Source organism: Rana temporaria, chromosome 3 (genome assembly GCF_905171775.1).
Source record: "Rana temporaria chromosome 3, aRanTem1.1, whole genome shotgun sequence".
NCBI lineage: Eukaryota > Metazoa > Chordata > Amphibia > Anura > Ranidae > Rana > Rana temporaria.
In genome coordinates, this window is record NC_053491.1 from 446,062,429 (window position 1) to 446,188,102 (window position 125,674).

The following is a 125,674-nucleotide window of genomic DNA, read 5'->3' on the forward strand; positions in this document are numbered from 1 at the left end:
AAACACACTGGAATTGACTGAAACGCATCAAAATTGCTTTAAAAACGCAACAGACCCCAGCAGGCCCGGACTGGGACAAAAAATAGGCCCGGGCATTTTAGACTGAGCAGCCCAGGGGAGGGGGGGCCTTTACATTACACAGCAGCCTGGACCCCTTTACATTACACAGCACCCTGCACCTCTGGACCCCTTTACATTACACAGCACCCTGCACCTCTGGACCCCTTTACATTACACAGCACCCTGCACCTCTGGACCCCTTTACATTACACAGCACCCTGCACCTCTGGACCCCTTTACATTACACAGCACCGCACCTCTGGACCCCTTTTACATTACACAGCACCCTGCACCACTGGACCCCTTTACATTACACAGCACCCTGCCCCCCACAGTTTGTTACACAGACACCCCCCTAACAGTTCTGGACCCTCTGCATGTTACACAGACCTCCCTACAGTGCAGACCCCCTCCCCACAGTACAGACCCCCCTACATTACAGACCCCCTCTACAATACAGACCCCCCTACATTACAGACCCCCCTACATTACAGAGACGTGACCTGCGGCCCACCGGGCATATGCCCGGTATGCCCTATGGCCAGTCCGGGCCTGGACCCCAGTACAGTGAAGAACAAATCAGAAAAAAAAGAAGCAAAAAGCATTTCGAAACGCATCAAAAACGCACTGGAACGTGTCAAAAACGCATCTGGAACGATCTGGGGTGCATTTTTGTGGTGTGAACTGACCTTCAAGGAAGAATGGATTGGGGAGGGCAAGCAATTAAAGCCCAATTAAAATAACAGAATTAAGTATGCCGTCAGACAGAAACTGCCTTCATTCTCATAACCTGCCCCACGCGTTTATGTTTCACCAGTTGTACAGGAAGTCTGAGTCTGACAGCGCAGTCCAAGAGGCGAGGTAGACCCAGTGATCTCAGTAAGGCTGCATTCACACCTGAGCGTAGCGTCTTTGAGCGCTTTTCCAGCATTTTTTCGTGCGACTTGCGCATTTTTTAATGCAGTGTTTTTGGGCTTTGGCGCTTTTTTAATTAGCCAATAGAGAAAACTATAATCTGTTGCATCATTTGTTGCTAGGTATTTCAGCTTTTTTAGCTATTCTATTAGCTTTTATTTATTATTTTATAATTATTATTTATTTATTATAATGTTTTTTTGTTAGGGTAAGGGGTTCGAGTTCAGTTTAGGTTAGGGTTAGGATTAGATGTTGGGGTTAGGGTTATTTAATATTATTTTATTTATTTTTATTTTATTTATTTATATATGAATAATAATAATAATAATAATAATAATAAGCAAATAAATAAATACACAAAAAAATAAAAATCATAAATAAAAAAGAAAGAAATTCAATAAATTAAGACCCCTTTCACACCGAGGCGCTATAGCGCTAAAACAAGCGCCTGTAAAGTGCCTCTCCTGTCCCTGCTTTTAGGCTAGGTTCACACTGCTGCGTCTTCAAATTCGCACGATTTTACCGTGATTTTGCTGGCGCGAATTTGCTGCGATTTCAGGGAATGCCGGTCTATAGAGCTGAATTTGCATCGCGCACGGATCAAACTCGCACAGGACCCTTTTTTTTCCCGCAGCTTAGATTCGCACCCCACTGATGTGAACGGCACTAATGGAAAACAATGTTATTTTAATGACTTGCGAATTTGAGTGATCGCAATGGCTCAAATTCGCAGCAGTATGAACCCAGCCCGAGGCTAGGTTCACACTGCTGCAAATTCTTCAAAATCGCGCCATTTTACCGCAAATTCACGGCCACAATTTTGCCGCGATTTCAGGGAATGTCAGGCTGTAGAGCTGAATTTGCATCGCACAGGACCCTTTTTTCCCACAGCTTAGATTCGCACCGCATTGATGTGAACGGCACTAATGGAAAAAAATGTTATTTTAATGACGGCAACGGCTCAAATTCGCAAAAGAATTCGCAGCAGTGTGAACCTAGCCTTAAACGATAGTAAAGCGGCTCTTTACCGCCAACGCCCGGGCTCTGTAAGTGTGAAAGGGCTCTAAGTAACAATAAATAAATAATTAACACTTATCTTTAACCCTTCCCCCTTAAAAAATAAAATAACTAAACACCATAACAGAAAATAAATTATTATTATTATTATTATTATTATTATTATTATGTTTATTAGTATTATTATTATTAATATTATTAATAATGCATTTTTTTGTTTGAGTTTGGATGTTTATTGTTATATTATTATTGTTAATTATTATCATTATTATTATTATTAATAATAATGATAATAATAATAATAATGTATTTAATATTTTTTAAGGTTAATTACTATTAATTAATGTATTATTACATATTATTTATTTATTTTACTTATTTATGATGATTTTTAGTTATTTGTGTATTTATTTTACATTTATTTATTCATATATTATTACTATTTTACTTAAAATATATATATATATATATTTGTGCAGAAAATCGTGACAAAATGCGTGAATACACACAAAAACGCGAGAAAGGCGCGTTTCCATTCATTTTTATGAGAATAGAAACTTGCCAAAAACGCCCAAATCTGCCCAATTTGAGCGACAAAAAACTTTTGGCTTCAGGTGACTTTTAGCTGGATTCAGGTATCTGTGCCTAACGTTAGGCAGGCGTACTGTATCTCATATACGCTATGCCGCCATAAGTTAGAGAGGCAAGTGCTGTATTCACAAAGCACATGCGTCCTAAGTTACGGCGGCGTAGCGTAAATGTGCCGACCTAAGCGCGCCTAATTCAAATTGTGAAGAGGTGGGTGTGTTTTATGCTAATGAATCATGACGCGACGTGATTGACGTTTTTAACGAACGGCGCATGCGGCATCCGTGGACATATCCCAGTGCGCATGCTCCAAATTACGCAGCAAAGACTTATTGGTTTCGACGTGAACGTAAATTACACCCAGCCCCATTCACGGACGACTTACGCAAACAACGTAAAAAAAATTATATTCGACGCGGTTCCGACGTCCATACTTAACATTGGCTGCGCCATCTTTTTGGTGGAATATCTTTAGGCCTGAAAACGCCTTACGTAAACGGCGTATCTTTACTGCGACAGGCAAGCGTACTTTCGTGAATAGGCGTATGTCGCTGATTTACGCGTTCTAGGCGTAAATCAGCGTACACGCCCCTAGCGGCCGGCCTAAATAAACAGCTAAGATACGACGGCGCCCGCGGTCGTATCTTAGCTAGATTTAAGTGTATCTCAATTTGAGATGGGGGGGTGTGGCTGTTACTAAGCTCTGCCAGCAGAGACCACTGTAGGGGGAGAGCAGGATACAGGTAACGCGCTTCCTATCCTAGGGTGACAACACTTACCCAATGTACGGTATCTATGGAAGGGACAAGAAGTATCTTAGCACTACAGAATTCCTCCCCTTCTCCTCATCTCATAACACAGGTGGAGGTGTTTTGTAGTCCATGGTCATGGATGGAGAAATCTCCCCATCTGGCACCCTTGGCAGTCAGAATACCCAGACAGCGACTGCATTTGATTGGATGCAGCCTCTGTTTGCTGACAATTTTTTGCCCAGTTGGTTCAATTTTCAGAATGAAGGATGTCTTAGGGAGGATGCTGACTGGCCAATCAGAAGCTGGATGAAATGTGCTCTGTGTATGGCCAGCTTTAGTGTTGGATCAGATAGGAAAGGGTTAAAACTCCTATCAGGTTTGTTATTTTTCTGTCTGGTCCCATATGAAGGGAATTTCCCTTTACTTCCTGCCATAGTAACAAAACAGGAAATGAAAGAAAGTCTCTCCACAATCAAGGGAAATCCCCTCTGAAGACGGCCATGGACTGTGGAAAAAAGAAAAGAAAAAAAAAAAACAGTTTCCTCCACCCACACAAATGAAGTGGAGTACTATCCGCCTGTCCTGTTTTGGCAGTGGGACCCGTCATTGTTAGATACACTCATCAGCGCCTGCAGCCCATTGGCTGCCAAAGACACGTCCCCTCGAAATCGTCTCCTGAACGCCCGGTAGCTTCTGCTCTACCGTTCTGTGAAAAGTGATCCACTGCAGATTGCTTTGCAACAGCGATCGGCATTCAGAGAGCACTTGGCAAGCGGTAAGGAGGTGATGTGCTTTAACCCCTTGAAGCCCGCATTGCATTGCAGAGCACCACCATTTACTGGAATTTGTTGCATTTTGGTGGGCACTATACCCGCCAAAAGTGACAAGGGGTATCATTCCTGCTGTGGCTAATGTACACCCCCCAGGTGCCAGTGTGAATGAACAGTAAGGGCTTTACCACACCCCAGGTGCCAGTGTGAATAAACAGTAAGGGCTTTACCACCCCCCAGGTGCCAGTGTGAATAAACAGTAAGGGCTTTACCACCCCCCAGGTGCCAGTGTGAATAAACAGTAAGGGCTTTACCACCCCCAACTGCCAGTGTGAATGAACTGTAAAGGCTTTACCACCCCCCCCCCAACTGCCAGTGTGAATGAACAGTAAGGGCTTTAGCACCCCCCAACTGCCTGTGTGAATGAATAGTAAGGGCTTTAGCACCCCCCAACTGCCAGTGTGAATGAACTGTAAGGGCTTTACCACCCCCCCCAACTGCCAGTGTGAATGAACAGTAAGGGCTTTAGCACCCCCCAACTGCCTGTGTGAATGAATAGTAAGGGCTTTAGCACCCCCCAACTACCAGTGTGAATGAATAGTAAGGGCTTTACCACCCCCTTCAACTGCCATTGTGAATGATCAGTATGGGCTTTACCACCCCCCCAACTGCCAGTTTGAATGAACAGTAAGGGCTTTGCCACCCTCCAACTGCCAGTGTGAATGAACAGTAAAGGCTTTACCACCCCCCCCCAACTGCCAGTTTGAATGAACAGTAAGGTCTTTACCACCAACCCCCCCCCCCCAACTGCCAGTGTGAATGAACAGTAAGGTCTTTACCACTCCCTACCCCCCCAACTGCCAGTGTGAATGAATCCTCAAAAAGGCGTTCCTGCCCATCCAAGCCTATGTGGCAACGCAGCCCTGCAGCACTTACAAGGTTAAATCAGGTGGTGCCTCGTTGTAACGTCATAAAGCGCCTATGAAAAGCAATCCACTGAACATTGTTTTTCAGAGGAGCGGCGAGGGCTACCGCACATGTCCACTCTCTTTCCAGAAATGAAAATAAGGGGAAAAGGTTTTAGCTTTGATTGTAAGTTAGTAAATATTGCAGTGAGTCGCCCTCCCCATACAGCCCATCCACCCCCCTCTATCCTGTGTGATCAGCATTAAACAGGCCGGTCTTCCTGGTATGTGTGGCCCGTCAGCCAACATGTATGGGGTGAGTCACCCACCTTGGGGGGTGACCTGTGTGTGTCTGGGGGTCAGTCCCTATGAGGTGAGTCACATGTCCCAGACAGGGCAGGGTGTGTGTCTGTCTGTCTTTCTGTGTGCTGAGTCGGGGAGTCTGTCTCCTTCTCCCATTCAGACACAAACATGTTTTTCTCTGCGGGGAAAAAGGAAAATTCTTTGTCTGGGAAATACAGCTGGGACGAATACACACAAACAGCGCGCCGCGTCCATAGATACCCGGGAGAGACAGTGTACAGTCACATTACCACACACACACACAGGTATGAACAGAGGCTGGCCACCCATATGCCCAGGCCTGCCTTTCCAATGCGCCACGTCCATAGATACCCGGGAGAGACTGTGTACAGTCACATCACCACACACACACACAGGTATGAACAGAGGCTGGCCACCCATATGCCCAGGCCTGCCTTTCCAATGCGCCACGTCCATAGATACCCGGGAGAGACTGTGTACAGTCACATCACCACACACACACACACACAGGTATGAACAGACTGAGGCTGGCCACCCGTAGGCCCAGGCCTGCCTTTCCAATGCGCCACGTCCATAGATACCCGGGAGAGACTGTGTACAGTCACATCACCACACACACAGGTATGAACAGACTGAGGCTGGCCACCCGTAGGCCCAGGCCTGCCTTTCCAATGCGCCGCGTCCATAGATACCCGGGAGAGACTGTGTACAGTCACATCACCACACACACACACAGGTATGAACAGACTGAGGCTGGCCACCCGTATGCCCAGGCCTGCCTTTCCAATGCGCCGCGTCCATAAATACCCGGGAGAGACTGTGTACAGTGACAGTCACATCACCACACACACACACACAGGTATGAACAGACTGAGGCTGGCCACCCGTAGGCCCAAGCCTGCCTTTCCAATGCGCCGCGTCCATAGATACCCGGGAGAGACTGTGTACAGTAGGGTAAACAGACATCCCTGATTTCAGGGGACAGTCCCTGGATTGAGGATATTGTCCCCGGACCAAGTCTGTCCCCAGTTTTGTCCCCGGATTGGATTTGAACAGGGGCTGGGGCAATTTCCTACTAAATTAGGGGGTGTATTTTTTTCCATTATTTGTGCCCCTTTCTGATGATCAATGTGCTGGTCGGAGCGGACGTGCACCCGCCGGCCCGGCTGTGTTGTGATTCATTACAGCACATGCTGATTTTTGGGAAGGAGGGGGGTGTCCCTGAATGGCAGTTTGGAAATGTGGTCACCCTAACACACACACGCAGGTATGAACAGATTACGGCTGGCCACCTGTAGGCCCAGGGCCCGCCTTTCCAGTGCGCGGCGTCCATAGATACCCGGGAGAGACTGTGTACAGTCACATCACCACACACACACACACACACAGTTATGAACAGACTAAGGCTGGCCAACCTGTAGGCCCAGGCCCGCCTCTTCAGTGCAGTGCATCACGTTGTGCGTGTTAGCGCGTTACACCCCACGACGACACCAAGGCATTCTGCTACTTCATTTCAATAGGCTGACTTAAAGCAAAGCTAAACCAATCGATTTAACTGTTTCCTAAAACTGTTACCTTGAGGCTGGGTTCACATATATGCCTGGTGGATGCGTTTTTAACCGCATCCAATTCGCATAACATGTGAATGTGACCTACTCTCAATAATGGAGGCGGTTCACCCATGTCCGGTGGCCGCGGTGCGGTTTTGAAAAGGGTCCTGTGCGTTTTCGGGTCCGGTTCAGGTGCAAATTCAGGCATGCAGTGAATGATTACTGTCACAGAACTGTTGAGCCATTAAACAGCTGGCATCATAACCGATCCCATCTGCAGCACCATAGAAACAGCTGGCATCATAACTGATCGCATGTGCAGCACCATGGCAACAGCTGGCATCATAACTGATCGCATGTGCAGCACCATGGCAACAGCTGGCATCATAACTGATCCCATGTGCAGCACCATGGCAACAGCTGGCATCGTAACTGATCCCATGTGCAGCACCATGGCAACAGCTGGGGTCATAACCGATCCCATGTGCAGCATCATGGCAACAGCTGACATCGTAACTGATCCAATGTGCAGCACCATGACAACAGCTGGCATCATAACTGATCCAATGTGCAGCACCATGACAACAGCTGGCATCATAATTGATCAAGTACAGCACCATGGCAACAGCTGGCATCATAACTGATCATGTACAGCACCATGACAACAGCTGGCGTCAAAAATTATCCCATGTGCAGCACCATGGCAACAGCTGACATTGTAACTGATCCCATGTGCAGTACCATGGCAACAGCTGACATCATAACTGATCGCTTGTGCAGCACCATGGCAACAGCTGGCATCATATAACTGTTCATGTACAGCACCATTTCAACAGCTGGCATCATAACTGATCCCATACGGCACCATGGCAACAGTTGGCGTCATAACTGATCCCATGTGCAGCACCATGGCAACAGCTGCCATTGTAACTGATCCCATGTGCAGTACCATGGCAACAGCTGACATCGTAACTGATCCCATGTGCAGCACCATGGCAACAGCTGACACCGTAACTGATCAAGTACAGCACCATGGCAACAGCTGGCATCATAACTGATCACGTACAGCACCATGACAACAGCTGGCGTCAAAAATGATCCCATGTGCAGCACCATGGCAACAGCTGACATTGTAACTGATCCCATGTGCAGTACCATGGCAACAGCTGACATCGTAACTGATCGGTTGTGCAGCACCATGGCAACAGCTGGCATCATAACTGATCACATACGGCACCATGGCAACAGTTGGCGTCATAACTGATCGCATGTGCAGCACCATGGCAACAGCTGACACCGTAACTGATCCCATGTACAGCACCATGACAACAGCTGGCATCATAGCTGATCAAGTACAGCACCATGGCAACAGCTGGCATCATAACTGATCACGTACAGCACCATGACAACAGCTGGCGTCAAAAATGATCCCATGTGCAGCACCATGGCAACAGCTGACATTGTAACTGATCCCATGTGCAGTACCATGGCAACAGCTGACATCGTAACTGATCGCTTGTGCAGCACCATGGCAACAGTTGGCATCATATAACTGTTCATGTACAGCACCATGGCAACAGCTGGCATCATAACTGATCACATACGGCACCATGACAACAGTTGGCGTCATAACTGATCCCATGTGCAGCACCATGGCAACAGCTGACACCGTAACTGATCCCATGTACAGCACTATGGAACCAACTTGTGTCATAATTGATCCCATGTACCATGGTGGGGCTTCGATTAATCTTTGGTCGGGCTTTGGTGGAGCTTCGATGAGCCTTTGGTGGAGCTTCGATGGGGCTTCGATGAGCCTTTGATGGGGCTTTGGTGAGGCTTCGATGGAGCTTCAATGAGCCTTTGGTGGGGGTTTGGTGAGGCTTCGTGGGGCTTCAATGAGGCTTTGGTGGGGCTTCGATATGGCTTTGATGAGCCTTTGGTGGGGCTTTGGTGAGGCTTTGTGGGACTTCGATGAGGCTTTGGTTGGGCTTTGGTGGAGCTTCGATGAGCCTTTGGTGAGGCTTCGTGGGGCTTCGATGTGGCTTTTTTTTTTCAACCAAAAAAAAAATCAGTTGCGATCAAAGGATTAACTGTGTGCCTAGCCAGTGTTTTCCAAACTGTAGGAAGTGCTTTTACTAAGAGAAGGCATGGATCCTAGTTCTTGCTTTGCAGGAACACAGGATCCATGCCCTCCCTCCTGTCAGAATGGCGATCTGCCTTGTTTACATAGGCAGATCGCCATACTGCCTCTCTGCTCGATCATCGGCAAGTCTGTGGTACCTGTCGCTGGGCTCCTGCTGTGTGTGATAACAGCAGGGGCGAGCCGCCGGCGGCACACATGTGTGTCCCCTATCCAGAAGAGCCCTATAACGTGTATATATATATATATATGTGATCCGGTGCACGGGTGCCACCCTGCAGCAATAAAACTGCTGTAGTGCGGACAGGAAGTGGTTAAATCTCAATAAAGACCGGTCACTGCTGCTTTCTCTCTCCTAGTGCAGGGTGACTGGTCTTGTCTCCGCCCCCTCCTGTTGTTTTCTGCAGGCAGCCTGTAGTTTGTGGTGCCAATTAGGCCCCTCCCACATCTCTATTCTCTGCACAGAGATGTGGGAGATGTGATGTCACTGGGGTAGATTCAGGTAGCAATTACGCCTGCGTATCCATAGATACGCAGCGTAATTGCTAAGTAGCGCCGGCGTATCGACTTTCTGTATTCAGAAAGCTCGATACGCCGACTGTAGCCTAAGATATGACTGGCATAAGGCTCTTATGCCGTCGTATCTTAGGCTGCATTCTTACGCTGGCCGCTAGGTGGCAAAGGTATGCAAATTGCATACTCACGCCGATTCACAAATGTACGCGCGCCCGGCGTTCGAGTTTTACGTCGTTTGCGTTTGTCGCTTTCTGCGTAAGGCTGCTTCTGCTATTAGGAGGCGCAGTCAATGGTAAGTATACACGTCGTTCCCGCGTCGCGATTTTTTAAATTTACGTTGTTTGCGTAAGTGAATTGTGAATGGCGCTGGACGCCATTTACCTTCACGTCGAAGCAAATTACGTCCTTGCGACGTCATTTACCGCAATGCACGTCGGGAAATTTTCCCGACGGAGCATGCGCAGTACGTTCGGCGCGGGAACGCGCCTAATTTAAATGATCCACGCCCCCTACGGGATCATTTAAATTACGCACGCTTACGCCGGCCACTTTTACGAAACGCTCCCGCAAATTACGGAGCAAATGCTTCGTGAATGAAGCGTAGCTCAAGTAATTTACGGAGGCGTAGCGTAAAAACGGTACGCTGCGCCTCCGCAGTAGTGCGCTCCCCTACTTGAATCTACCCCACTGTTACTTTTACGAGGTTATATCTGGGTTTGCAAAGGCATTTGAATCGCACAGAGTGGATTTATATCCTTTGTGGCTATTGGGGAATCTATTTATATACATGTTTTTTTTGTGCCCAAGGTTCAGCTTTAAAGCAGAAGTAAACGTTACAGCCTCTGTGTTTCTCTCCATACAGATTCCTTAAAAAAATAAAAAAATGATGACCTCAGAGGCCATGAACTGCAGGAGAGAGGGAAGCGTTAAATGAGCAATGCAGCTCCGGAGGAGGGGTCACTGGGAAAAGTTGACGTCTCTATCTCTGGGGGGGTAGCTACATGCCAGGTGTCTGTATTTCCCAGAATCCAGACTGAGAGCTGGAGCTGACCCAACACCCAGAGTGCAGCCGGGGAGGAGAAGAGCCGAGGAAGTAACACACACATCAGACGCTGTACCGCGCTACAGTACAGAGCCCTGACATAGGGCTCCCCTCCCCCCACCCTCGCTGCTCCTAATTACTCTATCCTCAAACGGATTAACAAGAGGGTGAGCTCGCACGTCACAATAATTATAGGCGCGTCTAAATGTATAATTACCTGTCATTAAGTGTCCTCGGGAGGTGACAGTTTAATTATATGTCCTGTTTGACAAGTACCAAGCAAATCAGGTGACGTGTGCCAGAAATGCTGTCCGAAACTATGATACTTCAAGAAAATACTATATACAGAGAGAACTCTGAGCTGGAATCTAATTCGATGCTGTAGCGGTAGAAATGGTCGGGAGCTGGGTTACTGTAATAAGATATTAAAGGGGTAATAAGACACTCAGGAGCTGGGTTACTGTAATAAGATATTACAGGGGTAATAAGACACTCAGTAGCTGGGTTACTGTAATAAGATATTACAGGGGTAATAAGACACTCAGGAGCTGGGTTACTGTAATAAGATATTACAGGGGTAACAAGACACTCAGGAGCTGGGTTACTGTAATAAGATATTACTGGGGTAATAAGACACTCAGGAGCTGGGTTACTGTAATAAGATATTACAGGGGTAATAAGACACTCAGGGGCTGGGTTACTGTAATAAGATATTACAGGGGTAATAACACTCAGGAGCCGGGTTACTGTAATAAGATATTACAGGGGGAATAAGACACTCAGGAGCTGGGTTACTGTAATAAGATATTACAGGGGTAATAAGACACTCAGGAGCTGGGTTACTGTAATAAGATATTAAAGGGGTAATAAGACACTCAAGAGCTGGGTTACTGTAATAAGATATTACAGGGGTAATAAGACACTCAAGAGCTGGGTTACTGTAATAAGATATTACAGGGGTAATAAGACTCTCAGGAGCCGGGTTACTGTAATAAGATATTACAGGGAGAATAAGACACTCAGTAGCCGAGTTACTGTAATAAGATATTACAGGGGTGATAAGACACTCAAGAGCTGGGTTACTGTAATAAGATATTACAGGGGTGATAAGACAATCAGGAGCCTGGTTACTGTAATAAGATATTACTGGAGTAATAAGACACTCAGGAGCTGGGTTACTGTAATAAGATATTACAGGGAGAATAAGACACTCAGTAGCCGAGTTACTGTAATAAGATATTACAGGGGTGATAAGACACTCAAGAGCTGGGTTACTGTAATAAGATATTACAGGGGTGATAAGACACTCAGGAGCTGGGTTACTGTAATAACATATTACAGGGGTAATAAGACACTCAGGAGCCGGGTTACTGTAATAAGATATTACAGGGGTAATAAGACACTTAGGAGCCAGGTTACTGTAATAAGACATTACAGGGGTAATAAGACACTCAGGAGCTGGGTTACTGTAATAAGATATTACAGGGGTAATAAGACACTCAGGAGCTGGGTTACTGTAATAAGATATTACAGGGGTAATAAGACACTCAGGAGCCGGGTTACTGTAATAAGATATTACAGGGGTAATAAGACACTCAGGAGCTGGGTTACTGTAATAAGATAGTACAGGGGTAATAAGACACTTGCAAAGTGCAGGCATGCTGCCTAGCTGGACTGCAGTGCAATAAGAACTCAAGCAATCTATATATTTCATGTGTATTGTAAGTACTTCCGCTAATATGGTTTCGTTTTTCATAAAAAAAGCCCTCTGATGGTTATCTGCCTGCTGCCAGGTCCCCAGGAGGAATAGAACAGGAAGCTGAGGGTGATAACCGCAATGAGTTTGTAAAAAGACTATGCAGTATCAGCCAACCACAGTTCTTACCCTTAAATAAAACTTGTATTCTACAATAAAATAAGTGTCTGTCCATAACATGCCAATCAGGTGTCACCCATTGTGTAGGGTGCCATTTTGTCACGTCTGGCCTACTAAGATAGGTGGTCATTCTACATTATGGCTAAACCATCGGGGACAGTGACGCCATTGTTAGGTGTTGCAATGGCATTAGCAATTGGGTGAAAGTATGAGCATTGTCTCAGCACTTGGAGTCCACAAGGGATGTAAGATGTCAGCATGATTCAGCTCACCATCAACCACAGAAATCTGGAATATCCGTTCTTGGTGGAAATGGCCTTCAGTAGTTTCTTATTTTGCTGGGCCTGTTGTACAATACCGGCTCTGCTATTCCCAAGTAATAGGAGACATGTTTGTTGCACACGGTATGTTCAACCTGACTCAAACCACGTGGTGTAGTGTACCGTGATTGTGATTGTGAATTTTTCTTTGACCAATCAAAACAATTCCAATGCTTCTCGTATTGAGGAAACCTCATGCCAGATTTATAAAAAAAAAAAAAAGGCATGGGGTCCCCCCCCTCGATACATACCAGGCCCTTTGAGCCTGGAATGGATCTCGAAGGGGAAGACCAAAATAAAAAACGGCATTGGGTCCCCCCCAAAAATCCATACTAGACCCTTATCTGAGCATGCAGCCGAGCAGGTCAGGAAAGGGGGGGACAAGCGAGCGCCACCCCCTTCCCCCTCCTGGACCATACCAGGCCACATGTCCTCAAAGCACCTTGTCCCTTGTCACCTTGGGGACAAGGGCCTCTTCCCAACAACACTGGGCGGTGGTTGTGGTGGTCTATGGGCAGGGGGCTTATCGGAATCCGGAAGCCCCCTTTAACAAGATCCTGCCCCCTTTTTCTATGTTAATGAGTATTGGGTACTGTAAGGGGTTTGCTCGGTAGCGAGGTGTGTGACCCCCTGGATGGGTTCACTACACACTGAATTTATACAGAAAGGCAGTTGAAGACGGTTGAAAACAAAGATTTTGGTTTATTCTTCCATCTTGCTGGAAACAAGTGCAAGCATCCAAACAGCATAAACAAAATCAAACATAAAATAAACCCTGGCCACTTGGGGCGTCTATCTTCACCACAGAGGAACCTATCTATGGAGTCTGGCACAGCCTAGTGCTGGGCAGACACTGCTGGTAATACCGCAGAAAAACAATAGTCTTTTGATTTTTATCACACAGAAAAATCAATCACCTTCTCACCTCCTCAGGAGACTTTCAGTACACTGCTCTCCTTACTCACAAAGCCTCAGGATGCAGCAATTCAGTGGTAATCCTCTGGATTACTTATAGAGGCCTTAATTGCCTCTTTCTGAATAGCTGAAGTTTTCCAACGCCCTTAGACCTTTTCTGGCTGCTTTTGCAGCCGACGCCTAATAACAATTGGTGTATTGTTTAAACAAGGCAAAAATGTCCCGTCTGTGACAACACCCACAGATTTACCTGACTTCCTGTCACAGTACATTGTACCCCTAACCCATTCACCAAAAAAAAATGCAGTGTAGTGTTACAAAAAAGTCCTTTATTAAAAATTAAGAATGTCGTAGCTCCAACATGTCTTCTTTCTCCGGTTTGTAAAACCAAAGTTCCTCAAAAATGGGACTTTAGTGGACCATGAATATAGATTTTGTATAAAATGATGCCACAAGGGGGCGGGGTCTCTGAGTGATGTCACCGAATGTCTGCTCGCTCGTCCACCTCCATTTCCTGACCTGCCGGGCTAGATGCTCAGATAAGGGTCTGATATGGATTTTGGAGGGGACGCCTTTTTTTTTTGTTCCCCCTTTTGGTGAAGCTCCACTTTAAGTATATATTTTTAAGTCAGAAAAAGTCCCTTCAATTGCTCTCAGCCTTCTCCAGATCTCCAAATTCCTTTTTTTTTTTTTTTGCTGCTGTGATCTGACCTTCTGTTCGTTCATTCTCCGTGGGCCCACTGTATGTAGGAGTGTAGCCACCCTCTCTTGCTCATTCCATAGATGGATTATGGACTATGGGATGTGTAGTGTGTATAGAGTAGTGTTCATTACATTTACCACACTGTGCAGTGCTCATTCTAAACAACCAGAAGTGAGAGGGAAAAGGAGAGGTTAAGGATCTGATAGAAGAGGTTACAAGGAAGCAGAGAAACACAGTACGAAACATTTGCATGAAAAATAGATTACAGGGCCATTAAGTAGTGAATGTGTATGGTAAGAATGAGGATATCATTTAGTGTCACTATAACTGCAGCAGGTAGAAAAAAAACAACAGCTTGTAGGTAGGTGCTGTCTGCTGTCTCCACTTACATACCTTCCAACTTTTGAACTTAAGAATGAGAGATTTCAGGGAGATTGTGACCTGCGGTGCGCTTTCCTTAGGGAGAGAGATTGGAGAGAGGGAAGGATCACTGTTATATGGAAGGAAGCATCACTATGGTATATGGAAGAAAGGAAAGAGGGATCACTATGGTACATGGAAGGCAGGAGGGAAGGATCATTATGCCATATGAAAGGCAGGAAGGTTAACTAGGGCACATGGAAAGCAGGAAAGACCACTATGACACATAGAAGGCAGGAAGGATCACTATGGGACATGGAAGGCAGAAAGGATCACTATGGTACATGGAAGGCAGGAAGGATCACTATGACACATAGAAGACAGGAAGGATCGCTATGGTACATGGAAATCAAGAAGGATCACTATGGCAAATGGAAGGCAGAAAGAATCGCTATGGTACATGGAAGGCAGGAAGGATCACTATGGCACATGGAAGGCAGAAAGGATCGCTATGGTACATGGAAGGCAGGAAGGATCACTATGACACATAGAAGACAGGAAGGATCGCTATGGTACATGGAAATCAAGAAGGATCACTATGGCAAATGGAAGGCAGAAAGAATCGCTATGATACATGGAAGGCAGGAAGGATCACTATGGCACATATAAGGCAGAAAGGATTGCTATGGTACATGGAAAGCAGGAAGGATCACTATGACACATGGAAGGCAGGAAGGGTCGCTATGGTACGTGGAAAGCAGGAAGGATCGCTATGACACATGGAAGGCGGGAAGGATTGCTATGGATGGTACGTGGAAAGCAGGAAGGATCACTATGACACATGGAAGGCAGGAAGGGTCGCTATGGTACATGGAAGGCAGGAATTATAACTATGGCACATGGCAGGCAGGGAGGATCACTATGGGACATGGAAGGCAGGAAGGATCACTATGGGACATGGAAGGCAGGAAGGATCACTATGGGACATGGAAGGCAGGAAGGATCACTATGGGACATGGAAGGCAGGAAGGATCACTATGGTACATGGAAGGCATGAAGGATCTGACGAGGAGGGAAAGCGTGGGGTGGGAAGCGTCCTGATTGGGTACGACACGGCCAGGCCGCATTCCACTGTGAGTCCAGCTGGTATCCGCTCCTTCTATGTTGTTGGAAACTGGGAGTGCACCCGATTGGGCAGCCTGTTCCCCAGGTTTGTGAACCGTTGCTGCAATACAGGCCCTTTGTCTGGTGTTGAGCTTTACTGAGGGACCTTAGAAGAACAGATTTCTGGTACACGTCATAGAAATACATTTTTATTCTGTGACTCAAACCTCCAGGGACAACCACCGCCGCTCATAGAATGATGCAGTTGACCCAGTTAAAAAAAGATACAAAAGAGAATAAGCTTTATTGGGTTAACGGCACAGCGGTAAGGAACATCGGACAGCTCTCAATATCACCTACGTCATCAATTTTTGATTCTCGTACCGCTGTTAGCGCTGCATCTGCCCTGACTCCTAATGGTAACAATGTCTCCAAGTGACAGATCTGGCTTGTGATTGGACAATGAAGATGCAGTCATTGGCGTCTATGGGTTAACGTGTATATATAGCCAAAATTTTTTTTGTTTTGTTGGAGTATGAAGAGATTACAACCTCTGCCAGTTCTTTGTATTGCTCTCTCTGTCTTGGTGATCATTGTCACAGAAAGTGGAAAGAAATCCAACATTTTACAGGTGTCATGGGAACAGGAATAGAGGGAAATCTTCCAATGGGGACAACGAATGCCAGGACAAGGACTTTTAGCACCCAAGGTGAAAAGGCCAAAATGAGTTACCCCCCTCCCCATTAATGAGCTGTGAATTCTAGGTTCTATAGGTTGCAGGTTCTGCCCTGTATGCGCCTATAGGCTGGAGGTTCTCCCTTTTTGTGCCTATTGACGTGGAAATATGGCTGTACTTTGTTCTTTTGCAAAGCAGAACCTCCCTAACGCATTGGACTGACAAAACATGGATCCGATGCTAAAGAGGCCCTGTTCACTCCTACCTGGCTCGCCATCTGATGTGAAAATATGGCTGTACGCTGTGCATAAACCATATCTCCTGTGCTAATAAGCACCCATTTCATCTAATGCAGGGGTCTCCAAACTTTCTAAAGAAAGCACCAATTTACTGTCCTTCAGACTTCAGGGGGGCCGAACTGTGCCCAGTGGGAGTAAACAATGTCCAAACTGGTGTGGTTGGGAGGAATAGTGCCCCTTTTTTTTATTTCAGTGGAAGGAATTATGCCATATCACTGGTGTCAGTGGGAGGAATAGTGCCTAATCATTGGTGTCAGTGGGAGGAATAGCGCCCTGTCATTGGTGTCAGTGGGAGGAATAGTGCCCTGTCATTGGTGTCAGTAGGAGGTATAGTGCCCCATCATTGGTGTCAGTGGGAGGAATAGTACTCCGTTGTTGGTGTCATTGGCAGGAAAATTGCCTCAAGGGCCGGATAAAGGCAAGCAAAGGGCCACATCCGCCCCCGCCGAAGTTTGGAGACCACTGATCTAATGATATAATGCACCTTGCCTATCACTCTATTTCCCGCATTTCCCCAAGTAACCAGACAATACCACCATGCTTTTCTGCCCTCTACCCAGCACAGCACTTGGTTTTTATTCATACACAACAAAAGCAATGACAAACAGGAAGTGATGGCTCCAACAGCCAATCGCTCCCTCCATGGTAAATGGCATCACAGGAAATTACCTCGCAGGATATGAATGTCAACACAGTAAATCCAATAGGATGAGTTTATACAAACAACCAATGAATAATGGCTAGGGGAGTGTTATGGGCGTGTCTGGGCAGGGACAGTGTGTATGTTTTTCTGTCCCCTGTACCTGGAAGCCATGCTCTTCAACTAGACAAAGGAAGCCACATGGCTTGCAAACATGGACGCTATCCATGAGCATAACAATTCAAAAGCTCCTGTTTTACCGTTGGTATAAATTCTTATTCTGCATTGTTAAGAGAACAACGCATACCCAGATTATACTACAGTTCCTGTGGATGGGAGATTATCTGCAGGGGCACGCCATGGCAGCCCCAAAATGTGTTGATCCGGCACACAGGGGTGACATGAGTGTACATCCACCTATAACCGATAATGTCTTTGCAGAGTGAACACATCCCTCTCAGACGAACGTCTGTGCATTGCATAGGTGCCTGTTCACTGACGGACATATCCCCACTCTGCAAACACCTCTCTCCATCCCCAAGAAGCTTTTCACTATCAGACGGATCTCAGCCAGTGTCAGTCTACCCCAGTCAGCTCTTGAGAGCGGGCTGCGGGAGTACCAACACTAGGATTAGTCTATAGGTTGCGGGTTCTGCCCTGTATGCACTTATTCGTTGCAGGTTCTGCCCCCTATGCGTTTATAGGTTGCAGGTTCTGCCCTTTATGTGCCTATAGGTTGCAGGTTATGCCCTTTATGTGCCTGTAGTTTTGCAGGTTCTCCCTTTCCGTGCCTATAGGTTGCAGGTTCTTCCCTGTATGCACTTATACGTTGCAGGTTCTGCCCTTTATGCGCTTATAGGTTGCAAGTTCTGCCCTTTATGCGCCTATAGGCTGCAGGTTATGCCCTTCATGTGCCTATAGGCTGCAGGTTATGCCCTTTATGTGCCTATCGTTTGCAGGTTCTTCCATTTCTGTGCCGATAGGTTGCAGGATCTGCCCTTTATGCACCTTCCTCCTGCTGAAATGCCTAAGTTGTCCAAATAAGGATGATGCTGTGATCCCAGGACATGGCCCGGGACACACCATCTGTAGGGCAGAGGGCTAAAAGGTAGGACGGTCCCAGATCTTGACAGCTACGCAAAAAAATTTTTTAATCTTTTAAATTCTGCAACTTTAATTCAATTAATACATTGTGATTGCTAAAAAAAGGTCTATGTTCAGGCCCTTCTTGTGCCCCAGCATTTTCACCCTGTTGCATATTGCCCAGATGGAGACCAGAAGTGGCCACAGCATCAGGCTTGGACCACCATTGTCATTTTCATGAAATTGGCCCTTAGCAATGATGTGCGGCTAACGCTGGAGCGAGTGCATGTAGAAAGGATGTGGCTGAAAGAGACCGGAGGAGATCATTAACCCTTGTGGGGAGATGAAGTGTGGTACGGTGGCAGTAAATTCTTCAGTTGCAGAGAACACAACTTGTATTAAAGTATAACTAAAGGCAAAACTTTTTTCAGAGGGTAGAAGGATTAGAACATCTGTCAATTTTTATTGCTGTCTCTGCCCCCCCCCCCCCCTTAGGGAGTTTCTTACTTTCTATTTGTCCTGTTTACTTTTATTTTTGAAAATGAAAGTATAGGAAAATCCCATGTTTTGGTTATCCCCAGAAAAGTAATAGAAAGGAAATATTCCAATGGAGACACTAGTTCTGGTGACCTGGGGGTCCCCAAGGAATTCCCTTAATTTGGAGGGATTTCCTCTCACTTCCTGTTTCCGGGGGTTTAACCCTCCCTTACTCTATCCAAAAAAAAAAAAGTTTTGCCTATAGTTCTACTTTAACGTTAAAGTTCTGCAATTCACAACAAGGAAGGTACCCGACCAGGAACACTCAAAGAATGCAACAGCGATGTGTAGCAGAGCAGGTCTCGGATATGCCCACAGCATCTGTCTTGAGGGGCGGAATGCAGCCTGGCCAGTTCATACCCAAATGGGGAGATCCCCAGGAAGGATGGCATGTCCCTATCTTTTCTCTACTCGTCTGGAACCTGTCCCTACCACTAATCACTGTCCCTGTCAGACGAGTGACTACACTATCCACATGCAAAATGCGGGCCAAGTCTGGGAGCCAGGATCTGAAATAGGCTCTGCCTGACCCAAAATGGCTGCCAGAGTTACGTGTGGCGGCAGCATCCAACCGGATAGCTTCTCCAGTGACCCAGGAACCCATAGAGGAGCCATGTTCTTCTTGACTTCCCCTCCAACTGCAATGCCCCTGCGGTTGAGTGCCACCTACAGTGGAGAAAATAGGCTGCACCTGCCTACACCCATGTAAAAAAAGGATGACAAATAGGCACAACCAGTATTTTAGGGAAAAGGAATAGCAGTTGTTCATGATACACAATGCTTTAGTATTAACGATCTAATTTAAACAACGACTACGTTTCTTGTGTGTTTTGGGGTGGGGCAGGGTTGGATCCTGCGTTGGGTTTTCCCTGGACTCCGGACATAACAAGCTTAGAGCTCAGTTGAACAAATGATCAATGTGTGTCATCATCCTGCGTGTTCTATATATATATTCCAATAGAAGATGCATCATACAATATTTCTGTGCCCTGCAGCCTCTAGTGGATTTGTTTAAAGAAGGCCGGTGACAACAGTAGCTTGGCTTTTAAGTGTAGATGTCATGGTGGCTGTTACTTCCAGCCGTTGGAGGCGGCAGATACCTGACTCAAAAGGGGTGCTACTTACATGACGGGTACATCACTGTCATACTTACCAACATTTCAGGACTTGGTTAACCCCCACCGATAGTCTGCCCAGATCCCACCGACTTATCAAAGTGGCCAGTCTAAACCCTGCCTTTAACCACCATTCACTCATGGCCCCCAACCAATTGCCGACCGCCTAACTGGCAATGTACTTTATTACTTTGTATCTTTTTTTCCTTAGGCGGCTGGCTTTCACACACACACACTCCCCCCACTTCCCGGCTGTTTTCGAGCTTACCGGAGCTGTCGGTAAGCCCGGAACTGACTTGATGCGGCCGATGGCAAGGCAAGAAGCAGAGTGAGGGCAAGATGGCTCCCACTCGGCTCTATGCCCTTGGATGACCAGAGCAACCTCCAACGTCACTTCCAGTTCTCGGGCTTAAAGACTTGGGGCCAGATCCACGAAGCAGTTACGCTGGCGTATCTATTGATTACGCCGCGTAACTTCTAGGTTGCTCCGGCGTATCTTTGTTTTGTATCCACAAAACAAGATACGCCTGAAGCTGGGCTAGATCCGACTGGCGTACTTCTTAGTACGCCGTCGGATCTAAGGTGCATATTTACGCTGGCCGCGTAGAGTATGCAAATTAGCTAGATACGCCAATCCACAAACGTACGTCTGGCCGGCGCATTTTTTTACGTTGTTTCCGTAAGGCTTTTCCCGGCGTAAAGTTACCCCTGCTATATGAGGAGTAGCCAATGTTAAGTATGGACGTCGGGCCAGCGTCAAATTTTCCGTTGTTTACGTAGTTTGCGTAAAACGTTCGCGAATAGGGCTTTGCGTAGAATTACGTTCACACCGAAAGCATTGGCTTGTTGCGGGTTAATTTGGAGCATGCGCACTGGGATACCCCCACGGACGGCGCATGCGCCGTTAAAAAAAAACGTAATTTACGTGGGGTCAAGACGTATTAGCATAAAACACGCCCACAACTTAGTGATTTGAATTGCGCGCCCTTACATTTACACTACGCCGCCGTAACTTACGGCGCAAATTCTTTGTGGATACGGGAAATACGCTGTAAGTTACGGCGGCGTAGTGTATCTGAGATACACTACGCCGGACTTACAAATGCGCCGCGCTACATGGATCTGAGCCATGATTTTTTTTTTATATATATATATATTTTGCTTTTAAGGGTAAATTAAAGATCTGGGGTCTTTTTGACCCCAGATTTCTTAATAAAGAGGACCTGTCATGCCTATTTTAATTACAAAGGATGTTTACATTCGTTGTAATAGGAATAAAAGTGATAAAATAAAAAATAAATAAAGAGACAGTGTAAAAATAAAAAGTAAAATAAGATTTTTTTTAACCCCTTCCCGACCAGCCGCTGCATTTATATTGCAGCAGGTTGGCTCCCCTGCACGAGCTATCGTAGCGTTACGTCGTTTCTTTAAGACGCTGTGGCCCGCAGCGTGTCCCTGTAGCCGATGCACGTGACCGGCGGGCGCAATGACCGCCGGGCACCAGCGATCGCTCGCGACAGAGCGAGAACCAGGATCTGTGTGTGTAAACACACCAATCCTGGTTCTATCAGGGGAGAGGAGACAGATCCTGTGTTCCTAATAAGTAGGAACAACGATCTGTCTCCTCCTCTAGTCAGCCACATTCCCCCCACAGTTAGAACACATCTAGGGAACACAGTTAACCCCTTGCTCACCCCCTAGTGTTAACTCCTTCCCTGCCAGTGACATTTATACAGCAGTCAGTGGCTATTTTTAGCTCTGATTGCTGTATAAAAGTCACTGGTCCCAAAAAAGTGTCCGATCTGTCCGTCGCAATGTTGCAGTCCCGATAAAAATCGCAGATCACCGCCATTACTTGTAAAAAAAGAATTAATAATAAAAATGCCATTAAAGGAGTTGTAAAGGAAAAAGTTGTTTTGCCTAAAATGAATGTCTGCAAGGTAGACAGACAGAATAGTGTAATGATTCTGTTAAAAAACAAGTAAATACCTATTAAATTTCTTCCTCTATATCACCTCCGGCATTCTAGTTTCTGTTCTCTCATTCACTTCCTGGTTTGCTTCGTTTGTTCATGTAAGAACTACATTTCCCATTATGAATTGCGGCACGCCCAGTAATTCACACCTCCTTGAAGTCTCTAACACGTAGAGAGCGTCCTGCCACACAGATGTAGTTCCCAGGAGGGGGTGAGCACGTCACTGACCACCGCAGTAAACCCTCCCGTCACAGTGGTCAGTAAAATCAGACAAGCAGGAAGTGAACAGAACAGAGAAGAAATAGAGCAACTTCTGAGCAAAAACGAACAATGAGGAAGTGAAAAGAGGAATGTCTGCAGGTAAAGGATGCTTATTATGAAAAAAAAAGTTTCCTTTACAACCCCTTCCCCTATTTTGTAGACGCTATAATTTTTTTGCGCAAACCAATCAATATAAGCTTATTGCGATTTTTTTTTTACCAAAAATATGTAGAAGAATACGTATCGGCCTAAACTGAGGAAGAAATTCGTTTTTTTTATTTTTATTTGGGGGATATTTATTATGGCAAAAAGTTAAAAATATCGTTTTTTTTTTTCAAAATTAATGCTCTATTTTTGTTTATAGCGCAAAAAATAAAAATCGCAGAGGTGATCAAATACCACAAAAAAACTCTATTTGTGGAAAAAAAAGGACATCAATTTTGTTTTTGTACAATGTCGCACGACCGCGCAATTGTCAGGTAAATCTACACGGTGCCGTATCGCAAAAAATGGTCTGGTCATTGGCCTGGTCACCTGCAAGACAAAGGCATAATGAGCTAGTATGCAAAAGGAAAACATTCCATAAATCAAAGACTAGTTAACACAAAGGGCACAGGAGGGCACAATACTGGGCTCAGGAGGACACAATACTGGAATCAGGAGGACACAATACTGGGCTCAGGAGGGCATAATACTGGGCTCAGGAGGACACAATACTGGGCTCAGGAGGGCATAATACTGGGCTCAGGAGGGCACAATACTGGGCTCAGGAGGGCACAATACTGGGCTCAGGAGGACACAATACTGGAATCAGGAGGACACAATACTGGGCTCTGGAGGGCACAATACTGGGCTCAGGAGGGCACAATACTGGGCTCAGGAGGGCACAATACTGGGCTCAGGAGGACACAATACTGGAATCAGGAGGACACAATACTGGAATCAGGAGGACACAATACTGGAATCAGGAGGACACAATACTGGGCTCAGGAGGGCACAATACTGGGCTCAGGAGGGCATAATACTGGGCTCAGGAGGACACAATACTGGAATCAGGAGGACACAATACTGGGCTCAGGAGGGCACAATACTGGGCTCAGGAGGACACAATACTGGAATCAGGAGGACACAATACTGGGCTCAGGAGGGCATAATACTGGGCTCAGGAGGGCACAATACTGGGCTCAGGAGGGCATAATACTGGGCTCAGGAGGGCACAATACTGGGCTCAGGAGGGCATAATACTGGGCTCAGGAGGACACAATACTGGAATCAGGAGGACACAATACTGGAATCAGGAGGACACAATACTGGGCTCAGGAGGACACAATACTGGGCTCAGGAGGGCATAATACTGGGCTCAGGAGGGCACAATACTGGGCTCAGGAGGGCATAATACTGGGCTCAGGAGGACACAATACTGGAATCAGGAGGACACAATACTGGGCTCAGGAGGACACAATACTGGGCTCAGGAGGGCATAATACTGGGCTCAGGAGGGCACAATACTGGGCTCAGGAGGGCATAATACTGGGCTCAGGAGGGCATGACCATATCGGGACAATTTAGTAAAATACATGACTGTCCCAGCAAATCCAGGACACTTGGCAAGTTTGATGTAATGCAAGATTATTGTGGGCCCCCTGTACCTGGGGCCCCTGGGCAGTGCCCAGGAGTGCCCTTGCATTAACATGGCCCTGACTATGATCCCTGGACATGGCCCGGGACACAGTATCACCAGGACCTTAGCCATGAACACGCTCTGGACACAGAAACCTCAGCCATTCACAGACGCATATGTGCGGCGTGTTGGCTGATTGCTGACTTACTACACATCACTGGCTTTTGCACATTACCTTTTGCCTTATTGCACAGAAGCCACAAGGTTTGTGGGCTCTCCCAAAGAGCTTACAATTTCATATCCGGTCCTTACTTGGACACAAGCAGAGGACGGCACTGGGCTGATCCGACAACAACAAATAAATGGCATGAGGTCATTCCAGTTAGCCGGGAATAAACATTCCTGAACTTCCTCATACAAATTCATTTCCAGCCAATAACATTTTATAGATGTCACAACAACAACGCCGTACAGTAAACAGTCATTATGGGCTGGGCTGTGTTTGTGGATCCTGATCAGCTGTTAAAGGGATTTTCCACCTTTCAGGAGTGTGCTGGAATGACATTGCATTTCATAGGTAGAGGTTGTGCCGACTCCACCCCTCCGCTTGTTGGGTGCTTGCAGCTACCCCGGAAAAATAAATTGGGAACTGCTCCAGATCAATACAGCCCCCCATCACATAAACCCATTGCCCTTGCCGGGTTTCACCAGAATGCTGGGGGTTTTCCCACAAATCTCAAGAGGTGCTTTTTGTTATTTTAAGAACAGAGCTCTTCAATTTTCCATAGTAGCTTTCAGTACAAGAGGAAGTATATTGTTATAAATACAGTGCCTTGAAAAAGTATTCACACCCCTTGACATTTTCCACATTTTGTCATGATACAACCAAAAACGTAAATGTATTTTATTGGGATTTTATGTAAAAGACCAACACAAAGTGGCACATAACTGTGAAGTGGAAGGAAAATGATAAATGGTTTTCAATTTTTTTTACAAACAAATATGTGAAAAGTGTGGTGTGCATTTGTATTCAGCCCCCTTTACTCTGATACCCCCAACTAAAATCTAGAGGAACCAATTGCCTTCAGAAGTCACCTAATTACTAAATAGAGTCCACCTGTGTGTAATTTCATCTCGATATAAAAACAGCTGTTCTGTGAAGCCCTCAGAGATTTGTTAAAGAACCTTTGTGAACAAACAGCATCCTGAAGGCCAAGGAACACACCAGACAGGTCAGGGATAAAGTTGCAGAGAAGTTTAAAGCAGTGTTATAAACAAATAAGCATGTTATACAGCACAGTACTTGTTCTGTATAATTTGGACCTTTGTATCACCTGAAATACTTGGCTAATCCTACCTGTTTCTGCCCTCCCCTCTGTAAACTGACCACGGCTGCTGAGCCCTGAAACCGTGGTCAGTTTACGTGCATCTGTTATCCGCAACTCTATGTCCTCCTCTTCCCCCCCCCCCCCGCCTGTCTGCTCATGACAGTGCCCGCCCACTCCCCTTTTGCTGCTAATAAAACTACCCGTATTTGCCGGTGTATAAGGCGACCAGGGCGTATAAGACGACCCCCTAATTTTACAGTTTTTTAAGCTTTTTTGCCTGTACTCACCGTATAAGGCGACCCCCCTTCTGAGGCTTCCGACACTTCATATTTCTTCCTTCTGGAGCCATATTCTTCTTCCTTCTTGCTGGAGTTGGAGCCAATCACGGCGAGCGATGTATTCAATTAATGAATACAAAGCCTGCTTGGATTGGCAGAGGCTGTAACATCATCAGCCCACGCCTCTCTGACTCTCAAAGCCAATCCGAGCAGGCTACTGTATGTAGCCTGCTCGGATTGGCAGAGGTTGTTACTCCAATCCGAGCAGGCTCTGTATTCATTTGAATACATCGCTCACCGGGATTGGCTAAGCGGTATATGTAGCCGAAGATACATACAGTATTACTGCACATCCAGCAGGCATCCGAGCAGCTGACCCGGCGTATAAGACGACCCCCGCTTTTTGGCCATTTTTTTTAAGTGTAAAAGGTAGTCTTATACGCCAGCAAATACAGTATATTATGATGATACAATTCCCTGTGTTAAATAAGGAAATGTGCCCCACTGCATGTGTTTTATAAAAAATATGCAGATTTCTACCTGATTTCAGAGCGCCTCCCAGCTCATGTGACTGCTGGCCGCTCTCCCCCTCCCCTCCTCCAGGCTGACGTCAGCGGGAGTTCTTGGCCCTGCCTGCTGGAGCTGTCAGCCCAGGAGAGGAGAGTGGTGAGGGGGTCACATGAGCGCCAGGAGGCATTCTGAAATCAGGTAGAATTTGGCATATTTTAAATAAAACACATGCAATGGGGCACATGTCCTTATTTGACAGGGGGCATTGTAGAATCATAATATAGTGGCTTTACAACCACGTTAATCAGAGAAGCAGCCAAGAGGCCCATGGAAACTCTGGAGGAGCTGCAGAGATCCGCAGCTCAGGTGGGAGAATCTGTCCACAGGACAACTATTAGTCGTGCCCTCCACAAATCTGCCCTTTATGGAAGAGTGGCAAGAAGAAAGACATTGGTGAAAGAAAGCCATAAGAAGTCCCATTTGCAGTTTATGAGAAGCCATTGTGGGGGACACAGCAAACATGTGGAAGAAGTTGCTCTGACAAGCTGAGATCAAAAATTAACTATTTGGCCTAAAAGCAAAACCCTATGTGTAACACTGAACATCACCCTGAACTAGGGTTGCCACCTCATCCCTTTAAACCCGAACACATATTAATTACACAGGTTCTGTGGCTGATTAAGGTAGTAATTAAACTCACTTAGTGCCTTATCTGCATTAAATTAGCCTCAGAACCTGTGTAATTAATATGTGTTCAGGTTTAAAGGGATGAGGTGGCAACCCTACCCTGAACACACCATCCCCACTGTGAAACATGGTGGTGGCAGCATCATGTTGTGGGGATGATTTTCTTCAGCAGGGACAGGGAAGCTGGTCAGAGTTGATGGGAAGATGGATGGAGCCAAATACAGGGCAATCTTAGAAGAAAATCTTTTAGGGACAGATCCAAAAAGAACTTACGCCGGCGTATCTATTGATACGCCGCGTAAGTTCTACGATGCCCCGTCGTATCTTTGTTTTGTATCCACAAAACAAGATACGACTGAATGTGGGCTCGATCCGACTGACGTACGTCTTAGTACGCCGTCGGATCTTAAGTGCATATTTACGCTGGCCGCTAGGTGGCGCTTCCGTTGATTTCCACGTAGAGTATGCAAATTAGCTAGATACGCCGATCCTCAAATGTACGTCCGCCCGGTGCATTTTTTACGTTGTTTACGTAAGGCTTTTTTCGCCGTAACGTTACCCCTGGGTCTATGAGGCGTACGCAATGTTAAGTATGGACGTCGGGACAGCGTCAAATTTTCCGTAGTTTGCGTAAAACTTTCGCGAATAGGGCTTTGCGTAAATTCCGTTCACGTCGAAAGCATTGACTATTTGCGACGTGATTTCGAGCATGCGCACTGGGATACCCCCACGGACGGCGCATGCGCCGTTCAAAAAAAACGTCATTTACGTGGGGTCAAGATGAATTAACATAAAACACGCCCACATCTTAGTCATTTGAATTGCGCGCCCTTACATCGACACATTTACACTACGCCGCCGTAACTTACGGCACAAATTCTTTCTGGATACAGAAACTACGCTCTAATAAGTTACAGCGGCGTAGTGTATCTGAGATACGCTACGCCTGCCTAAAGATAGGCAGATCTTTGTGGATCTGGCCCTTAGATTCTACAAAAGACTTGAGACTGGGCAGAGGTTCACCTTCCAGCAGAACAACGACCCTAAACATACAGCCAGAGCTACAATGGAATGGTTTAGATCAAAGCATTTTCATGTGTTCGAATGGCCCAGTCAAAGTCCAGACCTAAATCCCATTGAAAATCTGTGGCAAGACTTGAAAATTGCTGTTCACAGAAGCTCTCCATCCAATCTGACAGAGCTTGAGATATTTTCCAAAGAAGAATGGGCAAAAATGTCCCTCTCTAGATGTGGAAAGCTGGTAGAGACATCCCCAAAAAGACTTGCAGCTGTAATTGCAGAGAAAGGAGGTTCTACAAAGTATTGACTCAGGGGGGCGCTATACAAATGTACCCCCCACACTTTTCACATATTTATTTGTAAAAAAAAATGAAAACCATTTATCATTTTCCTTCCACTTCACAATTATGTGCCACTTTGTGTTGGTCTTTTACATAAAATCCCAATAAAATACATTTACGTTTTTGGTTGTAACATGAGAAAATGTGGAAAATTACAAGAGGTATGAATACTATTTCAAGGCACTGTATTTATAACAATATACTTCCTCTTGTACTGAAAGCTACTATGGAAAATTGAAGAGCTCTGTTCTTAAAAATAACATGACAAAATGTGGAACATTTAAAGGGGTATGAATACTTTTTTTCATGGCACAGTACGTAGATCGAAACATTCATGACTATGAAGTACAGCCTGTTGAAGTTTTAAAAGGATTATTGTGTAACAGCCAACGTGTTTTGGGGGCTCAGCAATCCCCCTTCATCAGGGCTAAAAAAAAACGGAAACGCGTTGGAAAGCTGGTGTGGCGCCCCCATCCTTTCAGAACTTTAACAAACTTCTCTGGGGGTCCAGCAGGACCCCACAGTTGCTGGTGAGCTCTAGGAGCACAAACCACCCATCCCGTTAAAATGCATCCGCATAAGTTTCAGCGCTTCTACATCACACAGGGCCGGATTCAAGAAGCAATTGCGCCTGTGTAACCATAGGTTACACAGCGCAATTGCTTACTTGCCCCGGCGTAACGAATGCTCCTGATTCAGGAACCTCGTTACGCCGACTGCAGCCTAAGATCTGCGCGGCATAAGGCTCTTATGCCCGCATATCTTAGACTGCATTCTTGCGGTGGCCGCTAGGTGGCGTTCACGTTGTGCTCAGTGTATAGTATGCAAATTGCATACTAACACCGATTCACAACGTTGCGCAGGCCCTGCGTATGCAATTTACGTCGTTTACGTACGGCGGTTTTCGCGCAAGGCTGCCCTTGCTATTAGCAGGGGCAGCCCATGTTACGTATACCCGTCGTTCCCGCGTCGCGAAATTTGAATTTTACGTAGTTTGCGTAAGTGAATTGTGAATGGCGCTGGACGCCATTCACGTTCACTTTGAAGCAAATGACGTCCTTGCGACGTCATTTGCCGCAATGCACGTCGGGAAAGTTTCCTGACAGAGCATGCGCTCTATGATCGGCGCGGGAACACGCCTAATTTAAATGATTCCCGCCCCCCTACGGGATCATTTAAATTGCGTGCTATTGCGCCGGCGCCCGCTCAATTTACGGAGCTTCTGCTCCGTGAATCAAATTTGCGGGGGCGCAGGGAAAAAAAACGTTGCCCTGCGCCTCCATAAATTATGAACAATTCTACCTGAAAACAGTCCCCTATTTTGTAGAAGCTATAACTTTTGCGCAAACCAATCAATAAACGCTTATTGCGATTTTTTTACCAATAATATGTAGAAGAATACGTATCCGCCTAAACTGTGGGAAAAAATGTTTTTTTATATATTTTTGGGGGATATTTATTATAGCAAATAGTAAACAATATTGCATTTTTTTCAAAATTGTCGCTCTATTTTTGTTTATAGCGTAAAAAAAAAAATCGCAGAGGTGGTCAAATACCACCAAAAGAAAGCTCTATTTGTGGGGAAAAAGGGACGTCGATTTTGTTTGGGAGCCACGTCGCACGACCGCGCAATTGTCTGTTAAAGGGACACAGTAGCAAATCGCAAAAAGTGGCCCGGTCTTTAACCACCAAAATGGTCCGGGGCTTAAAGGGGTGTTCCAGTAATTTTTAATGTTTATTAAAAGTCAGCAGCTACAAAAAGTGTAGCTGCTGGCCTTTAATAAACATGCACTCACCTGCTCCACGTTCCAGCGACGCGCCGGCCGGGGCTCCGCTCCTCTCCCCCCCTCTCCGGCCGGCGTCTTCATTCTAAATGTGTGGGCACCCGGCCATGACAGCTTTCGGCTTCACGGCCGGGCACCCACTGCGCATGCGCGAGCGGCGCTACGCCAATCCGTTTGGACAGGCGATCGCCTGGGACCTGTCACGTGTCCCAGGCGATCACTTACAGGGAGGGGCTGCCAAAAGGCGATATGACGTAGCAGCCACTCGGTGGAAGGAGGAAGTGGGACAGGAAGTCCCACTCCTCCTGAATCCCCCACTCCCCCCCCCAAAAAATTACATGCCAAATGTGGCATGTAAGGGGACGAGGAGTGGATTAAGCGGAAGTTCCACTTTTGGGTGGAACTCCGCTTTAAGTGGTTCACTGGGGTGCCCCTGGGTTTGTCGGGGGAGGGGGATCAAGCACCCCTGTGCTGTTTCTCCCTTGTTTTAGTCACCTGCAAACACAGGATTTGCATCCTTGCATTGCAGTGCAGTGGTGCGGCATTTACAGGATTAATTCAGGCGGTGAAGAAGTGACAAATCATCTCCTCACCACCTGTCAGGGTAATGTATTGCTGCAAATCCCACACCATGTATGGCCACCTTTACAGCAAGTGTCACCGCCCTGGCTATGCTGTCTGGCAGTGGTGTATAGATCACGAAAAGGGGCTGGACAAAATAAAAAACATTTTTTTTTTGAAGCAGATCGGCCATATCCCATACGTTTATTATTTGTATAAAACTGTTTGATCAGAGTTTAGTAAATATGGAGGGCCAGATCCTCAGAGCGAGTACGCCGGCGTATCTACTGATACGCCGGCGTACTTTCAAATTACCCGCGTCGTATCTTTAGTTTGAATCCTCAAACCAAGATACGACGGCATCTGGGTTCGATCCGACAGGCGTACGGCTTCGTACGTCTTCGGATCTTAGATGCAATACTTCGGCGTCCGCTGGGTGGAGTTCTCGTCGTTTTCCGCGTCGGGTATGCAAATTAGCTATTTTCGTCGATCCACGAACGTACGCGCGGCCGTCGCATTCTCTTACGTCGTCTCTAGTCGGCTTTTTCCGGCGTATAGTTAAAGCTGGTATTTTGCGGCGTATAGTTAGATTTGCCATGTTAAGTATGGCCGTCGTTCCTGCGTCGAAATTTGATTTTTCTTTATTTTTTGCATAAGTCGTCCGTGAATCGGGATGGACGTAACTCACGTCTAAGTAAAAAAAATGACGTCCTAGCGACGTCATTTAGCGCAATGCACGGCGGGAAGTTTCGGGACGGCGCATGCGCAATTCATTCAGGCGCGGGGACGCGCTTCATTTAAATGAAACCCGTCCCCAACCCGCCCAATTTGAAATCCGTCGCCAGAAATACACTACGCCGCCGTAACTTACGGCGCAAAATCGTTGAGGATTCGAAATTCCGCCAGGTAAGGTACGGCGGCGTAGCGTATCTCTGATACGCTGCGCCGATCCATTTCTATGTGGATCTGGCCCGGAATCTTTAAACTGTGCCTGGTAAGCAAAAGTTAATACATAAAATATTAAACTGGGGATATGAAACTACCATCAGGAGTCAGTAGAGTTATTTTTCTCTCCAATCACATGTTTCAGAGGAGCTGTGTCATCTTCTTATTATTTCCCCAATCCTTCACAAGGACAAAGGTTTCCGTTTTCTCTTCCTTAATGGGCAACCAAATAAAATGTTAACAAGTTGGGTGCAGTAAACATTTATTTTTTCAAATACATAATTTTTTAAAAAAAAATTTTCATTCTTAAAAACTTTATTTTTCAAGTACAAAAAAATAAATGTATTATTGTAACTTTTATCTGACAGTCACTTTTGATGGGAATGTTTTATACAACCAATTGTAAAAGCTCCATCTAGTGGTCATCTGTATATCATGGAAAGTCAAGACTGGAGCAACTGGACACGGCAACCAATCAGCTTCTGTGGTTGCAAGAACAAAAGTACAAGCAGTTTCACAAGACGCATAGCTTTGTGGTTATTTTTATTTTAATATTTGTTTTTTTATAAATACACTCCTAATTTTTTCCTATAAGCCACCTGTATTTTTAGCCCTGCTTTAATACAGCATGGTATCGTTCTTTGAACTGGGTTAAATAAAGCCAATGATGGCTTCTGATGAAAGAATGAAATGTGTTTATCCCTGCCTCTCAACCACAATTATGGGATTTTCGTGATTGCGAGTATTTAGGGGAATCCGCCACCCTAAAGCAGACTTCAAGCAAGTCAAACAGATTAGAAGCTTCACAGGTCACAGTATTATTCCGCATCGGTAAGGAAAATGGAATAAAATGGGGACTGCCTTTGTAACGTGAAATCTTCCATAGCACATGACATAGATTGGCCTTACATACAGTCAGAGGCGTAGCTAGGGGGGTGCGGGGGGTGCGGTCCGCACCGTGTGACACCCGCTAGAGGGGTGACACCATCCTGTTTTTTTTTTTTTTAGCTGACATGCCCAGCCTGCCCTGTGCAATCCCAGCCTGCCCTGTACCACCCCAGCCTGCCCTGTACCACCCCAAACTTTCCCATGCCACCCCAACTTGCCCTGTGCCACCCTAACTTGCCCTGTACCACCCCAATCTGCCCTATGCCACCCTAACTTGCCCTGTACCACCCCAACCTTTCCCATGCCATCCCAACTTGTCCTATGCCACCCTAACTTGCACTATACCACTCCAACCTGCCCTGTACCCCACTAACTTGCCCTATACCACCCCAACCTGCCCTATGCAACCCTAACTTGCCCTATACCACCCCAAACTACCCTATATCACCCCAACATGCCCTATACCACCTTAACCTGTCCTATATCACCCCACTACACCAACCTGCCACTATACCAGTCTATACTACCCTAACCTGCCACTATACTGCCCTATACTATCATTTACAGGGGCTGGTTTGGGGTGCGCCCCGTGCCCGTGCGCTGCCTGCTTGGTGCTGGGCAGCCTAGACCGAGGGGGGGTGACACCATGTTTTACCGCACTAGGGGTGACACCAACCCTAGTGACGCCACTGCATACAGTATTCTCTGGCTGAAGGGGCGTCAGTTGATAGTGGATGCTACATCCAGACTTTTTAAGCAGGGGTCTGCAAACTTGTTGAGACCAGGGCCTGGTAAATTCTTCCAAAACCTTCCATCACCTTATGCCCAGTACACACGATCGAAAAATCCGACAAGAAAAGTCCGATGTGAGCTTTTGAACGGAAATTCCGACCGTGTGTAGGCTCCATCAGACTTTTGCTGTTGGAATTTTCGCCAACAAAAGATTGAGAGCTGGTTCTCAAATTTTCAGATGAAAAAAAACTCCTATCGGAAAATCCGATCGTCTGTAGCAATTGTTGCGCAAAATTCCAACGCATGCTTGGAAACAATTCGATGCATGCTCGGAAGCGTGGAACTTAATTTTCTCGAGTCGTCGTAGTGTTGTAAGTCACCGCGTTCTTGGTGGCCGAAAGTTCAGAGAACTTTTGTGTGACCCTGTGTATGAGTGGAATTCCGTCGGAAAAAACATCCAAGGTTTTTCCGACGGAAAATCTGATCGTCGAAACGGGGCATAACAGCAAAAAATAAAGTTTATACTCATACAATAAAAGTATGGGAATGCAAAACATGTATTGCACTCTGGATGGGACTAGATGTCACTGTGGGGAAGATGGGGTTTCCAGAGAGGGTTAGGGGGATTCTTAGAGAGGGCTTGGGGGGAAAAGCACTGTCAGAGGTTGGAGACACCGCAGATTTCCCAGCATCTTCTACGGACAGAAATGTGGTTGAAATGGCCGACTTTCTGTTGAGCCCCGAACAAGACCAACCTAACCCTCCACAGGTCCCATATGCGGGGGATGCAGTCCTCCTGGCCTGATTCTCCACCATGCTCCAGCAAGAGCTATCCAAAGCCTGCTCTATTATCACTACTGATCTCAAGCGAGATATCCAGAGTATAGGAGACAGATGCGGACACCAACGCTAAAATAGAAGATCTGGAGAACAGGGCATGCTGCTACAACGTGCGCATCAAGGGGCTCTCTGAAACCTGCATGGATCTAGAGGGGGCCATACATATTGTCATGAAGAACCTGATTCTGGATATTTCCCCCCATTAGATGGTAATTGATAGGATCCATCCTACCCTGACAGCCCCTAGGGCAGACGGCCTGCCGCGAGATGTGATTGTCAAACCACACTACTACAAAATAAAATAAAAAATTATGCTGGTAGCCAGAAATAAGTAGGGTTTGCTCCTCTATGATGCGCCCATACAATTATTCAATGATATTGCTCCATCGACCGTTCATAAACGGCAAAAAAAACTGAAGACACTGCTGCAGCAACAACTCAATCGATGAATCAAATACAGATGGTCATTCCCGTTTAGACGGTCTTTCACTTATAAGGGCAAATCCTACTCCTTCGCCACTTTCCAAGATGGAGAAGATCTGCTGCTGGAGTTGGGCATCATTTCCTAGGAACCCCGCAAACATCTTCCCCTCAGCGTCAGATGACCTGTCCCCGTTGTGGTCGGCACAGAGGTCACAGCCAGCTAGAAGAGTCCCCACCCAACACCTGAAGGAACTGCCACCTCCTTCCCCCCATCACCTTACTAGGGGATTACTCAAGTCTACACTGTGCAGGGGATTGCTCCCTCCTGTTGATCGTAGTGGTATGACTGCTACCATTCCGGACTTCGCCAAGTCCTTATTCAGTTAATTATTGACGAGTTTACTGTTCTGATAACTGATTATATAACTATAGCTTAACCTTGGTCACTCCTCTGCGGTTTTATTGGTTGATCTGGTGTCCACAGGGTGTGCTTTATTTGATTTGAACTTACCCTAGATGGACCTTGGATAACACCCAGACATTACCTAACCATTGGAGATGACCCTGTTCAGAGTTTATTGTTTTTTAGTTAATTCTCTCACCTATACCTGCATTACTTCTGATTTTTATTCTTGAGTTTTTGATATTGAGCCGGGGTGAATACGCATGCCCGTCCTGTGATCGTGCCTTCACCAGATGATGGAGGCAACTTCATGTTTTGAGCCCTGGGCTTTGACCCCAGGGAGGGCTCCGGCCCATTGCATAACTGTCAAATGGTCATATAACATGTTCTCATTTTAGCTTTCACCTTCTCAGGCCCCGTACACACGTCGGAGCTGGATTCTGCCGAGAAACTCGGTCGTGTGTACACTTTTCAGCGAGGAACCCGTCGAGGAACTCGTCGGGCCGAAAAGAGAACATGTTCTCTATTTCCTCGTTGTTCAATGAGGAAAGTCGGCCCGCCGAGCTCCTCGGCGGCTTCCACACTGAACTCGCCGAGGAACTCGATGTGTTTGGCACGTCGAGTTCCTCGGTCGTGTGTACGGGGCCTTATTTATTCTATGTTTCCCTACCTATCCTCACATTCGACTTCGACCCGGGCTTTGGTTCTGACAGCCCACCACAACAAGAGAAGATTGCTTCGATATCCGACGTTCGGTTCCTGACCACATACCACTAATATCGACGTGAGAGTGCTCTGCCCCACCACGATGGCTAAGACACAGAACTCCACCATATCATCCATAACAACGTATTCCATTTTCACCCATAACATACATGGATTTAACTCCCCAACTAAGAGAACTATGGCCTTCCAATATTATCATTTACAGAAAGCTGACATCCTGTTATTACAGGAGACACATTTTTCTAAAACTTCGGCCCCCAGGTATCTTAGCGGCAAATAACAACAATACTAGAGAGAAAAATATGTATTACTAGCTATGATTTTGCTTCTCTGCTCTTCAACTCAATGTACTGGTATAGCCTATAATGTTTCTATGTCATTGGCCGGTTTATTGTCCTTCAGACTCTTGGAGGGCCGGACTTTGGCAAGCAGGGGTGGAAATTTTCCCGGCATCAGTGGGACTTAACATATGGTATTAGGGGGAGAAATAGTGCCCCATTGTTTGTATCATAGGGAGGATTAGTGCCCCATTAGTGGTGTCAGTGTTAGAAATGTTGCTCCACTGTCGATGTCAGAATAGTGTCTCGTATCAGTGGGAGGGATACTTCCCCAAGGGCCGGATAAAGGCAAGCAAAGGGCCGCATCCGGCCCTCGGGCCGCAGTTTGTAGACCGCTGTCCTAGATGAACAGGAAATGGCTCCTTTAATTGATATCAGACACAAAATTGACTCTAGCTTGGCATTAAATTTGACTCTCACCACCCAAACAGAAAAATCCATTCGTTGGTCAAAACATGAATACTACACTATGGGTGATAAACGTACTACCCTGTTGCCAGGAAATTAGTACCTCGGAAATACTCTCCGGCATTACCCAAATTAAAATTGCCCAATGGCCAACCGACCCAGAACCTGCAATTGATAGTGCGAGAATTCCAAGGCCCAGATTCACAGAGAGCAAGGCGCACATTACGCCGATGTAGAGCAAACACCGTACGCCACGCCAACGCAGCGCGGAGAGGCAAGCATTGCATTTAGCAAGCCAGTGCTCCCAACGCTGCGCCAGTGCGGCGTGGGTTTCGAAGGCACACGCCGGCGTAGGTGGAAGTGGGCGTGAACCCATGCAAATGAGGCGTGACCCCATGCAAATGATGGACCAAGCGCTAGACAGGTACGCATCACGAACGGCGCATGCGCCGTGACGTGGACGCATGCACAGCACCCCCCTGCGCCTGCTCACAACCACGCCGGCACAACTGCCTTAGCTACGCAGGATCACCGCGTACGCCGTGAACATAACGTACGCCCAGCCAGACACACGTCCAACGCACAATACGCCGGCTTGTGTTCCCTGGTGCAGACCTGTGCATGTCTGTTGCCGGGTTACACCTCATTTATGGGGAATAACTTTACGCCGGACGTACAACTTACGCGCATCTCGCGTAGCATGCGCCGGGCACACGCACGTTCGTGAATCGGCGGATTTCCCTCATTTGCATGTTTGAATGGCTAATCAATGGGAGCAGCACCATGCGCCCAGCCCATATGTGCGCCCACCCTACGCCGGCGTGTGCAAGCTACTTCGGCGGGGTGTAGCCTGTTTTTAGGCGCATGTTGGTTTGTGGGTCTGCCGCACACATACGCCGGCGCACATTTGCACTTACGTCGGCGTAAAGTGTTACACGTCGGCGTAAGTGCTTTGTGAATCTGGGCCCAAGACTTTTTCTCAACATTATATCGCCAACAGGCCCAATTCTCGACAGAAAGGGCAGAATTTTTTTTTCAAAACGTCCCTCTAACGCATCTTCAACAAGCCCATACCGAGCTTATGGAAGGAGAATTTTCCGAGTCAGAAATTAAAATGGCCATTAAATCCCTACACCCATTTAAGGCCCATGGCCCAGATGGCTTTTCGGGTCAATACTATCAGAAATATCAAGAGATTCTCATCCCTCACTATTGTGCCTATTTTAATGACATCTGTAGGGGTATTTGCATCCCAGCTCATGAAAATACAGTGTCTATACACGTCATACCGACACCGGGTAAGGACCATGGAGATTGCTCCATTTACCGCCCAATATCCTTGATAAATGTGGATCTGAAAATAATGTCCAAAATATTGGCCTGTAGACTGAATTATTTTCTTGCAAGTTAAATACATCCCGATCAAGCAGGATTCATTCCTGGCCGCCAGGCGTCTGACCAGACCAGGAGAATAATAGACATTTTTTCAGCTGTCCGTTCAGATTGGGATGGGAAGGGGTCTAGACGAGGCATGCTGCTATACCTAGATATTTGAAAGGCCTTTGATTCCCCCATAATGGGACTACCTCTTCTATGTCTTGTCTAGATACAGATTTGGGGATACGATACGCCGCCGTAACTTACTTTTTTTGATTTGAATCCTGGAAGAATTTGCGCCGTAAGTTACGGCGGCGTAGTGTATCTCTCGCGGTGTAACAGCGCCTAATTCAAATCGGCGAGTAGGGGGGCGTGTTTCATTTAAATGAAGCGCGTCCCCGCATAGAACGAACGGTGCATGCGCCGTCCCTAAATTTCCTGCGGTGCATTGCGCTAAATGACGTCGCAAGGATGTCATTGTTTTGACGTGGACGTAAATTACGTCAAGCCCGATTCACGGACGACTTACGCGAAAAAAAATTTTTTTTAAATGATACGCGGGAATGACGGCCATACTTAACATTGAGTACGCTACCAAACAGCAGCTTTAACTATACGCCGAAAAAAGCCGACTAGAGACGACGTAAAAGAATGTGACGGCCGCTCGTACGTTCGTGGATCGTCGGAAATAGCTAATTTGCATACTCGTCGCGGAAAACGACGGGAACGCCACCCAGCGGACGCCGAAGAATTGCATCTTAGATCCGAAGACGTACGAAGACGTACGCCTGTCGGATCTAACCCAGATGCCGTCGTATCTTGTTTTGAGGATTCAAAACAAAGATACGACGCGGGAAATTTGAAAGTACGCCGGCGTATCAGTAGATACGCCGGTGTACTTTCTTTGTGGATCTGCCCCTTGCTATGCAGTTCTTGACAACTCTAAAAGCCCTGTACAGTTCCCCTACAGTGTCCAACTCCTTTACAATTCAAAGGGGGACTCGCCAGAGCTGCCCACTATCACCTTTATTGTTTGTACTGGCTATAGAACCATTAGCCACATAGGTGTGCGCAGGGGGTGTGCTGGGTGTGCCTGGGCACACCCTAATCTCCCCTGGGGCACAGATACCCCCTGCTGATATTTCACCAAAGCCCCCCAACAGGGCCCAAAAAAAATCATTTTTTTTTGGTAAAAAATAATACATAAAAAAACGAATAAAAAAAAAAAAAACTGCTGACACCGTCCACTGCCCTACTGTTTTTTACATGTATTTATAAGAGTGTGTGTGTATGTATGTATGTATATATATATGCCTGGGCACACCCTAATAACCCTTGGGGCACAGATCCCCCCTGCTGATATTTCACCAAAGCCCCCCAATGGGGCTCCTAAAAATAAAAAATTTAAAAAAAAAAAGTAAAATTGTAAAAAATAATATAAAAATAAAATTTTAAAAAATAAATAAAAAACTGCTGACACCATCCACTGCCCTACTGTTTTATACATGTATGTATAAGTGTGTGTATGTGTGTATATATATATATATATATATATATATATATATATATATATATTTATTTATTTATTACACACACACACACACACGTGTGTTTGAGCTTTGGGGTGCACACCCTAATGCAATAGGCTGCGCACACCTATGATTAGCCACCAAAATCAGTGCGTTCCCAGACATAAAAGGCATAGAATGTGGGGACAGGGAACATACACATGTGGGGACCGTATGTATGCGACACAGGTTTGAGCCAAGCTTCCGTCTGAAAAAAAATCCACGATTTTCATGTCCGATTTTCCGATCGTGTGTAAATGTTATTGTATTAAATTCATACTAATACTAGGATTAATAAAAAAAAAACTCTGCTTTAAAGTGGTTGTAAATCTAGTTACAACACTTTTACCTACAGATAAGCCTATAATAAAGCTTACCTGTAGGTACTGGAAATAGGAGATATTTACCATATACGCTTGCACCGACGCCATTGGCGCATGCGCAATGAAGAAAGGGCACAGTCGTTCCGTTTCTAAGGGGCTCCTGCGAGCACGTGCGGGAGTGACGTCACACGACTCCAGCCAGTTACCGAGTCGGAGTCTATGACCCCAGAAGGAAGAGGGATGCAGCCACCAGCGGGGACATCGCAAGCTTCCTTTGCAGGTAAGTGCAACATAATGGGCTAGCCGCTAGTATGTGTTGCAAACTAGCCCATTATGCTTTTATTTTGCAGGGGAAAGAAGAGGAAGTGAAACCCATCAGGGTTTACTTTCTTTTTTTATCAGCCACAGAAACTGGGTAATTAATATGTGTTTGGCTTTAAAGGGATGAGGTGGCAACCCTATATCTGAATGATGTCAAACATAATAGAAAGGCGAACTCCCCACTGCCCACCTAAACTAAAGGGTTTGTAAATCCTCCTGTTTTTTCACCTTAATGCATCCTATGCAAATCCAATAAAACGGGCGCCAGGGGAGGGGCCGAGTCATGCATCGGGCGGCTATAGCCGCCGAATGCTGGACTCAGGAGCGTGCCCGCAAGGTAACCACCTCGGGAGAGCGCTTCATAAAGAGGGTTATCTGACGCGGGCAGGAGCTGAGAGAGCCGCCAAGGCACCCTAGAAGTCGCTGCTCGGGGCCACTCTGTGCAAAACGAGCTGCACAGTGGAGGTAAGTATGACATGTTTTTTTTTTTTTTTAAATCCAACCTTTACAATTACTTTAATGGGTGAAAGACAAAACAGGAAGTAAAGAGAAATCTTCTCTTTGTGGACACAACATCCACTAATCCATATTATTCCCAGAATTCTTCTATGGACCTAAGGGATGTCTGCAACCTCTGGCAACTATTAAGTAATGTGTCAGGAATGCTCTGTGCTCTCTAGGCGTGTCTGACTGACACGTCACATACTTTTAAATAACCATAAACAAAATTTTTCCAATCAGGCATCGCCCTGGACAGCCTTTAATTCTCTACAGTGGGAGCGAAGGCCCCTTTTCAGGAAGTGTTGCCCGTGGCCACTGGTGAAAGCCCTACGCTGATTGGAGAATGAGCGGAAGTGGGCGGGTGTAGACAGGTGACGCGCGGTGGAAGTCAGCCGTGGCGGGTACGGTGGCCGGTGGAGGACAGAAGTGGTTTGAATTTGGCTTGGCGTGGCCTAGAGTGATTCCTCCCGGTGTACGTGAAGGGTGAAGAGACGGCCAGAGAGCGGAAATGAGCGTCAGGAGGAGAGAGGAGCAGAGTGACCCCCTGCTGACATGGGTACATGGTGGGAATGGGCACTGTTGGGTGGGGGGTGCAGGGTGATAACTTTCTCCTTACCTGACACCCCAAATAACTGCTTATTATCCCCCCAGGACTCTCTATTACCCTGAGGAGGGGCTACACCTGCAGTGCCCCATGCTGGCACTTCACCATATGTCACCATGCACACAAGTATATTCACTTAAAGGGCATATTTATAATGCAGGGGATCTGACATTCACTGCAATAAACCTTCAGGGTGTATGATATTAAATGACAGCCCATGTGCATCCAAACCTATTGTTATTGGCGCTCCTGAGAGCCAATCAGGGGCGTCCACCCAGAATGCAGTTATTCTGAATGCATCGGGTCCCCAATACAAGTACCACTCAGTGCAGCCTTCTGCCCCGTCCAGCTGCAGCATAATCCACTCCGCCATAGACTTTGACAGGTTGTGCCTAAGCCTCCTGGGCACACTGAAACACTGGGGCTGGGCGCACGCAGGCTGGACGCCTTAAAAGGAAACTTTTATTCACTTTGTAAAGATTTCCACTTATTTCCTGTTGCGTCTCCAGGACAGGAAGTGAAAGGGAAATCTCCTCAGTGATAAAGTGACAGTAAGAAAAAGCTTGATGGTGTTTCGTCAGATATGGCGACCCGAATTGGTAACGGAAGTGACGTTCCGTCGCCGCCATCTTGCTACACCCCGCACTCCTCCATAGTAAGGATGCTCTGAGTAGGGGAAAGCGGACATCTTGTTACACCCATTGGACTTTTGAATTTTACACTTATGTTTAACAGTAAAGTGAGTTTATGTACTGAAATCCAGGACTTGGAACTCCGACTGGCTGTTACGATGTTGAATTTTAAAAGCGGCGGCAAGCCTGCTCATCTCACAGGCAAGGCCAGGCCTCGGGGCGGCAGTGGGTGCAGGGGCGGCACTGTGGCTGAGAGGAGAGGACACTTTCACCACTTTTACTTTAATTTCGGGAGCTCCCCCCTGTCCTGTCACGGATGGTGAGAGGAGAGAAAACTAAGGCTGCATTCACACCTCCGTGACAAGATACGCCGCGTACGCCTGGGAAAAAAAGGGTCCGGGACTTTTTTTCAGGCGTACGGCGTCTATGAGATGTGAACCATCTCATAGACAGCAATGGGAATTCTCCCCTCCAGCGGCACGAGCGTCGGGCGTTTTGTCGCGGAGGTGTGAATGGGGCCTTAGGGAAGAGGAGGTGAGCACCTCGCTTCTCAATACAATTTTTAGCAGCAGCTCCGCCCCCGCCTCTCAATGTCAGCACCCCCCCGCGCTTCTCAGTGTCCTGCCAAAAGAGTTCCCACGGCGGATAATGTCCTCCCTGTACTGCGGGGGCGGCATTGAAGGACCCGGCCTTGGGGTGGCAAACTAGCCCATTATGTGGCACTTGCCTGCAAAGGAAGCATGTAATGTCCCCGCTGTGTGGAAGCGTCCATCTTCACCCCTCTTCCTTCCGGGGGCCGCGGACTCCATCTCTCTGAATAGTCGTGTGACGTCACTCCCGCCGCGCATGTGAACGGAAGCCACCGGTCACGGCACAAGCTCTTTAGAAACCGCGCGATCCTGCCCTTTCCATAGTGTGCATGCAAGCATAAATGGTAAATATCTCCCAAACCGTGCAGGTTTAGTAGATATTTTCCAGTACCTACAGGTAAGCCTTAAAGTGGTTGTAAACCCTTACACACCACTTACACTTACAGGTAAGCCTAGATTAAAGGGGTTGTAAAAATAGCTTCCTTTACCTTAGTGCAGTCCTCCTATACTTACCTCATCCTTCCATTTTGCTTTTAAATGTCCTTATTTCTTCTGAGAAATCCTCACTTCCTGTTCTTCTGTCTGTAACTCCACACAGTAATGCAAGGCTTTCTCCCTGGTGTGGAGACGGCCTCTTGAGGCGGGAGGGGGTGAGCAGGAGTGTCAGGACCCTCTCTCCTAGAGAAAAGAGCTGTGTGTTAGTGAGCGTCCTGACAGTGCTGCTCACCCCCTCAAGAGGCTTTCTCCACACCAGGGAGAAAGCCTCTCATTACTGTGTGTAGTTACAGACAGAAGAACAGGAAGTGAGGATTTCTCAGAAGAAATAAGGACATTTAAAAGCAAAATGGAAGGATGAGGTAAGTGGAGGGGGACTGCACTGAGGTAAAGGAAGCTGTTTTTGGGAAAAAATTACCTTTAGAACCCCTTTAAGGCTTACCTGTAGGTGCAAGAAATTTAGGAGATATTTCCAAAAGGCATGCGCCGTAGACATCGGCACGCAGGTGCACTGATCGCGCCGTTACCAACGGTGATCATGTCGTTAGTGGAGGCACCCGCGAGCATTCGCGGAGTGACGTCATCGCGGCACCAGCCAGTCACAGTGCCGGAGCCGCGATACGAGGGAGAAAAAAAAAAAAAGTGGTTGTACAGGGTTTACAACCACTGTAAAGCAGAGCGTCTCCTCAAAAGAGAGGTTGTGCTCATCCTCCTCCTTCTAACTAGCCCCCACCTCCCCGCCATTAATGTAAAAAAAAAATTATTTCTGGGAGTTGGTACTATTTCAGGAGCAGATGTTGCATCCTCCTGAGGCATGTCACGTGTCCTAGGGGACTGCGGGACCTTTCAGAAAGCTCCTGAGGCATGTCATGTGTCCTAGGGGACTGCGGGACCTTTCAGAAAGCTCCTGAGGCATGTCATGTGTCCTAGGGGACTGCGGGACTTTCAGAAAGCTCCTGAGGCATGTCACGTGTCCTAGGGGACTGCGGGACCTTTCGGAAAGCTCCTGAGGCATGTCACGTGTCCTAGGGGACTGCGGGACCTTTCAGAAAGCTCCTGAGGCATGTCACGTGTCCTAGGGGACTGCGGGACCTTTCAGAAAGCTCCTGAGGCCTGTCACGTGTCCTAGGGGACTGCGGGACCTTTCAGAAAGCTATTGAGGCATGTCACGTGTCCTAGGGGACTGCGGGACCTTTCAGAAAGCATAGTGTGTGTGCCACACGCATTCGCAGTAGGATGTCAACTGTGGCACACCAAGAAGTCCCACCCGACTTCCCACACGCAAGATGGCAGCACGGGGGACCTGAAGACCCATGGAGAACTGGCCTGGGTGATTACCGCGTTGGATCCCTAGGCTGGTAAATGTCTGTATAGTAAGTCAGCAGCTACAGTATTTGTAGCTGCTGACTTAAAAAAAACATATTTTTTATAACCTCAGAGCTCCTCTTTAAAGCGGAATGGTACCCATACCCACTTGATAAAAGCAAAAATGAAAAAAAAGTTTTTTTTTAGCAAGAAACTTATATTTCACATTAATAACTAAGTTACCAAAACTACTGTGTGCTGTAAATTGCCCCCAGTATGGCTTCTGTTTCTTCTTGCTGGAGGATGGTTATGTGACTATGCTTGCTGACCATGGAGCAATTGCCATTGTGAGCATTATGACGGATATTTCCCGGACTCTGCGTGGCCCTGCTCCTCCTGGGATATGTGATGGGGATATTCCAGGAGGCTGAGAGAGCAGGGCCACATTGTCCAGCTAGCATTTTCAGATAACCGGTAATGGTATCTGTAGTGACATCTCATTTATGCTGCTGGTAACAATGGAAATAATTGTACTGATCATGCATTATAACCATATTTACATGTGGATTCTCTTTTTTATAGATGCAAACTTTTCAAGTGTCAGGACCCTGCTCATCGTATGAGGACCTGACAGGCGGTGTAGCTATTGCTCAGGTCCTGCATGTCGTGTGAGTAGATTCTTGTGGTTTATATGTAACCATAATCAAAATGGAATATTTTTTTATTTCAGGTACTTGTTTAGCGCCATCAATTTACGTAGCACTTTACATATACATTGTACATTCACATCATGACCTATATCTGTGGCTATTGCTCTCACAGTCCCACCCTGCACAGATTATTTCCAGATCACAGGACATCAATGTAAGCATCAGCAGATTGATGGTGATCATCACTGGGGTAGGGTTATTGAGCAGTTTTTTTTTCTACCTTAATGCATTCTCTGCATTAAGGTAAAAAAACTTCTGTACTGGTCCCCCCCCCCCCCCCCCCCTAGTTACTGGAGCCTGATCTCAATCCAGTACTGTGCCCGAGAACAGAGTCTCTCTCCCTCCCTACTTAAAGTGGATGTAAACCCGATTCATGAAATTTGAGCTGGCCACATATATATCTGCAGTATTTTTTGTCCCATAGCTCTCCCCTGAACTGTTCCTCTGTTATCGGCCTGATAACTCCTGACAAAATTCTCAGACACTTTAGACAAAAGCAGCCTGAATCTTCAGTCCGGGGAGGTTTCTAAAATAGATTAGCAGGGAGCAGGTCCTATTTCAAAACGCCTCTAAGAGTCCCTGTCTATGATGAGAGGGGGTGTGTGCCTTTCCTCCAATTAGCAATTTTAGCTATCTTGGCTGTATACCTAGACTGATATCGCACTCTGTGTTAACCAGGAAGAGAAAATCTTCTAACACGATCTGAACTTTCTAAACCGTATATAAATGTGAAGACAGCAGATATACATGTAAAACCTATATAGGGAGATTTGGTTCACCCCTGTGTATCACCTGAAGCTGTTCACTTCACTGGGTGTATGGAGGGTTTACTTCCCCTTTAAGTTGGTGTTTTGCATTCATTTAAAGTTGATCTTTCAGTATGGTTACAAGTTTGCATAAAAAAAAAATCTGATTTCACAATATACAGTATAGTGACAGTATAATGAGAAAAGCTGCTCGTTTTATAATTTAAAAGCTTTCCTTGTGCTCTAATTATTTTTGTCTAGGTTTAGATGTTACCATCAGTCTGCAGGCATGAAGAAACCTTTCCTAAGGCTACTTTCACACTGAGGCGCTTTGCAGGCGATATAGTGATAAAAATAGCGCCTGCAATTCCGATGAGGGCCAGAGCCTCAGGGGAACGACCCTGGTGCTGTGAGGTCCTGCCCCTCCGCCCCGGGAGATTTGCCGTGGGTGCGAGGGTGTCCCTGTGCGTCCGTGTTCGGGTGTGCCTGCCTCTCCTGATCCCCCCCCACCCCCCTTCTGGGTGCCCTTTCTGATTGGGCACCATCTTGTTCTTCTTTCTACATCCTACTTTACCGTCCTTTCTCTCCATTTCTTCTCCCCTCCTCTCGATATACAGGAAAATGAGATGGGAGGCTGGGCCCGGGGCACCAAATTTCATGTCCTCTCGGACGCCCAGCACCGGGTGGGGCACAGGGTTGGGTTTTATTGCAGCTTTGACGGGGTAATATTTCCCCATAGACATGCCACCTGAAGACCCCTGTTTCCTGTCTGGGCTGTGCTTGCACTAGTGGAGTATCTGTTTTGTGATGTTATCAGTTGTACTGTTGTGATTGTAATGCTTTACTGTTTGTTATGGCCCCCCGGGGCCAGCCTCTCTGTTATAAATAAACAGAGAGGCTGGCCCCCCTTTCACACTGCAGCGGTGTGCTGGCAGGACAGTAAAAAAGTCCTGTATCTCCTGTTCCTCGTTGATCAGACTGCAACATTGCATCTTTTGTAGCGAGTCACAAGGTGACAGGATGCAGCAGGGGCTGATCTGTGCCAGACATTTGTGAAAACAGACAAAAACTGCACCAAGATTTACAGTTCATCTCCTGAGTGGGCATCTCAGACCAGGAAGTGGAAAAGACCCTGGATGATGCTTGAACAAAGATGGCTCCGTCTTTCGAGAAAGAAAAACCAATGAAGGCAATGTCAGGGGAAGTGTTGTGATCTTGAGTGCTACACTGGCACGTTATTGAGCAGGCAAAAAATATGTGCTGCTAGGACCACTTCAAGTTTGTTAAGCTGTGTGCAGATCTGTCGTGTGTCCACTGTCGTGTGTTTTTTTTTTTTTTACAGTTTACTAAACTTTTTTTTTTTTTTTTTTTTTTTATACAGAGATCCCACCTGGTTTAATGAGACCTGGGTGATGCGAATAAAGCCAGACACAGGAGATAATTGGAGGATGAAGGTGAATAATATCATAAATGGGTGATTTTAGTAAATGTATATGGAATAGATGGGCTTTTTATAACCTCTCTTCTCTGCTGTGCTTGTTACGGTGGGTTGATGAGTTCTATATTTTTAAAGAAAAGGCTGACCTAGACACACTGGGGAAAATTTACTAAAACTGGAGAGTGCAAAATCTGTTGCTGCTGTGCATGGTAGCCAATCCGCTTCTAACTTCAGCTTCATCAGTTAAAAGAGAAGTAAAGGATTACCCCCCCCCCCCCCCCCCAATCATACTTACCTAGGTGGATGCTGCATCTATCCCCCCAGCGCCTCTACACTGAGAACCGAGTGATCAAACATTGCCAATCACTCAGTTTTCAAAGTTCCGTCAGCAGAGAGCTGTAGACTATCAGTTTGCGGCTATTTGCTCTTGCTCACTGGAGCATTAAGCTGTGGAAGGGCTCTCAGCGACTCGCTGAGACGGGTGTCAGTCCAGGCACCTGGCGCATCCAGACTCCATGGTCGGGATGACGCGGGTGCCTGGATTGAAATCGGTAACGTCAGCAGAGAGCGAAATTCAGCCCCGCTCTCTGCTGAAAATGGGTCACAGGCATGGAAAACGAATTGCACTCTTGTGATCCATAGAGGTACAGCCAAGCAAGCTTTGGCTGGACTTCTTCTTTTTAAGCTTTGACCAAAAAACCTGGAATCTTAAAGCGGGGGTTCACCCAAAAATAAACATTCTGACATTAGCTATATGCCTCCAGCATACTGCTAACATCTGCAGTATGCTGTTTCTCTTTTTTTTTTTTTTTTTGTACTTCTCGTTATACGAGCCCTTGTTATCCGGCTCCGAGCGGGGGATTACTTCCGGGTATAGGCGTTCCTAAGCAAAGAGGAGTTGATTGACGGGCTGCTCAAGCGCGTCACGCCTTCCGAAAATACCCGAAGTCACACTCTGGTGTTTACGGCGCCTGCGCAGTCAGCTCTACACGGCAGGCGCAGGCGCCGTAAACGCCCGAGTGTGACTTTGTGTATTTTCGGAAGGGGTGACGTGCCTTAGCAGCCGTCAATCAACTCCTCTTCGCTTAGAAACTCCCATTCCAGGCAGGATTCCCCGCTCGGAGCCGGTAAACAAGGGCTCATATAACGATAATTACAAAAAAAAATAAAAATGCAGATGTTAGCAGTATGCTGGAGCTAATGTGAAAAAGTGGATTTTTGGGTGAACCTCCGCTTTAAAGGTAAACTGCACTGGATTTTGCACTAGTTTTAGTTATTCGGTCCCACTGGGTGACTAGAGAGTCGTCTGGGAAAAGGGCTCCAGGATCTGGATGAACTTGTAGATTATTGGCTTTAAAACTGACCTCCAGCCTTCCCTTCAGTCTTGTGCGTTGTGCCGGCTCCTCTCTTGTGCTGAAATGGCTTACTCTGATTTCACTGCACACTGTGAGCTTTTTCCAATATACATCGAAAGCTGCAGCAAGTCAGAGCCTTACTGTCCCTAGCCCCACCTCTTTATTCATTGGATTTTTTTCTCAAATCGCCTTTCAGGACAACCTTGGAGAGAGCGCAGCTCCGCCTCTTCTGTAGGAAACACCCACAGGCTTTAAATCCCTCCTCTTCCACCATGGCTTCAGTTATTGTGTTTCCTCCGCCATGGTGGAAGCATCAGGTTAGAGCCAGGGAGCTGCGTTCTCTCCAAGGCTGGAGACAGGCTTTTCCCTCATTGTTTTGCCTTTTTGGTAAGGTTGTGACTGAACCATCCCAGCTCCTCCACTGTACCTTTTAAGGGGGGATGCTCCGGAGTCCTCTGGTCTCGCCTGCTCACGGGAGCTTTAGGATCCATAGGGGATGCTGCGTCTGGTGCCCGGAGTCCGCAGGTTTTGACCCCGGTGGTCGGGCAGGTACCGTTTCTTTCAAGAAACATGTCCTGCATGTCGGTTCCGGGTCCCGGTCTGGCGGGTGACGTCACGCCGGCGACGCGGCGTTTCCTGTGGAGGCGTGGCTCCTGGCGCCTGGAACGCAGGGACTAGAGGGCGGGTTCTCTGACCGGCGCTTCCGTTTCCGGCTCCTATTGATGACGCGGAGCCCGGGAAACTCAAAAGCCCAGCGTTTTCCTCTACAGCTGTCTCTCTGCAATGGAGGAAAGAGTTACAGCGATGGCGGATGCAGGCGCCGTCAGCACCGGTCAGGCCCAGGTAAGAGGGGTACAATGGTGCCTTTATTCTTATCCTTATGGGCTTACTATTGTGTTTTGTTGTTTTCCTCCTTATGGGAGCCTGCTCTGCTCTGATGGAAGCCTATGCTGGGCCATCTAGCAGAAACTCTGGTGGTTGCTATGTTTTATCTTTCTTCTTAAAGGGGACATTTTTCACTCTGGTGGTGGTATTAGCACGGTGGTGGTTTCCCTTGCTTAGCTAATAGAGCTTTGATTTAAATCAGTTTAATTTCTCGTTTCAGGAGAAAACTGCTAGTAAATCTAAACCAGCAAATCCACCAAGCCAAAGGAAATGTCCTTCCTGTAAAAACCCTTTGAGAGACTCTTGGCAGAAAGCCATGTGTAGATCATGTATTAAAGACCTAGTTGAAGAGGAATCTTCTCAACAAATTAAAGAATTATTTTCATCTGTCAGGGAACTCTCGGACTCACTTAGTTCAGTTAAATCCATGCTAGTACAGAGTTCGGTCCATACTGAGCCCCAGCAACCACCAGCAAGCCCAAGAGCTTCCACCTCCAGGCCAGTAGTGGTGGACTCTGGGGATGAGGGGACAAGTACTCTTCCCTCACTTGTAGACTCTGAGGAAGAGGAAGAAGAGGATGCAGGCAGAACCTCTAAATATAAATTATCCCTGGAGGATGTGGATGAACTTTTAGGTGCAATCTACACTACCCTTGATATTCAGGAGGAAAGAGTACAACTATCAGTCCATGATAAAATGTACCAGGGTATGGATGACTCCAAACATAGAGTTTTTCCTGTTCATAAAGTGTTATCTGACACAGTTAAGAAAGAATGGAAAGACCCGGAAAAAGGTCCCTTCCTTCCTAAATCTCTTAAGAGAAGATTTCCCTTTGAAAACAAAGAAACCGAGGTTTGGAATAAGAAACCCAGAGTGGATGCTGCCTTTTCACAGGTTTCTAGAAGGACAGATCTGGCCTTTGAAGACATGGGGGTCTTGAAAGATGCGATGGACAAAAGAGCAGATGCTCTCCTTAAAAAAGCTTGGGACTCCGCATCCGCCAGCCTTAAACCAGCCATGGCTTCCACGGTGGTAGCAAGAAACCTGGAATGCTGGGTAGAGAAACTGAAGGGCCACATTGAAGCAGGCACCCATAGGAAAGACCTTTTAGACTCCTTTCCTCTAATCCTTAATGCAATTAAATACATGGCTGATGCATCAGCCGAATCAATTAAAATGGCAGCCAGATCCTCAGCACTTGTCAATTCAGCTAGACGTGCAGTCTGGCTAAAAACGTGGTCAGGGGATACAGCCTCAAAGATTAAACTTTGTGGCATCCCTTTTTCAGGGGATTTTCTTTTTGGGCCAGACCTGGAAACAGTCTTGGATAGAACGGCCGATAAAAAGAAGGCTTTCCCAGCCAAGAAGAAACAGACGTTTAAAAAGAATTTTCGTGCTGTTCAACAACCCTACAAAAATAGAGAAGATGTCAACAAAAAACGTTGGGTTCCTCAAAAGGGTAGGGGAAGAGGTGGGGTTCTCTTCAGATCTCCTCCAGATCAAACCCCTAAAGACAAATGACGAAACTACTCCAGTAGGGGGAAGACTGTCATCCTTTCTCCCTCAGTGGAGTCAAATATCCACAAGTCCTTTCGTGAAGAACATCATTTCACAAGGTTACAAACTGGAATTCTCGGAATGTCCGCCAAGCAGGTTTTACATTACAGCCCTTCCAAGAGACCAAGAAAAGGCTTCGGCCATGATGAACCTTTTACAGGATCTGATTCAACAAGAAGTCATTGTCCAGGTCCCGAAACAGCAGGAGGGTCGGGGGTTTTATTCCCATATATTTCTTGTAAAAAAACCTTCAGGCAAATACCGGTTGATTCTGAATCTAAAGATCCTGAACAGATCAATACGGTACAAACACTTCCGTATGGACACAATTTACTCCATCACAAAACTGTTGTCTCCAGGCTGCTTCATGGCATCCCTGGACCTAAGGGATGCCTATTTACATGTGCCAATAGCACCAGCCTCCCAAAAGTTCCTTCGCCTGGCCATCAATCTGGGAACATCAGTATGGCATCTCCAATTCAGGGCCCTACCATTTGGCCTGTCATCTTCCCCCAGAGTTTTCACAAAGATTATGGCGGAAGCCCTGGAGCCTCTAAAACTGAGAGGGATCTCGGTCGTGCCATACCTGGACGACCTATTATTCTTCGCAGATTCCAGGGATCAGCTTGTGACGAACCTCCAAACGTCACAGACTCATCTCAAAAATCTAGGTTGGATTTTGAACTTAGAAAAATCGCATCTAGATCCCTCTCGGGAGATGAGGTTTCTGGGCTACACCCTAAACTCAGCAGTGCAAAAAGTGTTCCTGCCTCAGGAAAAGATAGACAAAATCCTTTCAGCAGTGGGTCAGATCCAGACGAACCTTTCAGTACCAGTCAGAACAGGTATGTCAGTTCTGGGCCTTCTTACAGCTACAATTCCGGCAGTCCAGTGGGCAAGACTGCACTCCAGACCACTTCAGAAAAACATCTTGCAGGTCTGGTCACACCAGGTGCCGCTCGAAAAACGTTTCAGACTATCTGCGAAAGTGAAACGAGCACTATGGTGGTGGAGGGACCCTTCCAATCTAACGAAAGGTCTCCCATGGATTTTTCCCCTGGACAAGCGTCTAACAACCGATGCAAGCTCCTGGGGTTGGGGAGCCCATCTGGAGGGTCAAACCGCTCAAGGCACGTGGTCAAAAATAGAGGCAAAAAAAAATCGTCAAATTGGCGAGAATTGAAAGCCATTCATTTGGGTCTGATAGCTTTTCAACAGGAGGTCAAAGGACATCATGTACAGATTCTGTCAGACAATACGACAGCAGTGGTCTATGTGTTAAAGCAAGGGGGAACCAGGAGCCAAGGGCTCATGGACTTAGCCAATCAACTTCTGTCATGGGCGGAAATAAATGTGGCCTCCCTATCGGCAGTCCACCTGAAGGGATCACAAAATCTCCTAGCAGATCTGCCAAGCAGAAAAAGAGTGGTGGAAGCAGAATGGAGTCTGAACCAGGAGGTGTTCGATATAATATCGGAGGAATGGGGACATCCCCAAGTGGACCTGTTTTCAAGTCAACAAAATGCGAAGGTCCAGGAATTCTTTTCGATTCACAGAATGGATCAGGCAGTGGGGATAGATGCCCTGGCACACCCATGGAATTACCGGCTGTGTTACGCCTTTCCCCCTTTTCCACTAATCCCTCTGGTCCTAAGGAAATTCAGGGAGGAAAACACCAACTTGCTCCTGATCGCTCCTTTTTGGCCAAAAAGGCCTTGGTTTGCAACACTTTTGAACCTGGCCTCAAAACCTCCCTGGAGATTACCATACAGGAAGGATCTATTGACACAGGGCTCTGTGTGCCATCCGGAAGCAAGCAGGCTACATCTAACTGCTTGGTTTCTGAAGAAGACCTTCTAAAATCTAAAGGACTTTCTGATAAAGTAGTTACCTCTTTTCTACTTGATAGTAGAGTTTTAACTAGGTCCATCTATCTCAAGGTATGGAAGAAATTTAACTCTTGGTGTTCTTCCAAAAGTTTCGAAATCAAGAGTACTATTTCAGTTCTGGAATTTCTCCATGAAGGAATGGAGAAAGGTCTAGCCGCCAGCACCCTGAAAACACAGGTAGCGGCTCTCTCAGTTTATCTTGAAAGATCTTTATCCAAAGAAACTTTAATTTCTAGATTTTTTAGGGCTCTGGCTCGAAATAGACCGATAGCCCTCAAAGTTTTCCCTTGTTGGGACTTATCTATTGTTTTGCAAGGTCTCACGGGAGCTCCGTTTGAACCTTTACAGAGTGCATCATTAAAAAATTTAGTTCTCAAAACAATTTTTTTAGTTGCCATTACATCAGCAAGGAGAATCAGTGAGCTCCAAGCTCTAGCAATTAAGGAACCCTTCCTTAGAGTTTTGCCAGACCGAGTGGTCCTTCAAACGGATCCAGCCTTCCTACCGAAAGTAGCCTCAACTTTCCATAGGTCGCAAGAAATAATTCTACCAACATTTTCCTCAGTTCCGGCTAATGCAGGAGAAGAAGCTTTCCATACACTGGATGTAAGGAGATGTCTGTTACAGTTCCTTTCCGTCACCAAGGAGTTCAGGAAATCAAACGCTCTTTTTGTGGTATTCTCTGGTTCCCGTAAAGGGGAAAAAGCTTCTAAGAGTACGCTCGGTAGATGGCTTAGACAAGCAATTTCTGAAGCCTATCAAGCAAAAGGAGAAGTTCCTCCTTCTGGGATCGCTGCTCACTCTACAAGGTCAACCGCAGTTTCCTGGGCCGAAAGGGCCGGTGCTACGCCTGATCAGATCTGTAAGGCTGCTACTTGGTCCAGTTTCTCAACTTTTATTCGGCACTACAGGTTGGACTTGCTGTCGGCCGCAGATCAAGCCTTCGGCAGGAAGGTACTGCAGGCAGTAGTCCCACCCTAGGGTAAGTTACTTGGTTATCCTCTCCAAGGTTGTCCTGAAAGGCGATTTGAGAAAGGCCTAGTTAGACTTACCGGTGACGGTATTTCTAAGAGCCTTTCAGGACAACCGCTATTTCCCTCCCTAAATGTGTATAAAAAAGTAAAGTATGTATCTATCATGGTGTTGTGGTTCTCTGTGCTTTGTTTTCCAGTGCCGGAGGCCACACAATAACTGAAGCCATGGTGGAAGAGGAGGGATTTAAAGCCTGTGGGTGTTTCCTACAGAAGAGGCGGAGCTGCGCTCTCTCCAAGGTTGTCCTGAAAGGCTCTTAGAAATACCGTCACCGGTAAGTCTAACTAGGCCTTTTTTTTTTTTTCAATCATGGAGGTTCTGCATCACATGTGGGTGTTACTTAGGACAGTCAAATTCAGCCTGCCTCGCAATGCTCACTCCTCCAGACCAACATCCATCCATCAACGCATTATGATGTTTGCAGAACCACTCTTGAAAGCAAGGCCACTGCTTGAATTAGGGCTGAGGGCTTTTAGGCTCGATTCACACCTATGCATGTTGCTTTTTGCAGTGCTTGCTGCGTTTTTTAACTTGCGTTTTTGCCGCGATTTGCGTTTTTAATTTTTTTACATCAATTAAATTTTTTTTTTACATTTCATTTAACAACCAGCTATAAACAGGTTAAAAAAACAAACAAACGCAAATCGCGGTAAAAAAACGCAAAAAAAAAAGCGTGGTACTTGCGTTTTTGGATGCGGATCTATTGAATTCTATTACATGCAAAACGCTGCTTTTTGCGGGGCGGGGGGGGGGAAGTCCCAGACCCTTTCCAAAAACGCAGAGGCACAAAAAAGCATTGATGTGAACATGTTCCATGGGAACCCATATTAAAAAATTCCCCTGCTTTTGTGCAAAACGCAAAATGCACCAAAACACGCATTAGTGTGAATCGAGCCTTAAGGAGTACTGAGGCACAACGCTGTTATGCTTTTTAGGAAGCTATGTACAGCACACTTCTGGCCCTTCCCACAAGCTATGATCTGTCTGCTTTGCACAGAGCAGCTCAGAGACCAAGTAATGGCATCACTAGGTCTAAAATATGATGTTATATAATCGACATTAGTGCAACAATCTCCCCCTGGTGAGTAGTTTTTTTCTAATGGGGAGGCTGGCCAACCCCCCCCTCTGGCCACATCACTCCAATCAGTGCTCTCTGCCATTGGTTGAGAGTGCTGATTGGAAATCAGTCGGCTGCTTGTTTTTCAGCACGTGTGTTTTTTTTTTTTTTTTTCTCTCTCAACCGGCCTATGTCTCCCGATATTCGGCCCGTGTAAACTCAGCTAGAGGAGCCTTCTTTCCTTTTTTTTTATTTTTTTTTTATATACAACATGAGGCTGGTCCAAGCATACATACATAAAATGGGAAATAAATCTCAACAGTATTCATGTGGCACTTTCTACAACCTTGTGTCATGGAACCGGGGCTCAGCCTCCCACTTTTTTCCATTTTCTAAGAGCGAAATTAGTTCGTAAAACGAGGGAAAGGTTACGGGAGCTACTCGGTGAGCAGTCCGCCTTCTTTCCTTTTGACCAATACACCAATGTACTTTGATATGTAGATCTAAGTATTGGTAGGGGTTCCCTGGGACCAGAAAGTTTTATTTCCAGGGTGCATCCACATTTAAAAAAAAAGTTTAGCAAGGCTGGTCTATAGGTTCACTTTAAAGGGTCACTAAAGGACAATTTTTTTTTTATTTATTTTAGCTAAATAGCTTCCTTTACCTTACTGCAGTCCTGGTTTCATGTCCTCATTGTTCGTTTTTGCTCTGATGTTGCTGTAATTCTTCTCTGTTCTGGACACTTCCTGGTTGTCTGTTTCCTGATGACCACAGTACTGGGAGATTCTAGTTTCATGTTCCAAACCATCACTGCTCTATGGCTCTGTATAGCGCAGAGGCAGGATAACATGCAAAAACGAAACTAGATGCAAAAACAAAACTAAAAAACTACAGGTACATTATATGATTGATTTTTAATCGTTTTTAAAAGGAATCAGTTGTGTCTCTATACCCTGTAAACAAAAAAAAAAAAATTCCTTTAAAGTCAAACTTCCTGGTTTTATAAAACATCCTCTTCCGACTTCTGGTTTTGGTGAATTGAGACTTCAAATATTGACCATATTATAGCAAACTTCACTGGCTTGCTTCTCATATCTCTTGTTATCTTCTACCAGGTAAACAACTTAAAGAAAGTCCTACAGAGTGTTCTGGAGTATTACCAGGATGTGAGTACTTTTTTTATTTATTTTTTTATTTTTTTCGTTGTGCTGAATGATTCAAAATAACTATTTTGAATCATTACTCGTGTGTGTGTGTGTTTGTTTTTTTTTTTGTTTTTTTTTAAGTGTAAGGTCACCTTTTACAGAAAAATCCGCTATCTCTCGTTCTAAGCCCCGGAATATCTGCGTCTGGAGCCCAGGACTTAGAAATCCTCTCTCCTTCCTCGAGTCTTCTCCATAGCTGACAGGACGGCTATGCGGCTGCTGATTGGTCGGCACCTCCCATGTGACGGTGCTAACCAATTGGAATGCTCCAAACGTTCCCTCCTGACGAGAAACGTTTTGGACATTCAGCAGAGAGGATTTCTAAGCCCAGGCCCCTGGCACGGATATACAGTTGCTTAGAACCAGAGATGGCGGCAGTTCAGGTCAGCGGGCGAGGAGGGGCACTTGTATACGTTCACCTTACAGCAGGGGTCTCAAACTCAAATTACCTGAGGGCCACAAGACAAGTTTTCATATGCCATGGGGGGCCGCATGCAAACTTTCAAACTTCAAAAACAACAGTACTGGTGTCAGCGAGCGCATTATTACCACCAGCACTGGTGTCAGCGAGCGCATTATTACCACCAGCACTGGTGTAAGTCAGGGTTTGACAAATTTGCTTGGAATCTAGGAGCCAGCTAAAAAAGTTAGGAGCCAGAAAACGCACCCCGTCCCGACGAGCTTGCGCGCAGAAGCAAACACATACGTGAGCAGCGCCCGCATATGTAAACGGTGTTCAAACCACACATGTGAGGTATCGCCGCGATTGGTAGAGTGAGAGCAATAATTCTAGCTCCTCTGTAACTTAAAACATGCAACCTGTAGATTTTTTTAAATGTCGCCTATGAAGATTTTAAAGGGTAAAAAAGTTTGTCGGCATTCCACGAGCGGACACAATTTTGAAGCGTGACATGTTGGGTATGAATTTACTCGGCGTAACATTATCTTTCATAATATTTAAAAAAATGGGGATAACTTTACTGTTGTCTTATTTTTTAATTAAAAAAAGTGTAATTTTTCCCAAAAAAGTGCGCTTGTAAGACCACTGCGCAAATACGGTGTAACAGAAAGTATTGCAACGATCGCTATTTTATTCTCTAGGGTGTTAGGATAAAAAATATATATAATGTTTGGGGGTTCTAATTAGAGGGAAGAATATGGCAGTGAAAATAGTGTAAAATGACATTAGAATTGCTGTTTAACTTGTAATGCTTAACTTGTAATACCAACGGCCACCACCAGATGGCGCCAGCTCACATCTGGTGGTAATAACTTGTAATACCAATGGCTCACCACCAGATGGCGCCAGCTAAAAAAAAAAAAAAAAAATTATTTTTTTTTTTGCTCCCCTCACTTCCACCCTGCCTGCGGGCCATTTATAACTGGTCCGCGGGCCGGTACTTTGAGACCACTGCCTTACAGAGTTTTATGTAAAGGTGAACTTGTCTTAAGTATATTACGTCTGCAGCTCCAAAAAGTGTAGCTGCTGACTTTTCATAAACAGACACCCGCCTGTCCCACAGTCCAGTGATTCTCCGTCTCTATTTGTTTTGTTTAGCATTATAGGCGAAAGTAAAAAAATCCCAAATTTTGAGTTGTCCCCAGAAAAGTAATAGGGGGAAATCTTCCAATAGGGTCCCCAGGAATTCTCTTAATTTGCAAGGATTTCCCCTCACTTCCTGTTTGACTATGAGACAGGAAGTGAAGGGAAATCTCTGCAATGGGACACAGATAGGGGGGGGGGGTCTGACTGGGTTTCTAACCCTCCTTTACTCCAAACTTAAGTTTTTGCCTATAGTTCTACTTTAAAGGGTAAGTTCAGGCATTGTCCAATTTAACCCCAAACTTCCCTTGCTTCTAGAGTATACCCCATTCTTTATGCAGAATGCTACTAAAAACACAGGGATAATTTACTAAGGGCAAAAAGAATGGTCACCTTGCAAGTCCAGTTGCACTTTGCAAGGGAATTATCCCCAGAGCTTTGTGAATAAGGTGACGCTCTGCTGACTTTCATCATCCAATCATGTGCAAGCAAAAATACATGGCTGTGTGTTTTTGTTTTTTTGCAAAGTGAAACTTCACTGCATTCACTAAGCTCTGGGGAAAATTCCTGTGCAGAGTGTAACTTTACTTGCAAAGCAAATAGTGCACGGGCAGGCAACCTTGGCCGTCCAGCTGTTTTAAAACTAAATTTCCCATAAGACATTGCAGGACCCTGAAGCCTGGTACACGTGATCGGATTTTCCGCGGACAAAGCATAGGACTTTCGTCCGAAGAGCATTGGCCAGGAACTTGTATTGCATACAAAACGACATACAATTGTTTTTTTTTTTTCAGCTCTTTAGTGCCACCCTTTGGGCAACTTCTGTTAATGTCGTGCTATGGTGAGCTTGCGTGTTTGTACTTTAGAGTTTTGTCCGATGGACTTCTGTACACACGATCGAATAATCCGACAATACACATTTCTTGTCAGAAAATATTAAAGCATGCTATCCCACATTCGTTGGCGGAAAATCCGAAAACAATTGTTCGATGGAGCGTACAAACGGTCAGATTTTCCCACGGCATCCTGCCATCTCACAATTCCCGTCGGAAAATCCGATCGTGTGTATGAGGCTTGACAATCGCATCGCATGACTCCTAGAGGCATGATGGGATTTGTAGTTTTAACACAGCTGGAGGGCCGAGGTTGCCTACCCCTGAAAGAGTGCATTTCCTTTAGTAAATCAACCCCATGGTAAATTCTTGAGGACTTTAGGTTGTTTTTCCATGAATATTAAAAAAAAAATATTTCTCCTACGTCTTCTGTTCTGTGATAGGCGGAACACTCAGCTTCCCAGGAGGCACTGTGTTCAGTGTCCGCCTATCACGGAGGCCCTCTCGTCCTCGGATGAGAGGGCCTCCGTGATAGGCGAACACAGTGCCTCCTGGGAAGCTAAATGTTCCGCCTATCACGGAACAGAAGACGTAGGAGGCGCGGCTTTTGAAAAAACGTACGGCCGCGATTCTGCATGTCTTGGATAAGGTAAGGGCACAGTCTGGCATGTAATGGGGCAGTCTGGCATGTAATGGAGCCGCCCACCCTGACAAACTTTCCCTCACCATGATATCTGTCCACAGTTTATTGTTTATGCCAGGATCCTGTTCCTTGTAGACAATATAGTCTTTGTATTGGTGGGGTTCCCCTATCAGATGTTATGTGTTTTTTGCATAAAAAAAAAAAAAAAAAAATTCTGGTTGTTTACCTCGCCTGCACTTCCTCGTCACCTGCTGTACAGCCCATATCCCATAAAAAGTCCCATGGCCCTTGCATGTGTTACTGTCTTCTGATTGAGGGTTGTTTTTTTTTTTTTTTTAAGTTCGCTTCGCTTTGCTCTCTTTATCTCGGTGAAACAGAAACTAAAGAAATGTACTAAGCAGGGACATGGCAACAAAAACATGGTTACTTATTGTGTCATCATTGAAGGAATTCACTTTTCTTCCTGTTCCAGTTTCAAAGCATGAAGGGAGTAGTTCCCAAGGGGGACACAAAGAATGTTTAGGTTGAATGGGTGTGTTTTTTTTTTTTTTTATTACAAAAAGTACTGGAGAGGAAAGTTTATTCTATGACCAGTGTTTTTGTGAGGCACAGACCCCATTCAGACATGTTATAGACCAGTGATGGCTGAACCTTGATGCCCCAGATGTTTTGAAACTACATTTCCCATGATGCTCAGCTACACTGCAGAGTGCATGAGCATCATGGGAAATGTAGTTCCAAAACATCTGGGGTGCCAAGGTTCGCCATCACTGCTATAGACTGATAAAGGGGAGGATACTTTTTTTAGTTATTACCTATGTGCTGCCCTGTCTTCTCAGGTGCTAGGCCACCCAGTCTCGGAGGATCGTATTCCGGATGTTGCTTTGATCGGTGAGTTCTCCAACACAGCAGAGCTCAGGAAGATGGTGCAGCTTGTCCTGGGATGTGCCATCAGCTGTGACAAGAAGGAAGGTGAGTGAAGATTTTGCCTCCTCGCATGTCTCTGGCTGTGGAAGCGCTGCCTTGTCTTCACATTTTATTGTGAAAGTTACCCAACAAATACTCTGAGCATTAAATGGCCATAAAACACATGTAAAAAACAAACAGAAGGCGCTTCTAAGTGCAGCAACACAAATCTAATTTATTGCCAAAGGATAAAAACAAAAATTATTTTGTGCTACTGATATAAACAAGAAATATAAAGTACCTTCGTCCTATAAATGCTTTTGGGAAATTGAGGCAACCTTGGACTTTCGTGGTACGGTATAGACTTACAATGCTGAAACGGCGTTTTATAAAAATGCAAATTTATTGAAAATCATTAACTAAAAAATACCCACATGGGCAGACATATAACATTCGGCCAGTGCAGAGTATCCCATGACAGAAAAAAACCCAAGGTAAACAAATTCCTCTGATGTAAACTGGAAAAGGAGCGGGATAAAGACGGGGAATCGCGTGTTCACCTTTATCCAGTTGTAAACTCTACATGTTTCGTGGTGACCCTCTTCTTCAGGAGTATAATTCTGAGAAAATATTTTCCTAAGAGAAAACATGCGCATTAAGAATCTTCATATAATAAACAATGATAAAAATGGTAACGCTGTAGGATGTGGAGCAGACCACCAGGTAACTTCCACAATAGTGAGATGCTCCGCAGTCAAAAACACCATATGTGATAAATAATAATTAATTTAATCCCCCACTACCTTTAAAGCCATCAGGAGGAATATCCCATAGGTAAGAATACTCATCAGAAAGGCCAGCACCAACACACCAGGCATCTCAAGGCCAAAAATGGCAGTCTCTTTGAGTGTGGGAGTCAGAGGATGGAATAAGAAAATGGAATAAGAAGCTGTTTAATAGAAGAGAAAATGGTATTGAGCAAAAACCCCCTCATAGGTGTTTCAAATGGGGGTCTGTAAAACGGTTAGGGAATTTATCCCGTTCCCCTGGACCCAACTCGCAAGACAAAGACAAATAAATATACAAATAATATATGGCAATACACACCCACAATGATCTTCATATAGTTGAACATGAAAAAAGCGGAGCAAAGGAAGAAAAATAATCCTCAAATGGAGGGCTCATGGCTGATAATGGACTGTTTACCAACTGCATTTGGAAGGATCTATAGAATATATTGGGAAATACAGTAACCTACAAGTTAGATATATATATATATATATATATATATCTATATCTCACTCACACACACACACAAAAAATAAGCCTCCAAATGGAAAAGAATAAACTCGCCTGACTTAAAGGGTTAATCACTTCAGATATTAATCAACCCACTTAGACCGCAGAACATCAAGTCCTAGGAATAGGAGTTCAGCCGAGGATCAAACGGGGGGTGGGGATGTTGAGCTAAGATACAGGTGATGCCATGCCTACAGATGAAATGCAGCCACACAAGTAACCAGCCAGAAATCCCTGGGAAGGCAAAGCACAGAAACCTTAATCAACAGGAGACATAATCGCCATTGACACTATAAGATCACACAGTAAGTCCGTAAGTTTTATGTAGATGGAGCACTCGCCAGGAAGCCAACTCCAGAGATAATCCCAGCCGCTGTGGGCACCGCTGCTCAGAAGTAATGGGAAACAAGTTCCCATTAAATACATCTGGCTCCTGTCCAGTTGGTGACCTCAACCTTTTACATCGGTAAAACCATACGTGAATTTGGCCATAGGATTAGGGGCCATGTGTCATATTTCGATAACTGTAAAATTATTACTCCCGTTACCAGGCACATTCATCACAAATTCGACAATACCTCAGTTTTATTTATTTTTTTGTGTTCAAGGTAATTCCTCCTAATCCGAGAGGAGGTGATTGGGTTAATTTTAATTTTGAGATGCGAAACCCTCTAGATCGAAAGATTTTCAGCCCTAAAAGGGACCCCCCCCCCCCCCCCAGGGGTTTGAAATTAAGGCTACTTTCACACTGGGGTGCTTTACAAGCGCTATAGCACTAAAAATAGCACCTATAATGCGCCTTGCCTGTCGCTCCAGTCTGGAAGCGCTCCATGCCCGTTGAAACCGACGGGCAGCACCTGCAAAGCGCCTCGGCAGCGACGCTTTGCAGGCGTTTTTAACCATTTATTTGGCCGCTAGCGGGGGTCAAAAGCGCCCTGCTAGCGGCCTGAAAAGCACCGCTAAAATGACGGTAAAACGCCGCTAAAAATAGTGGCGCTTTTGCGCCGACTCCCTCGCGGCTCAGTGTGAAATTGCCCTAACTCTTACAAACCATTTTTATGGGTCATCTAACATGTACTATTGATCCCCTGCGAACAGTATGGCCCAATCTTTTGGTTCTCTCGAGATCTTGTCCAGTGACATCATCCGTCTGCACCTCGGCGCAGCGTTGAGGTCACCAACCGGACAGGAGCCAGGTGTATTTATTGGGAACTTGTTTCCCAGTACTTGTGAGCAGCGGTGCCCACAGCGGCTGGGATTATGTCTGGAGTGGGCATCCTGGTGAGTGCTCCATCTAAATAATTTATGGACTTGCTGTGTGATCTTATGGGGTCAATGGCGATTATGTCTCCTGTTGATTAAGGTTTCTGTGCTCTGCCTTCCCAGGGATTTCTGGCTGGTTACTTGTGTGGCTGTATTTAATCTGTAGGCATGGCATCGCCTGTATCTTGGCTCACCATCCCGCTGTCCTATTCCTAGGACTTGATGTTCTGTGGTCTAAGTGGGTTGATATCTGCAGTGATTCACCCTTGAGTCAGGCGAGTGTATTCTTGCTCGTTTTGGAGGCTTATTTATTTTTTCACGCAGGTCTCAGCCGTTTTCTGCTGATACCATTTACTGATCCTGCGTTCCACGCTGGTCCCGGCAATGGGACTGTTCTTCCCAGCTGCTTCTTCTTGCGGCTTCCCTCTGCTGGTCAGCTGGAATTCTTTACAACTGGCTGCACACCGGACCACCCTCAGGACTGCCTATTGTTGGACCTCACACCTTTTTTTTCATCATGGAAATTATGAGCCTTTCCCTTTTTTACTTCTATTAAGTGTGTTTGTTTTTATCCTTGGGCAATAAATTAGCTTTGTGTTACTGCACTTAGAAGCGCCTTCTGTTTTGTTTTTCTATTTTCCAGAGTTTTGCTTTCCTTTTGGGGTGCTGCTCAAAAGCCATCCTAGCCTGCTGTTTGCCTGATCCACACCACCATCTCTGCGGACAATTATCTCTGCTCAGACCTGTTTTGCAGCGTGCCCTCTTCCCATTGCTGTATACAACACATGTACCTTGATAACTACATAGCACCACGTCTGACATATGTCCATGCTCTGGTTATACAGCAATCAGCATTGGAGACGGCCAGTTATTTTCAAGTGACACTATGCAACAGATGGTGGGGGAACGGATCAGGGCCCAAAATTCTATGTGGCTCTTGTAGCAGGAGCTTCAGCGGGGTTACACCTCTTCACTGCTGTCTCCTATCTTGTAGGTGGCAGTATAACCCAAAGGTTTAAGACTCCCTGCGTCCCTCAGTGTACAACGGGAGAATCCATTTTTCAGTATGTTTTGGATAAGAAACTTTATACAGTAAAATGTGCTGCCAATTGTTTTTTCAGAATCTGTTGCAAAGTTTCTTACCTGAAGTTCCTGCCAATTAATGACACTTCCTGTCACAAGCTGACAACAATAAGCCACTGCCACACAACTGGCAACAGCGTTGTCGGTCTGCCATCTGTGCTTTTTCAGCTGGGCTGTCTATAAGATAGTGAGCCCAATGACCAACTGAAGGGGCTTGCTTGGCAGACTGACAACTCTGCTGCTAAGAAAAACTGACGCAGCGCACAGAGGCAAGCACAGTGTTCACAAAGCACTCGCCCCCAGTCGCTCTCAAATCTACGCTGGGTTTCCTCAGCATAAGCCAGCGTAGGTGGAAGTGGGCGTGAGCCATGCTAATGAGGCGTGACCCCATGTAAATGAAGGACTGAGCGTCATAAAGTTACGAATAACATACGGCGCAACGTCACGTCGAAACAACTGCCTAAGATACGTCGAATCACTGCCTACGACGTGAACGGAACCTACGCCTAGTCATATTCACTTACTACGTAAACAACGTAAAATCTGACGGCTGTGTTCCCTGGTCCATACCTTTTGCATGACTTGCACCTCCTATATGGGGAATAACTTTACGCCGGACGTACGACTTACGCATGGTGATGGCAGTAAGACCTGATGCCAGACATACGGAAAAGTAGATTTGGGGTTTACATACACTTTAATGGCAGACCAAATTCACACTCAACTGATGTACTGTCATGCACATGGGAGCTTATAGCGCATGTAGGACTTTTTGTATTGCATCCCTCCCATTTTTTACTCGAATTTGCTCCATTTTGGGTATGTAGTTGTATAGTGATGTTTTTTTTTTTTTTTTTTGTGTTGATCCAGAGCATATCCAGCAAATCATGACTTTGGGGGAATCTGTCCAGCAGGCTGTCATGGAATCCATCCAGGAAGTAAGTGGAAGAACTCTTATTTTGTTCCTGTTGTGACGATGATTCATATTGGGGCTGATTAACAAAAGGATTAGAGGCCGTTCACTTGGGGAAGAAAATGTTTACTTGCAATGGTAAATAAGGTAAAGCAGTGTTCATTTTGCCTACCTAATCATGTTTAAAGTTGAACTCCAGCCTTCCATGCAATTCTGTACAGTTGCACAGGGTCCTTCCCTCTACTGAAGTTACTTACCCAGATTTCACAGCACACTGTGAGCTTTCCAGAGTTCCTTAGAAGCTGCAGCGAGTCAGACAGAGCCTGCCTAATTTCCTGGCTGGAGGACATTCAACATCAGCCAGCTCCTCCCGCCAGCCATGATTTTCTACATTGCATAGAACAGCGCAAAGACCCAGTGATGATATCATTGTGTATACAACAAGATGTGTAATCAAACCCGTTTTAATTTAAAAAATGTTTTTAACTTTTATTTATGGGGGAGGAACCAGGGAAAGCTAAATATTTGCTGATTTAAGCTTCAGTTTTGATGACAATTTTAAGAAAGTTTAACAATTTTTTTTTTTTTTTTTTAACAAACACATGATTAACACATGATTGACATGAACACTGCTTAATCTCATTCACTAGGCAAAGGGATCTGATGTTATCATTTTTGGGTGGACTGACCCTTTAAAGCATATTTGGTTACATACAGTGGGGACAATAATTATTTGATCCCCGGCAGATTTTGTAAGTTTGCCCACTTAAAGAAATGAAGGGACTACAATTTTTATCTTGGGTGTTTTTTAAATGATAGACAGAATATCAACCACAAATCCAGAAAAAAACTCACGATACAAATGTTATAAACTGAGTTGCAGTTTAGTGACTAAAATAAGTATTTGATTCTCTCCCCCCCCAAGAAAAACATGACTTAGTACTTGGTGGAGCAACCCTTGTTGGCAAGCACAGAGGTAAGATGTTTCTTGTACTTGGTTACCAGGTTTGCAAACATCTCAGGAGGGATTTTGATTGACAGTCTTCCGACGGTCGCATACATCGCGTCACGATTTTCCGAAAATAGCCGAACGTCGGTGCGCAGGCGCCGTATAGAGCCGCACCGACTTTCGGCTACTCGTGACGCGATGTATGCGACCATCGGAAGACTGTCAATCAAATAGGAACGCCCAGTCCCGAAGACCCATACCCGGAAGCGGCGGAGAAGTTAAATGTTTTTCGGGTGAACTCCCGCTTTAAGAACACCATCCCTACAGTCAAGCATGGAAGTGGAAACATTATGCTTTCAGGCTGTTTCTCTCCTAAAAGTACAGACCGACTTTGCCGCATTGAGGGGCCAGTGAGCCACATATTGTAAAATCTTGGGTGAGAATCTTCTTCCCTCAGCCAGAACGCTGAAGATGGGTTGAGTCTCCAGACCTTAATCCTATAGAATATTTATGGAGGGAGCTGAAACTTCGAGTTGCCAAGAAACCTTAAGGCCCCTTTCACACGGGGCGGATCAGTAATGATCCGCCTCCGTAAGCTCAATATCCCAGCTGAGCCGGCGGATGACAGGGCGGTCTCCGCACACTGTGCAGGCACCGCCCTGTCTTTTCTCCGCTCTCCCCTATGGGGGGAGCGGATGAACACGGACCGTATGTCCATGTTCATCCGATCCGATGAGAGAAGAAAAAATAGGATTTTGTTCCGTCTGCAAAATCGGATGTTTGCAGAGGTGGACGATTACAAGTGTCGGCGGATGTTCATCCGCTGACACCCGCAATCACATAGGGACCAATGTATGTCCCTTTTTCATCCGCAAACGGATGGATGAAAAAGCGTGTGAAAGGGGCCTAAGGATTTAGAGAAGATCTGGAAAGAAGGGTGGCCCAAAATCCCTCCTGAGATGTGTGCAAACATGGTAACCAACTACAAGAAACATCTTACCTCTGTGCTTGCCAACAAGCGTTTCTCCCCCAAGTACTAAGTCATTTTTTGCTTGGGGATCAAATATTTATTTTACTCACTGAACTGCAACTCCATTTATAACCTTTGTACCATATGTGGGTGTTTTTTTTTCTGGATTTTTGGTTGATATTCTGTCTCTATCATTTGAAATACGCTTATGATAAAAATTATAGACCCTTTATTTCTTTGTAAGTGGGCAAACTTTATAAAGTCTGCAGGCGATTAAAAACGTCCCCACTGTATAGAGTAGGCACCTGGCTTCTTATGTCTTGGATACTCCCAACAAAGGGCATTCCCTGCCTCCATTTCCAGCTCTGTTCCTGTCCATTTAGGAGGAGGTTTTTGTTTCCTGTAGCTTTGTGTGTTTTATAGCTCTTTGTGGAACATTCTCCATAATATGAAATAAAAAAGCCAACAGGGGTGGTGGGAGGATGGAGCAGATATGCAGACCCAGAAACTCAGAACGGGCATTTCACCAACAGTCTCTGGGATGTAAAAGAAAATGTCAGATTAAATCCTTGACATCTACCACAAACCGAACTACCAGGTTTGGGTGGACTTGCTCTTTAAAAGGCCACTAACATAAAAATATACAGTAATTCGCGCGCCCACGCCGACAATCTCCCTCTTTACTTCTTCTTCCTCCTTCTCTACTTCGTTTCTAGCTTTCACCTTCTTATTTCCTTTTCTCCGTCCCTATTTCGTGGGGCTCTCTTGCCCCTGTACTAAAATGTGTTACTCTTGTATCCATGGGCGATGGTTTGAGAGCGTTTTGCATGACAAGCAAATTATTTTTTATACGTTTTGACTTGATATACAAGCAATGTCTTGATATAAGAGTAGCGTCATGTCACAACTGAGAATAAAAGAGAAGAGAGACGCCTCTAAGTGTAGCAATATGGGTACATTTAGTGAAGGTACAACATTTAGAAACTCGCATGGTTGATGATTAAAACGGGCACATCTAAGTTTGCAGGCATCCGGGTTGAAAGCTGTCCACATGGATCATTCTCCTCACCGCCATTGATGTCGTCCCTTCCACGAGCGGTTCAAGCCTCGCTTTCAGATCGCTCTACTGCAAGGACAGTCTTCCCGGTCATGATTGTAGATTGATGGCGGTGAGAGCCGGCAGTGAGGAGAACCTTCTATGTGGATCGATGTGTGGGGGAAAAATGAAGGAATATTCTGAATACAGTCATTATAAGTAAGGACCGCACAGCTATAAGAATTGCAATATATTTCAAACCATAGTGGTGCTTCCAATGCAGCTTGTACTGCTGTCCATGTGTTTTGATTGTGTGAATTCACTCCTTGCAGCTCCTGAGTAAGGAACCATCTGATGCCGTGACAGCCGACACTTACGTGAACTATGACAGTCAGGTGAGTGAAGTGTTTTGGCCTTTTTGGAGATCTGCCTGTACAGTCTGCCACCCAGACCTTATGACCCAAGTCTTTCAATAATACAAGTTCTATGCCTGAAATTTCTATGACTTGATTGGTTTGCACTTAAAGCTGAATTCCCAGCTTTTGATACACTTTACATAGTTCGTTTGGGCCAGCTTGGCACAAACCAATTATGTCCCTCCACTAACGTGAGGCTGCTGGATGTGGGGTATAAACTGTATTTAGCTGAGTCTACATAAGAGCATACAGAGCTGTGTTCCGGGTTCAAGCCGAGACTTCCTTTCTCATACCCGGCACACAAGAGAGTCTATCTGATCGGCGCTCAGCCATTCAGAGAAAGCGATGTATTCTAGCAATGTATGCAAATCTTCTGATGTCACCACTTCTGACTCAGCCAATCAGAGGAAGCTTTGTATTCATTGGTAGAATGCATTGCTTTGTCTGAATGGCTGAGCGCCGGTCAGATAATACTCTTGTGTTTTGGGTAAGCGACAGGAAAGTCTCGGCTTGGTGCTGCACAGGAAGAGTAAGCTCCACGGTTTAGGAGATATTTACAAAAAAAAGAGCACCGATGTCTAAAGGCGCACTTTAGAAACGGTGATCGTGTCGTTTCTAAAGGAAGGTCTTGCCATGACTGGTGGCTCCCGCGTGCATGCACAGTCACAGAGCCGGAGTTCGCAGCCTTGGAAGGAAGAGGGGTGAAGAATGGTGGCTTCCTGCAACACGGGACAGCGGTGACATCGCAGGATTCGGTTTCAGGTAAGTGACACGATGCATAGTAGCTCATTTATTCTTTACCTTTGCAGGGAAATAAAGAGGAAGTATAACCCATCATTTACTGCCTCTTTAAAGTCTATGGAAAAGTTTATTGTAATTGTTTCTAGCAGGTCAGTGCCCTCTAGTGAGCATAGTTCTAAAGTGCAGAAAAGCTTGATTGATTTCATTAGCCCTAGAGCAAAGATACTAAAACTGACCTAAAGGGTTTTCCTTTTTTTAATATTTTTATTGACCTTACAAGAATCCGAACAGGCCGTGTGTGTGTGTGTGTGTGTGTTTGTGTTATGGTCTTTTTTTTTTTTTTTTTTTTTTTTTTATATATATATAAATTTGACTATTTGAGAGGAAACAATCATAGCTGATTGAATATTTTTCACTTTATTTCTCTGTCTTCCAGTCACGTAAATATTACTACATCAGTGAGGACACAGATGAGAAAAGTGACATCCTGCAGCGCTGTCATGATTTGGAGCAGCAGGTATGTGTGTACTTGGTATTACTTGTAATACATGACCTGTATCTCTGATGGTGGTTTGCGGTGGTGTGTGTGTGTGTGTGTGTGTGTTTTTTTTTTTTTTTTTTTTTTCTAATTGCTGGTTTAGAAGCCCCCCAAGCAGCAGTTTTCCTTCACAGGGTTACTCCAGTATACACAAGTCATTGTAGGATGCAGGGATCATTGTGAAAGATTAAAAAATATATATATATATATATATATATATATATATATATATATATATATATATATATATATATATATATATATATATATATATATTATATAAAACATTATTTTATTTTTTTATTAGAAGTGGAGGCTCCATCAAAACATTTTTTTTGCTTTAAACTGTAGCTTACGACTAAAAAAGAAAAAAAAAGATTTGATTTTTTTTTTTTTTTTTTTTTTTTTTTTTACTCATCTGGAAATGCCTGTTGCTATGCAGTCCCACGAAATCTGCCTTTGAAACCACCTAGGATTCTGACATCATCTCCCTCTAATGCTCCTGGGAAATGTGTGTCCTCATTTCCCAGGATGCAGTCCGCTGTCCAATTATCGCTCCCCATCCAAGACTTCCAGGAAGTAAGTGCCTGTAGGCTTCACAATGCCCACAAGCAAAATGACAACGGTGTAGATATAGTTTTATAAACTATCTTTTTTGAATATCTATGCGGATCGGCGGCGGATTGTAAAATAGTAAGTGACCAGATTTATATTATAAAAACGCCTGATGAAAGGACATACATTTAAAAAATGCTAATTGTGGTTGGAACTCCGTTTTAACAAATCCACCATTTTCTGAAGTGTTCGGGCTATGACCTTTATGTAGGACAGCAGTGAGGTTACACCAATCAGTGTGGTGCTATGAGGGCTCTTGGAAGAGTCTAGGGAAGGAGAAAAGCTCAGCCAGGAAATTGTGGTATCCCCTGGTTGGCTGTGCAGAATAACCGAGGGCTGTGAATCACAAGATTGATTATTGCTTTGACAAGTAAAGGTTATATGACTTTTTAGCTTTTTGCCTGGAGATCCAATTTTAGGTAGGCGATATAGAGCACTTCCCAGAAATGGCTATAGGTGAACTCCTCATGGTAAGACCTTTTGTGTTTTACTCGTAAGCATTTATTTTAGATTTCCATACGTGGCTGCCTACAGTGGTTGGTCCCTGGTCTCCTATCCAGTCACTGCTGATTTACTCACTACTATATCATTACTATAACACGGTTTCTTGGTGTGGAGCACACTGTAACACCACATGGGTGCATGTAATGACATTTGCTTGGCAGGCCTGGGTATAGGGGTCAGTGGTGGGGATACAACTGTCTTCCACAATCTAATAATCCAGTGTTTGCTGGAGTCTGCCTGTGAAGAGGAATCGAATGCTGCTTCACATTTTAGTGTATTAAAACAGCTCATTGCAACAGCTGAAATTCAGATATTGGAACCATTTTGTTTGCCAAAAGATTTATAATTCTGCTCAGCCAGTCTTGCGATGCCAAGCTGAGTAGATGGGAAGTTTTTACCACATTGCATGACTGATGGTTTGTCACTTTTTGGTGTTGGCTGCTTGCTTGTTGGGTGTTACGTCATCACTGGTACATTAACCCTGCACTGTTCAGTGAGCAGGTAGGGGACACAAGTGGCTGCAGACCTGCAGTTGGAGACCCTGGTATCTGCTTTCTGGCAAGACTGGCTGAACAGAAAAGCAGGTTTTGTTCCACAATCTGTTCTAGTTCATATCCTGCCATGTCCATACAGACGTGTGTATTTCTATACTACTAGTTAAAAAGATTTGTTTTGCTGCAGCTTTGGGGCTCAAATTCGAGCATTGAAATGTATTTAAAAAATGGGTTCAGAGACCTAAATGGTGTCCAAACCAGCAGCAAATCAAATGCTTGCGTTCTACCCTGCGTTATTTGCAATTGCACCAGTTTTCTCACATTGTGTTTTTGATTTACTAATAAAATATCTTCACTCAGAAGAGTGCAGTGACGCGTGGCTGATAAGTGAAGAGTGCCGCCTACGCGTTTATGTGGTATCTTGTTATATAATTCAGGATAATCAATCCAATATTCTCCTAAATAAGCTTTCTGAGCTTCAGATTTGGTGCCAAGGCCATATATACAATAATATTATACCCTTAAAGGCTTAACCAAGATCAGTTGTCGTTCTATTGATCTTTTAAACTTGCAGCTAGAAGTCACCTTGGGCTGACTTTTTAAAAGTATGAAGTGAACCTGTTTTATTTCAAACATCAGCTCATGCAAGGAAAAAAAAAAAAAAAATTCCTGCATGTGCCTTTGATGTGTGATCTACACACAGGTTCAGTACACTTTAGTACACACATGTTTTCCCTCCTGTATGCAAGCATTAATCACTAGTGGACAAAATTGATTAATGTCATTTTAGGCTTCAAAATGAGAACAGTCCTACACTAGATATCAGTAATATCACTGAGACCCTTGATATTCATTAGAACGCAGCCTATCCATTCACTAGAGACCAGTGACATCACTGAGACCTTCATAGTCACCAGTGACCTCGCTGAGACCTTCATAGTCACCAGTGACCTCGCTGAGACCCTTCATAGTCACCAGTGACCTCGCTGAGACCTTCATAGTCGCCAGTGACCTCGCTGAGACCCTTCATAGTCGCCAGTGACCTCGCTGAGACCCTTCATAGTCGCCAGTGACCTCGCTGAGACCCTTCATAGTCGCCAGTGACCTCGCTGAGACCCTTCATAGTCGCCAGTGACCTCGCTGAGACCCTTCATAGTCGCCAGTGACCTCGCTGAGACCCTTCATAGTCGCCAGTGACCTCGCTGAGACCCTTCATAGTCGCCAGTGACCTCGCTGAGACCCTTCATAGTCGCCAGTGACCTCGCTGAGACCCTTCATAGTCGCCAGTGACCTCGCTGAGACCCTTCATAGTCGCCAGTGACCTCGCTGAGACCCTTCATAGTCGCCAGTGACCTCGCTGAGACCCTTCATAGTCGCCAGTGACCTCGCTGAGACCCTTCATAGTCGCCAGTGACCTCGCTGAGACCCTTCATAGTCGCCAGTGACCTCGCTGAGACCCTTCATAGTCGCCAGTGACCTCGCTGAGACCCTTCATAGTCGCCAGTGACCTCGCTGAGACCCTTCATAGTCGCCAGTGACCTCGCTGAGACCCTTCATAGTCGCCAGTGACCTCGCTGAGACCCTTCATAGTCGCCAGTGACCTCGCTGAGACCCTTCATAGTCGCCAGTGACCTCGCTGAGACCCTTCATAGTCGCCAGTGACCTCGCTGAGACCCTTCATAGTCGCCAGTGACCTCGCTGAGACCCTTCATAGTCGCCAGTGACCTCGCTGAGACCCTTCATAGTCGCCAGTGACCTCGCTGAGACCCTTCATAGTCGCCAGTGACCTCGCTGAGACCCTTCATAGTCGCCAGTGACCTCGCTGAGACCCTTCATAGTCGCCAGTGACCTCGCTGAGACCCTTCATAGTCGCCAGTGACCTCGCTGAGACCCTTCATAGTCGCCAGTGACCTCGCTGAGACCCTTCATAGTCGCCAGTGACCTCGCTGAGACCCTTCATAGTCGCCAGTGACCTCGCTGAGACCCTTCATAGTCGCCAGTGACCTCGCTGAGACCCTTCATAGTCGCCAGTGACCTCGCTGAGACCCGTCATAGTCGCCAGTGACCTCGCTGAGACCCGTCATAGTCGCCAGTGACCTCGCTGAGACCCGTCATAGTCGCCAGTGACCTCGCTGAGACCCGTCAGTCGCCAGTGACCTCGCTGAGACCCGTCATAGTCGCCAGTGACCTCGCTGAGACCCGTCATAGTCGCCAGTGACCTCGCTGAGACCCGTCATAGTCGCCAGTGACCTCGCTGAGACCCGTCATAGTCGCCAGTGACCTCGCTGAGACCCGTCATAGTCGCCAGTGACCTCGCTGAGACCCGTCATAGTCGCCAGTGACCTCGCTGAGACCCGTCATAGTCGCCAGTGACCTCGCTGAGACCCGTCATAGTCGCCAGTGACCTCGCTGAGACCCGTCATAGTCGCCAGTGACCTCGCTGAGACCCTTCATAGTCGCCAGTGACCTCGCTGAGACCCTTCATAGTCGCCAGTGACCTCGCTGAGACCCTTCATAGTCGCCAGTGACCTCGCTGAGACCCTTCATAGTCGCCAGTGACCTCGCTGAGACCCTTCATAGTCGCCAGTGACCTCGCTGAGACCCTTCATAGTCGCCAGTGACCTCGCTGAGACCCTTCATAGTCGCCAGTGACCTCGCTGAGACCCTTCATAGTCGCCAGTGACCTCGCTGAGACCCTTCATAGTCGCCAGTGACCTCGCTGAGACCCTTCATAGTCGCCAGTGACCTCGCTGAGACCCTTCATAGTCGCCAGTGACCTCGCTGAGACCCTTCATAGTCGCCAGTGACCTCGCTGAGACCCTTCATAGTCGCCAGTGACCTCGCTGAGACCCTTCATAGTCGCCAGTGACCTCGCTGAGACCCTTCATAGTCGCCAGTGACCTCGCTGAGACCCTTCATAGTCGCCAGTGACCTCGCTGAGACCCTTCATAGTCGCCAGTGACCTCGCTGAGACCCTTCATAGTCGCCAGTGACCTCGCTGAGACCCTTCATAGTCGCCAGTGACCTCGCTGAGACCCTTCATAGTCGCCAGTGACCTCGCTGAGACCCTTCATAGTCGCCAGTGACCTCGCTGAGACCCTTCATAGTCGCCAGTGACCTCGCTGAGACCCTTCATAGTCGCCAGTGACCTCGCTGAGACCCTTCATAGTCGCCAGTGACCTCGCTGAGACCCTTCATAGTCGCCAGTGACCTCGCTGAGACCCTTCATAGTCGCCAGTGACCTCGCTGAGACCCTTCATAGTCGCCAGTGACCTCGCTGAGACCCTTCATAGTCGCCAGTGACCTCGCTGAGACCCTTCATAGTCGCCAGTGACCTCGCTGAGACCCTTCATAGTCGCCAGTGACCTCGCTGAGACCCTTCATAGTCGCCAGTGACCTCGCTGAGACCCTTCATAGTCGCCAGTGACCTCGCTGAGACCCTTCATAGTCGCCAGTGACCTCGCTGAGACCCTTCATAGTCGCCAGTGACCTCGCTGAGACCCTTCATAGTCGCCAGTGACCTCGCTGAGACCCTTCATAGTCGCCAGTGACCTCGCTGAGACCCTTCATAGTCGCCAGTGACCTCGCTGAGACCCTTCATAGTCGCCAGTGACCTCGCTGAGACCCTTCATAGTCGCCAGTGACCTCGCTGAGACCCTTCATAGTCGCCAGTGACCTCGCTGAGACCCTTCATAGTCGCCAGTGACCTCGCTGAGACCCTTCATAGTCGCCAGTGACCTCGCTGAGACCCTTCATAGTCGCCAGTGACCTCGCTGAGACCCTTCATAGTCGCCAGTGACCTCGCTGAGACCCTTCATAGTCGCCAGTGACCTCGCTGAGACCCTTCATAGTCGCCAGTGACCTCGCTGAGACCCTTCATAGTCGCCAGTGACCTCGCTGAGACCCTTCATAGTCGCCAGTGACCTCGCTGAGACCCTTCATAGTCGCCAGTGACCTCGCTGAGACCCTTCATAGTCGCCAGTGACCTCGCTGAGACCCTTCATAGTCGCCAGTGACCTCGCTGAGACCCTTCATAGTCGCCAGTGACCTCGCTGAGACCCTTCATAGTCGCCAGTGACCTCGCTGAGACCCTTCATAGTCGCCAGTGACCTCGCTGAGACCCTTCATAGTCGCCAGTGACCTCGCTGAGACCCTTCATAGTCGCCAGTGACCTCGCTGAGACCCTTCATAGTCGCCAGTGACCTCGCTGAGACCCTTCATAGTCGCCAGTGACCTCGCTGAGACCCTTCATAGTCGCCAGTGACCTCGCTGAGACCCTTCATAGTCGCCAGTGACCTCGCTGAGACCCTTCATAGTCGCCAGTGACCTCGCTGAGACCCTTCATAGTCGCCAGTGACCTCGCTGAGACCCTTCATAGTCGCCAGTGACCTCGCTGAGACCCTTCATAGTCGCCAGTGACCTCGCTGAGACCCTTCATAGTCGCCAGTGACCTCGCTGAGACCCTTCATAGTCGCCAGTGACCTCGCTGAGACCCTTCATAGTCGCCAGTGACCTCGCTGAGACCCTTCATAGTCGCCAGTGACCTCGCTGAGACCCTTCATAGTCGCCAGTGACCTCGCTGAGACCCTTCATAGTCGCCAGTGACCTCGCTGAGACCCTTCATAGTCGCCAGTTACCTCGCTGAGACCCTTCATAGTCGCCAGTGACCTCGCTGAGACCCTTCATAGTCGCCAGTGACCTCGCTGAGACCCTTCATAGTCGCCAGTGACCTCGCTGAGACCCTTCATAGTCACGAGAACACAGCCTATCCATTCACTATAGACCAGTGACATCACAGAGATCCTCCATATTTATTGAAACATTCATTCATCATTGCTGAATAAGTTTTTAAAGGGTTTTTGAGCTAGACTGGAATATTGGTGGTTTTGTACCCCTAAATTATATAACAGATATCAGCCAGTGTGTTGACTGACCTGCAGACATTGGTGGTGGGTTTCTAAGATCTCCCTCTTCATGAAGTGATTTTGCCCTCTAAAAAGGTTTTAAGCTGAGTTTGGTGTGACATCTGGAAATGTGGGTGAGTTTAATACCTGCCTTGTATCTGCTACCTCTAACCATAACTTTTCTGCATGTCTGCAACGGTTATGCACTGCCTGCTAATCTAACCCAGTACTGTACCCTGCTGACTAGCAGGGGGCAGCCATGACACCTCAAACCTGCTTGAACTGTGTATGCTTGTATGCCTATGTTTGTGCGTAACTGGTCACGTGAACCATGTTGTCTTAAAACTGATGTCTGTTCTAATATTCTATGTATATGCAAACAAGATGGTTAGTGAATGGCAGCTAATTTATATGCACCACCAGGTGCTGACAATACAGCTCGATAGTCAATATGTTACTACAGACATCATGGAAACTCATAATTTTCAGTATGTTAGAGGAGGCAAAGCTAAAGCTGTGTCATCGGGGAGATTGCTAGAAGATAGAACGGTCCCAAACCTGCAGTGCACAGAGAAGTGATGATTGGAAAGGTTACACTCTGCTGCATGTAGACGTACCTGTCCCAACCCTACCTCTGTGCATGGTACTACTTGTATACCCTACTGCATCATGGTTACTTTTTCTCACTTAAGCCAAGTGTAAAAGATTGGTCAAGACTTCAGTTCACCATACATGACTATGCAATCTTCTTTAGATCTACCATCAACTATGTATTGTCTGCCAAGGGCGGACTGACAACTCATGGGGGGCCCCCGGGCAATAGAAGATTATGGGGCCCCCGGGCTTACAGATGGCCACCACGCCAGGAGGCAGTGCAGAGGCGGGGCAGCTAAAATCTCAGGCATTTCACATCAAAAGCATGTCGGTTTCGCACATATCAGGGACAGATGTAAAAAAACACAGATTTTTACATACTGTCCCTGGTTTTATTGAGCCTGGCAACCCTGGTGGGGCACCCTAGTGGCACGGGGACCTCGGGCAGTGCCCGGGAGTCCCAATGGTCAGTCCGCCCCTGGTGTCTACCATCAACTATGTAGTGCAAGGGCCTGCCAGATTGAATGGTTAGATTAGGTGCATCTTCCTAATTATATGGTTTTGGTAAATCTAAAGGAGATTGTACAGAGACAGTGTAATCAGATAGTATAGTGGATAGCCGTATTGGGTCAGTGATGTCACAAGCATCCTCGCCCCTTTGTGTACATGCAGCTGCAGAGTGGGGCGTGCCCTGGTTGTAGCGGAGTACAGGAGGGTGACCCCTTCTTTCCAGGATCAGTTGGGACCTAAGTTATGCCAAAAGCAAGCTCATCCTTGGGGTCCACTATAGCCTGAGACATTCTTTTTAATAGAATCACAAACCTGACAATGTTTCTAAAGCGGCCCTTTATCAACCCCTCTCCCCCCCCCCCCCCTCCTTCTCTTCTTTTTTTTTTTTTTATATATAACCCCCGTTTTGTGTGATAAAATAACTTCAAGTAATATTCACAAACTTAAAGTGATACTAAAGTCTTTGTTATTTTTAAAGCGAAAAAAAAAAAACTGTATACTTGCCTGTTCTGTGCAGTGGTTTTGCACAGAGCTGCCCAGATCCTCCCTCTGGTCCCTCACAAGCACTTCTGGGTTCTCACTTCTGCTGTGTGCCCCAACAGCAAGCGGCTTGCTATGGGGGCACCCGAGCTGAGCCCCTGCTTTTTGTCTATTCAGACACGAAGCCGTGGCTGGGCCCCCGTCCCGCTCTACCCTCTGTTTTTTGTTGGTTCACAGCAGAGGAAGCCAATGGTTGAGTTCCGCAATGTCAGCCTCCGTGTTTCTCTCATGACCTATTTCATTGGAGAATCCTTCACATGAACTTTTAATGGCATCCCAGTCTTAGTCCGTAGGGTTCAATATTGAGTTGGCCCACCCTTTGCAGCTATAACAGCTTCAACTCTTCCGGGAAGGCTGTCCACAAGGTTTAGGACCAAGACTGGGTGGAAGGCATCCCAATACTTTTGGTAATCTAGTGTATCAAGTGGTTTGATGACCTTTTGAGTTGCATGAAACAAATATGTGGATAAGGAGTTTTGAGTTTACTTGTGACACCTGGGTTAGCAGCCATCATTTCTCTGAGTATAGGATTGCCAAGAGAAACCTAGGGATTGCTATTACTGATCTTTCTGAAAATGCTAGTTGTCTGGCTTCAATGCTAAGCCTCTCTCTTCAGTACTGTCTGCCTGACTCAGAACAGGTATACTTACTAGAAAAGGCAAAGTTAAGTCAGACGTCCTTATTTGCTTACGTATTTTGGGCTATTGACTTAAAGCAGTGTTTCACCCTAAAAAACAACTTTATAGCATCTCATTCAGCATAGTAGCGCGAGCTACAGTATACCTTTATATATTTTTTTTGGCGCCGTACTCACTGTTTAATCGCGTAGTAAAATTTCAGACACCCGCGGGGAATGGGCGTTCCTATTCAGAGGGCTCGTGATTGACGGCCGGCTATAGCGCGTCACGCTTCACGAAAATAGCCGGAGTAGGTCTCGGCTCTTCCCGGCGCTATACGGCGCCTGCGCACAGACATCGGAGCTGACTGCGCAGGCGCTGTGAAGAGCAAACACCTATTTCGGCTATTTCCGTGTAGCGCCATAGCCGGCCGTCAATCGCGGGCCTTCTGCATAGGAACGCCCATTCCTCTGAAACTTTACTACGCGATTGCACAGTGAGTACGGCGCCAAAAAAATATATAAAGGCATACTGTAGCTCACGCTACTATGCGGAATAAGATGCTAGAAGAAAAAAAAATTTTTTTTTAGGGAGAACCCCCGCTTTAAGTCAGAAGCTTATCATGTCTGCCAGGCAACTAGTCTTTCCAGAAAGAGTCGGCAGCGACACTTTACATTTCTCTCAAGTGCTTCCTTTAACTTTCCTTTTACCACATTGTGTCTGCTTCAGGATGACAGGTCCTCTTTATTATTCCATTCCTGTGTCTCACACTCTGGGGTCCCGGTGCCTCTCTCTCCTCTCCCTTGTCCCCTTCCTTTCCCTCTGTAAGGTCTCGGTGCTGATAGAAGAGAAGCGGAGCCTGGTGTCAGAAAACAGAGTCCTCCGGGAACATCAGGAGGAGGAAGGAATGGAATCGCCTCAGGTGTTTAACAAGAAGATGCTGCTACTGCAGAGTCAGATTGAACAGTTACAGGAGGAAAACTACAGGTATGAGAGCCTGTACATCACATCATTATAATGTGTCATAGATACTCTGTAAACAGCTGTGTCTTGGGAGCGTGACAAATGCTGGTCTGTGCAACAGAATCATCTACGTGTTAGAATTACGTATTTGAATCTGACCCGACCCGAATAAAAACCGCAGAGGTGATCAAATACCACCAAAAGAAAGCTCTATTTGTGGGAAAAAAAGATATACGTTTTCTTTGGGTACAGCGTCGCACGACCGCACAATCAAGGCGACACAGTGGCGTATCGCAAAAAAAACTTTAACACTGTCAGCGTTTATATATTTATGCAAAACCCTTTTTCCCAAAAGGAAACAAACTGTTTGCTGTAAATCAGCGGTGTGTAAAACTGGCGGCCCTCCAGGTGTTGCGGAACTACAAGTCCCATCATGCTTCTGCCTGTGGGAGTTATGCTTGTAACTGTCAGCCTTGCAATGCCTCATGGGACTTGTAGTTCCGCAACAGCTGGAGGGTCGCAAGTTTGTGCGTAACTTATAAATTGTGTGCTGGAGATGGGGTTGTAAAGGTTCCTGTTGTGTTTTTTTTTTTTTTTTTTTCCCTTCTAAATAGGTTTCTTTAAGCTAGTGCATTGTTGGTTCACTTAACTTTTCCTTCGATTTCCTTTCTAAATGCTTTCTTTGTCTGAATTTCTCACTTCCTGTTCCTCCTCAGTAAGCTGTTTTGGCTGCCTAACCACGGCTCGGATGATGGGGGCAAGCTTACTGAGGAGAAACAGGAAGTGAGAAATTCAGACAAAGGAAAAAGGGAAATCGAAGGAAAGGGTAAGTGAACCAACAATGCACTAGCTTAACAACTTAAGCCCCGGACCAATATGCTGCCTAAAGACCCAAGTGGTTTTTACAGTTCGGGACTGCGTCGCTTTAACAGACAATTGCGCGGTCGTGCGACGTGGCTCCCAAACAAAATTGGCGTCCTTTTTTCCCCACAAATAGAGCTTTCTTTTGGTGGTATTTGATCACCTCTGCGGTTTTAATTTTTTGCGCTATAAACAAAAATAGAGCGACAATTTTGAAAAAAATTCAATATTTTTAACTTTTTGCTGTAATAAATATCCCCCAAAAACATATATAAATATTTTTTTCCTCAGTTTAGGCCGATACGTATTCTTCTACCTATTTTTGGTAAAAAAAATCGCAATAATCATTTATCGGTTGGTTTGCGCAAAATTTATAGCGTTTACAAAATAGGGGATAGTTTTTTTTTTGCATTTTTTTTTTTTTTTTTTTTTTTTTTTTTTTTTTTTACTACTAATGGCGGCGATCAGCGATTTTTTTCGTGACTGCGACATGGCGGACACTTCGGACAATTTTGACACATTTTTGGGACCATTGTCCTTTTCACAGCAAAAAATGCATTTAAATTGCATTGTTTATTGTGAAAATGACAGTTGCAGTTTGGGAGTTAACCACAGGGGGCGCTGTAGGAGTTAGGGATCACCGTGTATGTGTTTACTAGTGTAGGGGGGTGTGGCTGTAGGAATGACGTCATCGATCGAGTCTCCCCTATAAAGGGGATCACCCGATCGATGCGCCGCCACAGTGAAGCACGGGGAAGCCGTGTTTACACACGGCTCTCCCCGTTCTTCAGCTCCGGGGAGCGATCGCGACGGAGCGGCTATAAACAAATAGCCGCGCCGTCGTCCCGGATCGCTCCCCGAGCGGACCCGACCTCCGCATGTACCGGGGGGGGGGGGTCCTGATCGGACCCCCCACCCACGTCTAGCAGAGGACGTACAGGTACGTGATTGTGCCTGTCCGTGCCATTCTGCCGACGTAAATGTACATGAGGAGGTCGGGAAGTGGTTAAAGGAACCTATTTAGAAAATAAAAAACCTTTACAACCCCTTTTTAATTTGTTAGCGTATCCAAATCTGCTGTTACAACTGACAATGCTGCTATCTGCTGTGCCTCTTCTGCTCATTCAGAGTTGTGTCTCACTAATGCAGGAGGTGTTACTGGCCAGATCACCAGGTGAAAAACGCAGGGGAAAAGTTTGAAGGGGTTGTAAAGGTACAATTCCCCCCCCCCCCCCCTCCTAAATAGCTTCCTTTACCTTAGTGCAGTCCTCCTTCACTTACCTCATCCTTCCATTTTGCTTTTAAATTTCCTTATTTCTTCTGAGAAATCCTCACTTCCTGTTCTGTCTGTAACTCCACACAGTAATGCAAGGCTTTCTCCCTGGTGTGGAGTGTCGTGCTCGCCCCCTTCCTTGGACTACAGGAGAGTCCGGACACTCTCTGCGTTGCAGATAGAGAATGGAGCTGTGTGTTGATGGGTGTCCTGACTCTCCTGTAGTCCAAGGAAGGGGGTGAGCACGACACTCCACGCCAGGGAGAAAGCCTCGCGTTACTGTGTGGAGTTACAGACAGAAGAACAGGAAGTGAGGATTTCTCAGAAGAAATAAGGACATTTAAAAGCAAAATGGAAGGATGAGGTAAGTGAAGGAGGACTGCACTAAGGTAAAGGAAGCTATTTAGGGAAAGAAATTGTACCTTTACAACCCCTTTAAGGCAACTAAATCAGTTGCCACATCAAATGATTGGAAAGCTGCAATATATAAAATTTTTGGGTTTTATACCGCTTTAATGTAACACAGTCACCAACACGGACAAATCTTGTGAATAATGCACAAAAATAGACACACTGCCATATGACCCATAGCACAATGAGCAGAATCGTTCACCCATTTGTGTAGGCTACTTCTGATTGGTGGTTAGAAATTACTGGACTTTGAACATCATAAACCCTTCGGTGCAAGCCCAACCTTTGATAAGGTACAAACCATGCATAAAAAGTACCACATTACAGTATTGTAATCTGCATTGCCTACCCAGATTTGTAATGCGTGCAGGTAAAAAATAGAATATATGCTCGTGTCTGTGTCACGAGCTTGGTACCGTGCAAAGACCATAAAACAACCACAGTAATGATCACCTCCCAGCCACACAGGGAGAAGCCCGAGCACAGGGCTCTGAATCTTGTGAATCCTTGGAGGACTCCAGAACAAGCTGTTCTCTTCCTGTTGTAGCTGGAAGATCCAGATATGGCCGCTTCATAGGACAGAATATACAGGGATAGTTTTAGGAGACATGGTAAGTAAGCTGTCATGGAGTATTATTTACAGATGTACATAATTGTTATGATTGAATGTACTACAGACCTGAATGACTTCAGAATGTAAAAAATGCATAAAAAGTGAAAATAGATTGGTAGATCCAAAGATTCAGATGTTGTAACTGATGCATATCGCAGATCTTTTGTGAAAGTAATGCCTTGCATTGCTAACTCTCCAAGAGATAAATTACATTCAAAATGTGTTTGTTTTTTTTGTTTTTTGTGTTTTAAGAGATCTTTTGTCTTTTTTCTAGGCTGGAGAGTGCACGAGATGACTACAGACAGCGGTGTCAGGAGCTGGATCGGGAGGTGCAGGATCTACAGCAGCGTAACCAGGATCTCACAGGGCTAGCACACGAGGCCCAATCACTGCGGGATGAGATGGATGTGCTCAGGTGAGCGGGTATTTTGGAAATGGGATGGAGAATCAGGATTTGAAATCTCAAAAAATGTATTCTTAAAGAGAAACTACACCTGCGACGCCCCTCCCCCAATCGCTACCTTTTTTTTACTAAGTAATCAACAGAAAACATACACAAAAGGAAAAAAAAGGGGGGGTGGGGGGCAAGGTCAGACGCTACTGGTTGAGACGAGGAGTACACAATATTTCTGAAAAAAATATTTTATTACACGGGTGTGTGTCTCCTAGCTCTCCCTTTTTTTTTTTTTTTTTTTTTTCTATCTCTCCATGAAAGTAATACTAGAGATCTTGCTCAGAGGCGAGACCAACTGCAAAACCTTGTATGTATAATCATCATTACATTTATATATGGCTAAATATGCCCAATCCAAACGTATATACATTTCTATGGGTCAGCGCGTTTCACTTAGATTTGGCTTCATCAGGATGCATAGAAGATAATGGCAGTTGTCTATAACAAACAAATGTATATTATGATTAAACACAAACATAAATACTTAAAGTGGAGGTTCACCCAAAAAATAAATTTTTAACATTAGATTGGGCCTAATTACGGGAAACAGATTCGGGTGTTTTGTTTAAAATCAATGCAGTACTTACCGTTTTAGAGATAGAGGTTCTCCGCCACTTCCGGGTATGGTCTTCAGGACTGGGCGTTCCTATTTGATTGACAGCCTTCCGACGGTCGCATACACTGCGTCACGAGTTGCCGAACGTCGGTGCGGCTCTATACGGCGCCTGCGCACCGACGTTGGCTACTTTCGGAAACTGGTGACGCGCTGTATGCGACGGTCGGAAGGGTGTCAATCAAATAGGAACGCCCAGTCCCGCAGCCCATACCCGGAAGCCACGGAGAACATCTATCTCAAAAAAGGTAAGTACTGCATTGATTTTAAACAAAACACCCGATTCTGCTTCCCGTAATTAGGCCCAATCTAATGTTAAAAATGTATTTTTTGGGTGAACCTCCACTTTAAACCGGAGGTCCGCCCATACCCCTGCAAAAATACAAAACGCATACTGCAGCTGCTGGCTTTTAATAATGGGACACTTGCCTATCCTGGAGTCCAGCGATGTCGGCAGCACAGCTGATGTTTCCACAAATGGGTGGAAGTTCCACTTTTAGGTGGAACGTTACTTTTAAGGGTTATCACATATTGCATGCAAGATCCCAATCGAGGGCACACCTTAATGCCAGAGCAGCCACAGTACATAGGAAATCCCTGGATGGCCACATGAGCACAAAGAGGCCAAAATGAAAGCCGCTGAATACCTATAATAAGAAAAAACAACCAATTACAATACCTACGTCTCTGGTCATCCAAATTGGCATTTGTCCCATTATACGTCACTTGGTTATGTCACTGAAACCAAATACCAATTTAATGCTACACATTCCTACCTAGAACACCATTAACTGGTTTAAGAAGCAATGAAACCTATAATTAAGTACATAGCTAGTCTGTAGATCATTGCTACTAATTATAAGGGAGCAAGCCAATTGCCACCTTAAACTGCAATCCGTATATGGAGATTCAGCGAAAGCCAAAGGGTTTGGGAAACCAACATGATTGTACATACTTCAACAGAATAAAATAAAATAAAATAAGAACAACCCAGTATAGTTGTACATATTTCCAAAGATGAAGCTGAGATTGGCACTAGATGGTGCCATTGTTCAGTAAGACTAAATACTCGCTGATTAGCTTGGGATGTCCATACAAATATATGATCATGAAGATTTAACATTCCAAGGGAACAAGCCAGCAATATCGATCGGAGATCTGACCCACATCAGCATAGATCAATAAAATAGGAATCGCATCCAGTGAGAAACCTGACAAAACAAAATCATGCCCACTTTTAGTTGTCGTTTGAAAATACAAATACACTACAACACGTTGCGTCACTTCTAATTTTTTTAATTACAGGCTGGTCTGGTGATCCAGAGTCGTGGGGTGTTCCTGCAAGAATTGTATAGCATCATGTGCAAAAAAAAATTATAATTGTGTCTGATAATCTGATTGTATGTACCAGGCATTGGCCACAGTGTGCAAAGCCCTGTCCCTGAAGACTCCTTTGGGTGTATGTCCCTTAACCACTTAAGACCTAGAACTTAAGGCAGGTAAAGGACCTGGGCAGTTTTTGCTATTCGGCACTGCGTCGCTTTAACTGACAATTGCGCGGTCGTACGACGTGGCTCCCAAACAAAATTGGCGTCCTTTTTTCCCCACAAATAGAGCTTTCTTTTGGTGGTATTTGATCACCTCTGCGGTTTTTTATTTTTTGCGCTATAAACAAAAATTGAACGACAATTTTGAAAAAAATTCAATATTTTTTTACTTTTTGCTATAATAAAGATCCCCAAAAATATATAAAAAAAATAAAAATTTTCCTCAGTTTAGCCCGATACATATTCTTCTACCTATTTTTGGTAAAAAAAAAAACGCAATAAGCGTTTATCGATTTGATTTGCGCAAAATTTATAGTGTTTACAAAATAGGGGATAGTTGCATTTTTATAATTTTTTTCCAATTTTTTGTGACTGCGATATTATGGCGGACACATTTTTGGGACCATTGTCATTTTCACAGCAAACAATGCATTAAAAATGCATTGTTTACTGTGAAAATGACAATTGCAGTTTGGGAGTTAACCACTAGGGGGTGCTGGAGGGGTTAAGTGTGACCTCATATGTTTTTCTAACTGTAGGGGGGCGGGGCTTGACGTGTGACGTAATTGATCGTGTTTCCCTATTTGTGAGTAAAAGCAACATCCATTCCTCTGCATATCCAATCCAGTCCTAAGGATCTAAAAGTTTTTTTTATACTTTCTGGTGCTGTATGGTTTTATCTTTATAGGCATATGTGCACTAGTATAAACTTTTATGTAATATTTCCTAAATGATGTACTGTGATAATATGCTGGTATTGTACTATTTTTTTTTTTTTTTTTTTCACAAAGTTTTGTATTTCTTTCTTCATATACCTTCTCTATTTATGAATAAATATATCTATAGATTTTCTACTATATTTACTAGTACCGCCTAAAGTCCATTTAATTTAGTCCAGATTAGATTCCAGTTACATCTGGGGTGAGTTGGCAATGTGCAATGTTTTTGTTTGTTGGGTGATGACTTCTCCTCCTCCTTCTTTTTTTTTTTTTTTTTTTTTTTTTTTTTTTTTGGGGGGCTGCTCCTATACATCCTTGGGAGATTTCCTTTTGTATGTATGTAGGGTGCATTGCTCCGATTTTATTACATATACTTCTTCTTCTTTTTTTTTTTTTTTTTTTTCTTTTTTTTTAACCCTCAGCTGTTACTCCTGTCAATTCAACTCTGATGCCTATTCGGGAGATAATTCTTTTAGTTACTCCATGGGCCGTTTGTGCTCTTCTTGTCCTAGTGTTGGCATTGTGTTGGCCACCACTTCAGTTGGCATGCTTTGGACATTCTTGGGTAATACTGTTTTTCCTGTATTGTATGTAAGTAAATGGGATTTTTGTCTGTTTCTTGAAGTACAATACAGCCCCCCCCCCCCCCCCCAAACGCTTGTTTTTTTATTATCCCAAAACTGAGGCTAGCTGAGACTGGGGAGGATTATATGGGAGATGTATCTGCAGCTTTTATTTTTGCCAGTGTCCAATCGCCTGAAGGCAGCGACTGATAAACAAGGGCAAATAAATAATAAATCCTGTGACCTGTAATGTACTGTAAGAAATGGGTTTTACTGGTGAGTAAAAAAAACTGCACTTTTGTGTTAAATTGATTGGGCAGCTTGACTTTATGGTGAAAAGCGGTATTTACAAGGCCAGCTAGGTATTTTAAATTTTTCTTCTGTTGCCTCTTAGGCACTCCTCGGATCGGGTGGGGAAGTTGGAGTCTTTGGTTGAGTCGTACAAGAAGAAACTGGAGGATCTGGGTGACCTGCGCCGCCAGGTGAAGCTCCTGGAGGAGAGGAACACGGTTTACATGCAGCGCACCTGTCAGCTGGAGGACGAGCTTCACAAGGCACACGCATCTCGCAGTCAGGTGGAGGGACTCTCCAGACAGGTAAGTGGAAGAATACCAGCATTATTGAAAAGAGGAAGGAAGATGCAGCTGAACCCTGATGTCCTAATGAGAATAAATACACAAAATATTTAGGAAAGTTGACAGCAAAGTATGAATTGAGAAGCTGAGGGTGCTGCAGCCGTGAATTAAGGTCAGGGGGGCTTTTTGGGTGATGACGAGCAAAAAAAATGTAAAGAAAATTTTAAGTAGGAAAAAAAAAGGGGGATGCCATCCAGGGCACTGGGGACCACCGGGCCCCTTAGAGGGGGGGGAGGGGCTTTGGGTGCTGACGGAAAAAAAAAGGATGGGATGCCATCCAGGCCCCTGGGGACCACCGGGCCCCTTACAGGTGTACTGCCTGTGCCCCCTGATAGTGGCCCTGGGTGGCTGCACATGTGATCAGTTATGACACCAGCCATTTGATGGTTTGACAGTTTGGTTGAGGACACAAGCAAATGTGACAGTTTGCAATCCTGGCATTCCAGGAATGTATCAGATTTTTTTTTTTTTTTTCTATAAACTGTTAAATTGATGGGTTTAGTTCTACTTGATGATTTACTGCTGTTCAGGGGGTCTGGGCTTCAGCAAAATGGCAGCCTCCAACAAGAAGAAACAAGATCAAAGCTGGAGGAAATTTACAGCACACACTTTTTGGCATCAATTTTAATTTGGAATGTATGTTCCTTGCTAAAGAACATTTGTTTTACCAAGTTGTTATAAAGTTCTGCATTAAAGTAGAAAGTTTAAAATGGCTAACAGGTTCACTTATACGTCTTACTGCTTACATCTGTTCACTTGTTTGCCCCATTCTGCTGCTTATACTTTCATTTTCAAACACTTCAGATCCAGGAACTGCACAAAAAGCACTCCTCAGAATCTCTACGTGCTGAGAAATGGCAGTTTGAGTTCCAGACTCTTAAGGAGAAGTATGAGGCTCTACAGAAGGAGAAAGAGGTGAGCTTGGGTACCACTGTTCAATGACAGCTGCTCACTAATGCTCAATCATTTGGGCGTCACACGTGTAGTTCCCTGTTGCTAAAATTTACCAAATGCAACCAACCGTTTCCTGTAAGCCCTTGTTCACACTGCCATAGCTTCAAATCCGATATCCCTGCGTGACTTCTTCACGGCTTGCATACGACTTCTTTAACCACTTCAGCCCAGAGGATTTGGCTGCCAAATGACCGGGCCACTTCTTGCGATTCGGCACTGCGTCGCTTTAACTGACAATTGTGCAGTCGTGTGATGTGGCTCCCAAACAAAATTGACTTCATTTTTTTTCCCCCACAAATCGAGCTTTCTTTTGGTGGTATTTGATCACCTTTGCATTTTTTATTTTTTGCAATAAGCGTTTTATTGGTTTGCGCAAAAGTTATACCGTCTACAAAATAGGGCATAGTTTTTATGGCATTTTTATATAAAAAAAAAAAGGGGGGGGGAGGGAACATTGCTGATCGCCATTACTAGTTAAAAAAAATAAAAAATTAACTAGTAATGGCGATCAGCAATGTTCCCTCCCCCCCCCTTTTTTTTTTTTCAGTGACTGCAACATTATTACGGACATATCGGACACTTTTGAAGTTACATTAGGACCATTCACATTTTATACAGCGATTGGTGCTATAAAAATGCACTGATTACTGGTATAAATGTGACTGGCAGTGAAAGGGGCTAGGAAGGGCTTAAAATATGAAAAAAAATTATAAAAGCCAGCAGCTACAAATACTGCAGCTGCTGACTTTTAATAAATGAAAACTTACCTGTCCGGGAGTTCAGCGGCAGCAGAAGACGAGCAATCGCTCATCTCTCTGCTGCCCCCACTGCCATCCTCGGTGAGGGAATCGGGAAGTGAAGCATTGTGGCTTCACTGCCCTATTCCCTACTGCGAATGTGCGAGACCCGCTGCGCCGCCCTCACTGGTCCCCTGCTGTGTTCTGGGAGCCGTGTGTTTCCCAGAACACAACGGGGGACGGGAAGTGACGGACTACCCGCAGGTCCCCGCAGAGTGTGTTCCCGGAAGTGGGTGCAAATACCTGTCTTAGAAAGGTATCTGCACCCCTCTCCCCCCTGAAAGGTGCCAAATGTGACGCCGAAGGGGGGGGGAGGGTTCCGATGAGCGGAAGTTCCACTTTAGGGTGGAGCTCCGCTTTTAAGTGTCCTAGGGAGTGATTCTAACTGGGGGGCGTGGCTACGAGTGACACATCACTGATCTCTGCTCCCGATGGGAAGGAGCATACGATCAGTGTCGGTGTCACTAGGCAGAACGGGGAGATGCTTGTTTACACTGGCCTCTCCCCGTTCTGCAGCTCTGTGACCCGATCGCGGGACATCGAGTCCACAGGGACGGTCACGGAGCTTGCCACAGGGGGCGCGCCCGCATGACGGGATATTCAAAGTGATGTAAATATACGTCCCTTTGCCCAGCAGTGCCATTCTGCCGTCGTATATTGGCGTGAGCCAGTCGTGTTGAAGTTGCTGCAAAGTAGTGCAGAAACCTTTTCTTTAAGTCTGAGCGACGTGATTAAGAACGGTTCCATTGCCGTTAATGGGGCACGACTTGTCACGTGACTTTGAACTCTCAAGTCACATGACAAGTCGTGGCAATGTGAACTGGGGCTAAGGGAACATATTGAATACTTTCTGGAAAGCAGGGAATCTATTCTTTGTTGTCCTACAATGATACAAGCACAGCTGCTGGCTGACTCTACCAAGTGTGTTGGATGACGTGTTCCCCGCTGGGTGCTGTCCTATCTCCCACCCTCCACAGCATAATTACCAGACACAGTAACAATGTTGTGGCTTGTGGGAAAGAACCACAGCACCCAGCTACTTTTTTAGTAGTTCTTGTACAACAAATAGGTAGTATTGCCACTTTTATCTTGGTTGTGATTCAGGCTTTTTATTTTTTTTGGGGGGGGCGGGGGTTGATCTAGTATGCATGTTGTAGCAGGGCTATTGAACTTATCCATAGCTGGGTATTTGCCAGGTTTATAGTATTTGGAGTTCTTTTTACATCTTGCATTAACCTGTACTTATCTAGCGGCTGCTTATGGAGCGGGATTCTCTCCGGGAAACCAATGAAGAGCTGCGATGTTCCCACCTCCAGCAGACGTGTCTTGTACAGGGAGGTAAGTGGCCAGGAGGGGGCTGAGACCATTTTTATTTTAGCAGATTTTCTTTGTTCCTTAGCGTTAAAATTAACTTGTAAAAGAAATATCAAAGACCGCCATTGCTGACATTAGTCTGAAAATTATGGCTGTCATGTTGACTGTCGGCATTGGTCACCATTTGTTGGGTCACTGACTTGGAGCAAGGATACAGCCATTGACATTAGAACTTACCTTTTTTATAATTTGTTATGGTCTGTTCTAATTCGGGGGTTAGAGCAAACCTGTGCTACAGCACCTTTTCTGTTGTGCCCCATGGCTGAACAGAGCAGTGGGGGAGTAAAAGGAAGGTATATTGTATAAAGGAAGTAGATTTGTCTGGAGGGCAGCTTTAAAGTCAACCTGTTGCTTTGCCTTGTATAGGCAACTTCAGGTCAAACGCATGTTAATATTTTCTAATACTAAAAAGCACATCTGTAACTGATCTCAAATTCGTACGTAATGCACCTGAAATGACGCTGCGTTTACCCAATAATACGGGCCCTTCTATGTGAACACCACTTTATCTACTTTAAAGCGGAGTTCCGGCCACAATTTCACTTTTTATATATAAATACCCCTGTAATACACAAGCTTAATGTATTCTAGTAAAGTTAGTCTGTAAACTAAGGTCTGTTTTGTTAGGTTGTTACAGCATTTAGGCACTTTATAAAATAGAAATTGAATGTGGGCATCATGAAGCCAGACTGTATGATTTCCTGGATTTCAGCCTTGCAGATCTCGCACATGCTCAGTGCTGCACAAGCAGTGTAATAGGTTTCAGATCAGGTTTCGGCACCTGTACTGTCCAAGTCACATGATTCTTCGAGACTGGGGAGTGCACAGACTCCTGGAAAGTTACACCCACTACATTCCCAGGAGTCTGTGCGGTGTAGGTTAGGAAGCTTAAGCACCTAGGTGCAGGAAGTGGGAAGATTCACTATTCTGCCTAGCAACAACACTTTAAAGGCATCTAAAAAAATAAATGTTATTTTTTTTCTTAAAGGACTAATGACATTTTTTTTAAAACTACTGATGTAATGTAATATTTATGGGTGGAACTCCACTTTAAACAAATCTCAGATGCACTATATTGTCCAAAGTATGCAGGCCAGTCAAGTCCCCCCCAAACTCGCTCATCCATGTCTTTATGGACCATACTTTGTGCTCTGGTGCGCAGTCATGTTGGAACAGGAAGGGGCCATCCTTAAAATGTTCCCACAAAGTTGGGAGCATGAAATTGTCCAAAATGTCTTGGTATGCTGACGCCCTCAAATTCCCTTCACCAGAACTAAGGGGCCAAGACCAACTCCTGAAAAACAACCACATGCCCTCCACCAAAGCAAGGTCCATAAAGACATGGATTAGTAAGGTTTGGGCTGGAGGAACTTGACTGGTCTGCACAGATTCCTGACCTCAACCAGATAGAATACCTTTGGGATGAATTAGAGCGGAGACTGCGAGCCAGGCCTTCTCATCTAATATCAGTGCCCAACCTCACAAATGCACTTCTGGAACAATGGTTAAACATTTCCATAGAAACCTTGTGAGCAGCCTTCCCAAAAGAGTTGAGGCTGCTATAGCTGCAAAGGGGGGGCCAACTCAATATTGAACCCTGCGGACTAAGACTGGGATGCCATTAAAGTTTATGTGCGTGGTAAAAGCGGGCATCACTTCCCTGTTAAAAAAAAAAAAAAAAAGCGGGCATCACAATACTTTTGACAATATAGTGTAAGTGTATATGCTGTATGTGTGGTTCCTCCTCGGCTGTGGCCTATCAGTGTATAATCTTTCTTCTTGCTCCATTGCAGATGTTCTTCTTTCTGGTCCATCTCCTCCAATAGAGAATTTGGCAGCAGAGATCCTGCCTGCAGAAATGAAGTAAGTCTGTCCAGCGATGTCTGTCTGTGATGTTCTCTGGCGGGGGAAGAGTAGAAGCAGCCATGTTTATTTGTAACACCTGAGGGATTGATTTAATAAAGGCAAATAGACTGTGCATTTTGCAAGTGCAGTTGTACACTGCAAGGGCATTTGCTGCTAAGCTTAGTAAATGTGGTAAAGCTTTACCCAAATGTTGACAGAAGATGGAAACCTAAATTGGAAAAACGTAATCCGTTTTAATAATTTTGATGCTCTGTGCATCAAAAATTCTAAAGCCCTTTGTCACTCACCTGAATATGCTCACATGACCCTTGACGGGGCCATTCTCGAGAGTGATTTACTGCTGCAGTGCGAGCTCGCTACTTATTGCCATCGCACCACCGTGGGAGTCTTCAGAACCTGTGAGAACCTCACCGAAGGACAACTAATGGAAAGTGCCCATATGTTGAGGCAGCAAAGTGGCATCCCGGGGGGAAGCACCCACCCACTCTGCAGCCTAGAAGAGATGAGACGTGGAACCCAATATGTCACGTAACCACGGATTTAGGTATGTATTTTTATTTATTGGAAAATGTAGCTAGGGAGGGTAAAATGTAGTGGGTACAAGTCCGCTTTAAAAGAGAGGTATGGGAAATTTTTTATTTTTTCCCCCGTAATCATACTTGCCTAGGTGGTGCATCTGTTCCCTGCTGCCTCTGCACTGAGAACTGAGCGATTGAATATCGCCGATGGTTCGGTTATCTCAGATCCCCGAGAGGAGAGCTGCTGCCTGTCAGTTGGCAGCTCTCCGCTTTGCTCCTCCCCCGTGCTCACTGGAGAGCTGAACCGTGAAGGGAGCAGCCGTCTCAGGCTCTCAGCGGCTCACTGAGAGGCTAAGACGGTATCGGTCCAGATACCAAATTGCTCTCCGGTGATCCATAGGAGAAGCTCAGGCTGGACTTCTTCTTTCAATTCTGCAGCCCCAGGCATTGGACCTTGAATGCCAAATGGTATATACAGCCCTGTATGTCATGTATTCTACTAAAACCTGTATATCTTCCAGGGAGACGGTGATTCGGCTGCAGCAGGAGAATAAGATGCTGTGTATTCAGGAGGCCTCATACCAGGATCGCCTCTCCGAGTTGCAGAATCTGCTGGAGGAATCGAACCGGGGCCGTAACCGTCAGGAGAGTGAGAACCGGTAAGGGAAAGAAACAAATGTCATACATTTTATGAATACATTTAGCACTACCCCCATGGGAGACACTGGTAGATGTGCACAGGTTCTTTCTCTAATTGGCGGAGGCATGCACTCATCAAGGCAGTATCTCATCCACTCGGGCTCAATAAACAGTCTAGGGATGTCTTTTTGAAGTTTATTAAGTAACTGGTAATTTTGGAAAGGCAGTGTGGCATGAAATACTCAAACGCTTGATACTTAAATGGCAGAGGACTCTTCTCATTCTTTAACCACTTAAGACCCGGACCTTTAGGCAGCTAAAGGACCCGGACAGTTTTTGCGATTCGGCACTGCGTCGCTTTAACTGACAATTGCGCGGACTTTGCTAGTCTGCATGAATAAATTCTAATGGGTCACAAAATACAGTGGGTAGGTATACCTTTTCTAAAAGCTGTGCCTTTTGTCATCAGAAAGCTGCTGTTCAAATCCAGTTAGTGATCGCCTAACCCGAGATAATGTCATCAGTTTGCTGCACATCGTTTCTTTTCAGTATGTAGTGTACCTGATATTAAGTCCACATTATAAAAAAAAAAAATGTATTGCGAGGGAATATGTCAACGTGCTATAGCTGATCTCTTATTCAGAAAGGATTAGCTATCCGACTGTCTTGCTTCACTGCCATGCAGTGCTCAAACATGTGGATTTCTGACTTCCTATTCCTGCATATTTCGGGTCAGTGACTCAGAAATGATTGAAGCCAAAGTCCGCCAGGAACCTGGATTTCTTGGGATGTGAGCCATTTTGGCCCTGTTTATCTCCCACTGCAGGTTTCATTTATTCTAACTATGGCTTTGATCTTCTTCAGACTGAATCAACAGCAGATCCAAGAGCTGCGGGCTCAGGTAGAGGAACTCCAGAGACAGCTGCGGGAACAGGGCAGTCGTGCTGAAGATGTAAGTACCGCTTGTGTGAGTCTAATGTGTAAATCGCATATGTGACTCTGACATTGCTTCTTCTTTTTTTTTCAGTCTTCACACCTGAAAAGGAAGCTGGAGGAACATCTGTAAGTGTAAACCTCTCTTGTCAGTACTGCTCATGCGAGGGTCAGTTTCATATTTCATTAGAGTGGAGCACTGGTCTCCAAGCCGCATACATAATTGTTCCAGTCTAGCTAGGTACATTTATACTAAGGGGACTCGAATGAGGAGCTTTGGCAGAACTTTCAGGATAAGCATCTTGCATAAGATGGGAGAGAGTGCCAAACTCGAAATGACAACTCGGACGTGGTTCTTTGAGTCATATATCTTTTCTTTCTTTCTTTCTTTCTTTCTTTCTTTCTTTCTTTCTTTCTTTCTTTCTTTCTTTCTTTCTTTCTTTCTTTCTTTCTTTCTTTCTACCAAACTCAAACCATTCAATGGCTGGTGTCATAACTGATCACATGTGCAGCATCATGGTGGTTGAAGATTAAACCGAGGCCAAGATGGCCGCTACCTTGGCTGAAACCGGTTAGGAGAGTTTTACTTCCACTTTAAAAAATAAACTGCCAACACTTTTTTTTTTTTTTTTTAAGGGTTTCTATTGAGGTGCCCTTCATCAGGGTTTGCTGGGGAATCTGGACAAATGGTTGATGTCCTCGGGTTGTATTGAGAATGTGTTTAGAGCCCTCTATTTGAAGCTGCTTGATCGGTTTCATGCTGTCCTTGCTGCCCCTGTGCTAGCTAATATGATAAACTCTAGGACCCCTGAACATGGCATGTTCAGATAGAGTATTATATGCAGCATGTCTTGTTCTGTGAGACGACATATGCATTTAGTCGCATTCATTGTGTTGTGCTGATAGTTGTGCCCCCAACACTATGACCCCGATGTCGCCTCCATTTACAATGGTCACCTGATCAGAAAGCCCATGTAACCCCTAATGGTGTTTACAAACTCTTCCTCCTTTCTTTAAAATGTGCAGCATAGGCAGACTTAACATAGAAGGTGGAGGGGCCTTACTTGTGGCTTCTGATTGGCAGTCTGGCTTCACCTTCTCTTTACTGTGCGAGAGGCAAGATGGTGTACCTGTTTGTGTGTCACTGGGAACAGACCTGGAGGTTTGTCCAATGATCATGCACCCCAGGTTGTGTGTGTATGTGTATATGTGTGTGTGTGTGTGTGTGTGTGTGTGTGTGTATATATATATATATATATATATATATATATATATATATATATATATATATATATATATATATATATATAATGTGTGTGTATATATGTGTACAGACCAAAAGTGTGTGTACAGACCAAAAGTTTGGACACACCTTCTCATTCAAAGAGTTTTCTTTATTTTCATGAAAATTGTAGATTCACACTGAAGGCATCAAAACTATGAATGTGTGAAACAACTGAAAATATATTTCATATTCTAGGTTCTTCAAAGTAGCCACCTTTTTGCTTTGATTACTGCTTGGCACACTCTTGGCATTCTCTTGATGAGCTTCAAGAGGTAGTCCCCTGGCGCAGCACCCCATCACTCTTTCTTGGTCAAATAGCCCTTACACAGCCTGGAGGTGTGTTTGGGGTCATTGTCCTGTTGAAAAATAAATAATGGTCCAACTAAACGCAAACCGGATGGAATAGCATGCCGCTGCAAGATGCTGTGGTACCCATGCTGGTTCAGTATGCCTTCAATTTGGATTAAATCCCCAACAGTGTCACCAGCAAAGCACCCCCACCCCATCACACCGCCTCCGCCATGCTTCACGGTGGGAACCAGGCATGTAGAGTCCATCCGTTCACCTTTTCTGCGTCGCACAAAGACACGGGGGTTGGAACCAAAGATCTCAAGTTTGGACTCATCAGACCAAAGCAGAGATTTCCACTGGTCTAATGTCCATTCCTTGTGTTCTTTAGCCCAAACAAGTCTCTTCTGCTTGTTGCCTTTCTTTAGCAGTGGTTTCCTAGCAGATATTCTACCATGAAGGCCTGATTCACACAGTCTCCTCTTACCAGTTCTAGAGATGTGTCTGCTGCAAAAGGTGGCTACTTTGAAGAACCTAGAATATGAAATATATTTTCAGTTGTTTCACACTTATTTATGTATAATTCCACATGTGTTCATTCATAGTTTTGATGCCTTCAGTGTGAATCTACAATTTTCATAGTCATGAAAATAAAGAAAACTCTTTGAATGAGAAGGTGTGTGTGTGTGTGTGTGTGTGTATAATATAAAAATGTATGATGGACCTTCTGTACATACTAGCAAAGGAGAGAGGTGCTAGAATTTAAGCTCTTGGTGAGCAAACTGTTATTTTTATTTCTCAGGGACATGCTTCATGACGCACACTCTGAGCTTCAGAAAAAGAGGGAGTACATAGAGACCCTGGAACCCAAAGCTGACCTGAACAGTAAGTAGGCATCACATTTCATTCTGGTCTTGTGAATTAACCCCCCTCTTGGACGACACAGCCAGACCGGTGACATGCATTTCCTGGTGCAGCTATGAGTCTTCCTATCCCTTATTCATCTCTTGCCTAATCGTACTATGTGCAAATTAATGGGTATTGTCACCTTTTGTCCTATAAGCAGAGTAGTGACCCAGGAAAGATTTGTATTTTGTAGTTAACCGGCAATTGGCAGACTGGTCATTGTGACTAGCAGAGGTGTGTTAATCACAAGAATGGTAGGACAAGATTATTGATACTTTGGAAGTGAAACATTAAATCGTTTATTACAGACCTTTTATATAGCACTGACCATTTATGCAGCGCTTTACATACTGTACATTCACTTCAGTACCCTCCCTTAAACGGTTTAGAATCTAAGGTCCTTATCACACATACTCGTACTAGAGCCAATTTAGACAGGAACCAATTAACCGAAGAGCATGTATTCGGAGTGTGGGAGAAAACTAGAGTACCTGGTGAAAACCTATGCAAGCACAAGGAGGACATGCAAACTCCATGCCAATGGGGTATTTGGCTGTCTCCCTGAGGTTCCTCTTTAAGGCCCCTTTCACATGGGGCGAATCATTACTGATCCTCCGCTTGCTCAGCGGGGATCGCTCAGTTGATCCCCCGCTGAGCCGGTGGATGACAGGGTGGTCCCCGCACACTGTGCAGGGACCGCCCTGTCTTTTCTCCACTCTCCCCTATGGGGGGGATCGGATGAACACGGCCCGTTCAGGTCCGCAAAAAAAACTGGCAGACGGCCCTAACTCAGTTTATCACTCGGTAAATATTTTAGGGGTGCAATTGGTGTGACTTGTAATCCTGGCTGTGTTTTTTCAGTGTCCAAGAAAGTGGACGAGTTACAGCAGATCCTGCGACAGAAGGAAGAAGATATGCGCGCCATGGAGGAGAGGTACAAGAGATATGTGGAAAAAGCCCGTACGGTAAGTAAATCTGTGATTCTGTTCACAGACCTTCTCGTACCGTTTTGTTTACTTAAAGCACAGGGGTAGGCAACCTCTGCCCTCCAGCTGTGGTGGAAATACAAATCCCATCATGTCTCTGCCTCTAGGAGTCATGCACTAGAGACATGGAATTATGGTGGCTATGGACAACAGGTCCTCCTTTAGACACTTGCAGACTCCTGTATATAAAAGGCCAGGTGTCCAATCCAGGCTTTGAATATGAGACACACAGCTTCTGCTTGCTGTAGTGGCAATAAACCCGGCTAAACATTGAAAACCTTGGCTGACCTCATATAAATGGGTTGTGTAATATTTGAGCTAAGCCATGGCTCTATACCACAGCTGTGTTCTGTTTTTAATCCTATAGATAAGGTTGCCAGCACACCAACGAACTTGCCATTCAATAAAAACCAACAGTAGAAATGTGAAACAATAAAAACTATGCCTAGATATTTCCAATACACTAAAAAAAAAAAATTGCTAAACAAACATCGCTAAACAAACATCCTATCAGTAAAAATACAGATAAGCCCAAACGCATACATATTTTCCATATCTAGTGAGAATTCCATGTTTTTATTTTTATTTTTTTTGTGTCATTAACCACTTGCTTACTGGGCACATATACCCCCTTCCTGCCCAGGCGAAATTTCAGCTTCCGGCACTGCGTCGCTTTAACTGACAATTGCGCGGTCGTGCGACGTGGCTCCCAAACAAAATTGGTGTCCTTTTTTTCCCCACAAATAGAGCTTTCGTCTGGTGGTATTTGATCACCTCTGCGGTTTTTATTTTTTGTGCTATAAACAAAAAAAGAGCCCCAATTTTGAAAAAAACACAATAGTTTTTGCTATATCCCAATTTTTTTAAAAAAAGATTTTTTTTTTCTCAGTTTAGGCCGATACGTATTCTTCTACATATTTTTGGTAAAAAATCGCAATAAGCGTATAGCGACTGGTTTGCGCAAAAGTTGTCGCGCCTACAAAATAGGGGACAGAATTATGAATTTTTTGGGGATTATTTTTTTTTTTTAACTAGTAATGGCGGCGATCTGCTCTTTTCTTTTTCTTTCTTGCTTTCTTTCTTGCTTTCTCATTATGGCTGACACTTTTGGGACCATTCACATGTATACAGCAATCGGTGCTATAAATCTGCACTGATTACTGTATAAATGTGACTGGCAGGGAAGGGGTTAACACTAGGGGGCGAGTAAGGGGTTAAATGTGTTCCCTACTAGTGATTCTAACTGTGGGGGAAGGGGACTGACTGGGGGAGGTGACCGATCTGTGTCCCTATGTACAAGGGACACAGCATCGGTCTATTCTCCCCTGACAGGATGCGGATCTCTTACACACAGAGATCAACATCCTTGTCTGTGTAACGGCCGATCGCAGGTACCTGGTGGACATCGCGGCTGCCAGACACGCGCATCGGCACCACAGTAATGCGATGGGCGCGCACCCCCCAGTGGCCGGAGGAGCCGAGGACGTCAGTAGTCTTTTGCCTATGGCTGGGATACGAAGTGGTTAAGTGGGGAAAAAAAAAGTGTGTGTATATCAGGGCTCGACAAACCCCGGAGGCCAGGTTGCAATTGCGACTAGAATTAGTGACCTGACACCTGGGGCGGCACAGCTGGGGGTATCCTGTCTCTGTACGCACCCCCCCCCCTCGCGATCGCGTCGGAGCGCGCCGGCCGGTAATTAAGGCCGCGGCTTTGCAGCCTTCTGCAGTCCTATGGTTTCTTCTGGAATCTGGTGCCCTCTTGTGGTGGCCCTTGGTATGACAAGACAGCCAGCAATGCTAATGGAGCTTCCCTGTCTGTTTGCATCTCCTTCCCTTTACTTGGATGTTAGAACACCCAAACATTATATATATTTTTATTCTAACACCCTAGATAATAAAATGGCGGTTGTTGCAATACTTTCTGTTACACCGTATTTGCGCAGCGGTCTTACAAGCGCACTTTTTTGGGAAAAAATACCCCCTTTTTTAATAAAAAAAATAATAATGCAGTAAAGGTAGCCCAATTTATTTATAACCAACCTGTCATGCTTCAAAATTGCATCCGCTCGTGGAATCTCCATGGGCAGCGTTTAAAAACAATTCTACAGGTTGCATGTTTTTGAGTTAGAGGAGGGCTAGAATTATTGCTCTCGTGCTACTCGCGTATGCGTTCTCTTCTGCACGCGAGCTCGGCGGAACGGGGCTTGTAATAGCTGGCTCCTAGATTCCAAGCAAATTTGTCAAGCCCTGTGAAAGTGTGTGTGTGTGTGTGTGTGTGTGTGTGTGTGTGTGTGTGTGTGTGTGTATGTATGGATAGATAGATAGATAGATAGATAGATAGATAGATAGATAGATAGATAGATAGATAGATAGATAGATAGATAGATAGATAGATAGATAGATAGATAGATAGATAGATAGATAGATAGATAGATAGATAGATAGATAGATAGATAGATAGATATTATATATATATATATATAGATATATACATAGATACATAGATACATACATACATACATACACCTATACCGCCTGAAAAAATCGTGCCCTGCAGGCGTCAGTGTGAAAGCCCGAAGGCTTTCACACTAAAGCTGTGCGCTAGCAGGACCGCTCCAAAAGTCCTGCTAACCGCATCTTTGGAGCTTTATACGAGTGGGGTGTTTAATGCTCCTTCCCAATGAAATCATGGGAAACCGTGGTAATACCGCAGGCGCATTGGCGGGCGGTATTAACCCTTTTTTGGCCGCTAGCGGGGGTTAAAACCGCACCGCTAGCGGGCCGAATATCGCGGTAAATACGACGATATAGCGGCGCTAAAAATCGCGCCGCTATACCCTCACTGCCCCGTGTGAAAGGGGCCTTATGAAGTACACTAATAACCACTGCTGATTGCTTACATAAGTTATTGTTACATTTATGAAAAATGTGTTGGTGCGGTGCCCTTCAGAGAAAAGGTATACCCCATTTTATGTAAAATAAAGGATCATTAATTTGTCAGGGTATTGTACCACTTGACGTGATTGCGACTACATGGATTGCTTTTAACAATACACACAAAATGTACATCTTTTGTAATAAAAATCGGTTTGTTGTGCATGCCAGCAGCTTGCAGTCTTGCAATGGATAATTTGTTTGACCTGGACACAAGACATGCTTGTCGCACAGTTTTAAAGCTGAACGCCAAAGGGTCCAAACCTATTCATTCCTGAATAACTACAAAGGATTCAAGTTTGTTTACAAACTTTTTTATTAGGTACAAAAAAAATTAAGAAAAATTTAATATATGAGCTTGCATAGTAAGGACAATTACAGCTATGTATACTGAAAAAGATAGAGGTATGCTGCAGTCATTAAAAAACCCAGAGATTACCGTATAAAAGTAGTAGTGGCATCATCACTGTGCTATACATACCTTGTGCAAAAAATCGGAGCTGTGGTAGGAGCCCAGCGAGCCTTACTCGCTACAGACCTTCCACAGAAAACTACAGGAGGGGCGGGGACGAGACCAGTCACCCTGAACAAGGAGGGAGCGCAGCACTGAGCGGTCTTTATTACAGGAAAGTCTCACACTGCACAGATCTGGAAGAAATACACAAAGTACCGTATTTTCCGGCGTATAAGATGACCTTTTGCATCTAAAATAATGCCCCAAAAGTCGGGGGTAGTCTTATACGCCGGGTACCTGTGTCAGACGGCGGCCATCCATTATTCAAAAGCCACGCCTCCTCAGACTGTTCCGTGATAGGCAGAACACTAATTTTCCCAGCAGAGCCTCTGTTCAGTGTTCCGCCTATCACGGATGTCCTCGGCCTCGGACGAGAGGAGATCCGCGGCATGTAATAACGGCACAGCGCGGCATGTAATAACGGCACAGCGCGGCATGTAATAACGGCACAGCGCGGCATGTAATACTGGCACAGTGAGGGGTCGTCTTATACGGTCAGTATATCCCAAAACCAACATTTTAGCTGGAAAATTAGGGGGTCGTCTTATACGCCCAGTCGTCTTATTAGCCGGCAAATACGGTACACCAAGATTCAAGGAAGAATACACATGATGAATGTATTTAGACAATATTTCTCTTGGAGTTCAGCATTAAAGAAAAAACCTCTTCACATTAAACTGTATGGCTCTCAGGACACAGCAGGGGAAAAGTTAAAAGTTGCATTTCAGCCTGGCTTGGGTTTTCTCACACATGGAAGAAACTAAAATGGAATACACTTAACTATTTCATTTAATTTTTCTCCTAGCTAATTGGTCCTTTAATAATTATTCCCCAATATGTCAAGAGTATCGGATGGTCCAATCACCCTGTAATAGTATACATCACAGGCTGCAGTACCATTACTGATATCTATTGTATGTGCAGGTTATTAAGACTTTGGAGCCCAGACCGCAGAATTACACCCCTCCTGAAATCCAGGCCTTAAAGAACCAGCTGCAGGAGAAGCAGACGCGTATCCGGCATTTAGAGGTGAGCAAGAGAGGAGTACTTTGTATATGGACAGAAAATGGTAAAGTTTAAGTAAATTCCATTTTATTAACATTAGCTGGACATGCGACCTCCTATGATTGTCTTTGTCTTCTAAAGAAAAATCACAAAACAATTCTCCTGCGCTGAAGTGCTAAATTTAGGAATATGTGGTGCAGTCAACCCCCTTTTTTTGTATGGAATGTCAATGGCCTTGCTGCCCTCCTCGGAACAATGGGTGTCCTTGGAACTGTAACATATAAGAAAAAAGGGAGGGCGCACCAACCTTGTGCATTACCAAAAATAATTTTAATAGAGGTAAAAACATCAAATTCTAACCATAATGTCACTTGGAAGAAAAGGGGTCCGAGTTGGCTTTGGGAGGTCATCATAATGGGCTGCACCTGCAGAGAAGTAGTTCTCCTTTAGGTTGACGACTCTGGCAGCACCTGGAGCAGCTCATTATGATGGCCTCTACGCTACCTTATGGTTCCACAGAAGTCTTCACCTCTGACAGGCAATTATTTTTCCTTGTGCAGGGAGTCCATATCAACCTGTCCTTCTCTTTTTCTTTTTCTTTTTTTCTTTCTCTTTTTCTTTTTCTTTTTCTTTTTTCTTTCTCTTTTTCTTTTTCTTTTTTTCTTTCTCTTTCTTTTTCTTTTTTTCTTTCTCTTTTTCTTTTTTTCTTTCTCTTTCTTTTTCTTTTTTTCTTTTTCTTTTTTTCTTTTTTTCTTTCTCTTTCTTTTTCTTTTTCTTTCTTCTTTTTTTCTTTTTTTCTTTCTCTTTTTTTCTTTTTTTTTTCTTTCTCTTTTTTTCTTTTTTTTTTCTTTCTCTTTTTTTCTCTCTCTTTTTCTCTCTCTCTTTCTCTTTTTCTCTCTCTTTCTTTTTCTTTTTCTCTTTCGTTCATAGACGGACACAGCATCCTTTGACCTTCGGGTTATGTTCTTCCTACCAGGAGATTTTAGGCAGAATTTCCACAGCACTCAAGGTGTTAAAACTTTCCCTCATGCCGCTCCTCCCAGGGGGCGTGGCTCCCCCAGGCATAACCCACACCCTGCTCCAGCAGCTTCAGTTTGTTTCTGCCTAACCGTCAGGAGAGTCAGGCTCTCTCTGGAGTCCTGGACTCTGGAGTTTTTTCTTGCAAATTTTTTTTTTTGCATTTTGCGAGTTTTTTTCTCGCTTTTTTATTTTATTTTTATTTTGAATCCTGCGATTCTTCTATCAACAGCCGACTGGGTGACAGGCTGGGTCCTCGACCCTTGTAGTCCCCCCAGGTTCGGCCTTCGAGCGTGTGCCGGCCCTCAGCTCCGCTTTGGGACGTCCACGACGGGCCCCGTTGCTCCAGGGGCGGCCGGGGAACTTCGGTTCTAGGGCACACATATGACCGGTCTCTATGGCTTTGTCACAGTGTGTCTGGCCGACAGCCATGCCGTTCGCGGACGTTGGTTCTGTCTGGGATACCTCCAGCCGGGTAGTCGCAGGACAGGTAAGTAGTGGCCCCTTACTCAGGTAAGTGGTCTGGCTGGAATGTTTTCCCTTGGGAGGTCGACTGAGGGTTTTCCCCTGCTTTCCTCTCTCCCTTATTCCTCTCCCTCCTTCCCCCTTTGGGTGACGGCTGTGCAGGGGGTTTTTTCCCTGGGGCTCATATTTTTTTATATTTTTTTTTTTTTTTTTTTTCACTCGGGTATGGCTGGGGCTATTCTGTGTCACTGCAGGGGACTGTGGTGGACATTCTGGGCATTTTTGTGTGTGCTGTGTGCTGTTTTGGTGTACTGTCATTTTTGGGTACACTGTCTTTTTAAAACTGCGCAACGGCGGCCATTTTGCCGGAGCCGCGCTTGTATTATTCGGCGGCCATTTTCTTGTGGCCGGCGCCGTTTTCAGCACTAGTTCGGCCTCTAGTGGCCGTTTCGGCGGGGGAAAAAAGACCGCGAATCATCTGAGGGGACAGACGCAGCGCTGCAGCTTCTCCTCAGCACACACTTGTCCTTCACAGACCGCGCTGTACCAGGGGGGTGGTGAGTCTCAGGGGGCCCCAGACTGTGCTCTAGCGGCCGGGAGGTGACCTGTGGGGGACTTTTTTCCTGCCATTGGCAGTGGGGGTGACACGGCAGCTGCAATATGGAGCCTGAATCAGGCCCCTCATTCCTCACAATGCCGGAATTAACCCTAAGCGCCCCTCCCCCTGCCACATCTGTTGAATCGGTGTCGGCTGTCCTGGAGTCTTTTCTCACCAGGTTTGAAGCTGCCAGTGCTCGGTTGGGGGGTAAAAAGCGCCCCCCCCCGGAGGCTGTTTCTGGGGATATCTCTGACGCAGAATCTGATAACGCTGTTGCTGCTTCTGGTTCTGTCATGTCAGAGGATGCGGGCTTAACCCACATGGACAGCGAGGATGACTCTGCTGCGGAGTCTGCTGACAAGGAATTTGTTGGAGCTCTTATTACTGCGGTGCGTGAGACTCTTCATTTAGAGGATGTGGCGGAGACACCAGCGGTGTCAGTCCCTTTTGGATTCCGCAAACCACCGCGTACCGCTAAGGTATTCCCCTGTGTTCCTTATTTGGACAATTTGTTGTATAAGGAATGGGATACACCGCAAAAGGCTTTTACTGTTCCTAAAAGCTTTGCTACCGTTACCCCCTGGAGGAGGACTTTTTAAAAAAGTGGGTCACTCCTCCGTCGGTGGACCCTCCTGTGTCCAGACTGAGTAAGGCTACTACGTTGCCTGTGGAGGGGGCTCCTGCTTTCAAGGACCCCGCTGATAGGAGAGTGGAGGCCGTGGCCCGCTCCCTGTTCTCGGTGGTGGGTTCGGCGGTAAGGCCGGCTCTGGCCGGCGCCCTGGTTGCTCAGACGCTAACTGAAAGGGCGAAGCTCCTGCTGCAGGATCTGGAGGTCCAGGGTGCTTCCGAGTCCTCTAGGGACCTGGCTGAGCAGTTGATTCAGGGTCAGAAGTTTCTCTGTGAGGCGGCTATGGATTCGATTCCTTTGCTTTCCAGGGCTTCTGTCTACGCAGTGGTTCTGCGCCGCCTTATATGGCTGAAGTGCTGGTCGGCTGACCAGTCCTCAAAAAAGGCCTTGGTGGATTTGCCCTTTAAGGGCGGACGGCTCTTTGGGGCATCCCTGGATGACATCATTAAGGATGCCACTGGAGGTAAGAGCAACTTGCTCCCTCAGTCGGGGAAGGGTAAGGAACCTCGCCGCAAGCAAGGTCCTACTTTTACTACCCCTAAGCGGTTTTTTTCGTGCGCCCAGCGCGGCTGGAAAAGGTCCGCAAGGGGCAAAAGCCCCTGCTGCCGGGCGTAAGCGCCCCTGGTTTAACAAACCAAACAAGCCTGCGGACAAGCCTGCTTCCGCATGAAGGTCTGCCCCCGCCCGGGTCTCGGGTGGGGGGACGGCTTCACGACTTCGCGGATCGGTGGAACTCTCTTCTGACCGACCGTTGGGTTTGCGAGGTGGTCGCCTCGGGGTACAAGATAGAGTTCCTCTCTTGTCCCCCAAACAGATTTTTTTCATCCAACCTCCAGCTTCCTCAGGATCGGCGGCTAGCCCTATCCGGGGCTGTCCAGGATCTTCTGGACAGAGGGGTGGTTGTGCCGGTTCCCTCGCTGGAACGGTTTCGGGGGTTCTACTCCAATCTGTTCGTGGTTCCCAAGAAGGGAGGGGTTCGCCCTGTCCTGGACCTAAAGGCCCTCAACTCCTTTGTCAAGGTGCAGCGATTCAGGATGGAGTCGGTCCGTTCTATCATAGCGGCCCTCCACCAGGGGGACTTCATGGCGTCCTTGGACATCATGGACGCATACCTGCATGTCCCCGTTTGCACAAGCCACCAAAGATATCTGCGTTTTGCGATCGGGGAGGACCACTATCAATTCGTGGCCCTCCCGTTCGGGCTGGCGTCGGCACCACGGGTGTTCACCAAGGTGCTCGCCCCGATCCTGGCCTTGCTAAGGCAGCGAGGGATCGCTATCGTGGGATACCTGGACGACCTTCTCCTGAGAGCTTCTTCAAGCTCAGAGTTAGAGGAGGACGTGTCCATCACGTGTCGGACTCTGCAGGAGTTCGGCTGGCTTCTGAATCTCAAAAAATCAGTGTTGGTTCCGTCCCAGAGGCTGGAACACCTGGGGCTGGTTTTGGATTCGGGGGAGGCAAAAGTGTTCCTCCCATCGGAAAAACTGCGGACCCTGCAATCTGCAGTGAGACAGTTGTCGACCCAGAAGTGGTCGTCTCTTCGCTTCTGCATGCGGGTTCTGGGTCTGATGGTGGCCTCCTTCGAGGCGGTTCCGTATGCCCAATTCCACACCAGGGTACTACAGAAGGAGGTTCTGTCACGATGGGACAGGGTCCCATCTTCTCTGGATCGCCAGATTCGGTTGAGCCATCTGGCCAAGTCTTCCCTGGCATGGTGGCTGACGTCTCCGGTGCTTCGGTCCGGGAAGTCTTTTCTTCCGTGCCGCTGGACAGTGGTCACGACGGATGCCAGCCTCTTCGGCTGGGGGGGCGTCTGGGGCACCCAGTCAGCCCAGGGGCGCTGGACTCAGGAGGAGTCCCGCCTGCCGATCAATATCCTGGAGCTCCGAGCGATCAAGCTGTGCCTTGTCAGGTGGTCCCTGGAGCTGCAGGGCCGTCCTGTCAGGATCCAGTCCGACAACGCCACGGCCGTGGCGTACGTCAATCATCAGGGCGGCACAAGGAGCTCGGCCGCGGCGACGGAGGTCGCTCACATACTTCGGTGGGCCGAAAGGTCCGTTCCGGCCCTGTCAGCGGTATACATTCCGGGAGTTCTGAATTGGCAAGCCGACTTCCTAAGTCGCACGACTCTGGATCAAGGGGAGTGGTCTCTCCACCCGGAGGTTTTTCAGATCCTGTGCCAAAAATGGGGCACTCCAGACGTGGACCTTCTGGCGTCCCGTCTCAATCGGAAGGTACCACGGTTTGTGGCCAGGTCAAGGGACCCCTGGGCAGACGCGTCAGACGCGTTAGTGGCTCCCTGGGGTCAATATCACCTGATTTACGCCTTCCCTCCTCTAAGGCTCCTACCCCGCCTGCTGCGCAGGGTGGAAGCCGAAGGGATTCCAACGATCCTGATCGCCCCAGATTGGCCGCGTCGCTCTTGGTACGCGGACCTGGTACGTCTGGTGGCAGACGCCCCCTGGCGCCTCCCTCTGAGGGAAGATCTCCTGTCTCAGGGCCCGATCTTCCATCCTGCTTTACGGTCACTGGCTTTAACGGCGTGGCTGTTGAGAACCAGGTACTGAAGGACCGGGGCCTGTCGGGCCCGGTAATCTCTACCATGATGCGTGCACGGAAGTCCACTTCTCGGAAAATTTACCATCGTACATGGAAAGCATACATCTCTATGTGTGAGGAGATGAAGTGGCACCCCCGTACTTACGTGGTGTCCCGGATCCTGCTGTTCCTACAGCGGGGAGTGGACCAGGCTCTTGCCTTGAGCACGATCAAGAGTCAGATTTCTGCTCTGGCTGTTTATTTTCAGCGTCCCGTGGCAGCGCACTCTTTGGTTCGCACGTTTGTGCAGGGGGTCCGGCATGTGGCCCCCCCGGTGCGCCCTCCGCTACCTTCTTGGGACTTGAACTTGGTCCTCTCGGCGCTTCAGCGTGCCCCCTTTGAGGACATTCGGGAGATCCCCTTGCTGACTTTGTCGCAGAAGGTGGTCTTTCTGGTAGCTATTACCTCTATCAGACGAGTGTCTGAACTGGCGGCCTTGTCTTGCAAGGCCCCCTACTTGGTCATCCATCAGGATAAGGCGGTGCTGCGCCCGCGACCTTCTTTTCTTCCGAAGGTCGTTTCGGCCTTTCACATTAACGAGGACATTGTTGTTCCATCATTATGTCCTCAGCCGAAGAACCCGAAGGAAGCCGTTTTACATTCTCTAGATGTGGTTCGGGCCCTTCGAGTTTACTTGTCGGCGACAGCTCCGTTCCGGAAGTCGGACTCGCTGTTCGTGTCTGTGTCCGGTCCCAGTAAGGGCCTGGCAGTCTCGTCGGCCACCATTTCCAGGTGGATCCGACAGGTTGTGCTTCAGGCCTACGCCCTGAAGGGGCGGGCGCCTCCCTTTCGGGTCACGGCGCATTCGACCAGGGCGATTGGAGCCTCCTGGGCTTTCCGACACCAAGCCTCTGTGTTACAGGTGTGTAAGGCTGCGACCTGGTCGTCGGTCCACACTTTCTCAAAGTTTTATAAGGTGGATGTGAGTGCATCTTCTGATGCCTCATTCGGCCGCAGGGTGTTACAGGCGGCAGTTTAAGGTTGGAGTTCCTCCGTTGAGTAACTCCGGTTGTGTTTGGGGTGTAACCTGTTGTTTGCTGTGTTATTTTTCCCACCCCTCGTTTTTTGACACTGCTTGGGGACGTCCCGAAGGTCAAAGGATGCTGTGTCCGTCTATGAACGAAAGAGAAAAAAGGATTTTTGTACTCACCGTAAAATCCATTTCTCTGAGTTCATAGACGGACACAGCACCCACCCCTCCTTGGTTTGTACTGCTTGTTACGAACTGAAGCTGCTGGAGCAGGGTGTGGGTTATGCCTGGGGGAGCCACGCCCCCTGGGAGGAGCGGCATGAGGGAAAGTTTTAACACCTTGAGTGCTGTGGAAATTCTGCCTAAAATCTCCTGGTAGGAAGAACATAACCCGAAGGTCAAAGGATGCTGTGTCCGTCTATGAACTCAGAGAAATGGATTTTACGGTGAGTACAAAAATCCTTTTTTTTCTTTCTTTTCTTTTTCTTTTTTTCTTTCTCTTTCTTTTTCTTTTTTTCTTTCTCTTTCTTTTTCTTTTTTTCTTTTTCTTTTTTTCTTTTTCTTTTTTTCTTTTTTTCTTTCTTTTCTTTTTTTTCTTTTTTCTTTTTTTTCTTTTTTTTCTTTCTCTTTCTTTTTCTTTTTTTCTTTCTTTTCTTTTTGTTTTTTTTCTTTTTCTTTCTTCTTTTTTTCTTTTTCTTTCTTCTTTTTTTCTTTCTTTTCTTTTTCTTTTTTTCTTTCTTTTCTTTTTCTTTTTTTCTTTCTTTTCTTTTTCTTTTTTTCTTTCTTTTCTTTTTCTTTTTTTCTTTCCTTTTTTCTTTTTTTCTTTTCTTTTTGTTTTTTTCTTTCTCTTCTTTTTCTTTTTTTCTTTCTTTTTCTTTTTTTCTTTTTCTTTCTTTCTCTTTTTTTCTTTTTTTCTTTCTTTTTTTCTTTTTCTTTCTTCTTTTTTTTTTTTTTTTTTTTCTTTTTTTCTTTTTCTTTTTTTTTTTTTCTTTCTCTTTTTTTCTTTTTTTTTTTTTCTTTCTTTTTTTTTTTTTCTTTTTTTTTTTTTTTTTTTTTTTTTTTTTTTTTTTTTTTTTTTTTTTTTTTTTTTCTTTTTCTTTCTTCTTTTTTTCTTTTTTTCTTTCTCTTTTTTTCTTTTTTTCTTTCTCTTTCTTTTTCTTTTTTTCTTTCTTTTCTTTTTCTTTTTTTCTTTCTTTTCTTTTTCTTTTTTTCTTTCTTTTCTTTTTCTTTTTTTCTTTCTTTTCTTTTTGTTTTTTTCTTTCTTTTCTTTTTGTTTTTTTCTTTTTCTTTCTTCTTTTTTTCTTTCTCTTTCTTTTTCTTTTTCTTTCTTCTTTTTTTCTTTTTTTCTTTCTTTTCTTTCTTCTTTTTTTCTTCTCTTTCTTCTTTTTTTCTTTTTCTTTTTTTTTCTTTTTCTTTTTTTTTTTTTTTTTTTTTTTTTTTTTTTTTTTTTTTTTTTTTTTTTCTTTTTCTTTTTTTCTTTTCTTTTTCTTTTTTTCTTTCTTTTCTTTTTCTTTTTTTCTTTCTTTTCTTTTTCTTTTTTTCTTTTTCTTTCTTCTTTTTTTCTTTCTCTTTCTTTTTCTTTTTTTTTTTTTTCCCTTTTTTTTTTTTTTTTTTTTTTTTTTTTTTTTTTCTTTCTTTCCATTGATATTGGGGCCCTCTTCTGTTTTCTTTACGTTTCCTGTGAGTGATCTTTGTTTTCTCCTTTTTGTTCGTGCAGAATGACTTTGAGAAGACAAAATCCCAGCGAGACCAAGAAGAAAAACTTATAATAAGTGCCTGGTATAATATGGTGGGTGAAAGTCTTATTTTGTGAATAAGTATGCGGCGTTGTCATTGTAAAGGGTTGCATGCTATTATGGGGGGGGGGGGGGGCAGTATGAGGTCCCATTTACAACTCAGTGTTTTGTAGCTTTAAGCTCCAAAAATGCTGCAGGGGGAAAAAAATTATTCTCTATAGAGCTGGTTCTCTAATTGTCTCCTGAAGTTCAAAAAAAGGTTCTGGAGCTTTAATTTTTTTTTTTTTTTTTTTTGTAGCTTAAATCAGGCAGATTTGAGTGTTTTTTGGTAAAAAAAAATGTTTTCCTAAATAGCTTCCCTTACCTTAGTGCAGTCCTCCACTTACCTCATAATTCCATTTTTCTTTTAAATGTCCTTATTTCTTCTGAGAAATCCCCACTTCCTGTTCTTCTGTCTGTAACTCACCACCGTAATGCAAGGCTTTCTCCCTGGTGTGGAGTGTCGTGCTCGCCCCCTCCCTTGGACTACAGGAGAGTCAGGACGCCCACTAACACACAGCTCCTTTCTCTATCTGCAACGTAGAGAGCGGTCTGACTCTCCTGTAGTCCAAGGGAGGGGGTGAGCACAACACTCCACACCAGGGAGAAAGCCTCACATTACGGTGGTGAGTTACAGACAGAAGAACAGGAAGTGAGGATTTCTCAGAAGAAATAAGGACATTTAAAAGCAAAATGGAAGGATGAGGTAAGTGGAGGAGGACTGCACTAAGGTAAAGGAAGCTATTTAGGGAAAAACATTTTTTTTTACCTTTACAACCCCTTTAGGGCTCAGAAGAGGGTGAGCCAATTTGATGACTCCCTTGCTGAAGATGGTATTTGCCTAACCAAGCAGGTTTGGGGGCTTCGTAGCACTCTAGAGGCGTCTACTGTTTTGGTCAAGTTTTAGATTATGAACCTTGCAGTCACTACAGGTACACTTTTCAATTGAAGCTTCTCTCTCTTTCTTTCCAGGGCATGGCACTCCAGCAGAAGGTCACAGATGACAGGACTCAGGTCCCCAGTGGCGCCCAATCCTTCCTGGCTCAACAGAGGCTCGCCACCAACGCCAGACGCAGCCAGCTCTCCCGTGCCTCCTTGCTGCCCAGATATACCAACGCTGAGAAGCGAAAGAGCCTTTCCTGAATCCGTTTATCTTAGAACTGTGGACATTTCCGAATAGGAAGCTAGGCTTCAAATAAGCTATCCGTTGCCAGGCCCTGTGGGGAGCCCAGTGTACCCCAATTACACTGGGAAACTCTTCTGGCATCCTTGGGTCCCCATCCTGTCTAGGGGGCCTGGCATGTGTTTTTATAAAGTGAATTTCCCCTTTAGTGAAGGGGAGCTGCCTTTTTAATCTATCGCTGCCTCCTTTTTAATGCCATGTAGATATAACCCCGAAACTATCCCATAATGTTCTTGCACGCCCCCCCCTCACACCTGCACCCTACAGACCAATCGTTTTTTTTCACCTCCTTTGTAACCGTATCCCCCACCTTTAATACACGGATGAGAATCTTTATGTACTGTTGATTGGCGATGATGTCACAGCTCTTCAGCGCCAATCAACAGGAATAAAAACAAAAATGCCCACTTCCTTTATAAACACCGTTTAATGTCTTTCAAATGAAGAGCAAAATATGGTTTTATAAGAGATTTTTTTAATACAGAGGAAATATTTTAATGAACTATGGACACGTCCGTTTTGAAAGTTATAAATATATTAGTTGTTCTAAAAGTTTGTTTCTTCTATATAAATCCTGTATAATAATAATAATAATAATAATATTCAGATATCCGTCATTGAAAAAGTCCCCTGAGTCACCTAGTAGGTGTCGGTTTTGTCTCTTGCTGCAGCTTTGCTGGGGTGTGTCAGCTATAGAGTGAGAGACTGCCATCCAGTGGCTGTTTTGGTTCACTACAAGCAAGACGAACTGATACTTTTGGGAACTTGAACGTGTCTTTTTCGTGTGACTGATGCACTTTACTAGTTAAGCACAAAACCAAAGGGCTCTCTTAAGATACGTCCACCTTTTTTCTTTTTTTTTTTTTTTTATGTCTTTTCACTACGTTCTATTGCAGCTACTGAGCAGCTACACATCCAATGTGAATTTCTTTATTTTTTTTTTTAAAGTTTTGTTAATGGGTTGTGTATGAACTGCAGGCGCCCATACCAAACACTCTGTGTTTTTCTAAACATGATTGGTCGGTTCTTGGATTTTCTTTTTTTTCTGTCATCCAGTTTTTCTTTTTTTTTCCTCCATGCTGTCCACTTCAAATGTGATGTCACCAACCCACATACAGGTGATCTTACGATTGGCATTGATGTCCTTCCGAAAATATTTTAAGATTTATTTATAATTTGTGATGTAGTGACATGTGTGATCTTTAGGTGTTTGTTTCCTATTTACTGTGACGTGCGTCATTCTAAAAGCTGTGAGCATGCACAGGATGCAGACACCAGTAGCAATCTGTTGGAAATGCTTTTCTAAAGGGAACATTTCATGGTTACCTGTTACAGCTGGGGCTCCCAGATGGACGGTTCAAAAATGTGAGACGCTGATGGTTCTAGAGCTGAAGATTATGCTCTGTGTGGCTAGCACCACTCAAACCACTGGAGGATGATTTATTTCGCTGTGACAGCTGTTCTGATGGAGTCCCCTTTAGGCTCCATTCACATCTAGGCAGACAAATTTGCGGCGTTTTGTCCCGCGAATTGCGGCGGCAAATAGCGGCGTTTTGTACCGCGATTTGCCACCTAGATGTGCCCCTCTATGGAGATGGTTCCCGAACGCCGAAAGCCGCCTGAAAAAAAGGTCCGGACCTTTTTTCAGGCGGCAGGCGTGGAGATGTGAACCATCTCCATAGAGGGCAATGTCTTTTCATCCCTCTGGCGGCAGTGGCGTCGCACTACAGGCGACAAAACGCCTAGATGTGAATGGGGACTTAATGTGACAGATTTGGTGGTTATTGGTTGCTGCTCTTTGCACTGCCTTACTGAATTTTTGCATAGATTTTTACAAAACCTATAGGTTTTGTAAGCATTTTTTTAAATAGATAAGTCTTGGAAACCCGCTGTGTACTAGGGGAAAGACACTTGGGAGATCTGCATCCTTTTCTAGATGGAGACTTGAAAATTCCTGCACTCTATTCAAAAGTGAAACTTGAATTCTATATGCTCAAGCTGGTTCCTGGGAGGTGAAACTAAAAAACTGCTTCTTTTGGACTTGACATCACCTTTCCCAAGCAAGCCTGACCTTTTTATAGATACAATGGGGGTTATTTACTAAAGGCAAATCCACTTTGCACTACAAGTGCGAAGTGCAGTCGGTGTAGATCTGAGGGGGAAATGCAAGGAAAATAAAACGCAGCATTTTAGCTTGCACATGATTGGATGATGAAATCAGCAGAGCTTCCACTCATTTCCGATCTTCCCCCCTCAGATTTACAGCGACTGCACTTCCAAGTGCTCTTTCAGTGCAAGTTCAAGAGCACTTTGCACTTGTGGATTTGCCTTTCGTAAATAACCCCCAATGTATCGCTGTGGTCTTACTAGGAACTGGAGTTTCTCCTCTTCGGCCATCAAATTCAAACCTGCCTTGAAAAATATGAACTTGATTGGCTGACTGGGGCATGACTCCAGTTCATGTTACATCCAGTCCGTGGGGTCAGATGTTCGTAGAAAGTTGTTTTGTAACTACAAATTGTGCAAAAAATGTCAGATTGCCCATTCTGGCTTCAGGGGCACAGAAATCCTCAGCTGCGCTCTAAGGCTAGGTTCACATCTCTGCCGGTGCTGCCACTGCTGGACCCACACAAATACCAGTAGCCTCAACTGTCCACACAGAGAGATGTGGGATCCACGGGTGGGTGCCACTAATATTAACGGCACGCCGCCTACACTGGAAATGGCACCTGTGCTAGGAACCTCCGTTCCCGCTCAGGCTGCGATTAGAAAAATGTCGCAGGGACTTCTTTCCTGCATGTCGTGTGGGACGGCAGCCCATTCAAATGAATGGACTCTCGTGCCCGCGCAAACCACGGCTGCACAGGTGTGAACCTAGTGTCAGTGCTGCATATAGATATTTCCTATAAATTCATTATAACTATGATCTCTTTTGTTTGCTTTCCGTAGAGCTGTTTTTGAATGCATTTGTGTATTTATATATGTAAGCTATTAAGTTATCAGTTTTTAGTTTTGCTCTCTTATTTTATTCAGATGTTTTATCTTCTCTTATTCCTTTAAGGTACTATGCGGGACATCCCTTGTAATGTCATAGATACATTGGTTTCAGTTGTTAGATTGTGTATATCGACCCCATTGATGACTTGTACACCTTTTTTAAAAGTTACATTGATGCTAGAGAACACATGCAATAACATAAGTACATTGGCTCTTCAACCCTTGTGGAACCAAAACTCCCAGCATGCCTTGTCAGCCAATGGATGCTGCAGCATTCTGGGAGGGTAAGTTCCACAGAGAGGCATACTCTTACTGCTTTTTAATGCATATTTGCTAATTTCAATCAGTATTTCTAGCTCAACGTATTTCAGAACTTTTAAAAGGTAGCAACCGTTTTATTTATAGTTGAGATGTTAAGGACCCCCTTCTTCCGGCTGCTATTTGTTCTTCTTTAGTCACATCACTTTTAACTGTCGTCAACTTTTATACACTACAAATAAAGTTTTACTTCTCTTTTTATTAAATCTGCCATTGTCTCTTCTTTAAGTCGAACGATCTAGCAGACAAATTTATAGCAATACATATTGTATGTGTGAAGGTCATTAACAGGTAAGAAACAGTAGAGACAAGAGTCCGTGTTCAAAGAATAGCAAAAGAGATCTCAACGGCTTGAAATGCTCATCCTCTTCCACCAGAACCACCACTCTTGAACATAATTCAGAGTCTAAATACACCCCTGTTGTAATTGCTCTTACCAAAAGGTACTGTATATACAGCGTTGTATGAACTCAAAAATACTTCTCCAGATTCAAAAGGGTACATAAACGCATCCAGCAACTTGTGCTCAAATATAGAGGTAAAAAAAAAGCCACCATAGTGTAATACCGTATAAACTTTTTATTTAAGACCTCTCCCCTTTAAAATTGCACTTACAATATTTAAAAAATTCAAAGGCAATACATCACGTTGGTGCAGCGGGAGCATATCAGGGCGATGTTTCCGTGCCTCCGTAGTCCAGCCAAACCATCAAACAAACACACTTCCGTGTATCGCGATCTGCGTGATGACGTCACCCAACAGCTACTACAACCAATCCAGACACGTTTCGTCGGTCATCGACATCTGTGGGCGTGGTTTTGTAGCGTTCACTGCCATGTTAGTTATACCTTTTACATACCCCATATTAGAGCAACTTGGAACTGCAGTCAGCACATTCTCATAATGTTAATTCAGCAAAATCTAAGATCATAACTTTTAATCTAATTTGCATATTATGCAAAACTAACTGAATGGAATATCAAATATTAACGAAATGCATAAATACCAACAACCAGAGTTTATATGGTAATCAACAATGAGTGGATAATAATAAAATAATAAAAATGACGTAAAATGCACTATAAAATACTGACTAATTAAGAATAAAGTGAGATTAACACCATAGCTTATGCATCTCCCTCTTGCCATACCATGTGCGTCTCAACAATTTAACATGGCAACCAATTTCATTATATTGTAGCAGCAAATGTTAGTAATTTTAGTGATCTTAGTAATCGCTTATAACAGGGCTCAAAACTTCAAGTCCTGAGCTACTAGCCAGGCCTCAAGGCATACTCGCCACCAGTTGCCCTGCCCAACCCCTACCATGTCCCGCCCCCTAATCCTGCCCCTAGACACTCCCTCATAAATCTCATGAATTTACACTTAAATGTTTTATGTAGAATTAAGTTATAAAAATAAATATTAACAACAACTTTATCAGTGCCCAAAAATGCAGCCTGCCCATGTCTACCAATGCAGCAAAATGTCCCCATTTTCCAGCCAGACTCCCCTCACCCACACTGCAGGCAGACTCCCCTCACCCACACTGCAGGCAGACTCCCCTCACCCACACTGCAGGCAGACTCCCCTCACCCACACTGCAGGCAGACTCCCCTCACCCACACTGCAGGCTGAGTCCCCTCACCCCCCCCTGCATCCTACCTGTGCTGGGTAGGAGAGGAGGAGCTGCCGCCGAATGATTCAAACCGCGGGGAACATTACATTTTTCAATTCAATAGCTGTGTTCCCCGCAGCGCGCGTCTTATACAGTCCCTCCCCTCTTGTCCGGGAAACTTTGATAGACAGATCACCCATCCAATCCCGGACAAGGGGCTGTATAAGACGTGCGCTGCTGGGAACACAGCTATTGAATTGAAAGCTGTAATGTTCTCCGCGGTTTGAATGCCGTGGCTCTGCTCTCCTTGTTCGCCCCCCCGCTCCCAAGCATCCCATACTCGCCAGCCTTCAAAATTTACTTGCAAAATGCGAGCAGGCGAGTTACATTTTGAGGGCTGACTTATAAAACAGTTCACGTCTAATTCGACGTTCATACCCCTGGGCACTATTGTAGCCATGTGAAATATCCAGCGTGTCTCTTGCTTGGATATTTCATGGACCAGATTTGAACCTCTCCAGTTGGGAAGTACAAGGACACATTGTGGTATCTAAAACCGATTTCTATATTATGTATGTGTTCAGCAATCCTAATTTTTAACTTTCTTTTAGTATGGCCCACATACATAAAATTACAAGGATACTGTAACACATATACCACATGAGTGGAATTACATGTGATAAACTCAGAGATGTTACAAGGGTTATTTATTGCCTGAGGATACAAATTCTGTTATCCCCCCTAATGGGGTTATTAACCACTAAACAAGAGCTGCACTTTCTACATGAGTAAAAACCCTTCAATTGCCAACACATACTCCTTCGCTCACGAGGATCCAATACCTTCTGTACCACTTTATCCCTGAAAATTGGGCGCTTTCTGATAAAGTTTTACATAATTAATTGCCGACACTTCCACCATTTATCTAAACACAATACGTGCCAATGCTTTTCAAAGATTTTTTTTCAATATCCTTATATTGCGTATGAAAATTGCATATAAAACCCCATTCCTGTCTGGGGTTAGTAGGGCCACTTCTAGCTGCCAGACACATATATCCCTTGGGGTGTCAACTAGGGTTGCCAACTCATCCCTTTAAAACAGAACACATATTAATTACACAGGTTCTGTGGCTGATTAAGGAGGTAATTAAACTCACTTGGTGCCTTATTTGCATTAAATTAGCCTCAGAACCTGTGTAATCCATATGTGTTCTGTTTTAAAGGGATGAGGTGGCAACTCTAGTGTCAACCAATTCACTTATAATCTGATCCTTTATAACCTTTCTGCATGAATCTCTCTTTAATTATTCTCGAATGTGTAATAAAATCATCATTGGTTGTGCAGTTCCACTTTACTCTCATCAACTAGCCTTTAGGAATATTCTTAAGCCAATTGGGATGGTGACCACTGATAAGAGGTAAGTAACTGTTTCTGTCAGTAGGTTTAAAATAAATCGTAGTGACCAATGACGTCCCCTGTAATATTACGTCTACATCTAGGAAGTGAATATGTTCACTACTGAACTCATATTCTAATTTGATGTTGTTCTTATTTTAACTCCTTCAAGAATTCATGTAATAACGCATCTCCTTCCCAAATGAAAAACGGGTCATCTATAAACCACCTATAAAATAGGAGACCATCCTTCTTATTAGCGAAAACTAGGGCTGCAGAAATTAACGATTAATCCTTCTATTAATCGTTAATTTTTTTGATTGATCAAAATTATTTTGATCGATTACTCACCTCTCCGCCGTCTTCCGGGTCTCCGCTGCCTCACCCATAGGAAAGTCCGCGGCTTCGGCGCGGTGGCCATCTTGGTCCACCCTGACGGCGGCCTAGATGAGCTCCTAGAGCGACGCGCTGACATCATCACCCCTCAACTGCTCGTGGATCCAGACGGAGGGGGTCTGCCGGCTTCCATTCTGGTATGTCTGCTGGGGGAGATGTCTGATATTACAGTGGGGGAGATGACGTGGATATATTACAGTAGGGGAGATTGTGGATATTACAGTCTTCTTTTATAATTAATCAAAATTAGTCGATTCAGCGATTAAAAAAAAAAAAAGGATTAATCGAACATGAAAATTTTAATCAGTAACAGCCCTAGCGAAAACTGATTTATCCCCCCATTCCCCCATGAACAGATTGGCAATACTTGGTGCAAATCTAGTGCCCATCGCCACTCCCTTCTTTTGGGAGAAGAACTCATGATTATACCAAAAGTAGTTGTGGGCCAGTCAAAAATCCAGTGCCTGGCCCAAAAATACTTTCTGTTCATGGGGGATATCGTCATGCTGGCTCAATGCCCAATTCAGGGCAAGGAGAGTGTCGTCATGTTGTATAACAGTGTACAATGACGACACATCTGCTGTCACTAAATATACACTGTTCTTTCCAGTCAAATTAATCTCACTAATAAGGGTCTAGTATTTTTAATACACTAACTTGAAGAAATGTATCCAAATATTGACCCAATCTGGCTGTAACTGAGCCTATACAATTGACAATGGGACGAGCAGGAGGTTTTGCTGAATCCTTATGCACCTTAGGGAGTGTATATATAGTAGGAACTCTACAAAAACTTGGTGATAAGTACTTATGTTCTTCTTTTTTTTTTTTATTTAAAACTTTCTTATCTCTACCCATATCAACCAATTTCTGTAAATCGGCGTGGTATGCATTAGTAGGATTCGTTTTTAACTTTAAGACTCTCTTTTTTTTTTTGTGCGTGTACTCGAGAGAGGAGCCGGACTGCAGGAGTTGGGAGTAGGCAGGCCTCCCCCAGAGGCAATCTGGCACCTTTCTCCATGCCCCGGGTGGCAATGGCAGGTGTGTGAGGGGTCCTCCCACACAGCCCGCCCTACCTGCTTCGCTTTGAAGCCCAACGGGGCAGAGGGACTCCCTATAAGGGAGTGAGAGGATATGCCCGCTCAACCAGCCCAGTTAGTCCTTCGCCTCTCTTTTTTTTAGAGACCGCGTGGTCAAAGTGCGTGCATGTTAACCCAATTTCGAGTGCGTGTAAGTGTTGTGGTTTTTGTGGGAGGGGGTGGGCGTACTAAGCGCAGGCTTACCTCGCATAGCACACCCACCGGGAGCCGGGCTGAGACCACCAAACTCAATTCACATGTAGCCGAGACCGGGATCCGAACCCCTAGCTGCAGAGGTGAATGGCTTATTGCGTTGAGCCACCGCAGCTCCCCAACTTTTTTAACTTAAACATAAGTAGTCTCATCAGACAGCATATTGGACAGTTGGGTGTCATAATACAGCTTGCCCATTATGACCACCCCTCCACCCTTATCGGCTGGCTGTAAAACTATATTTTTCCTGTCCTGGATATGTGAAGGATTAGTGTTCTTTTTCACAACCACTTTATTCAAATCTTTTAAGACTAGGTTTTTAAATACTTCCACATGGTGATTAGCGTAAATTGGGGGATTGAACAGCAATCTGTTTTTGAGCGAGCGATCCACACCTACAATATTGGTCTTGGCTGTATTACTACTTACTACCAGGTCCATTATTCAGAAAACACTTCTTAATATTCAATTTCTGAATATATTTGTGGATATCTATCTATTCATCAAATTTAATGAGAGATTTCTTAGGGGGAACACTTAAGACCCAGATTCAGAATATTTAGTTCTTTATGTGTGAGTTCCACAGAGCTAAGGTTATAAATGCCAATTATTCCATTCTTCTTTTTTTTGCTGTTTATATTGGATCCTCCTACCTGCCCTACATCCTCTCCTACCCTTCTCGGTGGTTCCGATGGATGTGGGTAGTAACTAGATTCTTGGGGAGGTCTCCGCCACCCCTGATGATTGTGTGGTGGATAAGGGTCCCCCTCTGTAAGTGCGATTCCCCCCTGTGTCCTCTGAATCCCCTCTTGCCTCTCCCTAAAAAAAGGTTGCCGTGGGGATCCCACATTAACCCATTCTTCATTGTGTATTAAAGGGTCAAATCTATTATTAGTGGTAATGGGGTACTGATAATCATTATAAGGTAACGCCCCTTTGTTAGTCTGACCTCCTAGATTTAGGCTGGCCCTGAACCCCTTGCCCCTTCCTCCTCTACCCCTATTATGACAGAGTTGAGGTGTGGAACTATGTGTGGGGTTCCTGGTGTCTCCAATTAATCCTGTCTGTTAATCCATGCTTAATGGAACACTGGCTGAATTTGCATCCGTTATATTCTCTGCTAATGGTACAATGTTGGTCTGCCACATATAGATTAACCCACTTTTAAAATTGCCCATATCACGATGGATCTAGCAGACAAGAAGGTTAATCTCACATCTGTGGGTTCAGCGGTCACCCATTGGCCAGCTAACCACTTTTTTTCTTGTGTCAGCTTTCAGGCTTTTGAAATCCTTGGGTTACTTTCAGGGCTCAAGTCCTGCGGGAACGGAGTTCCTGCACTTTTTCCACAGCAGGAACGCAGTTCCCTTTGCAGGACTAGAGCAGCTGAGAGCAGCGGAGCCGCCCGAGCCAATCCTTCACTAAGCGGCGATGCCCAGCTCAAGTCACTGTCAGGGGCAGGCAAACCTTAGTAATCCTTTATGTTACTGGCCGCTTCCTGTATATGGATTCATCAGGTAGTGTGCGGGTATTCCGTCACTTCCTCAATGCCTCCTGGGAGCTTTTGTCACTGTTCCCAGGAGACATTGCAGAGATTATCACGGGATTTAGAAAGAACTTGCGGTTTAGTAATTATGCACATGAGCGTATCATTTTTTTTTTTTGGTGGGGGAGTGGATCTTGGGTGGGAGTTTCCACACTTTTTTCCCCAGGACTTGACCCCTGGTTACTTTGTCAGAAGTTGTGCAACAATGAATCTAAGAACGCCATGGAAAGTCAAATGTCAAGGTTTTCTTTTTAAGTCCTTGAGCAACAGTTGTGTAGAAACTTTATAGACTTGTCATCAACAGCTCACACCTAAAGTGAACCAAGCATGGATTAAAATGTTGCAAAGCGAACCAAGCATGAAATATTCCAAGCCTGTAATTACCTCTGATAGTCGTTCAGCGTAATCCGACCCTTAAAGTGGAGTTTAGCCCAAAAATGGAACTTCCTGGATTCCTTACCGAAGATGGCGGCGCCTCCACCCGAGAGCCGAGGGACAGATCTGCTTCAGGTGCCGACATCGTGACCGCCCTAGACAGGTAAACGTCCATATTTTAAAAGTCAGCAGCTGCAGTATTTGTAAAAAAAAAAAAAATTGCCGGCACTCTGCTTTAAGCCTAGTACACACGGGCCAAACATTGGTCAGTTCAACCGAAACTGGCTGGCATTTGGCCCGTGTGCACAACAGCATCTTTGACAGGCATGCTGGAAACACACACACGTATTGAAAAAAAAAAACGAGAGGGCGTCAACATGGCTGCGAGTGCTGGCTGTTGTGCTCTGGTGGGGGAGCCTTTACTCCTGTCAGTACAGAGATCTTCCTGCTGATCTTATTGTGTTCTAACATCACATAGTTAGTACAGAGGGCTCCTCCTCTGGGCTGAATGGGGGAAAAAAACTGATAGTATGTACCAGGTTTTAGCAATAATGTGACTACGAGATGTGAAATCTACGCCCAATAATAAAAATGGTGCCTAATCGCCAAGGCAACACAATGCTGCTTGCACTCAAGTCTTTCCCCTAATCCACCACAGACCATGTATTAATACAGTGCAGCAAAATTCTTTACATATACACTCTTAAAACCCATACACAAAATAAAAATTGTATGAAATTTGTGTCTTCAATACTCTCTCATAAATCTCCAGTTTAATGTATATATTCTTATTTGAAATTGCACCACTGTGTCTTGAACAAGTGACAGTGCTAAAATCTTCACAAATGTGTCCTGTGAGCCGCCACCTGTAAGTGCAATGGCCGCTCACCTCCAGAATCGGACTCAACTACAGAGTCTCATTCGCCTCTACAACACTCCACCCTGCGTGATTACATTTTAGAGATTAGGTTTTATGGTGGTCAAATGCATTGTGAGTGTCTCTGCACAATAGGATGTTTTTTCTGATTATCACCGTATGAGTGACTTCCGGTTCCACAGTATCAAGGGAGACAGATACGCAATTTCTGGTTTTGGTATGGGCGATGGTGGCTTCAGAGTAAGGGCAACGTTCAAGGAAAGGAAGACCAAACCAATAGGAGTACACATTGCAAGGCACTGCACTTCCGGATCTTTTAATTAGGCATAATTTACTGTTGAGATTATCTGGTATATAAGGGCCAGTGAGAGGTCTGGTTACCACCTATTGATGAAGCCCAATAGGAGGGCCTATTGCAAATAGGCGGGAGGGGCTAAGCCCTTGACATCACAGAAGAGTTATCCCAGTGTGAGCTGAGATAATTGAACGCCTGTTTTTACGTTCTACTTGTAAATATGTATAATCCCTGTTTTTAAAGAGAGTAAAAGTTTGAAAACAGAGAGCACTATGGTTCTCCCCCCCTTTTTTTTTTCTTCACATCATGTGCTATGAGGAACAAGCATAAGGGGCTATTCTAATGGCTAAATTGTAACCAGGAGGTGGAGCAGTGATACGGAGATGCTCACAGGGGGTGTTGTAGAGGTGAATAAGACTCCAGTGGGGTCTGATTCTGGAGGTAAGTGGGCATTGCACTTAGAGGTGGTGGTTCACAGGACACATTTGCGAAGATTTTAGCACTGTCACTTGTTCACAGTGGTGTGAATTTTCTGAAAAAAAAAAAATTATATATATATATATATATATTATATATACACATATATATACTGGAGATTTATGAGACTATTGAAGACACATTTTATCATTATAATTTTGTTTACTAGGCTTTAGATCCCATGCATAGTCAGTCTATGGGGTCCCACCTTCTGTACAAATTGTGCTTAAAGTGCATCTGTGGCTGGGCTATGGACTTACATATTCTTGATGGAGAAGTAAAGCCAAAACTCGTTGCACTCCTGAAGCCTGCTGCCATCACAAAACCAGTCCAGGCTTGGGCAAGATCACGACAAAGTAGGGATCTGGCCACATGCCTGGACTGGCACCCGGCTCAGCCTCTCAGCGAGCTGCTGAGAGCTTGAGATGGCCACTCTCACCCCCTCAAGTGTGTACAAGGCATTGCCCCCCAATACAAAGTAGGGATCTGGCCACATGCCTGGACTGGCAACCGGCTCAGCGAGCTGCTGAGAGCTTGAGAGTGCCACTCACACCCCCTCAAGTGTGTACAAGGCATCGCCCCCCAATATCTATGTGGGAAATTAAAATTCCACAACCCCAATCGCGTTCTCCGATCAGCCAACCAAAATCTACTACAAATCCCCAAGGCCCGCTACAAGAGCAAAGGAGAACGAAGATTTGCAGTCCAAGGACCTCGACTGTGGAACTCATTACCATCTCATTTACGAATGGAAGAGAATCACCAGGCCTTCAGGTAAAAACTCAAGACCCACCTTTTCTGAAGGCTAAATAGAAGGAAAATGGATGCCAAGCACCTTGAGGCAATTCAGTTCGCATTTGTAGCGCTATCTAAGTTATTCACTCACAATATCATGCTTATGGAGGAACTACAGACCAAATCCCTTGACACCCATGCTAAATTCTCTTTCACCTGGAGTGTATGGAGGCATTACTCCACTTCAGACAAGCTAAAATCCAGGTTGAACCCAGCCTAACTCCCCGCTTGCCATTACGTGCCGGTCTACCCCACCCCCTGGTTGTGGAGGGCCGCCTCGGAACGGAGCACGCCGCTCCCCCCCCCCCCTTGTTCCTTCTTTGTTTCCCTCTCATCTTAACTTCCCTAATTATCTTTAGTTTCCTTTCCTCTTTGTCACATGGCCCTCCCCCAGGGCCATTCAAACGGACCATACTGTGCTTTCATCAGTCCCCTGCGGGTTCGGTGTATCTACCGAGCCCTCAGGTTACGGTGCATCCCCTACGCTGGTTGGTGGCTCCCTGTACCCCAGCCCTGACTGTACAAATGTCATGGACGCTACTGCCCTAGTTCCTGGCCGCAGCAGGCTCCCAGAGGGGCGGCCGGGACATGGGTGGTCCCTATTCGATGCTGGGCTGCACTGCCTATAGATGTTTAAACCACCAATGTGCCTACTCAACATTTATTTGTATTTTCTTTTCAATCATTTGATATGGTAATGTAACTGTTTTCTGTTTTATTTGTAACTTTATTTTTGTGTTTCTACTTTTATCGATCGGGTCACCCTCTGTTGGGTCCACGACCCGGTTGAAGCTGTTATGTCTGTCTAAAAACTGGCAATAAACACTTATTGAACCTAAGTTATTCACTCACTCACTCACTCCCACAGCCCAACGCTCCAGTGAGCAAGAAGGGGCAGAGAGTGATGACAGACAGCTCTCTGCTCAAGGAGTTCTGAAAACCAAGCAATTGGCTGTGTTTGATCACTCGGTTCTCCGTTTTAGAACTGACATTGAACCGATGCAGCATCCACCTAGGTAAGCATTAATTGAGGAAGAAAAAAAAAAAAGCCTATACTTCTCTTTTAACAAAAAGGAAAACGAACAGTCACAGACATAGCAGTAGTAGTTGGACCAATTATCAATTCCCGACTCGATTAAGCAAACTCCCTCTACATAGGACTACCTAAATACCATATTTTTCGCCTACAAGACGTCCAGAACAAGGCAGCCAGACTGGTAACGAGGAAAAAACCCTTGGAATCCATCACCCCTTCCCTGAGGACCCTTCATTGGCTAACCGTAACGGATCGGGTCACTCTTAAGACCCTATGCCTCGGCCCCACAATGAAACACTCCCCAATACTTGTATGACAAAATAAAACACTACACCCCCAATTGCATTCTCCGATCAACCAACCAACACCTCCTCCACATCCCCAAGTCCCGCTACAAATCGAAGGGAGAACGAAGATTTGCAGTCCAAGGACCACGGCTATGGAACGCTCTACCCATAAAATTAGCATGGAAGAAAACCATCGGGCCTTCAGGAAAAAACTGAAAATCCGCCTCTTCTGATGAATCAGGAAGACACTGGATGGAAATAAGCGCTTTGAGGCGATTAAGTTCGCATTTGCAGCGCTATACAAGTTATTCACTCACTCATCTCTGTAGCAGCAGGCCCTAATTCAACCTTGAATCTTATGCCGCGTACACACAATAATTTTTTAGCATGAAAAAAAAAAAAATCTGTTTTTCAGCATGTTCCAAAAACGAATCCCAACTTCATCATTTAAAACGTTTTTAAAAAATTATCTAGCAAAGTGCGGTGACGTACAACGGCACTATAAAGGGGAAGTTCCATTCGTCGTTTGGCTGCTTTAGCTGATTCAGTGTTAGTAAAAGACGATTCGCGCTTTTCTGTCTGTTACAGCGTGATGAATGTGCTTACTCCATTATGAACGGTAGTTTTACCAGAACGAGCGCTCCCGTCTCATAACTTGCTTCTGAACATGCGCAGGTTTTTTTACGTCGTTTTAGCCCACACACGATCATTTTTTACAACCCGAAAAACGACATAGTTTAAAACGACGTTAAAAAATGCAGCATGTTCGGAAAAAAAATTTGTTGTTTTTTAGAACCTGAAAAACGATGTGCAGCCCACACACGATCATTTTAAATGACGTTTTTTAAAAACGGCATTTTATTCATGCTGAAAAATGATCGTGTGTACGCGGCATTACAGCAGAAAAATCCTTTCCCTTTTGCAGCAGCTCAACCCTATTACCTGATCAACCCAGAGTAGCTCATCTCCCCATGTGTCCCTTCCCAGCAGTGACTTGCAAACCTAGCTCAGCTCATCCTGTTCCCTCTACCACTTGTGGAGCAGTTTAAAGCAGGGTTAGGGTAAAAAAAAAAAAAAAATGTATCCCAAGCTTTGAACATCTCACGGAGCACTGTTCAATCCATCATCTGAAAATGGCACAACTGCAAACTTACCAGGATATGGCCCTCCGGAAGGGGGAGGGGCCTATCAATGGCGCTTCCAGAGAGCCTGGGTTAGGAAGCGCTGGGTGAAAACTCCCTGTTCCATGAAGCAATAAGCTTCCTTGGCTGACTGAGGTGGCCCCCCCTCTCCTACCTTCG

General features: G+C 45.4%; 1 protein-coding gene across 2 annotated transcripts; it reads left to right on the forward strand.

Moving 5' to 3' along the window:
* The first annotated feature begins 40,719 nt into the window (after positions 1–40,719).
* On the forward strand, positions 40,720–111,227 carry HOOK2 (hook microtubule tethering protein 2). Of its 2 annotated transcripts, XM_040346551.1 has the most exons (22): positions 40,721–40,925; positions 44,578–44,663; positions 46,833–46,905; positions 55,781–55,831; positions 59,729–59,861; positions 64,311–64,378; positions 67,641–67,703; positions 68,902–68,982; positions 78,611–78,768; positions 82,177–82,317; positions 86,193–86,394; positions 87,238–87,348; positions 89,435–89,522; positions 91,352–91,421; positions 92,464–92,601; positions 93,446–93,533; positions 93,609–93,643; positions 95,890–95,972; positions 96,855–96,958; positions 101,352–101,456; positions 109,426–109,497; positions 110,456–111,227. In XM_040346551.1, the coding sequence occupies exons 1-22, from the start codon at positions 40,878–40,880 to the stop codon at positions 110,624–110,626; spliced, it is 2,169 nt and encodes a 722-aa protein (XP_040202485.1). In that variant the 5' UTR covers positions 40,721–40,877; the 3' UTR covers positions 110,627–111,227. The 2 variants fall into 2 exon arrangements, with proteins under 2 accessions (XP_040202486.1, XP_040202485.1); XM_040346552.1 differs by lacking the exon at positions 109,426–109,497 and having other exon boundaries at positions 40,720–40,925.
* Positions 111,228–125,674: the final 14,447 nt, after the last annotated feature.

Bases quoted from the DNA above. Each gene is read 5' to 3' on its own strand.
- HOOK2 (XM_040346551.1), top strand. From the start codon at position 40,878: ATGAGCGTCAGGAGGAGAGAGGAGCAGAGTGACCCCCTGCTGACATGG. The intron at 64,379-67,640 runs GTAAGTGGAAGA...CACTCCTTGCAG, and splicing joins TCATGGAATCCATCCAGGAA to CTCCTGAGTAAGGAACCATC. The intron at 82,318-86,192 runs GTGAGCGGGTAT...GTTGCCTCTTAG, and splicing joins GATGAGATGGATGTGCTCAG to GCACTCCTCGGATCGGGTGG.